This window comes from Lolium perenne, chromosome 2, assembly GCF_019359855.2.
Source record: "Lolium perenne isolate Kyuss_39 chromosome 2, Kyuss_2.0, whole genome shotgun sequence".
NCBI lineage: Eukaryota > Viridiplantae > Streptophyta > Magnoliopsida > Poales > Poaceae > Lolium > Lolium perenne.
In genome coordinates, this window is record NC_067245.2 from 233943589 (window position 1) to 234087767 (window position 144179).

At 43.1% G+C, this 144179-nt stretch overlaps 7 protein-coding genes across 10 annotated transcripts; 4 read left to right on the top strand and 3 right to left on the bottom strand.

Moving 5' to 3' along the window:
- Positions 1–5478: 5478 nt before the first annotated feature.
- Positions 5479–7069, top strand: LOC127330511 (probable glycerol-3-phosphate acyltransferase 3). The gene has a single exon (XM_051356702.2). It carries the CDS (start codon positions 5479–5481, stop codon positions 6979–6981), a length of 1503 nt encoding a protein of 500 aa, XP_051212662.1. The 3' UTR covers positions 6982–7069.
- Positions 7070–9302: 2233 nt separating this feature from the next.
- Positions 9303–11278, bottom strand: LOC127335234 (FBD-associated F-box protein At5g60610-like). Its single transcript, XM_051361841.1, has 3 exons — positions 10164–11278; positions 9916–10059; positions 9303–9799 (listed from the first exon to the last, which is right to left on the bottom strand). The coding sequence occupies exons 1-3, from the start codon at positions 11199–11201 to the stop codon at positions 9395–9397; spliced, it is 1587 nt and encodes a 528-aa protein (XP_051217801.1). The 5' UTR covers positions 11202–11278; the 3' UTR covers positions 9303–9394.
- Positions 11279–63182: 51904 nt separating this feature from the next.
- LOC127335235 (protein POLYCHOME) lies at positions 63183–66575 on the top strand. Its single transcript, XM_051361846.2, has 4 exons — positions 63183–63236; positions 63329–63372; positions 63475–63747; positions 65719–66575. The coding sequence occupies exons 3-4, from the start codon at positions 63484–63486 to the stop codon at positions 66109–66111; spliced, it is 657 nt and encodes a 218-aa protein (XP_051217806.1). The 5' UTR covers positions 63183–63236; positions 63329–63372; positions 63475–63483; the 3' UTR covers positions 66112–66575.
- LOC139829725 (protein POLYCHOME-like) lies at positions 63194–96702 on the top strand. Of its 3 annotated transcripts, none has more exons than XM_051361844.2 (5): positions 92928–93124; positions 93216–93269; positions 93375–93434; positions 93534–93806; positions 95685–96702. In XM_051361844.2, exons 4-5 carry the CDS (start codon positions 93543–93545, stop codon positions 96081–96083), a joined length of 663 nt encoding a protein of 220 aa, XP_051217804.1. In that variant the 5' UTR covers positions 92928–93124; positions 93216–93269; positions 93375–93434; positions 93534–93542; the 3' UTR covers positions 96084–96702. The 3 variants fall into 3 exon arrangements, with proteins under 3 accessions (XP_051217803.1, XP_051217804.1, XP_051217805.1); XM_051361845.2 differs by having other exon boundaries at positions 92928–93111; XM_051361843.2 differs by lacking the exons at positions 92928–93124; positions 93216–93269; positions 93375–93434 and adding exons at positions 63194–63236; positions 63329–63372.
- Positions 67393–68562, bottom strand: LOC139835757 (uncharacterized). The gene has a single exon (XM_071825621.1). It carries the CDS (start codon positions 68560–68562, stop codon positions 67393–67395), a length of 1170 nt encoding a protein of 389 aa, XP_071681722.1.
- A 2036-nt stretch (positions 96703–98738) lies between the features above and the next one.
- Positions 98739–103458, top strand: LOC127335236 (FT-interacting protein 1-like). 2 transcript variants are annotated; one of them, XM_071826544.1, is made up of 2 exons: positions 98739–98979; positions 100660–103458. In XM_071826544.1, the coding sequence occupies exons 1-2, from the start codon at positions 98916–98918 to the stop codon at positions 103176–103178; spliced, it is 2583 nt and encodes an 860-aa protein (XP_071682645.1). In that variant the 5' UTR covers positions 98739–98915; the 3' UTR covers positions 103179–103458. The 2 variants fall into 2 exon arrangements, with proteins under 2 accessions (XP_071682645.1, XP_051217807.1); XM_051361847.2 differs by lacking the exon at positions 98739–98979 and having other exon boundaries at positions 100671–103458.
- LOC139835759 (uncharacterized) lies at positions 103269–115411 on the bottom strand. The gene is made up of 4 exons (XM_071825622.1): positions 115151–115411; positions 114471–114700; positions 103488–103535; positions 103269–103344 (listed from the first exon to the last, which is right to left on the bottom strand). The coding sequence occupies exons 1-4, from the start codon at positions 115406–115408 to the stop codon at positions 103269–103271; spliced, it is 612 nt and encodes a 203-aa protein (XP_071681723.1). The 5' UTR covers positions 115409–115411.
- Positions 115412–144179: the final 28768 nt, after the last annotated feature.

Genomic DNA, 144179 nt, shown 5'->3' on the forward strand with positions numbered 1-144179 from the left:
CTCCTAAGGTTATAGATGTGTTGTTGCTACTAGGGAGAAAACAACAATGCTTTATCCAAAGATAATTCTATTGTTTACTTTACACACTCTACTTAATGCAATAATCTGTTGCTTGCAACTTAATACTGGAAGGGGTGCGGATGCTAACCTGAAGGTGAATTATTACTCATAGATGCAGTTGGATTATGGTCTATGAATCATATTGTAATGTCCAATTAAATACTACAGTAAACTTTATCTTATCATAGCATGCATTGTCATGCCCTCACAATTATCAATTGCCCAACCGTAATTTGTTCACCCAACACATGTTATTTGTTTGGAGAGTTACCACTAGTGTAAATAGGTGGGAACCCGGTCCTTCTGTCATATCATTTCTCTACAGACAACTACGCACTGGAATATTTTCTGGTGCCTTTACCTCTGTGTTATTGCTACTGCTGTTGTGTTACTATTGTCATTGCTCTCAGATTACTGTTGCTTTCACATCACCCTTGTTACTAGTGCTTTTCCAGGTGCAGCTGAATTGACAACTCTGTTGTTAAGGCTTATAAGTATTCTTTGTCTCCCCTTGTGTCGAATCAATAAATTTAGGTTTTACTTCACTCGAAGACTGTTGCGATCCCCTATACTTGAGGGTCATAAATCGCCAAAGAAGTTTTCAGATTTGTTTGACTTAATCAAATCATCCTGACTGTGTCATCTAGTCAACGGGTGAGTGCCCTAAATTCAAGTACAAAGAAACTTGATCATCGCTTTCTAACAACAATACTATAATAATAGTCCAATGGCATCGTCTCTAATCTTTTTATGGTCGCGGCCTCACGGGGTCGAGCCCCACTGGCACTCTTTTTCATTAGTTTTTACGGCATGAAATAATTAGGACCAGCATGCTATTAAAAATCGTAATCCTACTTATGTTTCTAGAATAGAGGGCCCACATTATTTCCAGTGACAATTTACATTAACCACACTCAAAAATTGTCACATATTATGTTTGAGGAGAGCAACCCATCCGCATGTGTACCACATGGAAATTTACTAATGAAAAAAATTAAGTATTGTTGTTAATTAACACCAATCAGTGACAAAATAGGCGGATTGTCACCTATTACACTAGTAGGAAACTGCATATCTGTGAGGCATGATTTTGACTTTCTGTGGTGCATATCCCATGCTTCATAGAAGTCACACCACTAAATTTTATTTCTATGGCGCATATCTACATGTGCCACCACAGAATTCTCACATTTGTGTGGCGCATCCACACGACATGCGCAATAGAATTCTCAAAAAAATTAAATAATAAAACAATAATAATAAATTTAGGGAAAATCAAAAAATGAAATAATCAAGAAAAAACAAATATTTGAATATTTTGAACATCTACTAGCATATCTCAAATGATATAGAAATGTTGTTTTCCCACTAGGTCACCCATCCTCAATTTGCTCCAATCCAAGCACGCTTAACTTTTGAGTTCTATTCAATTGAGTTACATTTATGCTACTACAGTTCTTATTGATATTATTGTCAAAGAAATTCGAAAGGAATTTTAAAAATTTCAAAAAAATCCAAAAAAATAGAAAATGTAACTTTCTAAAAATGAATTAATTTAAAAAAAATAAAAAAATCAAGAAAATCTAAATATTTAGAGTTTTTTAAATAACTAAATTTTTCAAAAATTTCAAAATAATCCTTAAAGTTCAAAAATTAGAATAGAACCTAATAAAATTCTAAATTGTTTGATAAATCTAAAATTTTAAAACAAAAATAACAAAAGAATCTAGAAAATAAAAAATATTCAAAAAATAATAATTTTTTGAAATTTTAAAAACTAATTTTAAAAAAAAAAATCCTAGAAGTTCAAAAATTGGAAAAGGTTCTAAAAATTATTAAATTTCAAAAAATATATAAAATTTTAAAAAATCTAAAAAAAATGGTGTCGCATATAGCAATATGCGCCATAGAAATAGGTATTTCTATGGCGCATATATCAATATGCGCCACAGAAAGCCTCAGTTATGTGGCTTATATTTTTTATGCGCCAAAGAATTCTGACAATTCTGTGGAGCATTTTTTTATGCGCCGCAGAAATAATTTTTTTGAAGCACGCCTTTTAAAGTGCACAGGAGAATCTATTTCTATCTATAAGGGTTTTCCTATTAGTGTTATGCACTATCGCTGATAGTTTTAGTTTTGTCATGAGGTTATTTTGTCACATTTTCTCATATCTGGTGTAGTGTTAGTACCATATGAGTTGTCCAACATAATTACGATAATATATATAATTCCATTAGGTAGATCTTTATTTTATTGTATGAGTTGATATTTGAGATTAGAATCCATTTATGTGTAAAATGTATGAGTAGATGCATATCATGTAACCCATGATTAAGTACTTATGTTGATCCAACTTGTATGAGAGAACATGTGTGGAGGAACATGTGTATTAGTTGGAGTAACATGGTGGCAGTGATTGAATAGTAACAATAAATTCGAGATCTAGGTTTTTACCCATCTTCTGTTACCTCATTGGGGATTAAGTGAATTCATGTGCTATAATTATCTAGTGACACCTAGGATAATCTTGTTTGGTCAATGTAGCATATGTTTAATTCAAACATCATGTCAAAGTACTTAGGGCTATGCTCTGTTAATTTTCCATTCTAGATTGCTTGGAGCTTTCCCTTTCTAGACAAGTATAACAGAGATGTGTTGCATCATCTCTATGATACGACGTGATGCTCATATGAATGCTAATCATACACATAATGAAGTTTCATCAATATTATATTTCTTATGAATTGTTTTATGTCCACTACATCATATGAGAGAATAGACAAGTGAACCTATGAACCCTAGTACAATTTAAATCATGAGAAAAAACTTTCCAACACCATTGTTATCATTAATATTTTCTAGATTAATTAAATCCTAAAATATGAAAAATAATTTTACTACTAGCAAACACAAACCAAAACTCAAAAATACCTTCATAGTATTGGATTTATTTTGCTTGCCTAGTCATAGATTGTTTTACCTTATTTGCAAGTTATTTTTAGTTTTAATCCGAAACCTTGTGCTTGACATCCACAGTGAAGTTGGGGACACAGGTAATTGCTTTGTTTTGTAGGTAGCTTGAAGAGGAGAAGCAAAAGATAACTCTAAGCCAATTCCCCGACAATTTGATATAAACCCTCGAGTCACTCTTATGGGAAAATAAGCTTGCTACAACACTCTGTATTTGGAGCCCCAATAAGTTGGTACACACGGAGTTGTTGCCATCAATGGTACCTTCTGATGACACTTAAAATCTTGCCATGACTATTCCTTTCATGCTCCTGACTATTTAAAATTCTTAATTCATGCAGAAAATGTCTAGTTGGTTTAAATCTGTTATCTGGTCATTTTTAATGCACTTCCCTTTTGTTAGTTCAATTGCTTTCATCCTTCCAAACAAACTGACTTTGTACTAAATGTGATACCTAAACGCAGAATAAGGGCAATGGATTAAACAGACTAGAAATTCAGCTATTGGTTGAGTCTAACATGATAGGCGTGTTTAACAAGAGTCACACCCGCCAGAGAAGGATCTGAATTGATCTTGTACGACGAGCTATTGTAAGTCCATGGATAGTTAATTACATGTTTCATAAATAAACTTGTATGCTTGTTTCTGTTAACTACGATTATCTGATCTCTGGTGCACATAATATATACATGCTTGCATGGTATACTTTTTCGCTCTATTATCATCCTGCAGTTGAAAATAACCAAGCCTCCTCAAAAGGGAGGACATAAAGAAGTTTCGCCGTTCTCTTCCAATGCATCCTCCCAGGGAATTGTCAAATCAGACCACCTACATGGCAACCGACCTAGACCGGTTCTTACAAATGATAAATATCTCAAGATTGTATTGAATGCAGGAAAGCAGGGCATCGTGTCTCTTAGGTTTGTAGTTGATATGTTTAGAAAAAGCACGAAGAATTCGAGCAAATGGATGACCAGATACCAACCTGCTCAGTATGGGTTGCAAGTGGTCGGCCTACATAATAATTTTGGGCTGCTAACGGGTCAAGTTTAACGTTCATTATGGGCCTCTAATGAGTCGACATCTGCTTACCCTTTATGGGATCCTAATGAGCCGGCTTGTCAACTCTGAATGGGCTTTACTAGATCGGCATGCCCATGTTTTATGGGTCGGCTGCTAACTTTGAATGGGCTTTACTATTATGGCATGCCCATTTTTTATGGGTCGGCTTGCCCACTCTTATGGTCTTTTAGTGTGCATGCCTTCTGACTTTTATGGGCCTTTGCCGGGTCGGCTTGCCTACTCGTATAGGCTTTTATTGGGCCGGCATGCCTTCTTTTGTGGGCCTTAACTGGGTCGACCTGCTAAATGTTGGGGTGTCACGTTAGATGGAAGCTCCGCCACTGTGATAGTCCATCCACTCTAAAAAAAAAATTAATTGCATTTTTACAACACAGAAAATAGAATAGATGGGGCATATTCGAAAAGTATCTTTGGCTCTTGGGCACCAGTGCTCCTGCTGTTTAAAAAAATAGAAAATCATACATATTTGTTTCAAAAAAATCTAAAAAAAAATCTGAACATATTAAATGACGTAGCCTACAATCCTGTAAAATTTTGATATGAAGTTCTTTATATTTTAGGCTACGCAAAAAAGATAAAATCTGTTGAGATTTAGAGATTTAAAATGTGCATACCTAGATCCACATGTTTGTCATTTTTGTGTAGCCCAGAATGTTTTGTATTTGAAATTAAAATTTTGCACGTTTATGGAATAATTCATTGGCTACATCATGATTTTTTTCCTAATTTTTTTAAAACACATAAGTATGATTTTTTATTTTTTAAAATGGTAGGAGTACTGGTGCGGGAGCCAAAAATCGCTGTCCGGGCATATTTCCGTAGGAAGTCACGAGGGCTCTTGGGCTGCCAAGGTCCAAGCGACGCTGTTTGCCGGCAGAACACAGCGGCAATAGCCGTTCCAACTTCCAAGGACTGGTAACCACAGCCGGAGGTCGCCATAGCTCCGCGCGTGGCGGCAAGGAGCCCGGGCACATGGTTACAAATTCAATGGCGACTCAAACTCGGAAGAAAACGCCCTGTTAGTGTTAGAGTAGACTCAGATCCCCCTAACCTGCTAGCAGGACACGCACCCGGTTCAAAAAGAAAAAGATGACAACACGCAGTGCCATCAGAATTGGAATCGGTAAAGGCAAATCGTCTACGGCCGTGGATCGGATTTTTGGTGTTTTTGGGGACGGGGTCTGGTAATTTGGAGAAAAGAGTCAAGACAACGCGCGCTCTGGAGATTACCAGCTTGTATTCCAATCCAGTTTCTCGAAATAAATACAGGGAGAATCGCGGTCGCTGCTTCGAAACCAATCAAGAAGCTGGTTGTTTCGCCTCCCAACAAACAGGAACGTATCATCATCTAGGAGACGTCAATGGCGACATCGACGACGAGCAATCGCTTCGCCCACCGCATGCTCAACCTCCACCGCGTCATCAAGAACAACCTCGTCTCATGCCTCCTCGGGCGCCATCGCCAGACCACGCCGGGAACGACGGTAGCACCCGCCTTGCCGCCAGCACCACGTTTGCTCGGTAACAGCAAGACCACGGTGGTGGTTGACGTCGACGCGCTACTCCTCAAGTCTTCGGCCCCGTCCGCGGCCACATTATTCCCGCCTTTCTTCCTCGTCGCCGTCGAGGCTGGTAACTTCGCCCGGGGATTCCTCCTGCTCGCGCTCTACCCGTTGCTGCGCGTCCTGACGCACGAGACGTGTTTGAAGGCCATGGTCATGGTCGCCTTCTGCGGGCTGCGGCGCAACGAGGCGGCGAGGATCGGCAGGGCCGTGCTACCCAAGTATTTCTTCAGGGAGGCTACGCGCGTGGAGGCGCTAGCGGAGGTGGCCGGAGCGCTGCCCAAAGAGGTGAAGGTGGCGGCGTTGAGCAGATCTTTTCCGACGGTGATGATCGAGGCGTTCTTGAAAGATTACCTGGGGTTCGACGCGGTGGTCGGCAGGGAGGTGAAGTCAGGTTGCGGGTACTTCGCCGGCGTGATGGAGGACGAAGAGACGAGCACTGAGAGGCTTAGGGACGCTCTAAATCAAACCGAGAAGAAGATCATCACATGCTGTTACCCGAAGCCGATGGTGTTCCACGACGGTCGGCTGGCGTTCACGCCGACGCCAGCGGCCGCGTTCGCCATGTACATCTACTTCCCCTTCGCCATCATCCTCGCCGTCGTCCGCATCGCCATCTTCACGATCCTTCCACGGCGCGTGACAGGCGTCGCCGCCATGCTCGCCGGAGTGCGGGTGCGTGTCACCGGCGCCCCTCCGGCCGCGGCAGACGGCGCCGGCCGGCTGTACGCGTGCAACCACCGCACGCTCCTCGACGCGATCGCCATCTCCACCGCGCTCGGGAAGACCGTCTTCGCCGTGACCTATAGCCTGAGCTGGCTGTCGGAGCTGATCTCGCCTATCCCGTTGCTCCGGCTGACCCGCGGCCGCGAGGAGGACCGGCGCCGCATGGCATCGCTGCTGGAGCGAGGCGACGTCGTTGTGTCCCCCGAGGGGACGACCTGCCGTGAGCCGTACCTGCTCCGTTTCAGCCCGTTGTTTGCCGAGCTCGCCGACGAGGTGAGCCCCGTGGCGGTGAACGAGCGCTCGAGCATGTTCTACGGCACGTCCACGTCGCCTGGCGCCAAGTGCTTCGACTCGGTGTACTTCCTGATGAACCCGCGGCCGGAATACTCCGTCCACTTCTTGGAGCCGGTGCCCACGGCCGGCCGGAGCAGCAGTATCGAGGTGGCGAACCAGGTGCAAGGCTTGCTCGCCGACGCGCTCGATTTCACGCCAACGGCCCTGACGAGGAAGGAAAAGTACTTGCTGCTCGCCGGGAACGAAGGGACAGTGACGACCAAGAAAAGCAAGGGCAATTAAGGAGTGCAGCTGTTATTTCTACAGCAGATCGTTGATTTTTTGGTAATATTACATAATCTAGGAGCACATGATAATTCTTTCTCGTTGGTTGTATATATGAGATCGATGAACTGAAGGCTGAGTAGTACGAAATTCACTTACTTATATTTTGTAGACATAAAAGTTACAGTATATTTTATTGACCAAATCAATGGTCAAAGTTTATCTTAAATTGCGTGAATGCCTATTAAACCGAAACGGAGATAGTAGATTAGTGCATTTAAAACAAGAGGGAAAAAAGTTCAGACTTCCGACACTTGTGTACAAAAACAGAGGCATTGCAAACATTAGATAATGCAGATTGAGCTCGCTAATTAAACTACCCCGCACATCTCTTCTCTTAACTTTTTCGATAAAGGAAATATATTAATATCAATACAAAGATACCAATTACACTTGGCCTCTGCAACAATGCTCCACCCTAGTGGCAATACGGATACACACAACCAAAAAAGAGTAAAGAAAGTAAGAAAAAGGCCCCGCTACAGCATTCCAGATCTAGCAACAGCAATACAACCACCATGTGATAACACCTAAAATACAAACTCTTTAAAAGCGATGCATCCAAGAAGAAAACAGTGCACCAACGCTGTCGTCGCCGACCAAAAATCTTAGGTTTTCACCCTGAAGATAGTCCCCACTCTCAAAACAATGCCTCCGACAAAATTATTGCCAAACACAACCAGTTAAGACCAGACCTTGGGCTTTCATCCTGAGAGGTAAGACTCTAAACTTCACCTGTGTTGCCGCCCCGACAACGTTCTTTCACAAGTACTCCTAAGGTATCTGATAGATAGAAGAACGTAGTCCGATCCTTCACATGTCAGTTTTAGTAATTTCTTACAGAGGATTCCCACCCTTATAAATTTACTAGAGTAACTAAACATCAAATTGCAAGATTTGGAAGGACAAAATCTAGCAAATCTAATTTTTCCTTTACCAGCCATTATTTGCACTTCTCCTAAGAATACCTAGGAACAAATATGTCATTTTACCTTAGATTTACAGAATCAGCTAACTAGTAACTAATATATAATTAAAAATAAGTGCCTTCAAAACTTAGTCCTTAGGAATGCAAATGACATAGTTGACAAACATTAATTTAGTACTGTAAACACCATCGAACTACTCATCACACGATAACTTAGAAATACAAAGAACATAGCTACGGCACAATAATTTCACAATATGGAGAACATAGCTACGGCACACGCACAAAAGATAATTAGAAATATCATGAAGACTTTGAAGTAACCTCATCTTCAGTCCTTTTAGCCGGATTTTATGTTCAACATTTTAACTGTCTGTGCTTGAAGTAACCTCATCTGTTGTAGCTTTCAACCCAACGTAGCTTGTCTATTCAATCACGAGTTGAAAGCAAGCCTTGGCATACAGTGTTTAAGCCGCACTAATCAGTGTATGTGCGAAGGTATAACTGGTTCCATACACTCCAAAACATGAAAATTAACCTATAAGCTGGTCAAAGCATGTCCACATATGCCAGGCAGTTCGAAGCTACAAAAAGTAAACTACAAGAAACATTCTTATCGTCGCAATATTTAGGCATCGTATGAAATATGGTAATACCCAAAAAGTTTAAGGGCCGTTGTAAAGGGGAACAAATTGACTCGTACAGTTCAGACAGGACATAATGACAATTGATCAACCTAACTTCCATAGCTGCAGAAAATAGTGGCTTTCTAATTGAACAGAATAGATGCCCTGCTCACAACTGATTCACAAAGTACTAGCTCAACATCGACTCACAAGATACTGTCGGCAAGCAATCAGGATTCAGGATGCAGATCAGCAAAAGCAAGTATTATTAGGCTGAAGACAGAAGAAGAATTCCAAGTAATATCCTAAGGAATTGATAAATACATGAAGACTTGCCTTAGCCTAGCTACAATTTTGTCAGAATCTCCATTGCTCCCACCAACAACCATGCAGAACAACAGGACACAAACTAGTTAAAGCTAACATGAACAGCATATATAATCTGCTACTATCAATTCTGATAACAAAAACATCTGAGTACCAGGCCACCAGCAGTCTTGTGCGAGAGGAATACTGCACTTGCAACGATTCATAACACTTGACTGGTGCCAAACTTGATGGACAGCCAAGAAATCACCACAAGTTGGTTCTAATATGAATCACTGCCTTAGCTAGAAAATTATCAAATTCAAACTTACTGCCACCAATATCCAGGCACATATTTAGCTCAGGTTTTGTGATGTAACCTCACTGAAACAGGACTCAGCTAAGTAACACAGTTGAAATAAAGGTTTCAGCTGCTGCAAGTTCTGATAACAGGAACAAGTCAAGGTAGTTCTTCTACAAGAGGAATAGTGCCACTTATAACTTCCAACGATTACAGTGATTCTCTATAGTAGATCAGGTCAAAAGGATCAGCAATTTGCGAAAACTCAGATGCCAATCGGATATCATAAACTGGACCACCTGTTGTCCCTTCAAATGGGCTCTTGAAGACTTGAAGTTTACAAGTTCCACCGACCCATTTTGCACAAGTGAGAGGCTTCAGCTTGGAATTCACATCCTCCCCTGAAGAGTAACATGCATAGGCCACCACAATCACCATCTTCTCCAGAAAGCGAGCATTCTCAGCGATGAACTTGAGGAACACAATCTCGTTGATCAAACCTTGGAACTCATGGAAAACCAACTTCTTCATATGTCGCAGGACACAGGTAATGGGACCACCCTCTTTCCATAACTTGAGACTAGCCTTGCCGGTGGCCTCATCAGCTGTCGCAGACTGCAAATGATAGAGTTCAGCTAGTTATGAAAAAAAAGAAACAGACTGGTAAATCAAAATATAGTTAGTGACGATGCAAAATGCACAATGTAGCTAGTGGCGTTAACAAAATTTACCTTGACATGGAGCGTCTCGAGGTTGGGAAAACACCTGAGGAAGCTGGGCACTTTCTTGACTTCGTTGCGGACAGCAAATTTCACCTCCAATCCCAAGATCTTGACACTCGGGACAACAGTGCTCGGGCTCTCCTTAGTTCCAGCCTGCATGCACCGAAAGAGAAACCAATTAAGATGACATCATATTGGTAATACTACATTGTCAATTGACACAGGTGAATTAAATTAAGATGGAGTGCGGTGCAGACCGAGATGACAGTGTTGCCAATCTCCAACACGTGCTCTCTTGGCTCAAGGTATCCCAGCACGCGCAGGTTGGGCGCACGGCCAATCTTGATCCTGGATGTCTTGCTCATCCCAGACATAAACAGCAAGAACCTGTCCAGGCGAGGGGCATCCACTACGGCGACGTCGTCCACCTTGGTCATGCATAGCTGAAGGCACCGCACGGTGCGGCTTACGAGGCGGAGGCTCACTCCGATCTGCAAAATCATAGTGAGGGTCTCCAGGACGGGGCATCTGTCGAGCAGGAAGGCGAGGTCGCGCTCATCCATGTTGATGAAGAAGAGGCCGAGCTCCCGGAGGTTGGGGAAGGCGGCGGAGCGCGGGACGGCGGCGGTGTCCGGGAACTTCCAGACGCCCAGGTGCAGGCGGGTGAGGGAGGCGCACCTGAAGAGCGTGGCCGGGAGGCGGATGTCGAGCGGCCAGGGGCGGTTGATAAAGGCGAGCTCTTGGACGGCCTTGGCGGCGAGGGCGTCGAGCCAGCGTGCTACCTCGCCCCGGTGCGCCTCCATGGCGCTGCAGGTGAGGTGGACGGAGCGGAAGGGGCCCGGGTGCGTCGCGAGGACGCGGGACACCGCGTCGGCGAGGCCGGGAGTCTCGTCGCCGATGCGGGGCCGGCCGGCCGGACCAGTGGCGATGCCCGTGAGGAGGTGGATGTCGTCGAGGACAAGGGGCGCCGAGCGCCAGAGCGAGCGCCAGCGCGAGGCGAGCACGGCGGTGCGCGCGGCGTCCTTGACGGGGAGGCGGGAGATGACGTCGCGGAGGATGGGGTCGGGGAGGTGGCCGATGCGGTCGGCGCCGTCGGGGACCCACGATGCGGTCGCGGCGGCGTGCGAGAGAGGGGCGGTGGTGTAGGCGGGCAGGGAGGGGAGGGAGTCGTAGGCGTGGATGAGCATGACGTCGATGCCGATCTGCAGCATCCGGGGATCCCAGCTCTGGTTCCGGCTCTGCAGGATGCCCTGCAGCGCGTCCATGCTATAGCCGATGATCGGCTGCGGTTCCATGGACGCCGGTGGCGAAGGTTTGGGGAGCGACAGCCGACCGGCGAGGCGAAGCGAGTGTGACTGTGTGAGGACCGAGGAGTAGAGAGAGTGGTGTACGTAGGCAAACCCTATACACCGACCAGGTCGGCGCTTACCGCGCGCCGCACACCCCACGCGCGGTACGGGCCGGCCCAGTTAGGTGCGGGCTGCCTCCTTTTTCGATTTTTCTTTTCTTTTTTTGTTTCTTTTTTCCTATTTTCTTTTTTCTGTTATCAGTTTTTGTTTTTCTTTCGTTTTTTCTGTTTTCTTTTTTTACTTTTATTTTTCAGATTCAAAAAATAGAAATATTTTAAAAAATTAAATTAAAAAAGTTTAAATATAAAAACCATTCAAAATCTTAAAACCGTTCAAATTTAAAAATCGTTCAAACTGAAAATTGTTCAAACATGAAAAATGTTCAAATTAAAAAATGTTCAAACTTGAAAATTGTTCAAACATGAAAAATGTTCAAATTTAAAAACCGTTCAAACATGAAAAATGTTCAAATTTTGAAAAATATAATTTTTTGAAAAATATTCAAAATATAAAATCATTCAAATTTTAAAACTGTTGGATTTAAAAATGTTCATATTTTGAAAAAAATCTTGAAAAATAATTTCATAAAAAATGTTAGATTTTGAAATAAAAATATTAATAACAGAAAAAAACAGAAGAAAGAGAAGAAGAAAAAAAGAAAAAAAAACGTACCTGAGCTAATGGGCCGCGGCCCAAACTACCCGACCTGGTCGCTGGGGGTGTGCGGCACCCCGCACGCGCCGACCAGGTCGGCCTATAGCAGTTCCCGTGTACGTAGGGTGTACCCCTGGACGAGGTGATATTTGTGGGCTTAGGGTTCGGCAGAGTGTCTATTGGCTTGTTGGGCCGGCCCGTAAAAATACCGTCAATGTTGTTGCTCTTGTCGGGAGCTCTTTGCAAAGGTCGGGCGAATTCTCAAAAAAAAAAAAAATGCAAAGGTCGGGCGGAGCGAGCAGACGCGATCGACGAGCGCGTTTTCCGTTCCAGCAATTTGTTCCGCGTGTGAGTACTCGTACGACTTTGTGTCTACGCGTACAGAAATATGCACTTTCAGAGTTTAATAAGGAGCACACTCATTCTTAGGTGTCGGAAATTAGGAGACTTTTCAGTCAGTGTAGACTATGCAAAACTGTAAAAATAGATCCCTCACAGGTTAGAGTTAGTCACTGCCTCGCAAATTCTGCGAGGACAGGGTCTCGTACTCTTGTATGGCTTGGGTATGGCCATGATATCATGTTACAAGTGCTAAAACACAAGGGTCTTGTAGCCCTACCTGATCAATGAAATCCTCTTTTACCCGCATACAAAAAGTACGAAGTGCAAAAGTATACTAATGGAAATATAAAAGTACCTTTATACTGAAACAGTAAAGCTCAAGTAGTACAAAATACAAAACAAAAGAACACTAATTAAAGTACAAAGTACAAGTGTACTCCGAGTACAAATATACTAAGCCGAACTACAAAGTACAAAATATGCTAAAACGAAAGTACAAAATACACCAACCAAAATACAAGTACGAGTGCATAAAAACCAACGTACAAAGTATACTGAAAACCCAAAATACAAAGACATAGAAACCAAAATACCACTACAATACAACCCGAGGAGTCGAGGACAAATGTAGTATTTATAAAAGTACAAAAAATAAGTTAAAACCTATCAACATGGGTTTTAGTTTTAAAAACTCTCATATCCCACTCTCTCAACCTATCAACGCGAGAAGGTCAATAGTGAAAAATGATTCGTAAGTTGGACAAACTTGGAAAAAGAAAAAACTTTACTCCCACCACTCTCATATCCCACTCTCTCAACCTAATCCCACTTTGCTAGAGGTGTGGGGACACTTGTCAAACATTCAAAAACCCAGAGGGGAACCACACGACGAATGAGCAAACGATACTTGGCGAAACCACAATCCACATATAAGGAGAACATGAAACATTTTTTGCGAAAAAGGACCTTGGCATTGAGAGAAACATCGAACAATACAGAGCATCTCAACAAAAAGGAAAATTACAATGAAATCATTGAGATGTCCTTCGTTCAAACTTGACGAAACAACGTTGCAGGTGGGGTGCCTTTCAGTAGGTCGGTCATTTTCTAATGATTTTGCGGGCGCTCCTATACGCCACCTTTAACGGTACAAGGATCACATCGCTTGAAGAGACTCTACGGTGGGCTGGCTCATTCAAAAAGTTTTTTATTTTCCTTTCATGTTTTATCTTCTCCTATTCCTTTTTTTGGTTTTCATTTTCCTTTGATTTTTTCTTTATTTTTAATTATTTTAAAAGTGGTCATTTTGTAAAAAAATCCATACATTTCTAAAAAGTTGTGCATGGTTCAATACTTATATTTTAAATGGAACATGAACATTTTTTACCATGAATATTTTTGAACCCATAAATAATTTTATAAATACATGAGGATATTTTGAATATTTTACTAAATATGTGAACATATTTTTTCCAAATCCTGAGTGTATTTTTTGAACTACATGAACATTTTTTCGAAATCATTAATGTACTTTTCGAATCCAAAAACCCAAGAGGAACAAACTTCGGGAACAAGCTCCCGAAGAGAATATCTCACGAACTTTCACCTCCACGTATCACCGCGGAGAAGTCGAACCGATGCACCAAATGCAATGGCAAGAACACCACAAAGATTCTCAAGTCATTCTCTCTCAAATTCCAACAAATCTACAAAAAGCTATTGGGGGAATAAGAGAGGAAGAACAAATAGGAGGAGGAACACCAAATTTCTCCAGGATCTAGATCTAGTGGATTTTCCTCACAAAGAGATGAATTTGTTTGGTAAAGATGTAGATCTAGATCTGCTCTATCTTTTCCTCAAATATGAGTAAGAATCATGGAGGGATTAGAGGGAGCGGAAGCTTCTCAAAGTCAACAATGGAGTATAGAGAGAGTAGGAGAAGCAACTAGCTCAATGGGGAAGAAGGGGATTATATATGGTCTCCAAAATAAAATCTAACTGTTGAAAACGCACCCCGAAACAGCACCTAGCCGGACCTTCCGGGCTTGGCCGGACCATTCTGGTCGGCCGGACTCATCCGGCCAAGGCCGGACCATTTCGGGCACCATTTTCGTGCACCCTGCATCCTGGCCGGACTAAGGCTGGCCCGTGGCCGGACCAATCTGGCCGACAGCGCACCCCACACCGAAAACGCCGCTATTTTCACGTTCGAACTCCGAATTTGATGATCTTGGGATCGTTAGAATCATAACAGAAGTCTCTACAAGATCATTCAGGGAAACATCATAGTCCAACCATGGAGAATAAGATTAAATGGAGAAAGGTTTAACCTATCTATAAGAGCCAAATCGGTAACACCTACAATAGGGAAAATGCAACAACTTGAGTTAGGATACTCGGATTTAGGTGAAACCAAGTTTGGTTGTAAATAGGATGACAAGAGCTATCCCACAAAGAGATAAAATCTTAATAACATGTGGGATAGCTTTTTCCATGAATTTAGAGGTGAAACCTCTCAATACAAAGAAGCGGGAAAAACTCCAATATCGAAAACGCAACAAGTATTTCATGTGGAATCCTTTTTCGATGAACTAGAGATTGTCATGAGAATAAGCACAAGCTCTAAAACACCATATGGATAACAACAAGAAAGATGATGCAAGGATGCAAAGGTTTGACCTCTCTCCAAATGATACGATCGAGTTACTCACTCGAGAGCCCCTTGATAGTGCAGCAACTAACCTATAACCCGGTCTCCTAACTAAACAACGAGACCGGTAAGAAAGAAACCCTATCAAGACCAAACCTTAACCTTGCGCATTCCACCTGAGATTGATGATGATGATCTTGACCGCAACAAGATGGAACGCCTTTCTTGATGAAGTCTTGTGGATTGCTCCCCCACACTTCACTACGGGAGCTCTTCTTTGGTGCATATTCACATATCAATGAACACCACATAAACGGAAAGCTTCCAGCATATGATCTTTTCGAGTTGGCTCATCTTGAACTTTCACCACATTTCTTCTTATTGCAACCTTGAAGCCAACATATGGTTCAAGCATTGCCTATGGACAACTCCTACACATATGACTCAATGCAAACATTAGTCCATAGGGATTATCATTAATTACCAAAACTACACATGGGGACTCTATGCACTTTCAGTCTTCCCATTTTGGTAATTGATGACAATCTCTTTGATAGGGTTTATATAAGGAATTTAAGTAACAAACCAAATGAATACATAGAGCAAACTCCCCATAATATTTGCACGTGTGAATGAACTTGAATTTCATTGCATATATTGGCAATCAAAGCCTAGTGGAGTTTCCTCTCAATATTCAACCAAGCAATGCAAAAACATGCAAAGCATGAAAGGCAAATACTTTGGCACAAAGCAAGAAGCATAAAACCCCAATTCCCTTAAACCCTCGAAACTTGTCCCCCATGGCATCCGTTGCCGAAATGGGCGAAAAATCTAGAGAGGTTAATATAGTGAGAATTCATCCATAAGGTGTGCATTTCTCATATTGTGAGTGGAATCAAATGCACATATCCAATGATGAATACTCGGAGGGATTCAAACTATATCTAGGACCAAAGATTGCAAAAAGATAATAAAGTCAAGAAACTTCAACACATGAAGCAAGCAATCCAATGAACCCAAACTTGTAACCAAATGAAAGATAGATATTATGATAAGATCAAGAAGAGTACTCTAAATAATAGGGAAGCTCCCCAAGGTATGTGGACAAATATAGAAAATTTACATTGGAGTATAGGTGCACAAACATCGAATCATCACTCCCATAATATCATTCAAAGCAAAATATACCAAGTGAAATAAAATATTATGATCACCGCAAAATAGCGCTTTAAATAAAGTGAGTTAGCTTCCTAAGGTACATGCATAAATTAGATTGTTGCATTTGAATACAATATGCATAACATGGAATCCTCACTCCCTCATTACCATTTAAAACACAAACAATTGCAATAGACCATAGATAAGACATTAAGTTTGACACTTGAAGTCATGACAAAGCATATTATAAGACTAATACAAGGATGAGCAAATAGCATCATAATAGTCTTCAAAGAATGAGTTTGCTTAGCATGACCAATCAACACATAACAATTAAAAATATCAAATGGAGATGTATCCACTCTCATGTATATAAGTTCCTCTAAGTAGACAATATCACGAAGATATTTATCCACAAATAAACATGTACACACAAAGTAGATACACAAGAATTAGAACATGATATCCAACACGACGTCATGCAATATACCAATAAGATATTTGCTTGATAGTATTGCCAAGGCTCGATTTCATATTATTGCACATTAATGGACTTCAACCACAAACACATCAAAGACATCTCAAATATTAACAAGGGAAAGAAGATAGTTGGGATGCTTTGAGAAAAGCAAAAAGTATCACAACTAAAGGATACCAAAAGAAAGAACTCAATTTGCAATAAGGAGGTTTCATTAAGGCATTTTCAAATAGAGAGATTCATGCCAAGATGCAACCACGAGGTTGGATACAACAAAAATATGCATGAGAAGATACTTGTTACCAAGATAGCATTGGTGTGGATGTAGTATATATGAGTTTGTTGATCATCCTAGCTTGTCTCAAATAATCATTTAGTAACCACTTATTCCTTATGAATTTGGCAAGCATCAATTGCATCTTCATGTACCTAAAACATATTTAAGTACAAAATGGTCCCCAAACTAATCGGGTCCAAAGTAGTTAGACACTACAACATATAGGACAAACTCCACATAAATATGTGCATATTGATATGAAATTGAATTTCATGCACATCTTAGCCCATTTAGGATTTGTTGGAGTTTACCCTATGATGCGCGTGAGACACACGTCCGTTGGGAACCCCAAGAGGAAGGTGTGATGTGCACAGCAGTAAGTTTTCCCTCAGAAAGAAACCAAGGTTTATCGAACCAGTAGGAGCCAAGAAGCACGTTGAAGGTTGTTGGTGGCGGAGTGTAGTGCGGCGCAACACCAGAGATTCCGGCGCCAACGTGGAACCTGCACAACACAATCACAGTAGTTGGCCCCAACGTAACAGTGAGGTTGTCAATCTCACCGGCTTGCTGTAAACAAAGGATTAGATGTATAGTGTGGATGATGATGATTGTTTGCGAAGAACAGTAAAGAACAATTGCAGTAGATTGTATTTCAGATGTAAAGAATAGGACCGGGGTCCACAGTTCACTAGTGGTGTCTCTCCCATAAGATAAACAGATGTTGGGTGAACAAATTACAGTTGGGCAATTGACAAATAAAGAAGGCATAACAATGCACATACAAATATCATGATGAGTACTATGAGATTTAATCAGGGCATTACGACAAAGTACATAGACCGCTATCCAGCATGCATCTATGCCTAAAAAGTCCACTTTCAGGTTATCATCCGAACCCCTTCCGGTATTAAGTTGCAAACAACAGACAATTGCATTAAGTATGGTGCGTAATGTAATCAACACAAATATCCTTAGACAAAGCATCGATGTTTTATCCCTAGTGGCAACAGCACATCCACAAACTTAGAACTTTCTGTCACTGTCCCAGATTTAATGGAGGCATGAACCCACTATCGAGCATAAATACTCCCTCTTGGAGTCACAAGTATCAACTTGGCCAGAGCCTCTACTAGCAACGGAGAGCATGCAAGAACATAAACAACATATATGATAGATTGATAATCAACTTGACATAGTATTCAATATTCATCGGATCCCAACAAACACAACATGTAGCATTACAAATAGACGATCTTGATCATGATAGGCAGCTCACAAGATCTAACATGATAGCACAATGAGGAGAAGACAACCATCTAGCTACTACTATGGACCCATAGTCCAGGGGTGAACTACTCACACATCGATCCGGAGGCGATCATGGCGATGAAGAGACTTCCGGGAGATGATTCCCCTCTCCGGCAGGGTGCCGGAGGCGATCTCCTGAATCCCCCGAGATGGGATTGGCGGCGGCGGCGTCTCTGGAAGGTTTTCCGTATCGTGGCTCTCGGTACTGGGGGTTTCGCGACGAAGACTATATGTAGGCGGAAGGGCAGGTCAGGGGCGTCACGAGGGGCCCACACAACAGGGCCGCGTGGCCAGGGCCCAGGACGCGCCGCCCTAGTGTGTCGTCGCCTCGTGGCCCCACTTCGTTTCCTCTTCGGACTTCTGGAAGCTTCGTGGAAAAATAGGCCCCTGGGCGTTGATTTCGTCCAATTCCGAGAATATTTCCTTACTAGGATTTCTGAAACCAAAAACAGCAGAAACAAGAATCGGCTCTTCGGCATCTCGTCAATAGGTTAGTGCCGGAAAATGCATAATAATGACATATAATGTGTATAAAACATGTGAGTATCATCATAAAAGTAGCATGGAACATAAGAAATTATAGATACGTTTGAGACGTATCAAGCATCCCCAAGCTTAGTTCCTACTCGCCCTCGAGTAGGTAAACGATAACAAAGATAATTTCTGAAGTGACATGCTATCATAATCTTGATCATACTATTGTAAGCATATGAGATGAATGCAGCGATTCGAAGCAATGATGAAGATAATGAGTAAACAAATGAATCATATAGCAAAGACTTTTCATGAATAGTACTTTCAAGACAAGCATCGATAAGACTTGCATAAGAGTTACTCATAAAGCAATAAATTCAAAGTAAAGGCATTGAAGCAACACAAAGGAAGATATAAGTTTCAGCGGTTGCTTTCAACTTCAACATATTTATCTCATGGATAATTGTCAACACAAAGTAATATAACAAGTGCAATAGGTAAACATGTAAGAATCAATGCACACAGTTTACACAAGTGTTTGCTTCTAGGATAGAAAGAAGTAGGTAAACTGACTCAACAATAAAGTAGAAGATAGGCCCTTCGCAGAGGGAAGCATGGATTACTATATTTGTGCTAGAGCTTTTCATTTTGAAAACAAGAAACAATTTTGTCAACGGTAGTAATAAAGCATATGTGTTATGTATAAGATATCCTATAAGTTGCAAGCCTCATGCATAGTATACTAATAGTGCTCGCACCTTGTCCTAATTAGCTTGGATTAACACGGATTATCATTGCATAACATATGTTTCAACCAAGTGTCACAAAGGGGTACCTCTATGCCGCCTGTACAAAGGTCTAAGGAGAAAGTTCGCATTGGATTTCTCGCTTTTGATTATTCTCAACTTAGACATCCATACCGGGACAACATAGACAATAGATAATGGACTCCTCTTTAATGCATAAGCATTCAACAACAGTTAATATTCTCATAAGAGATTGAGGTTTTATTGTCCAAACTGAAACTTCCACCATGATTCATGGCTTTAGTTAGCGGCCCAATGTTCTTCTCTAACAATATGCATACTCAAACCATTTGATCATGAAAATCGCTCTTACTTCAGACAAGACGAACATGCATAGGAACTCACATGATATTCAACAAAGGTAAAGTTGATGGCGTCCCCAGAAACATGGTTACCGCTCAACAAGCAACTTATTAAGAAATAAGATACATAAGTACATATTCTTCACCACAATAGTTTTTAAGGCTATTTGTCCCATGAGTTGTATATTGTAAAGGCAAAGAATAGAAGTTTTAAAGGTAGCACTCAAGTAATATACTTTGGAATAGCGGAGAAATACCATGTGGTAGGTAGGTATGGTGGACACAAATGGCATAGTATTTGGCTTAAGGATTTGGATGCACGAGAAGAATCCCTCTCAATACAAGGCTAGGCTAGCAAGGTTGTTTGAAGCAAACTCAAGTATAAAAGGTGCAGCAAAGCTCACATATGAACATATTGTAGCTATTATAAGACTTTACATTGTCTCCTTGTTGTTCAAACACCTTAACCAGAAAATATCTAGACTCTAGAGATCAATCATGCAAACCAGATTTTAACAAGCTCTATGTAGTTATTCATTAATAGGTACAAGGTACATGATGCAAGAGCTTAAACATGATCTATATGAGCACACCAATTGACAAGTATCACATTATTCAAGACATTATACCATTTACCACATGCGGCATTTTCCGTTTCCAAACCTATAGCAATGAATGAAATAGTCCAACTTTCGCAATGAACATTAAAGATAAAGCTAAGAACATATGTGTTCATACGAAACAGCGGAGCGTGTCTCTCTCCCAAACAAAGAATGCTAGGATCCGATCTTATTCAAACAAAACAAAAATAAAAACAAACAGACGCTCCAAGTAAAGCACATAAGATGTGACGGAATAAAAATATAGTTTCACTAGAGGTGACCTGATAAGTTATCGATGAAGAAGGGATGCCTTGGGCATCCCCAAGCTTAGACACTTGGGTCTTCTTAAAATATGCAGGGATGAACCACGGGGGCATCCCCAAGCTTAAACTCTTCACTCTTCTTGATCATATTGTATCATCCTCCTCTTTTGACCCTTGAAAACTTCCTCCACACCAAACTTAAAACAAACACATTAGAGGGTCAGTGCATAATTCATATATTCAGACGTGACATAATCATTCTTAACACTTCTGGACATTGCACAAAGCTACTGAAAGTTAATGGAACAAAGAAATCCATCAAACATAGCAAAACAGGCAATGCGAAATAAAAGGCAGAATCTGTCAAAACAGAACAGTCCGTAAAGATGAATTTTTTAGAGGCACCAGACTTGCTCAGATGAAAATGCCCAAATTTAATGAAAGTTGCGTACATATCTGAGGATCACGCACGTAAATTGGCAGATTTTTCTGAGTTACCTACAGAGAACCATACCCAAATTCGTGACAGCAAGAAATCTATTTCTGCGCAGTAATCCAAATCTAGTATTGACTTTACTATCAAAGACTTTACTTGGCACAACAATGCAATAAAATAAAGATAAGGAGAGGTTGCTACAGTAGTAACAACTTCCAAGACTCAAATATAAAACAAAGTGCAGAAGTAAAATAATGGGTTGTCTCCCATAAGCGCTTTTCTTTAACGCCTTTCAGCTAGGCGCAGAAAGTGTGAATCAAGTATTATCAAGAGATGAAGCATCGACATCATAATTTGTTCTAATAATAGAATCATAAGGTAACTTCATTCTCTTTCTAGGGAAGTGTTCCATACCTTTCTTGAGAGGAAATTGATATTTAATATTACCTTCCTTCATATCAATAGTAGCACCAATAGTTCGAAGAAAAGGTCTTCCCAATATAATGGGACAAGATGCATTGCATTCAATATCCAAGACAACAAAATCAACGGGGACAAGGTTATTGTTAACAATAATACAAACATTATCAATCCTCCCCAAAGATTTCTTTATAGCATTATCAGCAAGATTAACATCCAAATAACAATTTTTCAATGGTGGCAAGTCAAGCATATCATAGATTTTCTTAGGCATAACAGAAATACTTGCACCAAGATCACATAAAGCATTACAATCAAAATCATTGACCCTCATCTTAATGATGGGCTCCCAACCATCTTCTAACTTCCTAGGAATAGAAGTTTCAAGTTTTAGTTTATCTTCTCTAGCTTTTATGAGAGCATTTGTAATATGTTTTGTAAAGGCCAAATTTATAGCACTAGCATTGGGACTTTTAGCAAGTTTTTGTAAGAACTTTATAACTTCAGAGATGTGACAATCATCAAAGTCTAAATCATTATGACCTACAGCAATGGAATCATTGTCCCCAACGTTTTTAAAAATTTCAGCAGTTTTATCAGTTTCAGCAGTTTTAGCAATTTTAGGTAATTTTGCACGCTTTGCACTAGGAGTAGAAACATTGCCAACACCAATTATTTTACCATTGATAGTAGGAGGTTTAGCAACATGTGAATCATTATCATTACTAGTGGTGGTAATAGTCCAAACTTTAGCTACATTATTCTCTTTAGCAAGTTTTTCATTTTCTTCTCTATCCCACCTAGCATGCAATTCAGCCATCAATCTTATATTCTCATTAATTCTAACTTGGATGGCATTTGCTGTAGTAACAATTTTATTTTCATTATCCTTATTAGGCATAACTTTCAATTTTAAAAGATCAACATCAGAGGCAAGTCTATCAACCTTAGAAGCAAGAATATCAAATTTATCAAGCTTTTCTTCAACATATTTGTTAAAAGCAGTTTGTGTACTAATAAATTCTTTAAGCATGGCTTCAAGACCAGGGGGTACACTCCTATTATTGTTGTAAGAATTCCCATAAGAATTACCATAACCATTACCATCAGCATCAGGATATGGCCTATAGTTGTTACCAGAATTATTCCTATAAGCATTGTTGTTGAAATTATTGTTTTTAATGAAGTTCACATCAACATGTTCTTCTTGGGCAACCAATGAAGCTAAAGGAACATTATTAGGATCAACATTAGATCTACCATTCACAAGCATAGACATAATCACATCAATCTTATCACTCAAGGAGGAGGTTTCTTCGACAGAATTTACCTTCTTACCTTGTGGAGCTCTTTCCGTGTGCCATTCAGAGTAATTTATCATCATATTATCAAGAAGCTTTGTTGCCGCCCCCAAAGTAATGGACATAAAGGTACCTCCAGCAGCTGAATCCAATAGGTTCCGCGAAAAAAAATTCAATCCTGCATAAAAGGTTTGGATGATCATCCAAGTAGTTAGTCCATGGGTTGGGCAATTCTTTACCAAAGATTTCATTCTCTCCCATGCTTGAGCAACATGTTCATTATCCAATTGCTTAAAATTCATTATGCTACTTCTCAAAGATATAATTTTGGCGGGAGGATAATATCTACCAATAAAAGCATCTTTACATTTAGTCCATGAATCAATACTATTCTTAGGCAAAGATAGCAACCAATCTTTAGCTCTTCCTCTTAAGGAGAAAGGAAACAATTTTAATTTTATAATATCACCATCTACATCCTTATACTTTTGCATTTCACATAGTTCAACAAAATTATTAAGATGGGCAGCAACATCATCAGAACTAACACCAGAAAATTGCTCTCTCATAACAAGATTCAGTAAAGCAGGTTTAATTTCAAAGAATTCTGCTGTAGTAGCAGGTGGAGCAATAGGTGTGCATAGGAAATCATTATTATTAGTGTTTGTGAAGTCACACAACTTAGTGTTTTCAGGAGTATTCATTTTAGCAATAGTAAATAAAGCAAACTAGATAAAGTAAATGCAAGTAGCTAATTTTTTTGTGTTTTTTTTAATATGGAGAACAAGACAGTAAATAAAGTAAAACTAGCAACTAATTTTTTTGTGTTTTGTTTTAGTGCAGCAAACAAAGTAGTAAATAAAATAAAGCAAGACAAAAACAAAGTAAAGAGATTGGAAGTGGAGACTCCCCTTGCAGCGTGTCTTGATCTCCCCGGCAACGGCGCCAGAAAACAGTCTTGATGCGCGTGAGACACACGTCTGTTGGGAACCCCAAGAGGAAGGTGTGATGTGCATAGAAGTAAGTTTTCCCTCAGAAAGAAACCAAGGTTTATCGAACCAGTAGGAGCCAAGAAGCACGTTGAAGGTTGTTGGTGGCGGAGTGTAGTGCGGCGCAACACCAGGGATTCCGGCGCCAACGTGGAACCTGCACAACACAATCACAAGTATTTTGCCCCAACGTAATGCTGAGGTTGTCAATCTCACCGGCTTGTCAGCAAACAAAGGATTAGATGTATAGTGTGGATGATGATGATTGTTTGCGAAGAACAGTAAAGAACAATTGCAGTAGATTGTATTTCAGATGTAAAGAATAGGACCGGGGTCCACAGTTCACTAGTGGTGTCTCTCCCATAAGATAAATAGATGTTGGGTGAACAAATTACAGTTGGGCAATTGACAAATAAAGAAGGCATAACAATGCACATACAAATATCATGATGAGTACTATGAGATTTAATCAGGGCATTACGACAAAGTACATAGACCGCTATCCAGCATGCATCTATGCCTAAAAAGTCCACTTTCAGGTTATCATCCGAACCCCTTCCGGTATTAAGTTGCAAGCAACAGACAATTGCATTAAGTATGGTGCGTAATGTAATCAACACAAATATCCTTAGACAAAGCATCGATGTTTTATCCCTAGTGGCAACAACACATCCACAACCTTAGAACTTTCTGTCACTGTCCCAGATTTAATGGAGGCATGAACCCACTATCGAGCATAAATACTCCCTCTTGGAGTCACAAGTATCAACTTGGCCAGAGCCTCTACTAGCAACGGAGAGCATGCAAGAACATAAACAACATATATGATAGATTGATAATCAACTTGACACAGTATTCAATATTCATCGGATCCCAACAAACACAACATGTAGCATTACAAATAGACGATCTTGATCATGATAGGCAGCTCACAAGATCTAACATGATAGCACAATGAGGAGAAGACAACCATCTAGCTACTGCTATGGACCCATAGTCCAGGGGTGAACTACTCACACATCAATCCGGAGGCGATCATGGCGATGAAGAGACCTCCGGAGGATGATTCCCCTCTCCGGCAGGGTGCCGGAGGCGATCTCCTGAATCCCCCGAGATGGGATTGGTGGCGGCGGCGTCTCTGGAAGGTTTTCCGTATCGTGGCTCTCGGTACTGGGGGTTTCACGACGAAGACTATATGTAGGCGGAAGGGCAGGTCAGGGGCGTCACGAGGGGCCCACACAACAGGGCCGCGCGGCCAGGGCCCAGGTCGCGCCGCCCTAGTGTGTCGTCGCCTCGTGGCCCCACTTCGTTTCCTCTTCGGACTTCTGGAAGCTTCGTGGAAAATAGGCCCCTGGGCGTTGATTTCGTCCAATTCCGAGAATACTTCCTTACTAGGATTTCTGAAACCAAAAACAGCAGAAAACAACAACTGGCTCTTCGGCATCTCGTCAATAGGTTAGTGCCGGAAAATGCATAATAATGACATATAATGTGTATAAAACATGTGAGTATCATCATAAAAGTAGCATGGAACATAAGAAATTATAGATACGTTTGAGTAGTATCACCCTATATATTGGAACAAATAAATGAAAGCATGTCATAGAATATACATATAGTAAATATGCATGCATGAGACTCTCAAGAACCAAACAGAAATACAATTTGGACGAGACACCAATTAAATCAAGAACAATAGTTTTCCAAATTATATCAAAGAATCAAATGAACACAATATTGATTCCAAAGACTTATCTCATTACAAGAAGCTAATTAAACCCAAAACAAGCAATGAGATAACCAACTCCCAAGAGAGAAAGGTTCCAACAAATAAACCAAACCCTCACACATTTCATGATGGTACAAGTATCGAAAAAAAAAGGTTTGTCTTTCAAAATCAAGTACTTGATAAAGATCAAGCAATGAAATGATAGGATCATAAAGGTGGCATTCTAACACAAATAGGAGAGCTCCCCCAAGATTAGTGCATTGTATAGGATTTTTCATTTGAATATAAAATGCACAAAAGTGGGATCATTACTCTACCAATATTTAATAAAATGCCAAGAAAGTTCAAGTAACCAAATTATATCCATAATGATGAGGACATCCCTACCTCACTACTACCTCCGTCGTTACAAGAAGATGATCCTGCTGTGAAGCTCAAGTCCAATGAAGTTAGGATTGGACCAATGACACGAGCTCGTGCAAAGCTACTTAAACAACATGTGAACTTTTTCCTTAGTGATACTTTGATCGATGAGAATTTTATACTGCCTAAGTCCAATTACTTATGTATGATCAGGTATGAAGAGGAACCAAGCATCGCACGAGGAGGAGAGGAGCAGCTGGACAAGAAGCTGGACATGGAGCTGGACGTGAAGACATCCCATGGACGCGCGAGGGAGGAGCGGGAGGCATGCGCGAGAGGAGGAAGTCTTCAGGCCGGCGCCAGGCCCGGTCAGGCCGGTCGTGGCACCGGGCCACCCGGTCCCAGCTCCGGTTGGGGTCCTGTACTTGTGCCAACCGAGCACAATCCAGTAAGCTCGGGAGGCCACCCAGTCGTCACCCGACGCTAGGCCCGGTCCAGACCGGACCATCCGGTCCCAGGCCCGGTCGACCGGATTCCAGACCGGACGTGTCCAAGTCTGTCTCGACCAGATCTATTCTGGGTCGGTTATTTTCGTACTTTTTCGACCTGAGGTCGTCCTGAACGCCTATATAAGTCCCCAGGACGCCCCCAAAGTTGCTTTAGACCATGTTTAAGATAAACCTTAGTTCATAGTTGTTTGCTTTGCAACTCTATTGAATTTCTACATCCAATTGCATTGATTTGGAGTGGAATCCCTGAAAGTCTTGTGTGATATATTGTTCCACTGGGAATTAGTAGATTGCAACCTACCGCTTCGTGGTCGGCAGCTACGGGTGCAAGTGTGTGGAGTTGCGAATATCTTGCAGGGTTGAGAGCTGTTGCATTGGCGACAGGGACCAATCGAGAGATCTCGTTGCGTCATACAAGTTATCTTCCACCTCATCGTCGTGTTCCTCCGCTGCTATCACCCCGTGATCATCATCACCCCGTTGCTTACTGAGAAGATCGGGCCACCCCTTATCATCTTGGTATCAGATTCTCGGGTTCCCTCGGTAAGCCATCCACAATCCACCTCATCGTTGAGTTGTGAGTGTTTTCCTATCCAGAAAAAGCCAAAAATATTAGGGTTAGGGTTTGCCATAGCTTTAGATTTGCACTAATTTCAAGTTGTAGTTGCTTTTCGTAGTTGTTTTCGCGTATCTTTTTCTTCCATCTAGTATTGTTAGGGTTTGAGTCTCCGCTATCATCTAGTTTTATCATATTGTGTCAGATTATTTACTCCAAGTCCACATAGCGTACAGTGTGCTTGTTCCCAACCATAGACACAACCTATTGATACGTCCATTTTGCATCACTATATTATATCATAATTTACTGTTATTCATTGATATATTTCATATTTAGAGATGATACTTATGTTATTTCACCTATTTTGCATGTTTCATGATTATTGGAGAATTACTCACCGGAGTCAGGATTCTGCTGGAAAAAGCGCCGTCAGGATACAATATTTCTGAAGATCAACAATTGACGGAAAATATACCGAAGCTCCTATTTTTCCAAATGACAGAGCTAGCCAAAAGGGGAGGCCGAGGAGGGCCGCCATGGGCCCTCTGATGGCGTGTAACTCACACGTTCGTTGGGAACCCCAAGAGGAAGGTATGATGCGCACAGCAGCAAGTTTTCCCTCAGAAAGAAACCAAGGTTTATCGAACCAGGAGGATCCAAGAAGCACGTTGAAGGTTGATGGCGGCGGGATGTAGTGCGGCGCAACACCAGGGATTCCGGCGCCAACGTGGAACCTGCACAACACAACCAAAGTACTTTGCCCCAACGAAACAGTGAGGTTGTCAATCTCACCGGCTTGCTGTAACAAAGGATTAACCGTATTGTGTGGAAGATGATTGTTTGCAGAAAACAGTAGAACAAGTATTGCAGTAGATTGTATTTCAGTATAGAGAATTGGACCGGGGTCCACAGTTCACTAGAGGTGTCTCTCCCATAAGATAAACAGCATGTTGGGTGAACAAATTACAGTTGGGCAATTGACAAATAAAGAGGGCATGACCATGCACATACATATCATGATGAGTATAGTGAGATTTAATTGGGCATTACGACAAAGTACATAGACCGCCATCCAACTGCATCTATGCCTAAAAAGTCCACCTTCAGGTTATCATCCGAACCCCCTCCAGTATTAAGTTGCAAAGCAACAGACAATTGCATTAAGTATGGTGCGTAATGTAATCAACAACTGCATCCTTAGACATAGCATCAATGTTTTATCCCTAGTGGCAACAGCACAACACAACCTTAGAACTTTCATCACTGTCCTGTATCAATGCAGCATGAACCCACTATCGAGCATAAATACTCCCTCTTGGAGTTACAAGCATCTACTTGGCCAGAGCATCTACTAGTAACGGAGAGCATGCAAGATCATAAACAACACATAGATATAACTTTGATAATCAACATAACAAGTATTCTCTATTCATCGGATCCCAACAAACGCAACATATAGAATTACAGATAGATGATCTTGATCATGTTAGGCAGCTCACAAGATCCGACAATGATAGCACAATGGGGAGAAGACAACCATCTAGCTACGCTATGGACCCATAGTCCAGTGGGTAGACTACTCACACATCACTCCGGAGGCGACCATGGCGGCGTAGAGTCCTCCGGAGATGATTCCCCTCTCCGGCAGGGTGCCGGAGGCGATCTCTCTGGATCCCCCGAGATGGGATCGGCGGCGGCGGCGTCTCTCGGGAAGGTTTTCCGTATCGTGGCTCTCGGTACTGGGGTTTCGCGACGGAGGCTTTAAGTAGGCGGAAGGGCAGGTCAGGAGGCGGCACGAGGGCCCCACACCACAGGGCCGCGCGGCCAAGGGGGGGCCGCGCCGCCCTATGGTTTGGGCGCCTCGTGGCCCCACTTCGTCTCCTCTTCGGACTTCTGGAAGCTTCGTGGCAAAATAGGCCCCTGGGCGTTGATTTCGTCCAATTCCGAGAATATTTCGTTACTAGGATTTCTGAAACCAAAAACAGCAGAAAACAGGAACTGGCACTTCGGCATCTTGTTAATAGGTTAGTTCCAGAAAATGCACGAATATGACATAAAGTGTGCATAAAACATGTAGATAACATCAATAATGTGGCATGGAACATAAGAAATTATCGATACGTCGGAGACGTATCAGCATCCCTGCTTAGTTCTGCTCGTCCCGAGCAGGTAAAACGATAACACAGATAATTTCTTGAGTGACATGCCATCATAACCTTGATCATACTATTTGTAAAGCATATGTAGTGAATGCAGCGATCAAAACAATGTATATGACATGAGTAAACAAGTGAATCATAAAGCAAAGACTTTTCATGAATAGCACTTCAAGACAAGCATCAATAAGTCTTGCATAAAAGTTAACTCATAAAGCAATAATTCATAGTAAAGGCATTGAAGCAACACAAAGGAAGATTAAGTTTCAGCGGTTGCTTTCAACTTGTAACATGTATATCTCATGGATATTGTCAACATAGAGTAATATAATAAGTGCAATAAGCAAATATGTAGGAATCAATGCACAGTTCACACAAGTGTTTGCTTCTTGAGGTGGAGAGAAATAGGTGAACTGACTCAACATTGAAAGTAAAAGAATGGTCCTCCATAGAGGAAAAGCATCGATTGCTATATTTGTGCTAGAGCTTTGATTTTGAAAACATGAAACAATTTTGTCAACGGTAGTAATAAAGCATATGTATCATGTAAATTATATCTTATAAGTTGCAAGCCTCATGCATAGTGTACTAATAGTGCCCGCACCTTGTCCTAATTAGCTTGGACTACCAGATCATCGCAATGCACATGTTTTAACCAAGTGTCACAAAGGGGTACCTCTATGCCGCCTGTACAAAGGTCTAAGGAGAAAGCTCGCATTGGATTTCTCGCTATTGATTATTCTCAACTTAGACATCCATACCGGGACAACATAGACAACAGATAATGGACTCCTCTTTTATGCATAAGCATGTAACAACAATTAATAATTCTTCTCATATGAGATTGAGGATATTTGTCCAAAACTGAAACTTCCACCATGGATCATGGCTTTAGTTAGCGGCCCAATGTTCTTCTCTAACAATATGCATGCTTAATCATAAGGTGGTAGATCTCCCTTACTTCAGACAAGACGAACATGCATAGCAACTCACATGAAATTCAACAAAGAATAGTTGATGGCGTCCCCAGTGAACATGGTTATCGCACAACAAGCAACTTAATAAGAGATAAAGTGCATAAGTACATATTCAATACCACAATAGTTTTTAAGCTATTTGTCCCATGAGCTATATATTGCAAAGGTGAATGATGGAATTTTAAAGGTAGCACTCAAGCAATTTACTTTGGAATGGCGGAAAATACCATGTAGTAGGTAGGTATGGTGGACACAAATGGCATAGTGGTTGGCTCAAGTATTTTGGATGCATGAGAAGTATTCCCTCTCGATGGAAGGTTTAGGCTAGCAAGGCTTATTTGAAACAAACACAAGGATGAACCGGTGCAGCAAAACTCACATAAAAGACATATTGAAAACATTATAAGACTCTACACCGTCTTCCTTGTTGTTCAAACTCAATACTAGAAATTATCTAGACCTTAGAGAAACCAAATATGCAAACCAAATTTTAGCATGCTCTATGTATTTCTTCATTAATGGGTGCAAAGCATATGATGCAAGAGCTTAAACATGAGCACAACAATTGCCAAGTATCACATTACCCAAGACATTTATAGCAATTACTACATGTATCATTTTCCAATTCCAACCATATAACAATTTAACGAAGAAGAAACTTCGCCATGAATACTATGAGTAGAAACTAAGGACATACTTGTCCATATGCTACAGCGGAGCGTGTCTCTCTCCCATAAAGTGAATGCTAGGATCCATTTTATTCAAACAAAACAAAAAACAAAAACAAACCGACGCTCCAAGAAAAGCACATAAGATGTGATGGAATAAAAATATAGTTTCAGGGGAGGAACCTGATAATGTTGTCGATGAAGAAGGGGATGCCTTGGGCATCCCCAAGCTTAGACGCTTGAGTCTTCTTGATATATGCAGGGGTGAACCACCGGGGCATCCCCAAGCTTAGAGCTTTCACTCTCCTTGATCATGTTGCATCATACTCCTCTCTTGATCCTTGAAAACTTCCTCCACACCAAACTTAGAACAACTCATTAGAGGGTTAGTGACAATAAAAATTAACATATTCAGAGGTGACACAATCATTCTTAACACTTCTGGACATTGCATAATGCTACTGGACATTAGTGGATCAAAGAAATTCATCCAACATAGCAAAAGAGGCAATGCGAAATAAAAGGCAGAATCTGTCAAAACAGAACAGTTCGTATTGACGAATTTTAAAATGGCACCAGACTTGCTCAAATGAAAATGCTCAAATTGAATGAAAGTTGCGTACATATCTGAGGATCATGCACGTAAATTGGCTTAATTTTCTGAGCTACCTACAGGGAGGTGGACCCAGATTCGTGACAGCAAAGAAATCTGGAACTGCGCAGTAATCCAAATCTAGTACTTACTTTTCTATCAACGGCTTTACTTGGCACAATAAAACAGAACAGTTCGTATTGACGAATTTTATTAGGCCACCAGACTTGCTCAAATGAAAATGCTTAAATTGAATTAAAGTTGCGTACATATCTGAGGATCATGCACGTAAATTGGCTTAATTTTCTGAGCTACCTACAGGGAGGTAGACCCAGATTCGTGACAGCAAAGAAATCTGGAACTGCGCAGTAATCCAAATCTAGTACTTACTTTTCTATCAACGGCTTTACTTGGCACAATAAAACACTAAACTAAGATAAGGAGAGGTTGCTACAGTAGTAAACAACTTCCAAGACACAAAATAAAAACAAAGTACTGTAGGTAAAAACATGGGTTGTCTCCCACAAGCGCTTTTCTTTAACGCCTTTCAGCTAGGCGCAGAAAGTGTGTATCAAGTATTATCAAGAGACGAAGTGTCAAAATCATAATTTGTTCTCATAATAGAATCAAAAGATAACTTCATTCTCTTTCTAGGGAAGTGTTCCATACCTTTCTTGAGAGGAAATTGATATTTTATATTACCTTCCTTCATATCAATGATAGCACCAACAGTTCGAAGAAAAGGTCTTCCCAATATAATGGGACAAGATGCATTGCATTCAATATTCAAGATAACAAAATCAACGGGGACAAGGTTATTGTTAACGGTAATGCGAACATTATCAACTTTCCCCAAAGGTTTCTTTGTAGAATGATCAGCGAGATTAACATCCAAATAATAATTTTTCAGCGGTGGCAAGTCAAGCATATTATAAATTTTCTTAGGCATAACGGAAATACTTGCACCAAGATCACATAAAGCATTACAATCAAAATCTTTAACCTTCATCTTAATGATGGGCTCCCAACCATCCTCTAGCTTTCTAGGAATAGAGGCTTCGCGCTCTAGTTTCTCTTCTCTAGCTTTTATGAGAGCATTTGTAATATGTTGCGTGAAAGCCAAATTTATAGCACTAGCATTAGGACTTTTAGCAAGTTTTTGCAAGAACTTTATAACTTCAGAGATGTGGCAATCATCAAAATTCAAACCATTATAATCTAAAGCAATGGGATCATCATCCCCAATGTTGGAAAAAAATTTCAGCAGCTTTATCACGAAGCGCTTTAAGCTTTAGCGATTTCAGTGCAGTTTCTCGCGCTTTGCATTAGAAGTGGAAACATTGCTAACACCAATTCTTTTATTATTATTAGTAGGAGGTGCAGCAACATGTGTAGCATTAGCATTACTAGTGGTGGTAATAGTCCAAACTTTAGCTACATTCTTCTCTTTAGCTAGTTTTTCATTTTCTTCTCTATCCCACCTAGCACGCAGTTCAGCCATTAATCTTATATTCTCATTAATTCTAACTTGGATGGAATTTGCTGTAGTAGTAATTTTGTCATGATGATTTCCATTAGGCAAAACTTTCGATTTCAAAAGATCAACATCAGCAGCAAGACTATCAACTTTAGAAGCAAGTATATCAATTTTCCCAAGCTTTTCTTCAACAGATTTGTTAAAAGCAGTTTGTGTACTAATAAATTCTTTAAGCATGGCTTCAAGTCCAGGGGGTGAATTCCTATTATTGTTGTAAGAATTCCCATAAGAATTACCATAGCCGTTGCCATTATTATAAGGATATGGCCTATAGTTGTTACTAGAATTGTTCCGGTAAGCATTGTTGTTGAAATTATTATTTTTAATAAAGTTTACATCAACATGTTCTTCTTGTGCAACCAATGAAGCTAACGGAACATTATTAGGATCAATATTAGTCCTATCATTCACAAGCATAGACATAATAGCATCAATCTTATCACTGAAGGAAGAGGTTTCTTCATTAATTTACCTTCTTACCTTGTGGAGCTCTTTCCGTGTGCCATTCAGAGTAGTTGATCATCATATTATCAAGAAGCTTTGTTGCTTCACCAAGAGTGATGGACATAAAGGTACCTCCAGCAGCTGAATCCAATAAATTCCGCGAAGAAAAATTCAGTCCTGCATAAAAGGTTTGGATGATCATCCAAGTAGTCAGTCCATGGGTTGGGCAATTTTTAACCTGAGATTTCATTCTTTCCCAAGCTTGAGCAACATGTTCAGTATCTAATTGTTTAAAATTCATTATGCTACTCCTCAAAGATATAATTTTAGCAGGGGGATAATATCTACCAATAAAAGCATCCTTGCATTTGGTCCATGAATCAATACTATTCTTAGGCAGAGATAGCAACCAATCTTTAGCTCTTCCTCTTAATGAGAAAGGGAACAATTTTAATTTTATAATGTCACCATCTACATCTTTATACTTTTGCATTTCACATAGTTCAACAAAGTTATTAAGATGGGCAGCAGCATCATCAGAACTAACACCAGAAAATTGCTCTCGCATAACAAGATTTAGTAAAGCAGGTTTAATTTCAAAGAATTCTGCTGTAGTAGCAGGTGGAGCAATAGGTGTGCATAAGAAATCATTATTATTTGTGGTTGTGAAGTCACACAACTTAGTATTTTCAGGGTTGGCCATTTTAGCAACAGTAAATAAAGCAAACTAGATAAAGTAAATGCAAGTAACTAATTTTTTTTGTGTTTTTGATATAGTAAACAAGATAGCAAATAAAGTAAAACTAGCAACTAATTTTTTTGTATTTTGATTTAGTGCAGCAAACAAAGTAGTAAATAAAACTAAGCAAGACAAAAACAAAGTAAAGAGATTGAGAAGTGGAGACTCCCCTTGCAGCGTGTCTTGATCTCACTGCAACGGCGCCGAAAAAGAGCTTGATGGCGTGTAACTCACACGTTCGTTGGGAACCCCAAGAGGAAGGTATGATGCGCACAGCAGCAAGTTTTCCCTCAGAAAGAAACCAAGGTTTATCGAACCAGGAGGAGCCAAGAAGCACGTTGAAGGTTGATGGCGGCGGGATGTAGTGCGGCGCAACACCAGGGATTCCGGCGCCAACGTGGAACTTGCACAACACAATTAAAGTACTTTGCCCCAACGAAACAGTGAGGTTGTCAATCTCACCGGCTTGTTGTAACAAAGGATTAACCGTATTGTGTGGAAGATGATTGTTTGCAGAAACAGTAGAACAAGTATTGCAAGAGATTGTATTTCAAGATAGAGAATTGGACCGGGGTCCACAGCTCACTAGAGGTGTCTCTCCCATAAGATAAACAAGATGTTGGGTGAACAAATTACAGTTGGGCTATTGACATATTAAGAGGGGTTGACCATGCACATAGTTATCATGTTGAGTATAGTGATATTTAATTGGGCATTACGACAAAGTACATAGACCGCCATCCAACCGCATCTATGCCTAAAAAGTCCACCTTCGTGTTATCATCCGAACCCTCCAAAGTATTAAGTTGCAAAGCAACAGACAATTGCATTAAGTATGGTGCGTAAGGTAATCAACAACTACATCCTTAGACCTAGCATAAATGTATTAACCCTAGTGGCAACAAAGACAACACAACCTTAGAACTTTCTCACATCGTCCTGTATCAATGCAGGCATGAACCCACTATCGAGCATAAATACTCCCTCTTGGAGTTACAAGCATCTACTTGGCCAGAGCATCTACTAGTAACGGAGAGCATGCAAGATCATAAACAACACATAGATATAACTTTGATAATCAACATAACAAGTATTCTCTATTCATCGGATCCCAACAAACGCAACATATAGAATTACAGATAGATGATCTTGATCATGTTAGGCAGCTCACAAGATCCGACAATGATAGCACAATGGGGAGAAGACAACCATCTAGCTACTGCTATGGACCCATAGTCCAGGGGTAGACTACTCACACATCACTCCGGAGGCGACCATGGCGGCGTAGAGTCCTCCGGGAGATGATTCCCCTCTCCGGCAGGGTGCCGGAGGCGATCTCCTGGATCCCCCGAGATGGGATCGGCGGCGGCGGCGTCTCTGGAAGGTTTTCCGTATCGTGGCTCTCGGTACTGGGGGTTTCGCGACGGAGGCTTTAAGTAGGCGGAAGGGCAGGTCAGGAGGCGGCACGAGGGCCCCACACCACAGGGCCGCGCGGCCAAGGGGGGGCCGTGCCGCCCTATGGTTTGGGCGCCTCGTGGCCCCACTTCATCTCCTCTTCGGACTTCTGGAAGCTTCGTGGCAAAATAGGCCCCTGGGCGTTGATTTCGTCCAATTCCGAGAATATTTCGTTACTAGGATTTCTGAAACCAAAAACAGCAGAAAATAGCAACTGGCACTTCGGCATCTTGTTAATAGGTTAGTTCTAGAAAATGCACGAATATGACATAAAGTGTGCATAAAACATGTAGATAACATCAATAATGTGGCATGGAACATAAGAAATTATCGATACGTCGGAGACGTATCACCCTCCCCATAGGCCGACGCGCCGCCACGTGGGGATGGGGCCCACGACCCCCTCGGCCATCGCCCTTTCGCGTACTTCATCTCCCAGAAACCCTAAGGTGCAGGGGAACATCGAGGATAGTCAGCGCCGCCTCCTCGAGGCGGAAAACACCAGAGAGAAAAGAGCTCTCCGGCACGGCAGAAATCTGCCGGGGAAATTCCCTCCCGAAGGGGGGAAATCGTCGCCATCGTCACCGTCATCGAGCTGGACTTCATTGGGATCATCATCATCTTCTTCTTCACCACCGACACCATCATCTCCACCGCTGCACCTCGCCTCCGATGTAACATCTAGGGTTGAATCTTGAGTATTTCATAGGGGAAACTCTCCCGGTGTTAATTACTCTTTGTTATTGATGCTATTGAGTGAAACCGTTGAATTAAGGTTTATGTTCAGATTGTTATCCATCATCATATCACCTCTGATCATGTTCCATATGATGTCTTGTGAGTAGTTCGTTTAGTTCTTGAGGACATGGGTGAAGTCTAAATGTTAGTAGTGAACTATGTTGAGTAATATTTAATGGTTTGATATTTAAGTTGTGGTGTTATTCTTCTAGTGGTGTCATGTGAACGTCGACTACATGATACTTCACCTTTATGGGCCTAGGGGAATGCATCTTGTATTCGTTTGCTAATTGTGGGGTTGCCGGAGTGACAACAACCTAAACTCCCGTTGATATATCGATGCATGAGGGATAGCAGGATCTCAGAGTTTAAGGTTGTGGTTAGATTTATCTTAATTACTTTCTTGTATTTGTGGATGCTTGCAAGGAGTTTAATCACAAGTATGTATTAGTCCTAGGAAGGGCGGTGCATTAGCATAGGTTCACCCACACAACACTTATCAAAACAATGAAGATTAATCAACTATATGAAGCGAAAGCACTAGACTAAATTCCCGTGTGTCCTCAAGAACGTTTGGTCATCATAAGTAAACAAATTGGCTTTTCCTTTGTGCTAAAAAGGATTGGGCCACTTGCTGCAATTATTATTCTCGCACTTTAATTACTTGTATTTTATTTATCTGCTATATCAAAACCTCCTGAAAACTTGTCTGTGAGCATTTACAGTGAATCCTTCATCGAAACTACTTGTCAACACCTTCTGCTCCTCGTTGGGTTCGACACACTTATTTGTCGAAAGTACTACGATACACCCCCTATACTTGTGGGTCATCAAGACTATTTTCTGGCACCGTTGCCGGGGAGTGAAGCGCTATTGGTAAGTGGAATTGGTAAGGAAAATTTTTACTGTACGTGCTGTTTTTATTTCTGCCTGCTGCTATAATTCATTATGGAGAGATCTTCTCTTGAATTCCTATTTGGAAAATCTACTACTACTGCAACGGTAGTGGATGAGGCGCCAGGTGAGAAAGTGATTCCATATAAAATACCTATGAAAACTATTGAACGTGTTGTGGATAACCGCTATGAAGGGGATGGAACTGTCCATCCTGGAGATCATTTACTGTTTTTACATGAATTATGCGGGTTATTCAAGTGTGCAGGTATTTCTATGGATGAAGTTAGGAAGAAACTATTCTCTATGTCGCTGTCTGGTAAAGCGACGCATTGGTATAAACTGCTGAGGAATGTGCATTGTCTTGATTGGAAGGATATTATGCCTCTATTTTATTCTAAATTCTATCCTCCAAGTGAAATTCACAAAGACCGAAACCGCATATATAATTTCTGGCCTCATGATGGAGAGTGTATTGCCCAAGCATGGGGGAGATTGAAGTCTTTAATGCTCAAATGCCCCATTCATGAGCTTCCTGGTAATATCATCATTGATAATTTCTATGCAGGACTTTCTTTTCAAGATAAAACCTTGCTGGATACTACTTGTTCTGGATCATTCACGCGCAACAAAGAAGAGTTTAAATGGGACCTTCTTGATCGGATTCAAGAGAATACTGAAGGATGGGATAACGACAAAGGTAGAGAGTCAGGTATAAATTATGATTATGAATGCATTGAAACTTTTATGGATACTGATAAATTTCGAAATATGAGTGCTACTTATGGTCTTGACTCTCAAGTTGTTGCAATTTTTTATAAAGCTTTTGCCTCTCATTTTGAATTGCCTAGGAAGAGTTTTAATAAGTATCATGAACCTTACAAAGATAAAACTGATTCACCTATAGGTAAATGTATTGAAGTTAAAATTGTTGATCACATTCTTCCTGAAGCTTATATTGAAAAAATTCCTTTTCCTGCTAAAATGAAGGAGTATTCTGTTATAACTAGTGTGGTTAACAAAAGTGCAAAGAAACCTATAGAACCCGAGGAGCAAATAAATGTTGAACCTGCTGTTGCAATAGTAAAGACCTTGTGACTGAAAATGTAGAAGATGGTCACATCATTTTCTGTGAAGATGCTTCTAATATTGTTTCACATCCTAGTAAGTCTAGGAAAGCCAGTGTTCCTATGCTCTCTGTTAGAATTGGTGATCATTGTTATTATGGTTTATGCGATATTGGTGCAAGTTCTAGTGCCATTCCTTATGAGATTTACAGGGAAATCATGCATGAAATTGGTTCTTGTGAACTTGAAGATATTGATGTGGTTATTCGGCTAGCTAATAGAGAAACTATCTCTTCTATTGGTATTGTTCGAGATGTGGAAGTTCTATGTGGTAAGATTAAATATCCTGCTGACTTTTTGGTACTTGGTTCTGCTGCTAGTAAGACTTGTCCTATCATTTTTGGTAGACCTTTTCTAAATACTTGTGGAGCTATTATAGATTGCAAGAAAGAGAAAATTGTGACTAAATTTGCTGGTGAATCTTATGAGTTTAATTTCTCTAAATTTGCCAAAGTTCCTTATGAAGCTGAATTTCCTAATGATGATTTTAGAGTTGAACAGCTTGCATCTATTGCTCTTGCTCCTAATAATCCTTTGCAGCAACATTTGGAGGATCATGAGAGTCAAGTCTTTAGGGAAGAAAGGAATGAGCTTGATGAAATTTTCCTTCGTCAACCCATTCTTAAACATGACTTACCGGTCGAAGATCTAGGTACAACACCACCACCAAAGGAAGATCCTGTTTTTGATTTGAAATCGTTACCTGATAATCTTAAGTATGCTTATATTGATGATAAGAAAACATATCCTGTTATTATTAGTGCTAAGCTTTCAGATTTTGAGGAAGAAAGATTATTGGAAATATTGAAGAAACACCGAGGAGCTATTGGCTACACTCTTGATGACTTGAAGGGGATTTCTCCCTCCATTTGCCAACATGCCATCAATATGGAAGATGATGCAAGGCCTGTTGTTGAACATCAGCGTCGTCTAATTCCTAAGATGAAGGATGTGGTAAGGAATGAGGTATTGAAACTTCTTGAAGCTGGTATTATATATCCTATTGCTGATAGTAGATGGGTTAGTCATGTGCATTGTGTCCCTAAGAAAGGTGGAATAACTGTTGTACCTAATGATAATGATGAGCTCATCCCTCAAAGAGTAGTTGTAGGGTATAGAATGTGCATTGATTTTCGAAAAGTTAATAAAGTTACTAAGAAAGATCGTTACCCTTTGCCTTTTATGGATCAAATGCTAGAAAGGTTATCTAAAAATACTCATCTCTGCTTTCTTGATGGTTATTCTGGGTTTTCACAAATTGCTGTTAGAGCTAAAGATCAAGAGAAAACCACTTCACTTGTCCCTATGGAACTTATGCTTATAGGCGTATGCCTTTTGGTTTATGTAATGCTCCTGCTACTTTTCAAAGATGCATGTCTGCTATTTTCCATGGCTTTTGTGAAAAGATTGTAGAGGTATTCATGGATGATTTTTCTGTCTATGGGAATTCTTTTGATAATTGTTTGCGAAACCTTGATAAAGTTTTGCAGAGATGTGAAGAAACTAACCTCGTTCTTAATTGGGAGAAATTCCACTTTATGGTTAATGAAGGAATTGTATTGGGACATAAAATTTCTGAGAGAGGTATTGACGTTGATAGAGCTAAAGTTGAAGCAATTGAGAAGATGCCCTATCCTAGGGATGTTAAAGGAATTCGTAGTATTCTTGGTCATGCTGGTTTTTATAGGAGATTTATTAAAGATTTCTCTAAAATTTCAAAGCCTCTTACTAATCTTCTTCAAAAGGATGTACCTTTTGTTTTTGATGATGATTGTAAGGAAGCTTTTGAAACTCTAAAGAAAGCCTTAACAACTGCTCGTGTAGTTGAACCTCCTAATTGGAATTTACCTTTTGAAATTATGTGTGATGCTAGTGATTTTGCTGTAGGTGTTGTTCTTGGACAGCGAGTAGATAAAAAATTGAATGTTATTCATTATGCTAGTAAGACTCTTGATGCTGCCCAAAGAAATTATGCTACAACTGAAAAGGAGTTATTAGCTGTAGTTTTTGCTTGTGACAAGTTTAGACCTTATATTGTTGATTCAAAAGTCACAGTTCATACTGATCATGCTGCAATTAGGTACCTTATGGAAAAGAAAGATGCTAAGCCAAGGCTTATTAGATGGGTGCTTCTTTTGCAAGAATTTGATTTACATATTGTAGATAGGAAAGGTGCTGATAATCCTGTTGCTGATAATTTGTCTAGATTGGAAAATATTGCTTATGATCCTGTTCCTGTTAATGATAGTTTTCCAAATGAACAATTGGCTGCAATAAAGGTGAGCTCGCGAGATAGTCCTTGGTATGCTGATTATGCTAACTTCATTGTTTCCAAGTACTTGCCTCCAACCTTTTCTTTCAAAGAAAGGAGGAAATTCTTTTATGACTTGAGGCATTATTTTTGGGATGACCCACACTTATATAAAGAAGGAGTGGATGGTATTATGCGAAGATGTGTCCCGAATATGAACAACAAGAGATATTGAGTAAGTGTCATGGTAGTGTTTATGGAGGACATCAAGCCGGAGATAGAACCGCGCAAAAGGTTCTACAGTCAGGATTTTATTGGCGAACTCTCTTCAAAGATGCAAGAAAGTTTATTTTGTCTTGTGATGAATGTCAAAGAGTTGGTAATATCTCTAGACGCAATGAAATGCCTATGAATTATACTCTTGTTATTGAACCATTTGATTGTTGGGGATTTGACTTCATGGGTCCTTTCCCTTCTTCAGAAGGTAACACTCATATACTTGTTGCTGTTGATTATGTTACTATATGGGTGGAAGCCATACCCACAAAAAGTGTTGATGGTGAGACCTCTTTAAAAATGCTTTTAGATGTTATTTTTCCTAGGTTTGGAGTACCTAGATATCTTATGATTGATGGAGGTTCTCATTTTATTCATGGTGGTTTTAGAAAAACTCTTGCTAAATATGGTATTAATCATAGAATTGCTTCAACTTATCATCCTCAAACTAGTGGGCAAGTAGAATTATCAAATAGAGAAATTAAATCTATCTTGCAAAAGACTGTTAATAAATCTAGGAAAAATTGGGCTAGTAAGTTGAAGGAAGCGTTGTGGGCTTATAGAACTGCTTATAAAAATCCTATGGGTATGTCTCCTTATAAAATGGTTTATGGAAAAGCTTGTCATTTACCTTTAGAACTAGAGCACAAAGCTTATTGGGCTGTAAGAGAACTTAATAAAGATCTTAAACTTGCCGGTAAGAAAAGGTTGCTACAATTGAGTTCTTTAGATGAGTGGAGAAGTAAAGCTTATGAAAATGCTAGACTTTTTAAGGAGAAAGTTAAGAAATGGCATGATAGAAGAATTATTAAAAGAGAATTTAATGTTGGAGATAAAGTCCTATTGTATCGGTCTCGTCTCAGATTTTTTGCAGGAAAATTATTCTCAAAATGGGAAGGACCATATGTCATTGTGGAGGTGTATCGTTCAGGGGCAATAAAAATTGCTTCGCTGAAAGATGATGCCACACAAGTGGTGAATGGACAAAGACTCAAACATTATAATGTTATTCGAGTGGTGACTCCGAAAACTTTCATCAAAGATCAAATTGATAGTCCTGCAGAGTTCGACTTCGAATAGGTAACAGTTTTGGTAGTAAAAAGTCCGCGTTTAACTTTCCGAACAATATTTTTGCTATTTTTAGAAAATATGAAAAATTACGAGATCGAATCGGAGTGGAGGAGGCGCACGAGGGCGCGTCCCCACGTGGTGGCGTGGGCCCCACCCTGGCTGCACCGCCATATGGGGACGGCTCCTCGGAGTCCCTCTCCCACTCGGGTTCGACCTGTTGCTTTCCTTCTGTCGTGAATTTTTTTGTTATATAATCCCCCGGATCCCCCGAGGTCCGTATATCGTCTTTTCGTCGTGTTTTGTTTCGAGCTGTTTTCTGCCAGGATCTATTTTTGATCTAGAAGCACTATGGTCTCCAACAACAAGGGCAAGGGGCCTTCGGAGGAAGATATTCAATATCCCGAGTTGAAAGAAGAAGCCGAGAGTGAAGATGAAGGAGAAGTGGAGGAAGACCCGCGTGTATACCCGCGCGCCACCGTCGCAAGCATCGGGGTGGTGGCGAATTCGTTCAACCTCAAGAGAAGCGCACGGATTAGCACCGGAGGAAAATTTCCACGTCGCTTCCGAGCTCCAAGGACACCTTCTCCAGGCATCAATAACCCCTTCCATACTCTAATTCATACGAGTCAAATTGAAAGGATTCCTGTGGCAGAATTGCCTAGTAGTTGGGATATGGATCGTTCTAACAATGCAGGAAGGATGAAACCTGAAGCTGAGGAGTGGGGAAACAACTCTAAGAGGTTGGACTCGCGGTCTGACATACTCATTAACCGCGTCGAGCACAACTCGGAGCTGATCCGCAACCTCACCTACGAGATTGATGAGCTAAAGGAGCTTGTTAAGAAGCTTATCAAGAATTCACCACCATCACCGAAGGAGTAATTCATCATTGTTATTGGCACCCCCTTGGTTTGTTCCAAGCTTGGGGGGAGTGCCGCGGTATCACATCATCACTATCTTTTACCTTTTTACTGTCAAGTAGTGTCATATCATGAGTAGGGAAGTTATCATATAAGATGGTTTGCAGTGTGGAAGTATCTCTCTTTTAGTTGGTTATCTATGTATCCCTTGGTGTGAGTTATCGTTATGGAATATTAATGAGAAGTTTTATCATTTACTTTTTGCACACCTCATTTTAGTTTGCAATTTTTGTTATATGATTGATCTTGTTGTTAGTATTGGTATCACTTTGGGAGCATCAAGTAAATCTATTTGGTTTTGGCAAACTTAGCATTGGTCAATAACAACAATACTTTGAGGCTTAAGTAGAAAAGAGGGAAGTACATGTAGATACATTATTTCATTATCTTTCTTTCTTGTTAGCTAATGAGCTTATTATTCTGAAGTTAAAATTGCTTGTGCTTACAAGGAAGATGCATGATTGTTTCTAGCACGTGTATATCTGTTTGTTTCCCTCAACTCTTATGCTTGCTAATCAACCTTGCTAGCCAAAGAACTGTACTGAGAGGGAATGCTTCTCGTGCATCCAAAACCTTAAACCAAACCCATGCCATTTGTGTCCACCATAACTACCTACTATGTGGTATTTTGCGCCACTCCAAGTAAATATTTCATGTGCTACCTTTAAACAATTCAAAAGTTATTATCTCTTATTTGTGTCAATGTTTTATAGCTCATGAGGAAGTATGTGGTGTTTTATCTTTCAATCTTGTTGGACGGACTTTCACCAATGGACTAGTGGCATATACATCCGCTTATCCAATAATTTTGCAAAAAGAGCTGGCAACGGGGTGCCCAGACCCAATTAATAACTTTCATTAGTAATTCTCTTCACATGTTTTGCCCTGATTTATCAGTAAGCAACTTAATTTTGCAATAGACACTCCTCCATGGTATGTGAAATGTTGGAAGGCACCCGAGGATTCGGTTAGCCGTGGCTTGTGAAAGCAAAGGTTGGGAGGAGTGTCATCCATAAATAAAACTAAAGTACATGTGTAAACAAAAGAGAAGAGGGATGATCTACCTTGCTGGTAGAGATAACGTCCTTCATGGGAGCCGCTCTTTGAAAGTCTGTTTGACAAGGGGGTTAGAGTGCCCACTACCATTCGTTGACAACAACAAACACCTCTCAAAACTTTATTTTTATGCTCTCTTTATGATTTCAAAACCTAAAAAGCTCTAGCACATGATTTAATCCCTGCTTCCCTCTGCGAAGGGCCTATCTTTTACTTTTATGTTGAGTCAGTAAACCTATTTTCCTCTATCTCAAGCAAGCAATTGAGTTGTTGTGATCCAACCATTTATATTGTGATCTATTTAATCATGTCTTTTATTCTTCCTTGTTTAGTACAAATTTTATCTGAATGAATATGACTTTGAAGGTTATCAATGATTATGAGAAGATTGTTATGATTGAGCATGTAAGTTCTGCCATATAAGCTCTAATATAAAGACTCTGCTCGAAAAATAAGTACAATCTGTTAATTGTTCTTTGACCAAGAATGAAGTTTGCCATCACCAATTATGATTTCCGATGCACCTTTATTTGTGATTTCCCTTTACTTGTTTCAAGTTGAGTTATATGAGGAAGTTGTTTACTAGAATGTCTTGTGTGAATTAATAAATGTGATGCTTCTTGTACGTATTTTATTTATCGACTCTTCACTCCATAAACATGTGGTCTTGTTTACTGAGTTCAGTTTCGCTTGGAGACAAGCGAGGTCTAAGCTTGGGGGGAGTTGATATGTCCATTTTGCATCACTATTTTATATCATAATTTACTGTTATTCATTGATATATTTCATATTTAGAGATGATACTTATGTTATTTCACCTATTTTGCATGTTTCATGATTATTGAAGAATTACTCACCGGAGTCAGGATTCTGCTGGAAAAAGCGCCGTCAGGATACAATATTTCTGAAGATCAACAATTGACGGAAAATATACCGAAGCTCCTATTTTTCCAAATGACAGAGCTAGCCAAAAGGGGAGGCCGAGGATGGCCGCCATGGGCCCTCCCCATAGGCCGGCGCGGCCACCAAGGCCGGCGCGCCGCCACGTGGGCAGGGGGCTCACGACCCCCTCGGCCATCGCCCTTTCGCGTACTTCATCTCCCAGAAACCCTAAGGTGCAGGGGGAACATCGAGGATAGTCAGCGCCGCCTCCTCGAGGCGGAAAACACCAGAGAGAAAAGAGCTCTCCGGCAGGGCAGAAATCTGCCGGGGAAATTCCCTCCCGGAGGGGGGAAATCGTCGCCATCGTCACCGTCATCGAGCTGGACTTCATTGGGATCATCATCATCATCTTCTTCACCACCGACACCGTCATCTCCACCGCTGCACCTCGCCTCCACTGTAACATCTAGGGTTGAATCTTGAGTATTTCATAGGGGAAACTCTCTTGGTGTTAATTACTCTTTGTTATTGATGTTATTGAGTGAAACCGTTGAATCAAGGTTTATGTTCAGATTGTTATCCATCATCATATCACCTCTGATCATGTTCCATATGATGTCTTGTGAGTAGTTCGTTTAGTTCTTGAGGACATGGGTGAAGTCTAAATGTTAGTAGTGAACTATGTTGAGTAATATTTAATGGTTTGATATTTAAGTTGTGGTGTTATTCTTCTAGTGGTGTCATGTGAACGTCGACTACATGATACTTCACCTTTATGGGCCTAGGGGAATGCATCTTTTATTCGTTTGCTAATTGTGGGGTTGCCGGAGTGACAGCAACCTAAACCCCCATTGGTATATCGATGCATGAGGGATAGCAGGATCTCAGAGTTTAAGGTTGTGGTTAGATTTATCTTAATTACCTTCTTGTATTTGCGGATGCTTGCAAGGGGTTTAATCACAAGTATGTATTAGTCCTAGGAAGGGCGGTGCATTAGCATAGGTTCACCCACACAACACTTATCAAAACAATGAAGATTAATCAACTATATGAAGCGAAATCACTAGACTAAATTCATGTGTGTCCTCAAGAACGTTTGGTCATCATAGGGTAAACAAACCGGCTTGTCCTTTGTGCTAAAAAGGATTGGGCCACTTGCTGCAATTATTATTCTCGCACTTTACTTACTTGTATTTTATTTATCTGCTATATCAAAACCTCCTAAAAACTTGTCTGTGAGCATTTACAGTGAATCCTTCATCGAAACTGCTTGTCAACACCTTCTGCTCCTCGTTGGGTTCTACACTCTTATTTATCGAAAGTACTACGATACACCCCCTATACTTGTGGGTCATCACCTATCGATATAAGTGACTAGGAACTTCCCCAGAAGAGACTAGTTTTACTGCTTGACAGGCTGCTCATTAGGGTCTATTTATTTGCATATTTTGTTGGCCGTGTTATCAAGGAGTTGTGTCATATCAAAAAAAAATTGGAAAATAGAAAAGAAGCAAAAAGAGCTACATAGCTGCGTTACAAAAAGAAAATACAAAAAGAAAAAGTGAAGTGTTAGTTGACACAAGTGAAGGCCTAAGTTTTCTTTACTGCACCTGTAGTTGAGCAATCTTGTGCTTGTTCCGTTGAGCTTTGCTAGCGTCTCTCGGGTGCATTGCAACCTTCCTCCATATAGTTGCATTGCCACATTTATCGCCTTGTGTGAGTATCTTTGGTTGTCTACGGTCAGCGCTAGAGCTTGTTATTGGTGCAAATAGGTAGCCTACCTACAGCCCCACATATATCCTGTTTTGTCGTGTGATTGTTCTTATACCCTTGATATTCGCTTCGCTACATCCGTGCACTAGTTGTTACTACAAGTGGTAAGCAACACTAATTTACTTTGGAACGGTAAGATCTCCTTTTCTTATCAATTTTGAGTGAGTTGTGAGAGTGCCACCATATATTTTTGATTTAGTGCACTAACCTACTAATCATGTCTGCTAGTGATCATAAGCTTGTTAACCAGGAAAACAAGGATTCCGCAGATATCATCACATGGAGGGAGTATGAAGCTCTTCGTAATGAGATGCGACGTGAATTCCGCACTCAGGATGATGAGCTTAGGGGAAAAGTCGAAGAGATCTCCCAGAAGTTGGATACTACTAATGCGACCGTCACTACAATGCAAGATCAAATGACGGATATCCAACGCACTCTTCGAACTTTAACAATGTCTGTTGAGAATCTTACAAACAACAGCAACAACAAGGTCAAGACGCTGATGATGTACCTGGTCGTGGTGATCGTCCTCGTGGTTGGGCGCCACTTGGCCGCCATGGTCGTGGGCTTGATGAGGAAGATGGATTGGGTAAGCCTAAGTTCTCCATACCCAAGTTTGAAGGAGGAGCTGATGTTGAAGAATACCTCACTTGGGAGCTCAAGATTGAGAAGTTATGGAACTTACATCCGAACTACACTGAAGATAGGAAGATCAAGCTTGCTTCTTCCGAATTTGATGGCTATGCATTGCGTTGGTGGGATGCACTTGTTCGTAATCGACGGGAGGATGGTGAGCCACCTATTATCACATGGCGTGCTATGAAGGAGGCGATGAATTCTCGTTTTGTGCCCACTAATTATTTGCGTACAATATATGATAAGTTGACCCTATTGAGGCAAGGCGTGAAGACTGTGGATGAATACTACATGGAGATGGAGTTGCTTATGCAACGTGGCCGTGTCCGTGAGTCTCTAGAGATGACAATGCAGCGTTTCCTCAATGGATTGAAGTATGATATCAAAGGCATTGTTCTTCACTACAGTTACACCAATATGAATCAATTGCTACATCATGCAAGAGAAGCTGAATCACAAATGGCTGAAGAAGCCAAGGTTAAAGGTCGTGCTACGGGAGCTAGGCGCTTTACGCCTCGCGCGCCCCCACCTACGGCACCGGCGCCATCGACGCGCTCCGCCCCTTACTCTACTCCGCCTAGCAAGCCGGTCTCCAATGTGTCCAACGCAAAGAAGTCCGAATCTGCTGCAAGTATGAGTGGTTCTAGCATGTCTACAGCGTGCAACCGTGATATGTTTTGTCATACATGTGGTGGCAAGGGTCACTTCAAGAGAGATTGTCCTAACCGCAAAGTCATGATTATCAATGAGGACAATGAGTATGAGACTGGAGATGATGTTGATCCTAATGCTCCAGAAGATGATGACTATGATACTGATGGTGAAGATGCATATCCGTCTGATGCTTGCACCATTGTTGTGTCGCAGCGTGCTCTTAATGTGTTGCCTAGTGCATCTACTCAACGCTGCAATTTGTTCCAAACCAAAGCTTTAGTTGGTCCTGAAAAGGCTTGCAAGGTCATTATTGATGGCGAAAGTTGCCGCAATTTAGCAAGCAAGGAGTTGTGTACCAAGCTGAAGTTGAAGTATCTACCGCACCCACATCCATACTATATTCAGTGGTTGAGTGACAATGGTGAGATGAAGGTAAACCACATGGTGTGTGTTGAGTTTGAGATTGGACCGTATAAGGATTGCATTGATTTTGATGTGGTTCCTATGATGGTGTGTCACCTACTATTGGGTCGGCCTTGGCTCTATGACCGTTCTGTGCAACACAATGGCCGTGCCAATACATATCACTTGGAGTACAAGGGCAATAAAATCAACTTACAGCCTATGTCACCACAACAAATTGTCAATGAGTCTCATCAGAAGATTGAAGTAAACTTGGAGGATGCACCTTTAGATAGGCGAGAGAATTGTAATATTGTGAGTGATATAAAGAAAAGTGAGCGAGTGAATTCCTTAGTTTCATTAGCCACCAAAGAAGACATGAGAGAATTTAGTGAGGACCCTACGGCCATGCCTCTTGTGCTTTTGTACAGGGGTACGGTTTTGGTTTCTAACGACATGACCCTTCTTCCTCTTGGTGTTTCTAATGTTTTGCAGGAATTCGGCGACGTGTTTCCGGAGGAGGTAGCCGCAGGACTACCACCATTGCGAGGTATTGAGCATCAAATTGACTTGATTCCCGGAGCTTCGCTGCCCAATAGGGTGCCATATAGAACAAATCCCGAAGAGACGAAGGAGGTACAAAAGCAGTACAAGCGCTACTCGACAAAGGTTATATCCGCATAAGCCTTAGTCCTTGTGTTGTTCCTGTTATTCTAGTTCCTAAGAAAGATGGTACATGACGTATGTGCGTAGATTGTAGAGCTATAAACAACATTACTATTCGATATCGTCATCCTATTCCCCGTTTAGAGGATATGCTAGATGAATTGAGTGGTGCTGCTGTGTTCTCTAAAATTGATTTGCCTAGTGGTTATCATCAAATTAGGATGAAAGAAGGGGATGAATGGAAAACTACCTTTAAAACAAAATTTGGTTTATATGAGTGGTTAGTAATGCCTTTTGGTTTGACTAATGCACCTAGCACTTTCATGAGACTGATGAACCATGTTTTGCGTGAATTTATTGGCAAGTTTGTGGTTGTGTACTTTGATGATATATTAATCTACAGCCGCAATGAATCTGATCATACTGTACATATTCGACATGTTTTGCAAGTGTTGCGTGATAATAAACTCTATGGTAATCTTGAGAAGTGCACATTTTGCAAAGATAAGGTCATATTTCTTGGTTATGTTGTCTCTAAGCATGGAGTAGAAGTAGATGTGTCTAAAATTGAAGCCATTCAAAATTGGCCTACTCCCATGAATGTGAGTCAAGTAAGAAGTTTTCATGGTCTAGCGGGGTTTTATCGCAGATTTGTGTCCAACTTTAGTACTATTGCTGCACCTTTGAATGATTTGACTAAAAAGGGTGTTGTTTTTGAGTGGGGCACAACCCAAGATCATGCTTTTGATGAACTTAAGAGATTGTTAACTTCTGCACCGTTGCTTGCACTTCCTGATTTCAATAAGCAATTTGAGATTGAATGTGATGCTAGTGGTATTGGAATTGGTGGTGTGTTGATGCAAGAGGGTCGCCCAATTGCATATTTTTCTGAGAAACTTTCTGGTGCTAAGTTGAACTATCCTATATATGATAAAGAATTGTATGCTTTAATTAGAGTTCTTGAGGTTTGGCAACATTATTTGTGGCCAAAAGAATTTATCATACATTCTGATCATGAAGCTTTAAAATATCTGAAAGCTCAATCTACTTTGCATAAGCATCTAGCTAAGTGGGGTGAGTTCATTGAGTCTTTTCCATACATTATTAAGCATAAGAAGGGAAAACATAATATTGTTGCTGATGCTCTGATACGTCTCAAAACGTATCTATAATTTCTTATGTTCCATGCTACTTTTATGATGATACTCACATGTTTTATACACATTATATGTCATTATTATGCATTTTCCGGCACTACCTATTGACGAGATGCCGAAGAGCCGATTCTTTGTTTTCATTGCTTTTGGTTTCAGAAATCCTAGTAAGGAAATATTCTCGGAATTGGACGAAATCAACTCCCAGGGGCTTATTTTTCCACGAAGCTTCCAGAAGACCGAAAGGGAAACGAAGTGGGGCGACGAGGCGGCCACATAATAGGGCGGCGCGGCCAGGGCTTGGGCCGCGCGGCCCTGGCGTGTGGGCCCCTCGTGGCGCCCCCTGACCTACCTCTTCGCCTACTTAAAGTCTTCGTCGCGAATACCCCTGTACCGAGAGCCACGATACGGAAAACCTTCCAGAGACGCAGCCGCCGTCAATCCCATCTCGGGGGATTCAGGAGATTGCCTCCGGCACCCTGCCGGAGAGGGGAATCATCTCCCGGAGGGCTCTTCATCGCCATGATCGCCTCTGGATCGATGTGTGAGTAGTTCACCCCTGGACTATGGGTCCATAGCAGTAGCTAGATGGTCGTCTTCTCCTCATTGTGCTATCATGTTAGATCTTGTGAGCTGCCTATCATGATCAAGATCATCTATTTGTAATGCTACATGTTGTGTTTGTTGGTATCCGATGAATATTGAATACTATGTCAAGTTGATTATCAATCTATCATATATGTTGTTTATGTTCTTGCATGCTCTCCGTTGCTAGTAGAGGCTCTGGCCAAGTTGATACTTGTAACTCCAAGAGGGAGTATTTATGCTCGATAGTGGGTTCATGCCTCCATTGAATCTGGGACAGTGACAGAAAGTTCTAAGGTTGTGGATGTGCTGTTGCCACTAGGGATAAAACATCGATGCTTTGTCTAAGGATATTTGTGTTGATTACATTACGCATCATACTTAATGCAACTGTCTATTGTTTGCAACTTAATACCGGAAGGGGTTCGGATGATAACCTGAAAGTGGACTTTTTAGGCATAGATGCATGCTGGATAGCGGTCTATGTACTTTGTCGTAATGCCCTGATTAAATCTCATAGTACTCATCATGATATATGTATGTGCATTGTTATGCCTTCTTTATTTGTCAATTGCCCAACTGTAATTTGTTCACCCAACATGCTATTTATCTTATGGGAGAGACACCACTAGTGAACTGTGGACCCCGGTCCATTCTTTACATCTGAAATACAATCTACTGCAATTGTTCTTTACTGTTCTTCGCAAACAATCATCATCTTCCACACAATACGTTTAATCCTTTGTTTACAGCAAGCCGGTGAGATTGACAACCTCACTGTTATGTTGGGGCAAAGTACTTTGATTGTGTTGTGCAGGTTCCACGTTGGCGCCGGAATCCCTGGTGTTGCGCCGCACTACATTTGCTGCCATCAACCTTCAACGTGCTTCTTGGCTCCTCCTGGTTCGATAAACCTTGGTTTCTTTCTGAGGGAAAACTTACTACTGTACGCATCACACCTTCCTCTTGGGGTTCCCAACGGACGTGTGTTAACTGCACGCATCATGCTCTATCTAGGAAGAATATGCTATTAACTCAACTTGATGTTAAAATTCCTGGTTTAAAGATACTATGTGATTTGTATGCCACTGATCATGATTTTGCTGAACCATGTCGCTTATGTGCTCTTGGTAAAGCATGGGAAAAATATCACATACATGATGGGTTCTTGTTTAGAGCTAACAAACTATGTGTTCCAGAATCGTCTGTGCGTTTGCTCTTATTGCAGGAATCACATGCTGGAGGTTTGATGGGTCACTTTGGGCGTGAGAAGACGCTCCTCATGCTAGCTGACCACTTTTATTGGCCAAAGATGAGGCGGGACATGGACAGGTATGTCAAGAGGTGCATTACTTGCAATAAGTCCAAGTCCAAGCTGAAGCCTCACGGTTTGTATACTGCTTTACCGGCACCTACTACACCTTGGGAAGACATTAGTATGGATTTTGTGTTGGGTTTGCCGTGTACTAAAAGAGGCCATGATTCTATATTTGTGGTAGTGGATAGATTCTCTAAGACGTCACACTTTATTGCCTGCCACAAGAGCGACGATGCGTCGCATATTGCTAACCTGTTTTTCAGGGAGATCGTACGTCTACATGGAGTCCCGAAGACTATTGTTTCTGATCGTGACGTGAAGTTTATGAGCTGCTTCTGGAAGACGCTGTGGAGAAAGCTGGGGACGAAGCTGCTTTTCAGCACTACATGTCATCCTCAAACTGATGGTCAAACTGAAGTGGTGAATAGAACATTGTCACAACTGTTGAGATCCATGATCAAGAAGAACCTGAAAGAGTGGGAAGAGTGTTTGCCGCATGTGGAGTTTGCTTACAAAAGGGCGGTATATTCTACCACAGAGATGTGTCCTTTTGAGGTGGTGTATGGTTTCAAACCCATTACTCCACTTGATTTGTTGCCTCTACCCATACATGAGAGAGTTAATATGGAGGCATCCAAGAGGGCAGATTTTGTGAGAAAGATACATTTGAAGACTAAAGAGTTGATAGAAAAGAAAGGCAAGAGCAATGTTGCACGAATGAATAAGAAGCGCAAAGAGATGTTGTTCAAGCCTGGTGATATGGTCTGGGTACATTTTCGCAAGGATAGGTTTCCGAAGCTGCGGAAGTCCAAGTTGAAGCCTCGTGGTGCTGGTCCTTACAAAGTGTTCGCCAAGATCAATGATAATGCATATTCGATAGATCTTCCAGTTGATGAGTTTGGTGTCAGTAATTCTTTCAATGTTGCTGATTTGACACCATATGACGGAGAAGACCTTGGAGCGTCGAGGTCGACGCCTTTTGAAGGGGGGGAGATGATGAGGACATCCCTACCTCACTACTACCTCCGTCATTACAAGAAGATGATCCTGCTGTGAAGCTCAAGTCCAATGAAGTTAGGATTGGACCAATGACACGAGCTCGTGCAAAGCTACTTAAACAACAGGTGAACTTGTTCCTTAGTGATACTTTGATCGATGAGAATTTTATACTTCCTAAGTCCTATTACTTATGTATGATCAGGTATGAAGAGGAATCAAGCATCGCACGAGGAGGAGAGGAGCAGGTGGACAAGAAGCTGGACATGGAGCTGGACGTGAAGACATCCCATGGACGCGCGAGGGAGGAGCGGGAGGCATGCGCGAGAGGAGGAAGTCTTCAGGCCGGCGCCAGGCCCGGTCAGACCGGCCGTGGCACCGGGCCACCCGGTCCCAGCTCCGGTTGGCCGGCTCCCACGCCGAATCGGCCCGGTCAAAACCGGGTCCTGTACTTGTGCCAACCGGGCACAATCCAGTAAGCTATGGAGGCCACCCGGTCGTCACCCGGCGCCAGGCCCGGTCCAGACCAGACCATCCGGTCCCAGGCCCGGTCGACCGGATTCCAGACCGGACGTGTCCGAGTCCGTCTCGACCAGATCTATTCTGGGTCGGTTATTTTCGTACTTTTTCGACCTGAGGTCGTCCAGAACGCCTATATAAGTCCCCAGGACGCCCCAAAGTTGCTTTAGACCACGTTTAAGATAAACCCTAGTTCATAGTTGTTTGCTTTGCAACTCCATTGAATTTCTACATCCAATTGCATTGATTTGGTGTGGAATCCCTGAAAGTCTCGTGTGATATGTTGTTCCATTGGGAATTAGTAGATTGCAACCTACCGCTTCGTGGTCGGCAACTACGTGCGCAAGTGTGTGGAGTTGTGAATATCTTGCAGGGTTGAGAGCTATTGCATTGGCGACAGGGACCAATCGAGAGATCTCGTTGCGTCATACAAGTTATCTTCCACTTCATCGTTGTGTTCCTCCGCTGCTATCACCCCGTGATCATCATCACCCTGTTGCTTACTGAGAAGATCGGGCCACCCCTTATCACATAAAATGCAAGGAAGACACATGGGAGTCAAAGGCAAAACCATTTCATGGCAAGAAATGAAGCAATTAAACACAAGAGCCAATGCAAAGATGATCAATAAATGTCTACCTCATAATAGATTACCAATTGTCCTAGGACAAGAGGTATTTGGGAAATATTTCCCGGTGGTAGTTTCCAAGTATATCCAAGATCATCTTCATACCAAAGAAAACATATGGTAAAAGATACGAGTTAACCATCATGCACCGAGAGTTTCTTGATAGCTTCAATTAATTACACCATCATGCAAAGCAATGAATAGCATAACTTGAAGCACATGATTTTCCAAAAAGGATATGAGACACACATTGTGGAAAACCATGCGAAGAAAAGCTCGCACGAACAAGATCCACAAAGATGTTATCAAATAAGCCATTTAAGCAAATTTGGACTTGTTTGAGCAACACATGCCACATAGGAACGAGATAATTTACAATATCAATACTATGTGACACAACCTCAAATGTACACATTTTCATGGATTGTAATATGCAGAAAGCATAATACTTCCCCATATTTTGATATAGAATTTATTTTCACAAGAGGCAACAAAGAACCAACAAGAGATAATTAATGGACATTATAGAATTAGAATTTATCATAAGGATGACATACCACATAGAGACTAGATAAACTTGCAATATAAATTCTAAGTGGTATTCCTCATGTACACACATTTTTAGGGTTGTGACATTCCCAGTGGCATATCACTCCCCCAAAATGGGATAGTGCATTAATCACTCACAAGAGCCATATAAGATATAAACAAGATGCAAATAGGCTCCAACATACACACAAATACACTGTGTGCAACCCAACATATATAGACTTGGTTTCTCAAGATAAGTTAAGTAGGAAGCAAAACATATACAAGCATATGCAAGGTACAAAACCAACATGTGCAAAAGGGGTGAGTAACTTTCAATGTAAATAAGTTGAGTACATGTTACCGCAAGGAGGAACAATGGATATATGATATGAATGAGACAATCCAAATGACTTGGCTTGAGAGAATCTAAATTATGAAGGTCCTTTAATTCTTCATGATGTAGCCAAGTCTCCAATGCCCTCCATCATCACCTATTGATCAAGTTTTAGCTTGTTGGTCCCCAACCAAGTTGGGTCCTAAGAGGTTATTCACAATAGGCTTGGCAACCCCAATGATTCTTTTCTTGACACCACTTTGAGTGCCAACATATTTGGCAAACACATTGCCAACCTCATCCTTGTGAAGAGAATAAACATTATTAATTATGATAGGGTTGGATGAGGTACCAATAGTGCAAAAAGAGGAGACGTGGCCCTTCTCACGGCATATGTAGCAAGTTCTTCTCTTCTCCTTCTTCTCACTTGATTTCTCCACAATGGGAGCATTAGCTTGACTCTTCTTGAGAAGTAACCTTTCTTCAACCCGAGGTTGGGCATGGCCTTGAATTTGAGTCCGCTTCCCTTCTTACTTCTCACTAAGAGGCTTCTTCTTCAATGGGCAAGATCTAACATGATGCCCTTCAATTTTGCACTTGAAGCAAGTAACATTGGCCGGGTCTTTGACTTGTAATTGGCCCTTCTTGTTCTTGTAGATTTTGGACTTCTTCTTGTTGTTGGAGATAAATCCAAGTCCGCTCTTGTCATTGGGGGATTGTTGTACACTCAACATCTTGTCAAGTTTGATTTTCACTTCATGGCCCTTTTTCAAGTCTTTCTTCAAGGAAGTGACTTGATCCTTGAGCTCTTTGATTTTCTCTACATGGTTAGTAACAACACAAATACTAGAGGAAGTAGAAACTTCATTGTTAGAGCAACAAGGCAAGGAGGATAATTCATCACAAGATTTTGCAATACTGTGAGTAGATGAATTAATAGGACTAGCACATGGCAATATAGCATGTTGAGAATTAGTGCTCGTATCCACATGAGGCTCACAAGATGTTACCTTTGACATGATAGCCTCATGAGATAACTTTAGCTTCTCATGGAACACTAGAAGTTCATCATGGGAGCTAGAGAGCTTTCCATGACTTTCTTCCAAAATCCCATGCTTGCTAGTTAGCAATTCAAATTAAGCCCTTAGCTCAACATTCTCCTTCAAAATGGATGCTTCACAAGATGTAGAGTTAGTAACAAGCATCATCATCAATAGCAATGGGAGAAGGCACGTTGGCATGCTCTTTTAGATATGAAGCTTTAAGTTGCTCATGTGACTTGGTGAGTTTGGTGAGCGCACTCTCAATGACCCTAGAGCAATTTTTGAGTTGCACAAAATCCTCAAGGAGTTTAGCATTAACAAACACAAGCTTATCATTTTTAGCTTTAGATCATTTGCCACTTCAAGATCTCTATCATGGTTTTCCTTTATTCTAGACAATTCTAGAGAAAAGGTCTCCTGAAGAGATTCTTTGGTGGTTTGTTCTTCTTCAAGTTCATCCTTAAGAGAACCTATTTCATCGGCATACTCGCGTTCAAGAGCATTTTTAATATGGTGTTCTCATGCATCTCAATAAGTTTTTGGCTCTCAATAGCAAAAACTAAGATTTCAACAAATTTAGAGCAAGCAATTTTATTTTTACAAAGAGCACGATGAACAACCTCACCCTTGTCATGTAAAGAGGCAATCAATTCCTCTTCTTCTTCATGTACTTCATCTTCATCATTATGAGAAAGATTAGCTTCCAAGGTATGAGATACTGCAGAAGCTTTAGCCATAAGGCATATATGAGAAAATTGAGATGATGGAGAAGAAGAGCTACTTGAAGCTCCATTCAAGATCTTGTCATTGCCAATGGATTCTTTGGCTTCCTCTACATTATTAGACACACAAAAACTAGAGGAAATAGAAGCATTTATATTATGGCGACAAGAAATAGCAAGCATATCACCATCGCATTTAGATGAGCATTTAACACATGGTATGCAAGGACTATCAACACAAGAATGTCATTTATAGTGCTAGATGTGTTTAAGTCCAAAGATGAAGCATTGCAATGAGATAGAGATGAAGGATCATCAAGAATAGGATCACCCTCGACATTGCAATGGTCATCACCACTCACCTTGGCATTTCCTTGTGTCTTGCAACACAATGGTGAAGTGGATGAAAGTTCATCATGACCGGAAGTGGAGGGAATGCAATCATCCTCAATAATGTTGGACACATCATATTTTTCTTGAAGCTTTGTCCATAAATCATGAGCGCTCCGGAAAGGCAAGATTGCAAGAATATCTACATTGCTCAAAGCATGAACACACACGTTAGAAGCTTGAGCATTGAGATATAAATTTTTCTCAGCCTCTAAAGATAGATTTTGTGAATCCATCGAAGGAGAAAAACATATATCTACAATTCGCTCCATATGAGGGTCAATGGCCCGAAAATGACTAAGCATGCGAATTATCCAAACATCATAATTTGTGCCATCGAACATAAAAGTGTGATCATGCACTAAATCTCCAGTGGACATCTTTACTCTCAAGGCGGTAAATCCTATAGTGAGAGACCGGGCTATGATACCCATTGAAAGGACACGGATGCCGCCTTGAGGGGGGTGAATAGGCGGTTTAAATTTTTTACGAATATGTCTTAACAAATGCGGAATAAACTAGCGTTTAATTTGTCAATCACAAAACCTATAACTAGGGTTCACCTATGTGCACCAACAACTTATGCTAAGCAAGACAAACAACTATGTGATAGCAAGATATATAACTTCAAGCACGAAAGGCTATCACAAAGTAAAGTGCATAAGTAAATAGATCGGGTATAGGAATAACCGAGCTGACGCGGATACGACGATGTATCACGAAGTTCACACTCTTGCGAGTGCTACTCTCCGTTGGAGCGGTGTGGAGGACAAGTCACTCCAAACGACACGAAGGTCCACCGTATTCTCCTCGACCCTTCCCACCAAAGGGGAAGACCTCGATCCACTATGGAACCTTAGGGTGGTCACCGAACCCGCACAAAGTTTGGGGCTAACTCCACAACTTAACTGGAGGCTCCCAATATTCCGCCACAAAGGCCTTGCACTTGAGGAATCTCCACAACTTAATTGGAGGTTCCAAAAACACCACTAAGCCACAAAGCTACAAACTTGAGGCAATATCCACAACTTAATTGAAGACCTCAAGAACACCACAAAGATCACTAAGCCGTCTAGGGTCCAAAGACCCAAGAGGAACAAACTTTGGGAACAAGCTCCCGGAGAGAATATCTCACGCACTTTCACCTCCATGTATCACCGTGGAGAAGTCAAACCGATGCACCAAATGCAATGGCAAGAACACCACAAAGATTTTCAAGTCCTTCTCTCTCAAATTCTAACAAAGCTACAAAAGCTATTGAGGGAATACGAGGGGAAGAACAAATAGGAGGAGGAACACCAAAAATCTCCAAGATCTAGATCTAGTGGATTTCCCTCACAAAGAGATGAATTTGTTTGGTCAAGATGTAGATCTAGATCCCCTCTATCTTTTCCTCAAACATGAGTAAGAATCATGGAGGGATTAAAGGGAGAGGAAGCTTCTCAAAGTCAACAATGGAGTAGAGAGAGAGAGTAGGAGAAGCAACTAGCTCAATGGGGAAGAAGGGGATTATATATGGCCTCCAAAATGAAATCTAACCGTTGAAAACGCACCCCAAAACATCACCTAGCCAGACCATTCTGGTCGGCCGGACTCATCCGGCCAAGGCTGGACCATTTTGGGCACCATTTTCGTGCACCCTGCATCCTGGCCGGACTAAGGCTGGCAGCGCACTCCACACCGAAAACGCCGCCATTTTCACATCCGAACTCCAAATTTGATGATCTTGGGATCGTTAGAATCATAACAAAAGTCTCTACAAGATCATTCAGGGAAACATCATAGTCCAACCATGGAGAATAAGATTAAAAGGAGAAAGGTTTAACGTATCTATAAGAGCCAAATCGGTAACACCTCCAATAGGGAAAATGCAACAACTTGAGTTAGGAAACTCAGATTTAGGTGAAACCAAGTTTGTTGTAAATAGGATGACAAGATCTAGCCCACAAATATATAAAATCTTAATAACACGTGGGATAGATTTTTCCATGAATTTAGAGGTGAAACCTCCCAATACAAAGAAGTGGAAAAAACTCCAATATTGAAAACGTAACAAGTATTTTATGTTGAATTTTCGATGAACTAGAGCTTGTAATGAGAATAAGCACAAGATATATAACACCATATGGATAAGATCCAAATAACAACCAAGAAAGATGATGCAAGGATGCAAAGGTTTGACCTCTCTCCAAATGATGCGACCGAGTTACTCACTCGAGAGCCCCTTGATAGTGCGGCAACTAACCTATAACCCGGTCTCCTAACTAAACAACAAGACCGGTAAGAAAGAAACCCTATCAATAACAAACCTTAACCTTGTGCATTCCACTTGAGATTGATGATGACGATCTTGACCGCAACAAGATGGAACGCCTTTCTTGATTGTTCTTGCTTAATGAAGTCTTGTGGATTGCTCCCCACACTCCACTACGGGAGCTCTTCTTTGGTGCATATTCACATATCCATGAACACCACATAAATGAAAAGCTGTAAGCATATGATCTTTTCGAGTTGGCTCATCTTGAACTTTCACCTCATTTCTTCTTACTGCAACCTTGAAGCCAACATACGGTTAAAGCATTGCCTATGGACAACTCCTACACATATGACTCAATGCAAACATTAGTCCATAGGGATTGTCAGTAATTACCAAAACCACACATGGGGACTATATGCACTTCCACCTTCTCTCCCAGGTCCCAGCTCATGCGCCATCAATGGAGAGTGTGATCAATGGCAATTTTTTGTGCCCAATCGGAGGGGAAAAGGATGATCATCCATTGGGGAGTAAGGTTTTGCCACGAATCACTCCCAAATATCACGGTGGAGATCAGATGAGAGGGTTAGATGGAGGCAGAGATTGTTTCAATCCCCAAAATTCGAGCTCCCATTAGAGGTTCGCACCATGGAAGGCCAATTCGTCATCCTCTCCATATGGTTCTTCCTCTTGTTTTCCTTTTTTTTTGTCATGGCAGGCATATATTTGAATGATCCAATCAACTGGGATGAACTCGATGACTTTGATGGAGAAGCTTGGGAACTTGGTGGCGGTTTTTTTCTTTGAGTTGGAGGACGGAGGTTATTCCATGAACCCGATGACTTCAAACTGGATTTCGTTCAAATTTTATTTGTTCGGTGATTTGGTTCTTTCCTGAGTTTTGTTTTCTGAGCACATGAGGGGAGGGACGATGAACAACCAGGGCAGATGAACGGACGAGGATGAAGAACTCTGGGCCTCACTGGTCTCCGATCAGCCTAGAGATGGAACGCGGGGACTCAAGCAGCGGTGGCCTTGGAGGTGGCCCTTTGTTCATGGGCGAGTCGAGCAACGCAGGGCTTGGTCGTCGCCCGCAGTTCGCGGAAACCGCAAGCGGCGACGGTGTTGGCCGCGGCCTAGAGTTCACGGGAGACGGCATCGACAACGAAGCTGGCCACAATTGGTAGTTCAAGGAGACGGAAGCTGCGACGGAGCAGCAGGGCGAGGTGCTCGTGGCCTTGAGGCTGGGCGCGGAGCAGCAAGGCGGGGTGCGCGTGGCCGTTGAGATGTTGTACGTGGAGCAGCTGGCCGCGGTGGTCGTGGAAGAGGCCCTGCTGCTGGCCATGGAGCTGGCCATTGTGTTGATGATCAGGAGGACGCAAATGGACATTAACAAGGAGTAGATGGTGCATGTACTGTTGACATGCATTTTTCACTGTTCACATGCATGCTACTCACTGTTGTTGTTTTTTGAACATAATTTAGTATGTTTAACTAGTACATCATTTCCACATGCTATTGTTTATATAGGAGCAAAATTTAGAAAATTTAATTTGGAATAATGCTAATGGCATGCTAATTTTTTTTTTGGAAGTTGTGCCATTAGGACGAATGGTTAACGTCCGTAGGGTTTATTGTGACAATGACCAAAGAATAATTCTTGCAGCCCATTTGCGTAAAACAAAGCCAAACGTGTTAAGTGATGGTGTAACCAAGAAAGTAGCGGTTCAGTTCATGGTACCGTTGCGAGTTGTGCAACGTGTATGGTTTGATCATCTTCAAGGTATTGAGAATGTTTGTAACAAGAAACCTTTAAATTGTTGGTGTAAAAGATTTGAGGTTGATCCTGAAGCCATCATGCAGGTTCCACCATACAAGAGGACAACTTTGAAGGACCTAGCTCATGAGCTGAACATGTCGATATCCACTTTGCACATGAGGTTTAAAGAGAAGGAATTTAGGAGGAAATGCCATCAAACCTTGTATGACAATGATCAGTTTTGCATTACAATCTCATCATACCAAATATTTCATTACATGATCCTTATTTTGTCTAATCCTCACGGAAACAGTACAAGCCATTGTCATGAAGATATATGTTCAAATGATGAATGTCAAATATGACATCAAATATGACTTGCTCACCGGCTGTGAGCAAATCAAACTTATGCACTTCTTCTCCATCCACCTCCAAAGCATCACCTTTTATTCCTTCCATCACCGCAATATTATCTTCAACCGTTTACATCACCACAGTAACATCCTAGGCTTCTTCCATCTCCGCAACAATATCTTCTAAATCATCCATCTTCGCAGCACCTTCATCTCCGCAGTACCTCCCATCTCCGCAACACCTTTCATCCCCGCAGCACCGTCCATATCCGCACCAATATCATCTACAAGTTCGTTATCTAGGGTGTCGATCCACTCCACGAAAGTACTCTGCAAACCAGTAAGACACTACATACAAAATTACAACAAACTTAACATGTTCTTGAACATATGCAAATTGAGGCTAGAACTAGAGGACAAAATTATCCATTGTGAAGTAATAAAAGTACCTCCATGTTCATTGTGTGTTCCTCCATGAATTCGTTGTCCTGCAAGATGTAGTCTTCCACGTCTAGGACTGGGTCGCCCTGAACCATAGGTAGGGTTCCACCATGACCGATCATGGGAAGGTCGCTGCCCATGCCACTGATCCCACTAACACCACTGGAACCACAACCTTCCTCCATCACGCGGATGTCATGGGAGACCAGCAACACCGCCACCAGCTCCAGCAACGCTGCTCCCAGCGCCATGAACGTCGCCGCCCTTTGGAACCGAACTGCCACGACCGTCGTCGGCATGGGAAGATCTTCAAGAAGAAAAGAATGGCAGAACGGGGAAGAGGTAGTGGACTAATGAAGGGCGAGAAGATCTCAACCACGGGCGCCATGATCTATAGGGGGACTAGGAGGTGGCGGCAGTAATCCCGAGCGCATGAGTCGAAAGACTGCGCGTGCGAGTCAAGGAAGAAGACGTGCGCGTGCGCCTGGGATCGCATGGGTAATTTCGGGAACCGGTCGATCGGGAGGGCCTCACGCCTTAAGCTCTGACCAAAAACCATAATTTTATTTATGCCTTAAGCCCTGGTAAAGAGGGAGTATCTAGTAGGTAGATACATCCAAATTTTGATAAAGTTAAGACATTTTTGGTGGGACAGAGGGTTAGTATTTATTCCGATCCCTAATAAGTGTCATGATTTAAATTTAAATTAAATCTAAACAATGATACTTATTAGTTATTGTATTAGGATCGAAGCGAGTAGAAGATTATCTCAATTTTGGACTTTCTTGCCTCAACAACATGACCATACACGAATTTGCAGGAGAAGACCACGTGGCAAAAGGCCAGTCACAAGCGTGGCATGAGGTCATTTATTATTCGTCTCGCCTAGTGGCGATCCTTTCCCGAAAATTCGAACCGAAATCTCAGAGCGGCAGATCCCCCCAAAAGTCAAAAACAGCAACGGCTACAACGCCGAATAGACCTCGCCCACACAGTGGACTCATCTGAACCGTCCACATGGCTCAAGTGGACGGACCGCTGCAGTCCGGTCCACGCCGGAACCCGTGAACCAGAGTTTTCGTCCGGCGGCCGCCACTCCGAAATTTTGAGATCTCAAATATAGCCCGCCTGGCGTCTCCCCCCGCTTCCCTCTCCATTCCCCATTTTAGCCGTAGCTCCGAAAATTAGTCGTAGTTAGCAGTAGATTAGAGTCGGCAGCTGTATCAGGAGTTCGGAGCGGCAAGATTGGAAGAAGGCCCGAGCAAATCGTGAGCGAAATCTTTGGCGTTTCGTCCTCTTGTCGCCGTTTCCGGGCCGTTTCTTGGCGTTCTGATGCGTTTCTTCGGCTCTCTTGCTGCAGATCTGTTCTAGTGTCGGGATTAGCGGCGGGGAATCTAAGCAGGAGTTCGGCGAGGTATAGTTCGAACGAATCTTCGGGTTCCATTGGTTTCTGGGCATCCTTTTCTTGGTCTTTGATGGTTTGGAATTGTGGATTTCTGGGAATAGGGCTGGAAGGATCTCGAGATACGAAGAGGAGAAAAGAGCAATACGTGAGCACGACATGTTGCCGTTTGAACAATTTCCTGTTCTTTCGATTGTGTTTCTTGGGGTTCTCATCTCACCTATCTGCATCTATGGTGGCTATTTTGCAGATTTCCAAGATGCCTGAGCATAGGGAAATCAAGAGGACGGGCCTCACCGACCTCTCTGGTGGTGGGTTCTTTATCAGGAGGGTGGCCTCGCCCGGAGGGCTGGCAGGGAGGCGGACTGGGAAGCCTCTGTCCCGGCGGTTCCCGTCGCCCTTCAGCAACAAGGAGAATGTGCCACCAGTTTGGGCTGTCAAGGCTACGCCGGCGAGGAGGAGGACCCCACTTCCTGATTGGTACCCAAGAACACCACTTCGGGATATCACGGCCATTGCAAAGGTGATGGACAGCTTCTTCAGTTCAGTTATATTGTTCTGGCGTTGAGTAGTTGAATTGTTCAAAGATTCATCGGCTGTATTGCTGATGATATGCACTGTGCTGTTTAAGACAGTGGTACAGTGCCTTCTCTTCTTTGCCAACCCTGTGTTCAGTGTTGTTGGACGGTGGGGGCTTGTGGAATCAATTCCATGGCAAAACAATGATTTCGATTCAGTTATATAATTTTCTGCTATGTTATGTTTCTACCAGGCCCTGACCTGATTATTTCTGGTGTCTCTTGACTGTTAACAAATGGACTAACTGCAGTAATTTGCTTATTTACTCCAAGTTTCAGCTAACTGTCAGGGCTTGAATAAACCTGTGCCACTTTTGTTATGGCCTTGTCGGAAAAAATATATTTCAACCTACTAGTAACTACTTAATTATGAAAGAATGATATCGCTATAACTTACAATAGTTAGCTGGAGAGATATATTATTTGTTGTGCTTGGCAAAATCAGGTTTCGGGGTTTTGATTATTGGCATGAAGCTTTGACGGAATCTTCTTGCACTGTATGCCCATGTTGATCTTGTGAAACACTATTTTTTGGTTTCATGTTGGTAGATCTATCCATTTAGTAATGCATGTCTAAACCGAGAATAAAATGAGTTAATTGCTATATTATGCAACACAGTTTCCAGCTTCCATGTACAAAGTGTCCATGTTAGATGGATCCTGCCATGCCTGCTAGCTGCTATAGACTGTACTTACCTTTGAATGGAGCAGAGGCTGCTTCACTGTTAAAAAGCACATATCTATTGCCTATAAGAACTGTCATTTCTGTACTGTTTATGTTTTCCTGTAGTGATGAGCGATGCCTGATTTGCTGTATATTTCTTGAGTACAATTCAGTTATATGATTTTGTGCTATATCGAACTGAGTTCCAGCTCAGTGGCAAGCCAAGCCCACCCGGGTTCAAATCCCCATCTCGCGGTAATTTCGCAGGGAGGGGCGAACTTTAAACTGGGTTATCATCCTAGCGTCCATTCGCTGGGGGAGTCTCATCCTACCTAACAACGTATAGCCAAGGGAGGGATCATTCCCCCGTTGGTCAACGTTTATTTTGTGCTATATCAGTTTCTAGTTTTACCAGTATTATATATAGGTCTTTACCAGTCCTTTTCTTCGAAAATTGTTTCTTTCAGTCATCAGTTAACTGACTTTAGAGATTTTGTTAGTGTAATTCGATATGTTCTTTTGTGCAAGCATACAACAAATGCACACTCTCTATTTTATTTTCCTAAGATGCTGAGTTTTCTTCTGATATTACCTGTCTAAGTCAAAATGGAGCCCACCAAAGTTGTTTATACCTATATAATTTCTGCAAATATGTGCCCCTTATGCTCTGAAGTAAATCCAACAACATTTTCTCTATGCGTATATCCTCAGGTATAGTTTGTATTATGCTCTTGTAGTCATGCTTGATAGTTTGAAACTGCAATTTAATATGTTGTACATTATGCTACTGTACACTGTACACTGTTGCTGTAATGGCATGCACCAGTTAAACGTCCATTTGGTAAAATCCTTTATACTAATATTTTGAGTTAGAATGTTGTATATATCCAATAATAGCAGAAATATATTATCGCAAAATTAAAGTGTTTCTTGAGTGTCACCCAAATGATGTATTAAAAGCTGGTGTTAGTTTGATCGATGGAGTTTTTGTAATTTATTAGCTGAGCAATAAGTGCAAATCAACCATTTTACTATGGCACAATGCCTTTAACAGCATGGTTCACTGAATCTGGATTTATATGCCTACCTCCGCTATACCTGCTTTGGCTACATATCTGTTAATTTATTCAATTCACTGCTAATTTAATAAGTCATTTAAATGTTTTTTTTTACAGCAGGTAGTATCATCTACAGCTATGCAAGTGCATGTTCTTTCTTTCTACTTGCTGATGTTCTGACTATTGATTTTCAGGCTATTGAGAGAAGCCGCTTAAGGATTGCTGCAGCTCGGCAGCAAAGTGAAATGCGTGAGCAATCTCCGCAACCTGCAAACTTTAGTACTACAGTACCAGCTGAGCAGGACATTTCTTACTGTACCGAAGCTCAGGACTCCCTGGCTATTGCATCTGGTTCCGCCTCAACTAGCCTGGGCGAGCATAGCTTCAAGGTTTCGCCATCCAAGAGCTCACTGAAGACCCCAACCAAGCCAATTGATCCAGCGCTCGCTGATCTCATGGAGAAGAAACTGTCCAGCTCAATAGAGCAAATTGAGAAGATGGTGAAGAAGAATTTGAAGCGAACTCCAAAGGCTGCTCAGCCTTCCAAGAGGGCCAACCAGAGGCGCACTCTCATGTCCATGCGATGAGTTGAGTACTCTGCTTCACTGTGGGGAAGTCCTTCTCAGACTAGTCCTCCACCCTCTCTTTTCTGCTGCTTTCTTAGCCGCTATCCTGACCAGCCAATCCTGCTCTTCTTCTGTCTTCCCTTCAACCCGAGACGTACGTAGCATGTTGGTTCTCTGCTTGAGGACCTGGGATTATGGGGCTTGTTGGTTCTCTGCTTGAGGACCTGGAATTATGGGACTTGTTGGTTCTCTGCTTGAGGGCCTAGGATTAACAGCTGCTAGTATCAGGTTCATGCTACTGCAGTAGAACTATGTATACTCGTCATAGTGCAGCCAAACAAATCCTTGCTTTGTGCTGTAATATTACCATAAACCACTAAGTAGTGCACAGAATGTGCCTATTTGCCCTGGAACCTTGATAGCGAACTTGCAACTTGGTACTGTAAAATGACAGGGACATGAATGAGATTACCTTTTTATGGGTACCTGCATAAGCATCGTTTTAAATTCGTACAATAGAAGTTGCAGAAAGCCTTTGCCCGATGTCTGTAATCTTGCTTTTTACCATAGGGGGAGCGCAGATTCTGGTATAGCATTCCTTGCAGATGTTTTGCGTGTTCAGTAAGATTCTTATTCTTATTCTTTGTTGTGTCCAAAAATGTTCTATATTTACATTTTCTGTTCTCCTTTTATTTTACAAATCTGGTTTGCCTTCATGACATTGTTGAGTAAACCTGCCCTGAGTTTCTGTGTCTTGCATGACGTTTCACCTGAATGTTCATGTAATGTGGAGCTAAAGCACCTGGAGGTCATTCACATTTAGTCGTGCGTGCTTGCTTTGGAGCAATGTTTGCCCCAACCGACAGCAAGTTATCACTTGCTTGTGGAGCACCCACTTAATTTTCCAGCTTCAACATACAGAACTGCTAGGTGGTGTAGCTCGAAGGAAACAAACCAGGCCCCCAAATAGTATGAACGGCTATGTTTTCAAACCAGTATCTGATTTGCTTCTTTGTTGTGAATGTAAATAGGTATAGGCGTATAGCCTACATCACACCAAATTAGGAATAAAAAGAAGATTGAACTAACTTTTACAGTAACTTAGGAAATCAAGAGAACACAGCCAAGGCAATATTAGGAATCCAAATAACATTGAACTAACTTATATCTTAGATGTTTTAGCTGCCACATCTCCACTTATATGATGTTTCCGTCTATTGGTGCTTGTAATGTTGTCACTGAAGAAATGCCAGCAGCTTGCTTTGCATCGGGGAGTTTGAACACTGAACTAAGTAAACTAACTTATATCTGAGATGTTTTAGCAGCCACATCTCCACTTATATGATGTTTCCGTCTGTCGGTGCTTGTAATGTTGTCACTGAAGAAATACCAGCAGCTTGCTCTGCATCGGGGAGCTTGAACATTGTTTGCAGGAAGAACAAAGGGTGTAGAGGTTCGGGTGACCATGTCAAACACCATAGGCACGTCTCTCCACCGCTCGTCGATCCAGTAAACACAATTGGCCTGGACCCACGAGAGGCCTTCGGCTCGCACCACCGCCGGGTTGTTCTTGCCAATGAACACTGAGTAGCCTCCCAGATCCTGCACCACGTCCCAGCATGGCTGGCGTCCAGGGTCGTACCTAAGGACGAAGATCTCGTCTTCCGACATACTGAACTGTCCACCTGCCGGCAGCCGCCATCCAATGGTGCCAGTGGTGTTCCGCCACACCTGGTACAGGCTACCGTTACAGACAAAGATCTGCTTGGACCTTGTGAGCTTGGACGCAATGTGGTACGGCGAGGTGAACACCAACGCAGGGTCGAAGGGGACTCCGGGGGTACGATCCGCCGCCAGTAAGGGCTCCACAATAGGCTTCCGCCGCCGGCCGTGGGGGATGTGGAGCACGTGCACGTCCCCGCATTCAGTGAGGCAGTACACCTTACCACCATCGATGTCGTAGGCTAGGTCAGCTAGCTGGTCTCTGTTCATGGCGATGTCACTGATAAACCACTTCATGTCCCGGGTCTTAGTGTACCCTATCTTGTTGCCGTCGCACAAGGCCACGACGGTGTAGTTGTCGGGCCTGGGGTTCGGTGCGAATACGACCTTGGGCACCACCTTGCCACAATTGTTCATCCGAAGGAGCTTGATCTCCTCGCCTGTCAGGGGATTCAGGAGGAAGATCCCCAGCCACTCGCTAGCCACTGCGAAGCAGCCATTACTGGAGCCGAGGAAGAAGCTGCACTTCTTGAGCGTGGAGACGTGTAATGAGCCCTGCATCAGGAACGGTAAGGAGGAAGCGCGCCGGCCGTCGGCAATGACGAGGAGCGAAGGGAACGGCGGTGCGAGGGCAGAACGCCAAGCCGGGCAGGCACCGCGGATGGAGGTGTAGTGCTTTAGCGACAACCCGTCGGCGATGGAACAGAGGAGCTCTGTGTGGAGATCGGCCCAAGGTCCGAACGGCGCCATGATGTTGCTGTGATTTTGCGGAATTTGCAGAAATCGATTTGGGGAAAGCAAACACCCTAGGTTAGGGTTCGAGAAGAGGTGGAGAATTTGAACCCGACTAATTCTCCTTTTCCTTTTAAGAATCAATACCACACATTTTAAGCAAACCTAAGTGCACGTGTGCAACCATTAAAATAGTCAATCAACATAAGCAAGAGTACCAATACCAGTATGTCAGAGAATAACAACCGACCAGCCTTGTCGATGTCGCTAGAAAGTCGAGAGTACGAATCACCATTGTCGAGGACGTACCAGACGGGACAAAAACTGTGGGGACAATCCTCCTCGTGGCAACCATGAGAAAAGATTCAAAATCGATTCGGCGAAGCAAGATCTGAAAGCCCATACCTAGAGATTTTTTTTTTCGATAAAAGGGAATATATTAATATCGAGAGATACCAAATACACCCAGCCTCTGCAACAACGCACCACCCTAATGACACTACGGATGCACACAGCCAAAAAAAGGAAAAGAAAACTAAGAAACAAAAGTCCCGCTACAGTATCACGGATCTAACAACAGCAATACATCCACCACCATGACAACACCTGAATTGCAGACTCTCCAAAAAACGACGCCTCCAAGAAGGGAACGGTGCTCCAACACCGTCGTCGTCCGATCAAAGATCTTAGGTTTTCACCCTGAAGATAGTCCCCACTCTCAAAACAATGCCTCCACAAGGTCACTGCCAGGCACAACCAGTTAAGGCCAGACCTTGGGTTTTCACCCTGAAAGGTAGGACTCTGCGCTTCACATGTGTTGTCGCCCCCATTTTCATACCGCTGTTGTGAAGCCCGGACACCAAGCAAGCCCCTCAACAACGCGGAGACTTGAACCTCCCTTAGCTAGTCCTCCCCTCCGGCCTTCATGAAATTCTCTTCTTCCGACTTTCATCATGGATCCATAGTCACTTGATATCAACACAGAAAAAGAGCTTCGCGCCGCTCCCTCCAGAACCAAACGGTCAGAATAAACGCATGGGTGCGCACGACCGAATACCTCCGATCCAGCAAACTCCAGGCAAAGCACTGTTACATTCGTCGGCGGAGCCTTCCGGAACTCAACCCTCCGGCCAGATCACGAGTCCAGGCCTCCGGTAGGTCCTCCTCTTCATACCTAGAGATTTGAAATCTTACAACACCACGATTGGCGCGGAAGGAGATCTCGTCGTCGAACGAAAGGCCTAATATCAATTATTGCAGACGATGCCATCTCCATTGAGTGGAAACCATTAAGAACACAGCTACCAAAACCCTAACATAAACTACTAAAAATACTACTTTTTATAAAACTCCACGCATAGATCGGGTTTCCCACACTCCTCCCGACGCCGACAAAGCCGGCTAGAGGAGGGGGAACCGATCTATGTAGGAGGCTGAAGTGGAGACAGAGCAGGGCCCAATTCATACCGGCTAGGGGGCCGCGACCATGTAGAGCGGCGGCAAGGGGCGGAGGGGGCCGCAATCCGCATAGTGATGGAGATGCGCTGCAGTTTTTCGCCGGTGGTGGTGGGGAAGAGGAAATCGCGACGACATGAGGCACGTGTGAATTTTCTGTGTGTGCGGTCGAAGTGTTTTGCGGTAGCATGTGGCTTTCCCAAATATCCAGCATGAGGGGGTGGTTTTTTGGAAGGTCCTAAAAAATTAGGGCAAAGGGCCTATAGCACATCCATTGAAGAGTGTTTTTGCCCACTACTACTCTATAGAACATTTTTTTGGGGGAAGGGGCTGTTTTAGGGAATCCATTAGATATGCTCTAAAGGTGGTTCTTAGGTTGATAAAATGATACCGTATTTATGAGATTTGTTGTTCATCATTTGTGAGCTAATCCACCGTCTTCAGAATACAAAGTATTTGAAAAACGCAAAATATTTTTATAGTCTTCTTTCTAGCTGGTTCACCATGAAGGTAGTCAGTAGACCACATTAAGAAAATATCATTGAAGGAAATATTATGTCCATTAAAGGAGCAGTTATTTTAGGCCTAAATGGTAAGAATGTATCATCCTTGCCTAAACTCAAGCTTAGGGAGATAACTACTTCAACACCCACTTTCAATAAACTACATTTTCTCCTTTTGTATCACAATTTGTTTAAGCTTAGATCTTGTAAAGTCATAAGCTTGGAAATATTATTTTTGCACGCAAGGCAGCTGACTTAGGTTGTCTTTTAGTTATCTCTTTCATCCTATGTTTTCTCTATCTCTTCATCACTAGAGACTTTAATCCTTACAGTGTAGTTCAAATTGGTGACTGGTGGTGCTTCGGTGATGGCGCCAGACAATCTTGCTGAGTGTTGTTGTGGAAGCGGTTGGGAACCCCCAAGAGGAAGGTGTAATGAGCACAACAATAAGTTTTCCCTCAGTACGAAAGCAAGGTTTAATCGACCACTAGGAGAAAGGCGTGACTTCTGAAGGTGTTGCTAGCAGACTAGTGGCAGAGCGTACTACCGGCGTCAGCAACAACGTGGAACCTGCACACAACACAACCAAAGTACTTTGCCTCAACTTACAGTGAGGTTGTCAATCTCACCAGTTTGCTAAACACAAAGGATTAGACATATCGAGTGGAAAGAGATGTTTGCAGTAATTAAAGAAAACATGACTTGCAGTAAGTAAACAGAACAAGATGATTGTATCAGTGTAAAAGAAACGGACCGGAGTCCACAGTTCACTAGAGGTGTCTCTCCATAAAAATAAATAGCATGTTGGGTGAACAAATTACAGCTGGGCAATTGATAGAATATCGACCATACATGACAAGATGATTACTATGAGATTTGATTGGGCATTACAACATAATACATAGACCGTCATCCAACTGCGTCTATGACTAATAATCCACCTTCCGGTTATCGTCCTAACCCCTTTCAGTATTAAGTTGCAAGTAACAGATTATCGCATTAAGCAATGTGTGTAAAGTAAACAATAGAATTACCCTCGGATAAAACATTGTTGTTTTCTCCCTAGTAGCAAACAACACATCTACAATCTTAGAAGTTATTATCACTCTCCCAGGAAACTAGAGGCATGAACCTACTATCAAGCATAAATACCCCCTCTTGGAGTCACAAGCATCTACTTGGCCAGAGTATCCACTAGCAACGGAGAGCATGCAAGATCACAAATAACATATGTCATGAATATATAATCGACCTCAACATAGTATACAATATTCATTGTATCCCAGCAAACACAACATGTAGGATTACATAAGGATGATCTTGATCATGTAGGGCAGCTCACAAGATCTATACATGAAGCACAAATTGGAGAAGACAACCATCTAGCTACTGCTATGGACCCATAGTCCAGGGATGAACTACTCACGCATCACTTTGGAGGCAGTCATGGTGATGTAGATGCCTCCGGTGATGATTTCTCCCTCCGGCAGGGTGCCGGGAAGAGCTTCAGAACCCCCCGAGATGGGTTCTGCGATGGCGGCCGCGATGGAACTTTTCGTGGATGGAGGTTCGGGTATCCAGGGTTTTCCCGAGAAGATGTATAAATAGGCGGGGGATTTAGGTCGGTGGGGTGCCTGGGTGCCCACACACCCCCTTGGCGCGAACCAGGGCCATGCCACGCCAAGGGTAGGTCTGACCGCCCTGTGGCGCCTCTTCGACCCCCCCTCTGTTTCGGTAAAATATTGACTTCAACTTTTGTTTTGTCCAATTCCGAGAATATTTCCCATACAAATTTTCTAAAATACAAAAACAGCAGAAAACGAGGAACTGGCACTGTGGCATCTTGTTAATAGGTTAGTGCTGGAAATCATGTAAAAGTGCAGCGAATGTAAGCAAAACATATATGAATGTGTGTAAAACAAACATGGAGCATCAAAAATTACAGATACATTTGAGACGTATCGGTGACAAGTGAGTGTCAATCGAGATCTAGACCACAGATTCCCTCATGTTTTAGTAGACATGTTATATGTTAAGTACCCAAAGCCTAAATCCATCCCACCACCAAATCCATCGTTAGTTTGAGAAAATCAAAGGGGGGGGGGGGGGGGTTGTAGAAAGAGCGACAAGTGAACATTTCACTCTGGTGTAATATGCGCAGAGATCCTTTGACATACCCTAGCCAAGGAGAAGCAGAGAACAAATAGGTCATGGAGATATTGATCTAAATGCAGAAGCAAGCTCAAGAAAATCGTGTGACACTACAAGCCAAGATCTGAGACAACATGTCAATTTTCTGATGAGGTCCAACCTCCTATGAGGGGCCCAATCTTCACGGATCGATGAGCAAGGGGTGAGGAATGAAATGAACATGATGAACACATAGTGGAAATCGAGATGCAGACACACACATGTAAAATGTATTAATGAACTTTGTAGCTTATTTTGTCATATGCCAACATATTTGCATCATAACAAAGATTACACCATGGGTTTTCATTGATTTACGAGACTTCTCACGAAATCGCTTCATTTTGTTATTCAACTCTACAAAATAGAAAAACCATGTTTTGCATATCTTGGATTTCTCGGAACCTTCTATACCTCAGACAGAGCGGGACTTTTTTCCACATTTTTTTTGAAGTACGAAGACTTCACGCAGAAGAAGATTGCTAGGAAGCTAACAAGTCACATGTTGGTCACCATGGAGCGACCATATACGGATGTTTCTTGATCCAAAACAATCTATACATATACCCCCACCGCGATCTCGTGAGATGGAGGCCGCAAACAGAGAAACCATGAAACAAAGACAAAACCTGCAAATATTGGAGGGTAATGCCACATTAGTCGTCCATGTTTGCTCCTTTGCCTCCATCAACATCATCTCCATTGTCTCCATGCTGAAGAGGGAGTAGTCCACCCCTGGACAATGGATTTTTGGATGTAGCTTTATTAATCTCTCTATCTACTTCATTGTTTTAGAACTACATGAGTTGCCCACATGATTTTGGCTATAGTTGTAAGTCCCTCATGGTGGATCTTTTGTTTATGATATGAGGTATGAGAAGTGATTTTTTAGTATATGCTTGATGTATTTATAGATGCAGATGTTACCCCGTTCATTAAGTGTATTCTGATCAAACTATATATGCAAGAACCCTCCCTCAAAAAAATGAATACGTGTGTTAGATGGAGTAATATGGTAGTAGAAAATTGGCAGTGTGATGAGTGCATTTTTGGAGTGTTTTTACCCCTTTATTTTACATAACTATCCTTGTGTAGCAATAGGATTTTTATATTTTACTGCGCTTGCGCGCACCTTTTATGCTTGTTTCAGCAGGATCTCAAAATACTAAGGCAATGATGAAATATCAATTAAAACTATCATATTTATGGTATTTTGACGTGATAAAAGTCATTTGAGCACTTAACCACTCATCTGGGCCAATGGAGGATGTGAGAGGAACTCCAAAGGGTTTAGCGGGCATCGGTACGAGGGGACCCCGCCTGTACTGTCCACCCGTACGCACCGCCAGGAGCTTTGCCTCGTCGAATACTTTCACCATGCACAAACGGATCAGCGATCCAACGTTCACAGCCGCCAAGAACACCGAAGCATCACCTTTGAGAGAGATATGGAGGAGGAACTTGGGAGAAGACATAATCCGGGTTGCTACACGGATCATTCATGGACAAGGCATCATCTCCCTCATCATCAACCGCTACATTTTCATTACCATCACCAACTCCTTTATTATTAAACCATAGTTGTGATCTCAATTGCTATTGTGGATTTGTATTTGAATTCATACCGTTACCTTTATTCCATCCACAAGATTATGATGATGTTCTTGATTGCTTCGATGTGTGAGTAGTTCCATTTGTTATTGGGGAGATGGAGAAACCATATCATAACTAGATGAATCAAAGATGATCTATGATTTTAATATATGATTGTGTGTTAGTTTTCTCTCTAGATGTTATGCGAAGTGCACCATGTAATATTTGCCTTAGGGACTAGAGATAGAACTACCTTTGAAGTATGATAAAGTGTACGACGGGAAGTGACATTACCGTGGCGGTGCTCTATCGTATGGAAGAGGGGGATAAAGGGAGACTCACTAAGCTCATATCGATAACCATGAGGAAACCATTAATTGCGATAGTCAATATGTGGTTGCAGAAGGCTAGCCGCAATGGTTATTTAGAGATGCGACGATAGATGGCTTTCTGAGCGCATCTTATTATGGAGCTCTCTCCACACACAACATGATTAAAGGCATGTTTTATTTTATTAACATTAATCCTAATGCTAGAGGTGGATCCAATAAATCCCCAAGAACACTTTGCCTTATTGAGTTTCACTTCATTTCTCACTAAGCTTGTTACTTTATTGCTCTGTTTACTTTCTTGCAACCAAATACAACTCTCTTCAAAACACAACTACTTGAGATTAAGGAACGACTTACAAGTGGCCCTTGATAGATAGTAGCAAGGGGCATTAAGATCTTAACTAGTAGCTCCTCGTGGTTCGATACTTTTATTTTGAAACTAGCTACAATTGAAATGTGCACTTGCAATCATCACAATGGCAAAAAACTGAGATGCCACTATGGTTTTTACCTTTCCATTGTTTACCTCACTAGGTGTAACGACCCAAAAAATCTTTTCTCCGTTGCTTGTTTTTCCGCATCGTTCTGAAATCATCATGCATATCATCCACAAGATTTTATGAAATAAACATTACTTGAAATAAAAACTATTTGTGTTTCCTCTCTCATCTGGTTTATATAATAAACCTCCTCTATGTCTCTTCATTTAACAACCCTAAAACCAAATCGAAACAAAATAAAATATCTTAAATGTTTTCCTTCTCAAAATAAAATTGTTGGATTTTGGTTGTTTCAAATCAAAGGTTTAGGAAAAAGAAAGAAAAATAAAAAATTTGAAAACCCTAACCCGACCCTCTTCTTTTCATGGCCTGCTTGCTTCTCCTTCGGCCCATCTCCTTTCCATTCTCTCCTCCATCCCACCTCGTTCGAGCCCAGTAACGCTTCGCACCGCACGCCGCTCCCCTTATCGTGTTTTCTAGAGACACTCGAGGAGCGTCAGATCCCATGGTCCTCACCCTCCCCAACAACTGCATCTCCACCTCCCCTTAAAGACACCTCTAGTGTGCTCTGGAACCCTAGTGCTCCTCTCTTCCTGCCTCACGCGCTGCCGCCATATCCCCTTCTTCCTTTTCCTGTTTTCCATAAGCAAACGACGAAGAAAACCCCCACCACCGAAGCCAGTTCACCATCGACCCACCATCTCTGACCACCCCTCGCCATGATGAGACCACCAGAAGCTCTGCCTTGTCGCCCTCTATGTTCTGACTGAAAGAATCGTCCTGGGAGCGCATGAATCATCGACGGCGTCTGTATGTTCTTCACCGCCAATGGTCGCTCCTTCGACCATGGCAATGATGTTCGTCCTTCCCCGTCTTAACTGACCCCATACACAACTTCTAGGTGACCTTGCGCATCTTCCATACCACTTCTCGCTCCTCCTCCCTCTCTGGTTACTTCCCCCGATGATGATCGATGCTGCTCCTTCGTAGGTCGTCGCCGCTCGCGCTCACCTGCAAGCCCTAGGCGCTTTGATTTCTGCCTTGGTTTGCCATAGTGGCGTTTAACGTGGCGCCGGCCCCACTGGTCTTCGACTCGGCCTGGCATCCCATCCGGTGAGAAAATCCCCAGATGCGATTTGGATCTGTTGCTTTGCAAATATGTACTTACACCTTCTCGTTTCTAACTCGGGATCCCTGCTTATGACGCTTTTGCTGAAACCCCCTGCAGGTTTTGTAATCAACCGGTCGTCCTAGTCAGTAGTCGCATCATCCCCTTGAGCCCGCTCGTCAGTCCCTGTGACGGTTTTCCCTTCGGTGAGAAAAGTCTTACCCGTTTTCTATCTTTTCTAAAATTCCAGAAAATGAGTGTATCTCACATAAATCATATATCTCGATCCGTAACTTGGATTAAAAAAATATTTTATGTGTTTCAATTAGAAAAATGCAAGGAATCTGAATAGGCCTTGCTTGTATCTTGCATGTTGTTGTACAATGATAGTTTGTGCATATCACCTAATAGAACACGCGGAGTATTTTGGAATTACCGAATAATTAAGGATTCCCCGCTCCTTTTAATTTTGAAGCACCCATGCCATATCTTGCCATGCTAACCAACATTTAATCTTGTCGATAGATAAATAACTTGAACCATATAATTGTGTTGTCTTAATTTTTGGTTAAGTGCATTGCATCATCGTTTGCATGCCATGCATAGTATATCTTGATAATGCCGGTTCTTTCTCCGTAGTAGTAAAATTTGCATCCATTATTTGTTTTAGCATTTGCTTATTCCCGAATAGGATCATGAAGTGTTGATGTGATATACGACAATTTCTTCGACGACTTTTCACGGGCGAGCCCTCTCCCTTCACCTATTTTACATTTTGCTCCCCCTCTTATTGCTATCCTTATGTTGCGATTCTTTATCAAGTCATGTGTCATATTCCACTTGTTTACCCAATAAGCCTATATATCATTTCCGTACCTATAGCCGTTGTATGTTGTTTGAGCCCCGCGAATCGTAGCACGTGTTTAGGGTTCTGTTGTTACCTCGATATTTGTTCGGGATATGTTGGGTTTGATACAAGTCTTATCTATGGATAATGTTGGTGAAGTTAATCATGATAAGTTGTTACAACTAAAGTTTGATATGGGATAATAATTAATGTTGTGTCATCCGCGAGCCCCTTTGCGAAAATATCGGATATTTTGTCTCGCTTGTGTCCCCTAGAACCCAAGTTCTTGTTATTAGGTATGAGCTAGGAGCTCTGCCATACATGGGGTTTATTACTGGGACACCCCTCATCCATTACCTTTTCTCAAGTATGTTCAAAAGAGGGCCACAACCTTGGTTTTATTTTCCCATGCCATGTATGCCATGTTTTACTTACGGTTTCCTTCGGGTGTTTGCTTCATGTTGCTTTCGGGTGTTTATATTCTATAATGTACCTTGCGGAATGTTTAGCGAAGCGGATTGTTATTGCCAGCTTAGCCGTTAACGCAAAACCAGGGTTCGCTTTGGAGTACGGCCGAACTTCGTTACGGGTAGCTTAGTGGGGTGACCCCTAGACTTTCTTGTTGAACTCGGAATAGTCTTGTTGTGAGACTTCACTGTCGCTCGGTGTGGTTGTGCATGTGTATGAGTATACTTTTGAGCACCCATGCATGGTAAATCTTTTCGAAAAGCCGTGTCCACGGTTATGGATGACTTGGAGCTGTTTAACTCGATCATAGAACAACTTATACCTTATACTTGTAGGTAATAAAATGCTATTAATTTCCTAGTAATATAGAATTACTACAACTAATATCTAATAAAACTTGCCCAACGCTAAGTTCCTTTTACATTGGTTCTTCGCAATGAAGGGGATACATGTATTTGGCTGGGTTATATTTGTGTAGTATCTAGATGTTATCCTTATGCGCTCTCTTACCTTCTCTAAGTAGACGGATCTTGTAGAGTGTCTCTATTGGTTTTTAGTGCAAGTTTTGTTGCCGCTAAACCCACCATATAGCTGGGCAATATATAGCCTCCGGCGAGCACATCCGTTACTACTCTCGCTTGGTACGTTCCTTGGTACTTACGCTCTGCTTTCTCTCTCTTTTGTCTTCTCCCTTCGTTTGTCGGCAACCCTTGGCCCGACTTTTGAAAGGTATGAGATGCCGATGTTAGCAAGGTTAGCCTTCTGACTTGTCCTAGGCAAGGTTATGGACGCCACCGTTTATCTTTAGGACTCTTAGTCCAATTTGTATCTTGTTCATACTCGGACGTATTTGATCTTATGTATGATTTGGATCTTTGTATTGTATATATATTTGTATTCTTGACTGTTTGAGTCGTTGTTGTAATATATGTTCTTTGTGGGTTCCATCAATAAATTGTTGTAATGTAACTACTTGTGGTAATTTCTCTTGCATGACGTGTGTGCTTCGTCGCGCACGTCGTGTAGGAGGGCGTCTCGGAATCAATATCGTGCGGATTTCGGTGAGATTGTTGGAATCCTCATGGTACCGGTTTTGGGCATCACACTAGGGATAGATGAATGAATGTGCCATGTCATCTACTGAAAGTTAGGTGATCATGTTTGGTCAACGTAGCATATTTGTTATTCAACATCATGTCAGAGTACCTAAAGCAATACTATGTTTAACTTAAACTGGGTTTGTGGAGTTTTATCTTACTAAGGAAGTATTAGTGATATGATTTGCATCATCTCATGTTAGAACGTGATGCCCATACGAATGCTTATCAATCAGTACACGAAGACTCATCACTAGTAAGTTATTATGTGAAACTATATTTGTGTCACCATGTTTATGAGAGGAGGCAAGTGAAACCATAAACCCCGGTCCAATTTCAAGAATAAGAAACACCTTTCACTTTACTTGGTATGCACTTTTATTTTAGTTCTACTTAACTCCAAAAAAATATATATAACTTTACATTTATAGTTTTGTTAATTTGCATGTTTGCATATTTTTACCACCACCACTACACGGTTACTTTTCACATTGCCTTTGAATTAGCTTAACTTCATTTTACATTAGTATTTGTTTTGATAATTTCCACATAAGTGTGTGCTTTGTTATTGTAGGTTGCATAATACATGGAGGATTTGGGGCATAATACATGTGCTTTGTTATTGTAGGTTGCATGAAGAGGACAAGGATAGCAAACTGCTATTTCTCTGAGAGTTGGATATATATCCTCAAGCCACATTTGTGGGGAAAACTTCTCTTGCTGCATTACTTTGCACTTGGAGTCCCAACAAGTTGATATACACATGCAGTTTTGTTGCCATCAAAATACGTTTCCAACACCGTTGCCAAGTAGTAGCAAACACCTATCACTGTGCCTTGTGCCCTTCCAGAGAAACCAAATATTAGGTTAAAAAGAAAGAGAAACCAAAGATCGGTTACATTTTTTATTGAAATTTTAGCCGCGGAATTCGAACCTACATACAAACGGATTGGTCAATAGGACAAACTATGGAGGAAAACTTTGCTCACGCCAAACCAGTTTCCAAACTACCTTTTTTACATAAGTTGTTATTATTGTTGCTTGGCACATTTGGAAGCAAATAAATGGAGTCATCTTTGAAAGTGTTATGCCCTCCTTCAGGCAATGGAAGAGAGGTTTTGTACATAGAGCGCAGGACAAGCATGTTGCAGATTTTTTTAAATGGATATAAGTTTACCTTAGTCCTCCTTTTTCTTTGGCAGTTGATGACCCACAAGTATAGGGGGTGTATCGCAGTATCTTCGATAAGTAAGAATGTCGATCCCAACGAGGAGCAGAAGGTGTTGACAAGCAGTTTCGATGAAGGATTCACTGTAAATGCTCACAGACAAGTATTCATGGGGTTTTGATGTAGCAGATGAATAAAGTACGAGTAAGTAAAGTGCGAGAGTAACAATTGCAGCGAGTGGCCCAATCCTTTTTAGCACAAAGGACAAGCCAGTTTGTTTACTTATAATGACCAAAAGTTCTCGAGCACACACGAGATTTTAGTCTAGTGCTTTCGCTACATACGGCTAATTAATCTTCATTGTTTTGATAAGTGTTGTGTGGGCGAACCTATGCTAATGTACCGCCCTTCCTAGGACTAATACATACTTGTGATTATACCCCTTGCAAGCATCCGCAACTACAAGAAAGTAATTAAGATAAATCTAACCACAGCCTTAAACTCTGAGATCCTGCTATCCCTCCTGCATCGATATACCAACGGGGGCTCAGGTTTCTGTCACTCCGGCAACCCCGCAATCGGCAAACGAGTACAAGATGCATTCCCCTAGGCCCATAAAGGTGAAGTGTCGTGTAGTCGACGTTCACACGACACCACTAGAATAATAACACCACAACTTAAATATCATAACATTGAATATTACTCAACCATACTTCACTACTAACATTTAGACTTCACCCATGTCCTCAAGAACTAAACAAACTACTCACGAGACATCATATGGAACATGATCAGAGGTGATATGATGATGAATAACAATCTGAACATAAACCTTGGTTCAACGGTTTCACTCAATAGCATCAATAACAAGTAGAAATCAACACCGGGAGAGTTTCCCCTATCAAACAATCAAGATCAAACCCAAATTGTTACAGCGGTGACGATGTGCAGCGGTGGAGACGGCGGTGATGATGATGGAGATGATGATGATGGTGATGGAGATGATGTCCAGCTTGATGACGGTGACGATGGCGTCGATTTCCCCCTCCGGGAGGGAATTTCCCCGACGGATCTCAGCCTGCCGGAGAGCTCTTTTCTCTCTGGTGTTCTCCGCCTCGCAGAGGCGGCTGTGACTCTTCGCGACCTATCCCCTGGAGCTTAGGTTTTCGGGACGAAGACGTTCGCGAAGAAAAGGAGGCGAGAGGGGGCTGTGGCCCCCCTCCTCACAGGGCGGCGCGGCCAGGCCTTGGGCCGCGCCGGCCTATGAGGTGGGCCCACCTCGGGTCCCCTCGGCTCCCCCTTCTGGCTCCCTTCGTCATCTGGAAAAATAGGATTTTTCATATAATTTCCGTCAACTGTTGATCTTCCGAAATATTGCATTCTGACGGCGCTTTTTCCAGCAGAATCCTGACTCCGGTGCGCGATCCTCCAATAATCATGAATCATGCAAAATAGATGAAATAACATAAGTATTATCCCCAAATATGAAATATATCAATGAATAATAGCAAATTACGATATAAAATAGTGATGCAAATTGGACGTATCAACTCCCCCCAAGCTTAGACTTCGCTTTTCCCCAAGCGAAACTGAACTCGGTAAACATGACCACATGTTTATGGAGTGAAGAGTCGATAAATAAAATACGGACAAGAAGCATCATATTCATTCACACAAGACATTCTAGTAAACAACTTCCTCATATAATTCAACTTGAAACAAGTATAAGGTAATCACAAATAAAGGTGCATAAGAAATCGTAGTTGGTGATGGCAAACTTCGTTCTTGGTCAGAGAACAATTAACAGGTTATACTTATCTTATTGAGCAGCGCTCTCATGTTAAAGTTTATATGGCACAACTTGCATACTCAATCATAATAGTCTCCTCATGATCATTGATAACTTTCAAAGCTATATTCATTCAGATAAAACTTGTACTAAACAAGGAAAAGTAAAAGACATGATGAGATAAATCACAATATAGTAGTTTGATCACAACAACTCAAATGCTTGCTTAAGATGGAGGGAAATAGGTTTACTGACTCAACATAAAGTAAAAGACAGGCCCTTCACAGAGGGAAGCAGGGATTAAATCATGTGCTAGAGCTTTTTCAGTTTTGAAATCATATAAGGAGAATGAAAGTAACATTTTGAGAGGTGTTTGTTGTTGTCAACGACTGGTAGCGGGTACTCTAACCCCCTTGCCAGACAAACCTTCAAAGAGCGGCTCCCATTTTATTTTTTATTTTTGTGTGGCACTCCTTCCAACCTTTCTTTCACAAACCATGGCTAACCGAATCCTCGGGTGCCTGCCAACAATATCATACCATGAAGGAGTGCCATTTTGTTTTAGTTTTATTATGATGACACTCCCCCCAACCTTTGCTTACACAAGCCATGGCTAACCGAATCCTTCGGGTGCCGTCCATCAATCACATACCATGGAGGAGTGTCTATTTAGGTTAATTAATTTGGGACTGGGAATCCCATTGCCAGCTCTTTTTGCAAAGTTATTGGATAAGTGGATGAAGCCACTAGTCCATTGGTGAAAGTTGCCCAACAAGATTGAAAGATAAAACACCACATACTTCCTCATGAGCTATAAAACATTGACACAAATAAGAGATAGTAAATTTTGAATTATTTAAAGGTAGCAAACGAAGTATTTACTTGGAATGGTAGGAAATACCATGTAGTAGGTAGTTATGGTGGACACAAATGGCATAGGTTTGGGTTGAGGTTTGGATGCACGAGAAGTATTCCCTCTCAAGATGTGTCTTTGGCTAGCAAGGTTAATTAGCAAGCATAAGAGCCGAGGGAAACAAACAAATATACATGTGATAGAAACAATCATGCATCTTCCTTGCAAGCACAAACAGTTTTAACTTCAGAATAATAAGCTATGAGCTAACAAGAAAGAAAGATAATGAAACAACTACATGTATTTCTCTTTTCTACTTAAACCTCAAAGTGTTGTTGCTATTGACCAATGCTAAGTTTGCCAAAACCAAATAGATTTATTCAATGCTCCCAAAGTGATACCAATACTAATAACAAGATCAATCATATAATAAGGATTGCAAACTAAAATAAGATGTGCAATATGTAAATGATAAGACTTCTCATTAATATTCCATAACGATAACTCACACCAAGGGATACATAGACAACTAACTAAAGGAGAGATACTTCCACACTGCAACCCATCTTATATGATAACTTCCCTACTCATGATATGACACTACTTGATAGTAAAAAGTAAAAGGTAGTGATGATGTGATACCGCGGCACTCCCCCAAGCTTGGAACAAACCAAGGGGATGCCAATACCGATGATGAATTACTCCTTTGGCGATGGTGATGAATTCCTCCCGCGCTTCTTACAGATTTCCTTCAGCTTCAGCTTCTCAGTTTGGCAGTTCTGCACTAAGACTCGAAGAGATTCGTTGTTATCTGAAGTTGGCGGTGGCGGACTTGTGACGGGAATCGAGTAATATTCCAGCATTCTACGGAGACGGTAATTCTCCTCCTGGAGTATCTCCACTTCTCTTCTTAGAGCCCGGTATTGATCACAAAACTCATCGGTAGTCCGTAGAGCTTCTTCCAACATGGGGAAAGAGTCGAGGCTAAGAGCAGGTGGTAAGGGTCCCTGCAAGTTATGAGAAAAAGAACGTCGAGTGTCAACAGATCCCACCAAGATTTGCTTACTCCCAACGGCTTGTTGCTCTTGTTTTGATGACACCCTTTTCACTTCTTCCTCCGAAAGCCCCTTGCCCTTGTTGTTGGAGGCCATGGTGCTCCTAGATTGAAAACAAATCCTGGCAGAAACAGCTCGAAAAAAAACACGTCGAGAAAACGATATACGGACCTCCAGGGGTCCGGGGGATTATATAGCAGGAATTTGTATGTAATAAGGAAAGTACCAGATCGAACCAGAGTCGGAGAGGGGCGACGAGGCGGCCAGCTCATAGGGCGGCGCGGCCTGGCTGAGGCCCGCGCCGGCCTATGAGGGCACGCCCTCGTGCGTCTCCTCCACTCCGTTTCGATCTCGTAATTTTTCATATTTTCCAAAAACAGCAAAAACATTGTTCGGAAAGTAAATTGCGAACTTTTTATTACCAGTACTGTTACCTATTCAAAGTCGAGTTCTGGCGGACTGTCAATTTGACCTTTGATGAAGGCCTCCGGTGTTTCCACTCGAATAACATCAACATCTACATTGTAAGAAATCACTGGGATATAATGCTTGAGTCTTTGTCCATTCACCACTTCCGTGGCATTGCCTTGGAGAGAGCTAATTTTAATTGCTCCTGAACGATACACCTCCTCAACAACATATGGTCCTTCCCATTTCGAGAGTAATTTCCCTACAAAGAATCTGAGACGAGACCGATACAATAGGACTTTATCCCCAATATTAAATTCTCTTTTGATAATCCTTCTATCATGCCATTTTTTAACTTTCTCTTTAAAGAGTTTAGCATTTTCATAAGCTTCACTTCTCCATTCATCTAGAGAACTCAATTGCAGCAACCTCTTATTACCAGCTAGTTTAGGATCTTTATTTAATTCTCTAACAGCCCAATAAGCTTTGTGCTCTAGTTCTAAAGGTAAATGACAAGCTTTTCCATAAACTATTTTATAAGGTGACATTCCCATGGGATTTTTGTAAGCAGTTCTATAAGCCCATAGTGCTTCCTTCAGTTTACTAGCCCAATTCTTTCTAGTTTTATTAACAGTCTTTTGCAAGATAGATTTAATTTCTCTATTTGATAGTTCTACTTGCCCACTAGTTTGAGGATGATAAGCGGAAGCAATTCTATGATTAATACCATATTTAGCAAGAGTTTTTCTAAAACCACCATGAATAAAATGAGAACCTCCATCAGTCATAATATATCTAGGAACTCCAAATCGAGGAAAAATAATATCTAAAAGCATCTTTAAAGAGGTCTCACCATCAACACTTTTTGTAGGTATGGCTTCCACCCATTTAGTAACATAATCAACAGCAACAAGTATATGAGTGTTACCTTCTGAAGAGGGAAAAGGTCTCATGAAGTCAAATCCCCAACAATCAAATGGTTCAATAACAAGAGTATAATTCATAGGCATTTCATTGCGTCTGGAGATATTACCAACCCTTTGACATTCATCACAAGATAAAATAAACTTCCTTGCATCTTTGAAGAGAGTTGGCCAATAAAAACCTGACTGTAGAACCTTTTGCGCGGTTCTATCTCCGGCGTGATGTCCTCCATAAGCACTACCATGACATTTACTTAATATCTCTTGTTGTTCATATTCGGGAACACATCTTCGCAGAATACCATCCACTCCTTCTTTATATAAGTGTGGGTCATCCCAGAAATAATGCCTCAAGTCATAAAAGAATTTCCTCCTTTGTCAATGAAAAGGTTGGAGGCAAGTACTTGGAAACAATAAAGTTAGCATAAACAGCGTACCAAGGACTATCTCGCGAGCTCACCTTTATTACAGCCAATTGTTCATTTGGAAAACTATCATTAACAGGAACAGGATCATAAGCAATATTTTCCAATCTAGACAAATTATCAGCGACAAGATTATCAGTACCTTTCCTATCTATAATATGTAAATCAAATTCTTGCAACAGAAGTACCCATCTAATAAGCCTTGGCTTAGCATCTTTCTTTTGCATAAGGTATCTGATTGCAGCATGATCAGTGTGTATAGTAACTTTTGAATCAACAATATAGGATCTAAACTTATCACAAGCAAAGACTACAGCTAACAATTCTTTTTCAGTAGTAGCATAATTTTTTTGAGCAGCATCAAGAGTTTTACTAGCATAATGAATACCATTCAATTTTTTATTTACTCGCTGTCCAAGAACAGCGCCTACAGCAAAATCACTAGCATCACACATTATTTCAAATGGTAAGTTCCAATCAGGAGGTTCAACTATAGGAGCAGTTGTTAAGGCTTTCTTTAGAGTTTCAAAAGCTTCCTTACAATCATCATCAAAAACAAAAGGTACATCTTTTTGAAGAAGATTAGTAAGAGGCTTTGAAATCTTGGAGAAGTCTTTAATAAACCTCCTATAAAACCCAGCATGACCAAGAACACTACGAATACCTTTAACATCCCTAGGATAGGGCATCTTCTCAATTGCTTCAACTTTAGCTCTATCAACTTCAATACCTCTCTCGGAAATTTTATGTCCCAATACAATTCCTTCATTAACCATAAAGCGGCATTTCTCCCAATTAAGAACAAGGTTAGTTTCTTCACATCTCTGCAAAACTTTATCAAGGTTCCGCAAGCAATTATCAAAAGAATTCCCATAGACAGAAAAATCATCCATGAATACCTCTACAATACTCTCGCAAAAGCCATGAAAAATAGCAGACATGCATCTTTGAAAAGTAGCAGGGGCATTACATAAACCAAAAGGCATACGTCTATAAGCATAAGTTCCATAGGGACAAGTGAAAGTGGTTTTCTCTTGATCCTTAGTTTTAACAGCAATTTGTGAAAACCCAGAATAACCATCAAGAAAGCAAAAATGAGTATATTTAGATAACCTTTCTAACATTTGATCAATAAAAGGCAAAGGGTAATGATCTTTCTTAGTAACTTTATTAACTTTTCGATAATCAATGCACATTCTATACCCTACAACTACTCTTTGAGGTATGAGCTCATCATTATCATTAGGCACAACAGTCATTCCTTCTTTCTTAGGAACACAATGCACATGACTAACCCATCTACTATCAGCAATAGGATATATAATACCAGCTTCAAGAAGTCTTAATACCTCATTTCTTACCACATCCTTCATCTTAGGAATTAGACGACGCTGAGGTTCAACAACAGGCTTCGCATCATCTTCCATATTAATGGCATGTTGGCAAATAGAGGGAGAAATCCCCTTCAAGTCATCAAGAGTGTAGCCAATAGCACCTCGGTGTTTCTTCAATATTTCCAATAACCTTTCTTCTTCAAACTCTGTAAGCTTAGAACTAATAATAACAGGATATATTTTCTTATCATCAATATGAGCATATTTAAGATTATCAGGCAATGGTTTTAAATCAAAGACATGATCTTCCTTTGGTGGCGGTGTTGTACCCAGATCTTCTACCGGTAAATCATGCTTAAGAATAGGTTGACGAAGGAAAATTTCATCAAGCTCGTCTCTTTCTTCCCTAAAAACTTCACTCTCACTATTCTCCAAATGTTGCTGCAAAGGATTATTAGGAGCAAGAGCAATAGATGCTCACTGTTCAACTCTAAAATCATTATTAGGCAAATCAGCTTTATAAGGAGTTTTGGTAAATTTAGAGAAGTTAAACTCATAAGATTCACCAGCAAATTTAGTCAAATTTTTCTCTTTCTTGGAATCTATAATAGCTCCACAAGTATTTAGAAAAGGTCTACCAAAAATGATAGGACAATATTTACTAGCAGCAGAACCAAGTACCAAAAAGTCAGCAGGATATTTAATCTTACCGCATAGAACTTCCACATCTCGAACAATACCAATTGGAGAGATAGTTTCTCTATTAGCCAACCGAATAACCACATCAATATCTTCAAGTTCACAAGAACCAATTTCGTGCATAATCTCCGTGTAAAGCTCATAAGGAATAGCACTAATACTTGCACCAATATCACATAAACCATAGTAACAATGATCACCAATTCTAACAGATAGCATAGGAACACTAGCTTGCTTAGACTTATTAGGATGTGAAACAATATTAGAAGCATCCTCACAGAAAATAATATGACCATCCTCCACATTTTCAGTCACAAGATCTTTAACTATTGCAACAGCAGGTTCAACTTTTATTTGTTCTTCAGGTTGTATAGGTTTCTTTTCACTTTTATGAACCGCACTATTTATAACAGAGTACTCCTTCATTTTAGCAGGGAAAGGAGTTTTTTCAATATAAGCTTCAGGAATAACATGATCAACAGTTTCAACTACAACACATTTATTAATAGATGAATCAATTTTATCTTTATACGGTTCATGATACTTATCAAAATTCTTCTTAGTCAATTCATAATGAGAGGCAAAAGCTTTATAAAGATTTGCAGCAACTTGAGAATCAAGACCATAAGTAGCACTCATATTACGAAATTTATCAGTATCCATAAAAGCTTCAATGCATTTATAATCATAATTTATACCTGATTCTCTATCTTTGTCGTTCTCCCATCCTTCAGTATTTTCCTGGATCCGATTAAGAAGCTCCCTTCTACACACGTCCGTGTTGCGTGTAAATGATCCAGAACAAGAAGTATCCAGCAAGGTCTTGTCTTCAAAAGAAAGTCTTGCATAGAAATTGTCAATAATAACATTACCATGAAGCTCATGAATGGGGCATTTGAGCATTAAAGACTTCAATCTCCCCCACGCTTGGGCAATACTCTCTCCATCATGAGGCCAAAAATTATATATGCGGTTCCAATCCTTGTGAATTTCACTTGGAGGATAGAACTTAGAATAAAACCGGGGCACAATATCATTCCATTCAAGAGAATCCCCATTATCCAGTAATTTATACCAATGCGCCGCTTTTCCAGACAGCGATATAGAGAATAGTTTCTTCCTCACTTCATCCATAGCAATACCTGCACACTTGAATAAACCGCATAATTCATGTAAGAACAGTAAATGATCTCCAGTGGTGGACAGCCCATCCCCCGTATAACGGTTATCCACTACACGTTCAATAATTTTCATAGGTATTTTGTATGGTATTTCTTCCTCACTGGCGCCTCATCCACTACCTTTGCAGTAGTAGTAGATTTTCCAAATAAAAACTCAAGAGAAGATCTCTCCATAATGAATTATGGCAAAGAAAGAAATGAAATCAGCACAAACAGTAGAAATTTCCCTTACCAATTCCACTTACCAATAGCACTTCACTCCCCGCAACGGCGCTTTAAAATAGTCTTGATGACCCACAAGTATAGGGGTGTATCGTAGTATCTTCGATAAGTAAGAATGTCGATCCCAACGAGGAGCGAGAAGGTGTTGACAAGCGATTTCGATGAAGGATTCACTGTAAATGCTCACAGACAAGTATTCAGGGGGTTTTGATGTAGCAGATGAATAAAGTACGAGTAAGTAAAGTGCGAGAGTAACAATTGCAGCGAGTGGCCCAATCCTTTTTAGCACAAAGGACAAGCCGGTTTGTTTACTTATAATGACCAAACGTTCTCGAGGACACACGGGATTTTAGTCTAGTGCTTTCGCTACATACGGCTAATTAATCTTCATTGTTTTGATAAGTGTTGTGTGGGTGAACCTATGCTAATGTACTGCCCTTCCTAGGACTAATACATACTTGTGATTATACCCCTTGCAAGCATCTGCAACTACAAGAAAGTAATTAAGATAAATCTAACCACAGCCTTAAACTCTGAGATCCTGCTATCCCTCCTGCATCGATATACCAACGGCTCAGGTTTCGTCACTCCGCAACCCCGCAATCGGCAAACGAGTACAAGATGCATTCCCCTAGGCCCATAAAGGTGAAGTGTCGTGTAGTCGACGTTCACACGACACCACTAGAAGAATAACACCACAACTTAAATATCATAACATTGAATATTACTCAACCATACTTCACTACTAACATTTAGACTTCACCCATGTCCTCAAGAACTAAACGAACTACTCACGAGACATCATATGGAACATGATCAGAGGTGATATGATGATGAATAACAATCTGAACATAAACCTTGGTTCAACGGTTTCACTCAATAGCATCAATAACAAGTAGAAATCAACACCGGGAGAGTTTCCCCTATCAAACAATCAAGATCAAACCCAAATTGTTACAGCGGTGACGATGTGCAGCGGTGGAGACGGCGGTGATGATGATGGAGATGATGATGATGGTGATGGAGATGATGTCCAGCTTGATGACGGTGACGATGGCGTCGATTTCCCCCTCCGAGAGGGAATTTCCCCGGCGGATCTCAGCCTGCCGGAGAGCTCTTTTCTCTCTGCTGTTCTCCGCCTCGCAGAGGCGGCTGTGACTCTTCGCGACCTATCCCCTGGAGCTTAGGTTTTCGGGACGAAGACGTTCGCGAAGAAAAGGAGGCGAGAGGGGGCTGTGGGCCCCCTCCTCACAGGGCGGCGCGGCCAGGCCTTGGGCCGCGCCGGCCTATGAGGTGGGCCCACCTCGGGTCCCCTCGGCTCCCCCTTCTGGCTCCCTTCGTCATCTGGAAAAATAGGATTTTTCATATAATTTCCGTCAACTGTTGATCTTCCGAAATATTGCATTCTGACAGCGCTTTTTCCAGCAGAATCCTGACTCCGGTGCGCGATCCTCCAATAATCATGAATCATGCAAAATAGATGAAATAACATAAGTATTATCCCCAAATATGAAATATATCAATGAATAACAGCAAATTACGATATAAAATAGTGATGCAAATTGGACGTATCAGCAGTTGCCTTGTAAATTTGTATACATGTAACTATTTTGGTTTTGGACCTCTTTAGTAAATAAAAGGATGTGGGGGTTTTCCCCACAGTTTCCCTTATGTTGTGGACAAATAGTTGTAACTTGTCTTATTGCATCAATCATGTGGAGTTGCATTAATCTTGACTAATAAAGATAATCACCTACATCGACTAGATTAAGTGGCATAGTGCCACTTCCCAAACACTCCATGGTGTCACCCGTTGTCTATGGAGAACCACATCCTAGTACTCCTATTCAAGCCTTCTTTGATGCTACCCACTTGACAAGCTTTTAAACATAAGGCCTTAGTCCAACTTTAGATTAATAAAGCCACCAACGGCAACCACAAACTTTCTTACATACAACTCACAGGAACATGCAACACAAGCAAACTAAGGATCAAAACAAAAACACCACCTGGATTGCCTACACCACAACTAGATGTCGAGGAGAGCACCAGGAAGGAAGCGAGAGCTTGGGGAGGCTACCGGAACGTGTTGTCCACACCCACAAACCCACTGGGCAAAGGTAGATCCAACCTCCACCGTCTCTACCTCCGGAAAGAGACCTCTTGTCCCTCACCCTGGATCAAAGGGCACCATACCGTCGGGAGGCGAAGGAGTTCCCTCAAGAACACAACGGAACATAGAGAGCTAGACTGCCAAAGGGGGTGCCATCAGAGACGCCATGGAGCTACACCAAGACCACCACCAACACTAGAGCAACCACCACATTAGACCGAAGCTGTAGGAAGAAGACACAACGAAGAAGAAACGACAGAAGAGGGCACAACCCACCCCATGGATGAACATAACCACAATGGCATGGCTGCCCACCAGCCTAGTGTCGCTGCTGCTGTAAAGGGATACCCTTTCCCCTTTCGTTGAGGCTCAAGGGCATCGCCACCGGCAAGCAGGGGCAATGGAGCAGTAGAGCATCAAACCAGCCACCTGCTAGTCAACATGGGATGAAGGCTTCGCCGAACAGAGCAATTCGCCACAGCCACCTCAAATGGCCATTGTTCACCCACCTCTGCAGCTCCAAAGACGGCATCTTCAGGAAGGGGTCCGACATCGCAACACCGCCACCGTCCGTAAGGAAAACACAAGGCTTTCACCCCACTTGACAAGCTTAGTTGGTGGCCGATATAGTGTGGTCAAGGCTAAATCTTGTGAAGGTTCTAGAGCTAGGCGACCCTCCCACCAGACAAAGGGTGTGTCAGATTCTCTTCTTGATATGTCTAGGTTTAGACGGTGGATAGGGGAAGTGTCTTGGTAGTGGGAAAAGTGTGTAAATGAGACTTGCTTATGCACGGCTTGGGGCTGATATCCTTAGGTGTAGTGGAGGTCATTTTGATGGGAGATCTTTGCAGCCTCTTGAGATGGTCAATCTAGTCTAGCCTTGTCCCTAGGATAAATTACACATTTGGATAGAGTCAAACTATAAGTTTAGACGTTTTAAGTATGGAGAATTAACTAAAACTTGTGCAACTAGAGTAGATGTCGTGCCCTGTGGGTAGTTGCTGAAATCTAGAGTAGATTCACGTGAGTGGGAAGGCAAGGGTGGAGGCGCCGCCGCTCCTTCTTACCCGGGCCACCTCTAAGTTAGTAAGGATACATATCCATCCTTGTTCTTGTTAGCTTTGTTGTTGATCTAAAATTTTCATGCAAAAAATCTTTATGGCTATTTTGGTTATAGTTTTGGATCTACAAAATTACATCTCACAGTAATCAAACCTGTCTCCGACTTCCGATTTAGCTTTGATGATTTAGTATTTTCAATTTATTTTATGACTTGGAACTCGAATCTATAACTCTAAACTCGGGGAATCTTGCTTGTGTCTGCATTGTTGTAATACCTTCTGCCCAAAGAGTGTTTTGCAACCTGTAAATAACAAATATCAATATATCTAGCTTTTTTTTTGGCTAGTAAGTTATCCTTGTAATTTTTTTACAAGAGCGGCTAGCATTTTTCCTTCCTTGTACTGGATGGGGCCTTACCGTCTTAGGCCATCTACAATGCGACACTAATATGAAGTAGTAGGATTGAAATCGCGGCAATTTTAGGGGTTTCAGCGTCATTCTTATCTCCTTTACAATTATTGACACATGAATTAGAGTCACATATTTGAACAATCTGTGTAAATTAGAGCTTGAAAGCAACGGGCACTTGCTGCATGAAGTAGCTCACTCAACTCAAATTTTCAAATGATCTTAAGCCCATGTGCATTGGCCATGCTACTAGGGCATGCCCAACACGAATGCTTGCAGATGCGCTAGTGATTATAATTCTAGCCGTTTGGTCCCCATACGCTTCAATCCTGGGGATTAGGCTAGCGTCGATGCTTTTGCTTGAGCCGAGCGCTTGACATAGTACACCTTGTGCTCTCTAAGTAGAATCTCTAAATGATACAAGTGTCTAGAAATTGGAAGTTGCATGAATCCCATAACACTTTTATTAGTAGTTTTTTTTGTCCATGCATCTACCATGTAGTCGAATACCCATTTTCCAATTCTTGTCGAAATTCACAAGTTCAAAAACAGACAGCAACGGCTACGATGGTAAACAGACAACGTCCGCGCACAGGATGCATCTTGACCGTCCACCTACTAGGAAACCATGGACGAGAGTTTTCCTCCCACGGCCGCCACTCCGAAATTTTGAGTTTTCAATATAGCCCGCCCGGCGTCTCACCCCGCTTCCCCATTCCCCATTTAGCCGTAGCTGTATAAACCCTAGGAATTTTACCCAAAAATTAGTCGTAGGTAGCCGTAGATTAGAATCCGCAGCTGTATCGGGGGTTAGAGCGGCAAGATTGGAAGAAGGTCCGAGCAAATCGTGAGCGAAATCTTGGCGTTTCGTCCTCTTGTCCCCGTTTCCGGGCCGTTTCTTGGCGTTCTGATGCGTTTCTTCGGCTCTCTTGTTGCAGATCTGTTCTAGTGCTGGGATTACCGGCGGGGAATCTAAGCAGGAGTTCGGCGAGGTATAGTTCGACCAAATCTTCGGGTTAATTGGTAGTATCCATTGGTTTCCGCGCGTCCTTTTCTTGCTCTTTTGATGGTTTGGACTTATGGATTTCTGGGTATAGGGCTGGAAGGATCTCGAGACGAATCGCGTACGCAAGAAGCAGAGGAGAGAAGACCAATACGTGAGCACGACATGCTGCCGTTTGAACATTTTCCTGTTCTATCGACTCGTTTCTTGGGGTTCTCACCTATCCGCATCTCTTCTGCTCTGTCTCTTGCAGATTTCCAAGATGCCTGAGCATAGGGAAATCAAGAGGACGGGCCTCACCGACCTCTCTGGTGGCGGGTTCTTTATCAGGAGGGTGGCCTCGCCCGGAGCTCTGGCAGGGAGGCGGACTGGGAAGCCTCTGTCCCGGCGGTTCCCGTCGCCCTTCAGCAACAAGGAGAATGTGCCACCAGTTTGGGCTGTCAAGGCTACGCCGGCGAGGAGGAGGAGCCCACTTCCTGATTGGTACCCAAGAACACCACTTCGGGATATCACAGCGATTGCAAAGGTGATGGACAGCTTCTTCAGTTCAGTTATATTATTCTGACCTTAGTAGTTGAACTGTTTAAAGATTCATTGGTTGTGTTGCTGATGATCTGCACAACGCTGTTTATAAGATAAAAGGTACAGTGCCCTTTGTTCTTTGCCAACCCTGTTCTGGAGATGTTGGCCGGTGTGGGCTTGTGGAATTCCATGACAAAACTCTGATTTCGATTCAGTTATATGATTTCGTGCTATGCTATGTTTCTACCATGCCCTGATTATTGCTGGTCCATCTTGACTGTTAACAAATGGACAAACTGCAGCAATTTGTTTTTATTACCTTTTTTTTTGATAACTTGTTTTTATTACCTTATTTACACCAAATTTTAGCTAAACGTTGGCACTTGAATAAATATGTGCCACTTTTGTTATGGCCTTGAGAAAAAGTATATTTCAACCTGCTAGTAACTGCTTAGTTATGAAAGCACAATATCGCTATATCTTTCAGTAGTTAGCAGAACAGATATATTTTTTGCTTGTGCTTGGCAAAGTCTGGTTTGGGTTTCGATTGTTGGTACGAAGCATTGTAAGAATCTTCTTGTACTGTATGCCTATGTGATCTTGTGAAACACTATCTTTTTTTTGTTTAACGGTTGTAGATCTATCCATTTTAGTACTGCCTAATTGCTATATTTTGTAACACAGTTTACTGCTTCCATGTACCAAGTGTCCATGTTAGATGGATCCTATCATGCCTTCCTAAAGTGCAGTTACTTTTTGGTGGAGCAGATGCTACTTCACAGTTCATGAAACACATATCTATTGCCTATCAAAGCTGCATTTCTTTAGCATTTATGTTTTCATGTACTGACGGACCTAGTGCTAGAAGCTCCCACACTAGGTGGGGTCTGGGGAAGGATTATAGAGGCAAGCCTTACCCTGCAAAGTGCAATGCAGAGAGGCTGCGACTCTGCATTATGTCTTGAATATGATTCAGTTATATGATTTTGTGCTACATTAATTTATAGTTTTACCAGAATATATGTAGGTCTTTACCAGTATTTTTCTTCAAAATTGTTTCTTTCAACCATCAGTTAACTTCAGATAATTTGTTAGTGTAATTCATTACGATGCTGAGTTTTCTTCTGGTTTCAACAAATGCACACTCTCTGGTTTATTTTCCTAAGATGCTGAGTTTTCTTCTAGATATTACCTGTCGAAGTAAAAATGCACACTCTCTGGTTTACTTTCCTAAGATGCTGAGTTTTCTTCTGATATTACCTGTCCAAGAAAAAATGGAGGTCGGTGTAGTTGCTCTGAAGTAAATTCCACAACATCGTCTTTATGTGTATATCCTCTGGTATAGCTTGTATTATGCTATTGTAGTCATGCTTGATAGCTTGAAACTACAACTGTTTTAACATGGTGTACATCATGCTACTGTACACTGTACACTGTTGCTGTAATGGTATGTATCAGTTAAATGTCCATTTAGTAAAATCCTTTATTTTAACATTTTGAATTAAAATGTTGTATGTATCCAATAATAGCAGAAATGTATTATCTGAAAATTAAAGTGTTTCTTGAGTGTCACCCAAATGATGTATTTTGGAGCTGGGGTTAGTTTGACTGGTGGAGTTTTTGTAATTAAGCAATAAGTGTAAATCAACCATTTTACTATTGCACAATGTCTTTTATAGCGTGGTTATCACCGAATCTGGTTTATATGCCTACCTCCGCTATTCCTGCTTTGGCTGCATATTTGTTATTTTATTCAATTTTCTGTTAATTTAATAAGTCATTTAAATGCTTGTTTTGACAGCAGGTAGTATTAGGTACAGCTATGCATTACAGTGCATGTTCTTTCTTTCTACTTGCTAATGTCCTGACTATTGACTTTCAGGCTATTGAGAGAAGCCGCTTAAGGATTGCTGCAGCTCGGCAGCAAAGTGAAGTGCCTGAGCAATCTCCGCCACCTGCGAACTTGAGTACTACAGTACCAGCTGAGCAGGACATTCCTCATTGTACCGAAGCTCAGGACTCCCTGGCTATTGCCTCTGGTTCCAGCTCAACTAGCCTGGGCGAGCAGAGCTTCAAGGTCTATTCTTCGCCATCCAAGAGCTCACTGAAGACTCCAACCAAACCCATTGATCCAGTGCTTGCTGATCTAATGGAGAAGAAACTGTCTAGCTCAATAGAGCAAATTGAGAAGATGGTGAAGAAGAACTTGAAGCGAACTCCAAAGGCTGCTCAACCTTCCAAGAGGGCCAACCAGAGGCGCACTCTCATGTCCATGCGATGAGTTGAGTACTCTGCTTCACTGTGGGAAGGTCCATCTTAGACTTGTCCTCCACCCTCTCTTTTCTACTGCTTTCTTAGCCGCTATCGTGACCAGCCAATGCTGCTCTTCTTCTGTCATCCCTTCAACCCGAGACTTGCGTAGCATGTTTTGATAAGATGGGGATTCATGGTTCTCTGCTTGAGGACCTGGGATTATGGGGCTGGCTGGTTCTCTGCTTGAGGACCTGGGATTATGGGGTTTGTTGGTTCTCTGCTTGAGGGCCTAGGATTATCAGCTGCTAGTGCCAGGTTCATGCTACTGCAGTAGAACTATGTATACTTATCGTAATGCAGCCGAACAAATCCTTGCTTTGTGCTGTAATAGTACCATAAACCACTACGGTATTATGTATTGTTATTACTTTGTTTGCAACTATTATTTTCTTTTCTACTGTCCAAGATGTAAAAATTAAAAACACAGAATGTACCTCTGTCTTCAAACCTTTTTTGTTTTGTTTTGAGCTACTGGAGCCTTGACCGTGAGTTTGCAAGTTGTCACTGTATGTTGGCAGTACATGAATGATAGAAGGAATATTGTATTGGCACCTGTTGTTAATATATGATCTGAATTCTTATGAAAAGTACCTGGTCTTACTTATGGATACTTGCATTATGTGGTGGTAGTATGAGAAATGTTGCAGATGAAGGATATTAGTACTTGACCATAGTTTTGGCACCCGGTGCTAGTATATGATCTGAATTCTTATGAAAAGTACCTGGTGTTACTTATGGATATTTGCATAATCGTACTTAGTGCTAGTATGAGAAAGGTTGCAGATGAATGATATTGGTACTTGACCATAGTTTTGGCACCTGGTTATAGTATATGGATACTTGCATAAGCATTGATTTAACTTGGTGCTAGTACCGGAATGGTTGCGGAAGGCATATGTGGGATATTAGTGCTTGATCGTAGTTTCTGAACATCCGCCAAAGTTGCATGCACTCCTGCAATCCTGTTATTTAGCCATAGCAGGAATGCAAATGCTGGTATGACATTCCTTGCGGATGTTTTGCATGTTCAGCTATATTCATATTATTTGCTTTTCGTATCCAAAAAGGTGCCAGAAGATTACATATTCTGTTATCTGTTTCCAAATCTTTCTGCTAGTTAAAACGAAAGAAAAGAATCATTCTCCGACATTGGCGATGAAACCAGATGGAGTATCATGTGTCCTGCATGGCGTTCACAGGATTTGAGGAGCTGTAGTTACTTTGAAACAAAACCTGTCTGCTTTCATGCTTGCATCGAACGACTGACAACAAGTTGACAAATGTTTGCAGAGCGCACATTTAATTTTCCAGTTGGAATATGCACTTTGAAATATGCCAGTATTTCAGTAACGATAACAACCAGGAAAACCAGTAAAAGAGTTGTGCCTACAACAACAACCAAGCCTTTCAGTCCCAAACAAGTTGTGCCTACCATCCAATATTTAGTATCAGTCGCTCATTTGGCACAACAATATCTTCAAATTTTTCTTTTGGCACAACAATAGTAATAATGTGTTGGGCTTGGCCTTATGATTTGCTCCATAAGTAAAGAGATGTTGGGATATTTCTTTGTTAACAAATAGGGACATGCAACCTTTGGTAAAGAAAGTATTACTTAACTCATAGCAACAAGCAAAAGGAGAAAGCAAATGAATCATTGAATCAAGGGACCGACACAGTGCAAAGGGCCAGCTTCGAGATCGCCTGAAGGAATCCATAATCACAAATAGATGAAAGTAAATTAAGGATTAAGTTTCAATTCTGGGAGTGCTACCTGACAGTAAATTTATCCCCGATTTGCCTGATAGAAGTGTTCAAAAGTAACAACTCTCCTGGGGCGCAATGGTGCGCGTAACAGTTCGAGTCTCACATCTATCTTAACAAGGTAACGTGGGAGAGAGTAACTGCACCCTTAAAAACGATAACACAATGTGATCCAAGATATATCAATATTTCCGCAATGCTATTTTCATTGCTCTTTGGTCAATATACTACATGCCAGCTAGGAGAATAAAGCTAAAGGAGTTACTTATAGAATACTAAAAGGATCTTCTTTGGTTAAAGCAAAACCAGGCTCCAAAGTCCCCGAGTTGCTTTTGCTTTTCAAGCAAGCTCACACTTTGTTATTTGTTTCATCATTCCCATATCGACAATGCTGATAAATCAAATCTGGTTAACTGAAGAAAACTTGTGTCTGCATATGCATGATATTAGAGAACTAAAATTAAGTTTTGATATGTTCTTACGGTCATTACTGAATACAGAATGCAGTAGGAGATAATTTTTTAGATATAAAACGTAAGCACATGTGTTGCACAAGTTCAACTTGGTACAAGTATTTCCCTATGTCAGTTGGTGCTGAAACTTCAGAGTACAACATATATATCCACCCTAGATTACTCAAGATGCACTTCACAATTACCAAATATTTAGTCTGAATGACATCATGTGCACCACTACACTGTCGACTGAAAATTACTAAGCTGAAGAAACGTACTTCCAGTTCAGCTAATCCAGGATACGGTAAAGCAGCAGGCACTGGGCTGCAGCTTCCTGAGAAACCACAATCTCAGGGGTCTTCACCAACACGACTGTTCCGACTCACATGTCTGATCTCATCTTTATCCTCTCCGCCTCCGTATCCGAGGAAACTGACAGTCACACAATCTCACCAACTTCCTCTTTAGATTAGACGACAACTCGTTGGTCTTGATCGGATTCCGATGTGCTTCGTAGCAGTGGCGAGTGCACATTCCTTTGCTTAGCACTACTGTCGTAGTTCCGACGATGCCACCTCTGTATGCCTTCCCTTGCCCGTGACGGCAGGGGAAGTCGACCGCCGAACCGACAGCCGGACACGCGCAGCCACGGACAGCGAAGGCCGCGTACCGGAGAACACGGCGAGGGTCGCCGGTCATTTTTTTTTTTTTTGAATGGTCACCGGGGGGGAGCGAATCCCCACCTGAATTTTTTCATTCATAGTTGCCTATGAGGCTTTGCAGCCTCTACAAGATAGGGGTCCAAATGAACCGGAGTTTACGAAGTGCAGGAGGAGATAAAAGAGAAAACACACACACACACACACACCAACAAACTACAACAACTAGAAAAAGGAGGTCACCCCGAGAATCCTCGGAGACAATTGATTGATGAGAAAAAACTCATCCCGACCCAAGCACAGCAATCACAAAGGAAGAGTTCGCAGGACATGACAGCGGGGACACAGCCGCGACACTGCATCGTCGACGTAATCGAAGGGCAACGCGCATCCGAGGACACACAGCGCGCCGACACCACTGTGCCGTGGGTGTGGCCGAAAGGTTGCGCGCAGCCGAGACGACGCCACGACGCCTGTGCGCCACGGGCTGAAGTCAGAGGGCATCACACCCTCACCGCACGCGGGGGTCGCCGCCGTAGTCGAAAGGCATAGCACCGCCGAGGGCAACCCCAACCCCGATGGGTTCGATATACCCGAAGGGTGGGCTAGCCGAGAGCACACACGAAGACCACCCGCGCGGTCACACCAAAGAGCTCCGACGAGGATCCGACGCATGAGCCTAGCAACCGGCAAGAAGATACCACCACCCCCACTGCCACGGCTCGCTTCACATCGGAGAGGAGACCGCACCCATGGCCGCCATCTGCAAACCATGGGGCACACCAGTACAGGGGAGCAGCGCCCACTGACACCGATGGCGAGACAGAGGGGGCTCAACGCCCAGCCACGACGGCCCCCGTTGTAGGGAGCGCGTCGCCACCATGGCCGCCAACTGCGGAACCACGGCACCAGCCAGCCCCAGACGGCAACCCGCTGTGGGATGATGGCTGAGCAAAGAGGTAGAACTCTTGCGACCACCGGAGAGCACACCACCGACCACCATTGGTCACCACGGGCCAGGCTGCCACCGGCCGAACCACCGACGCCCAGCACCACGCTGGCCACGGGAGCTCCACCCAGAGTCACCACCAAGGCCAAGCCGACCTCATGCACCAGGCCAGGGGGCGAAGAGACCGCCACCAGAGCCCGCCAGCTCTGGGAACAGCACAAGGCTGAGACAGACCCGCCGTGCCACGCACGAGCGCCGGACGAGAACAAGCGGTGGTGGGGTGGAGAGAGACACAGCAGCACCGCCGCGACCGGAGTGGAGGGATGGGCAGCAGCACGGGCAGGAGGGGGCGAAGCTCACCAGATCGCGACGGCCGGCACGGTCGATCTGGCCGCCCCCACGCAGCAAGCCCACTCTCAGCAGGACAGGAGCCGGAGAGAGGACGGTGCCGAGGAGCAGCGCCAGCGAGCAGCGCCGGCGCCGGCACACGAAGCGAAGGAGCGCCGCCGCCATGGACGAGCGCGAGATCTCCCAGGGCGCAGGGAGAGCCACCACCACCTTTGGGGCGGGGGCCCGCCGCCACCGCGGCAAGGCGCCAGCGGCAGCGGCGGAGAGGGGGGGCGCGGGAGGAGGGGGCCTCGCGGCCGGAGTTGGGGACGCCCCGGTGCCGCCCCTGGAAGCGGCACGGGAGCGGGCTCCGCTTCTCTGTCCGTGGAGTCTCCGGGTCGCCGGTCATGGCGTACCCGTATGTGTTCCACGCGCAGGCGCCACGGGCGAGAGCGGAGGAATACAAGGCGAAGGGTGCAATGCCACAGCCCCAGCCACAGGTCAGGGAGCAGTGGCCGGCCGGCGGCGGTGGGGGAAGCAGCACGCGTGCGCGTGGCGGCGGGGCCGAGTGGATGGGCATTGGCTCCGGCGACAGGCCGCTGGCGAGTGCCTACGACCTCGTGGAGCGCATGCATTACCTGTACGTGCGGGTCGTCAAGGCGCGCGGGATCCCCGTTGGCGCGGTCACCGGCGCGTGCAGCCCCTACGTCGAGGTGCGCCTCGGCAACTACCGCGGCACGACGCGGCACCACGAGGGGAAGACGAGCCCGGAGTGGAACCAGGTGTTCGCCTTCTCCAGGGAGCGCGTCCAGGCCACGGCGCTCGAGGTGCTCGTCATGGACAGGAACGCCGTGGCGCGCGACGACTGCGTCGGCAGGGTCGTGTTCGATGTCGCCGAGGTGCCGGTGCGCGTGCCGCCCGACAGCCCGCTCGCGCCGCAGTGGTACCGCCTCGAGACCGCACGCCACGGCGGTGGCGGCGGTGGGATGGTGCTGCAGAGCGAGGTCATGCTCGCGGTGTGGGCCGGCACGCAGGCCGACGAGGCGTTCGCGGACGCGTGGCACGCCGACGCGGCGTCGGTGCGCGGCGGCGTCGATGGAGTGGCGGCCGCTTTGCAGAGCGCGCGGTCCAAGGTGTACGTGACGCCGAAGCTGTGGTACCTCCGGATAAACGTGCTTGAGGCTCAGGACGTCGTGATGGGCGGCGGCCTCTTCGTCGGCGACAAGGTCCGGCCGCACGTCGAGGTCTTCGCTAAGGTCCAAGTCGGCGGCATGATGCTCCGGACCAAGCCGTGCGCCATGAGGAACCCGGCAAGCCTGGCGTGGAACGAGGAGCTGGTCTTCGTCGTGGCCGAGCCGTTCGAGGATCCGGCGGTGCTAATCGTCGAGGCCCGTGCGCACCCTGGCAAGGACGAGATCGTCGGGCGCGCCGTGCTGCCGCTCACGATCTTCGAGAAGCGCCTCGACCGCCGGGCGATCCACTCGCAGTGGTTCAGCCTGGAGCCGTTTGGGCACCCGCTGCGGCAACAGGAAGCCAGGTTCGCCGGCCGCGTCCACCTCCGGGCGTGCCTCGAAGGCGCGTACCACGTCATGGACGAGCCGACCATGTACGTGAGCGACACGCGCCCCACGGCGCGGCAGCTCTGGCGCCCTCCCGTCGGCGTGCTCGAGGTCGGCGTCCTCGGCGCGCAGGGCCTCACTCCCATGAAGACCATCGACGGCCGGGGCACCACCGACGCGTACTGCGTCGCCAAGTACGGGCAGAAGTGGGTGCGCACGCGCACCGCCGTCGACTCGTGCAGCCCGCGGTGGAACGAGCAGTACACGTGGGAGGTGTACGACCCGTGCACGGTGCTCACGCTCGCCATGTTCGACAACTGCCAACTCGGCAACGCCGGCACCGCTGCCGCCGGCATCAGCACCGTCAGAGACCAGAGGATGGGCAAGGTGAGGATTCGCCTCTCGACGCTGGAAATGGACAAGGTGTACACCAACGCGCACCCGCTCGTCGTGCTGCACCCGTCCGGCGTGCGCAAGAACGGCGAGCTCTGCCTCGCCGTGCGCGTCACCTCCGTCTCTCTGTCCAGCGTCGTGTTTTTGTACGGACAGCCCCTCCTCCCCAAGATGCATTACCTCCAGCCGTTCACCATCCCGCAGCTCGACGCACTCCGGCGGCAGGCGATGAGCATCGCGGCGGCGCGGCTCGGCCGGGCCGAGCCGCCGCTGCGCCGGGAGGTTGTGGAGTACATGCTCGACGCAGACTCGCAGGCGTGGAGCCTGCGGCGGAGCAAGGCTAACTTCTTTCGGGTCACGGCGCTGCTGTCCGGCGCGGCCAGCATGGTGCGGTGGCTCGTGGACGTGTGCCACTGGAGGAAACCGGCGACGACCGTGCTTGTTCACCTGCTCTTCATCACCCTCATGTGCTTCCCGGAGCTCATTCTGCCGACCATGTTCCTGTACATGTCCGTAATTGGAGTTTGGAACTACCGGCGCCGGCCCCGCCGCCCGGCGAACATGGACGCGAGGCTCTCCTGCGCGGAGGCCACCCACCCGGACGAGATAGATGAGGAGCTGGACACGTTCCCGACGTCGAAGCCGAACGACGTGGTGCGGCTGCGGTACGATCGGCTGCGGAGCGTGGCCGGGCGGATCCAGACGGTGGTCGGGGACGTGGCGACGCAGGGAGAGCGGGTGCGGTCGCTGCTCGCGTGGAGGGACCCAAGGGCCACGGCGCTGTTCACCGCGCTCTGCCTCGTCGCCGCCGTGGCGCTGTACGTCACGCCGTTCCGGGTCGTCGTGCTCGTCGCCGGGCTGTATGTGCTGCGACACCCGCGGTTCCGGAGCCGGATGCCGTCGGCGGCCAGCAACTTCTTCAAGAGGCTGCCCTCCAGGGCCGATACGATGCTATAGATTGCATGATTGTTCATGTGCTGCTTTGCTTAATTCTTTTGTTCGTTGCCGTGATCTGTAAGTGCCACGGACGAGGTAGCGCCGTGGCGGCTACACCCAGACCAGCCACTTTTCACCAACATGATCAAAATATAGCAGCTCACAGCTAATCCTGGGCGACTTCAAACTGAAAATGCCTCTGAACAAACTCACATTTATCACAGAAATCGTCCAGATTTCTGCCCCATCTGCAATTTTCCTGTATATATCTCACTACATCATGCAAGTACTTCGATTCTTTTTTTCTTCTATATGTACACCTATTCTTACCAGATCTCTGAACCCGTTTCAAAATCTGCATCCATCCAATCCAACAGGCTGAAATACAGGAGGGCATGCACTTCAGAAGATTGACTAGCCTTTCAGATAAGATGTTCAAGGAACAAAAGGGAACGCGGCGATTCCACCCTATATCAGCACAATTTTGCAAACAAATTCATGTGTTCCTGTTGAATCAAGCGCTCACATCACTCATCTGCTAGGGTTCATGGGAGAGAGAGAGGAGATAGTTTCGTTGTCTGAGACCTTCCATACACTTCTTCTCATTTCTTTCTTTCCGTATATACAAGATAAAGTTGCAGTCTAGTCCCTCTACAAACGCATATTTACCTACGAGACTCAAGAACTCCCCCTCAAGATAGGGCAAATATATCTAATAGCCCCATCTTGTCACACAATTTAACAAAAGATACAACATTAACACCCTTAGTTAACACATCAGCTAGTTGGTCTCCTGACTTGACAAAGCTAATCTGAAGAGCTCCTTCATCCAATTTTTCTTGATGAAATGCCTATCAATCCTAATATGCTCCTTCTATCTTGCTCGGGGACGAGCAAGAATCCAGCTTGGGGAAGTTGGTGAGTGCATTTTTAGCATGTTTTTATACCATTATTTTGTTAAGTTATCATTGAGTAGTTATAGGATTTTTGTACTTTACCGCGCTACCGCGTCCTTTTATGCTTGTCTACACAAGATCTTAAAATAATAAGACAATGATAAAATATCAAAAAAAACTGCCATTTTATGGTATTTTAACGTGATAAAAATCATTTAAACACTTAATTATGCACCTGGGCGAAAGGAGGATGCGAAGACGAGTTCCAGAAGGTTTAGCGGACGTCTGTATGGGGAAGAATCGCCCGTACCGTCCACCCGTATGGCCTGCTAGGACGACCGCCTCGTTAGATACTCTCGCCTCCCGCAGACGGATCTGAGATCAAGGCACATACGCGACCAAAAAACACCAGAACACCGTCCCAGAAGAGATCTCAAGGAAGAACAAGAAGGGGCTTCATCCAAGCTGCTACCCGGATCATTGGAGGACAAGGCATCATCGCCTTCATCATCCACAACGAAACCACCATCTCCATCCCATCCATCTCCCTGGATTGTAATCTCCATTGTCATTATGGGTTTGTACTTGAATTCACACCGTTATTCATATTCCATTCTCAAGATTATGATGATGTTCTTGATTGTCTCCATGTGTGAGTAGTCCACTCCATTCCTGGGGGAGATGGGAAACCCTAGTAGTATTATAATATGAATGAAGATGATTTATAGCTTTGCACTATGTTTGTATGTTAGTTTTCTCTTGTGTTGTTGCATGAAGTCGACCATGTAACATTTGCCTAAGGGTCACAAGAGGGAATTATCTTGAGGACTATGCTTTAATCTTAACCAAGATTAAAAATCTTAGTACTCATGCCAAATGGCTATGTGCATCCCTGGTTGGTGCAGAGGCCGGGAAGTGAAATTCTCCCCATTTAAAATGACTTTCGGTTTAACCCCACCTGTGAATATCACTCATCTTTTTGGTACTTGGCTTAGTGGTATTGCAAAGAAAGATGTACTGCAGATTCGTGTGGGTGTATGCGCTTTGATTTGGGCTATATGGAATGTGCGTAATGAAGTGGTTTTTAACAAGCCGAAACCTCAACCTTTCTTGCAGGTAATTCCTTTGGCTATTCATTGGATCCGTACGTGGTCTTATCTCCAACCAGAGGATCATCGGGCTGCCATGGAGTCTGGGTGCAACCGACTGGAGATGGTCGCACGGGATTTTTACAACCAGTGTGGCTGGCGGCATCAGCTTAGATTAAATCTTTGATGTTTTCTTGGAGACAACTTCTTTGTTTATTTAGATGGTTGATTTTAGTCTCGACTTTAGTCGATGACTGAGTTGTAATAAACTGTAAACGCCGGAGTCTCTTTTAATAAGGTAATAAAGCAGCCATATGCATCATTTTGATGCAGAGGCTGGGGTATTATCCCCATTTCGAAAAAAAACAAGAGGGAATTACCTTCGGAAGTGAGATAGTGTATACGGCGGGAAGTGCCATACCATGTGCGGTGCATTATTATACCGAAGGAGGAGATACGAAGGGACTCGCAACGCTCAACAAATAACCACGGGGTAATCCCTTAATTGTGATGGACCAATAGGTGGCTTGCCGAAGGTCATTGCGGTGGTTATTCAGGTATGTGTTATGAGATATATATTCCAACTTCAAGCCTTTCCCACATACAACGAGGGCCAAGATATGAATTATCTAGTTTATATTCTTAGTTAATACTAGCGGTGGAACCGACAACCCCCGAGAACATTTTAATATTAGTATAGTTCAAACGTGATCTTTAGTCGCATTTATATTTTCCTATTTCAGTTATTTACTCTACACAACATCCTACAAAACACTTTAAAAACAAAACTTCGCTTGAGATTTGAGACATTTTAAGTGATTTTAGATAAATATCAACAAGGGGCATTAAGATCACTACTAGTAGCTCATCGTGGTTCGATACTCTCATTTCGAAACTAGCTACAACTGATCTGTGTACTTGCAGCCATCAAACACCGCCTCACACCATAAGTATTTTAGGAACATTCATTGCTATCATTAAATATCTGGTGATATCTAGTAAATGCCTGTTCTTTCTCTCACTCAAGCCATTTTGCTTAGAAGTACTAGGACAACTAGTTTGATGGATAATACCAAAGCTTGACAAATATTCATCAAACTGTTTGTTAACATATTCTATACCATTATCTGTTCTAAATATTTTTACCTAAGAATCATACCGCGTCATAATTAAATTATGGAAATTCCTAAAGCATTCAAATACATCATTCTTGTTTCTCAAAACATAGACCCACGGTGGTTCTAATGCAAAAATCAATAAAAGTGACAAATGAACTATATCTATTAAAGGACTAAACTCCACTTGGTCCCCAAACATCAAAGTGGATGACTTGAAGTGGTACAAAACTTCCATTATCAGATGAACATTAGTACTACGAGTAAGTTTCCCATATTGACATGCATCACATACTAGACTCCCTTTATCCACTCTGCTATGCAGATTCGGATACAACTGGCCAAGAGTGATAAAAGACATATGTCCTAGCATGTGGTGATGCAGAAGTAATTCTTCCCATGCTGAATGATGCGCAACAGCATCGGACACATACGATATATTTTGATCCATATAATACAAGCCCCCGGTTCTTTTGGGAAGGAACCGGGATATCACCTAGTAAATTTGCTGGCTGTTTGTAGACCCAAGGAATCTGGCGGGCTGGGTATTATCAACTCCAAGAAAATGAACATGCACTCATGTTGAAGTGGATCTAGAAATTGTACCAAGGGGACAATTCGCTTTGGGCGCAAATCATCTCCGCCAAATATGTTGAAGCCAGGGACATCTTTTCAGGCACGAGCCAGGGGGTTCGCCGTTCTGGAAATCCTTACATAAAATCAAACACTTCTTCAAATTAGGAGCTAGACACCAGGTTCGTGATGGTATGCGCACACAGTTCTAGTTTGACTCTTGGGCAGGTCCAAGACCCCTTAGTGACCAGTTCCCGAATCTGTTTAGCATTTGCGATCACCCTACTATATCGGTTGCGTCGGCCTGTAACACGGTTATAGGCATCCGTTTTCGCAGAACCTTTAACTAGCTGGCCTCAGAGGAATGGAGGCAACTTCAGCTGATCCTTGAGAACACAACTCTTTGCCAGGGGCAGGACAATATTACTTGGGGTCTCGACCCATCAGGAGTTTACACGGTGAGCTCCATGTACAACAAGCTCTCACAAGGTGCCTCAGTGGCACACTTCAAGGAGATTTGGGCTGCCAAGTTGCCACTCAAAATCAAGATCTTTTCTTGGCAGCTAGCAGTTGGCCGTCTCCCATCGAGTGATCTAATCGCCTATCATCATGGCCCGGTCTCTGGGCGCGGTGCTTTGTGTAACCATGTGGAGAACGTCAATCATATATTTTTCTCGTGCTCTCCAGCTCGCTTCATGTGGAGTATGGTCCGATAGCTGTTAGGGTGCAACTGGTCTCCGTCCTCGTTTGCCCAATTCTTTGCGATCCTATCAAGTTTTGCTGGGATACCCCGTCGTCTTCTTTGGCTTTTGTTTGTGGCCCAAAGTTGGGCACTTTGGCTAATACGCAATAAGCTTACCTTATAATCTAAGTTAATTCGACAACCGGCTGACATTATTTTCAAAACTATCATCTTCCTGCAGCTGTGGTCACCATCGGCAAAACCTCAAGACAGGGCAAGCATCCAGGAGCTGGTAAATCAGCTAAGGCGTACACACACGGAGGTGCTGGCAAGTCATGCCTAGGAGCGATCTTGGTGGCGGGCTTGGGGAGTCCGAGCTATCCTGAAGCGTCCTAGTGCTGCTCCTTTTAGCTGCCTTTTTATCTTTACCTTTGGCTAAGCTGTATGGCGCAGCATGTAATCCTTTAACTTGTGTTTCGAACCCGAGGGCTTTATTAATTTAAAGTCGGGTAGTGTTATCACCAGAATTTAGCCAGAGCAGGAGATGGGCCGTGATCGAGATGGGCTTAGAGGACATGCGTATGAAGTGTCTCTGAAGCGGCCTTGTACGAGAGTTTGGGCTAGATTGCCCGTGTATCTGTATATTATGGTAGAATTAAGAGATAGAGTTTAGCTCGTACACGGTTAGGTTTATTCCCGAATTAGAAAGTCCACGGACTATAAATATGTACCTAGGGTTATTGAGAAAGGAGGACGACCACGTTCACAACAAACACAATCTAGGCGCATCGCCACCCCTTGTTTCGAGGGTTTCTTCCGGGTAAGCATCATGCTGCCTAGATCGCATCTTGCGATCTAGGAAGTATCGGTTTATTCGTTATCTGGTGTTGCTCGTACTGAAGCCTTGTTGATGGCGAGTAACACCCTTATCATAGATGTTTTGGGGCTTGCATCGATGTTTTTCTGAATATGTTTGCTTAGCTATGCTGCCCCTCGATATCTAGCTGCCTTTACATCTATCTTAGGTGTAAGGGCAGCATCTTGCTCGTTCTTTATTTAGTAGATCCGATCTGTTATAGTTGTTCCTTGTTCTGCAAGGATTAGTTTGATATCCGCATGGTTAGGCCTTGCAAACGGGTTGAACGATCCGGTAGTGCGTGAGGCATGGTTTGCTAGTCCTAGAAGGGATTGTTCCGGGAACTGACTTCATGTTGGTTTTTAGGCCTCTTTTAGGACTGGTTTTCTATCATCTTTCGTATCTGCTAGGCTCAACTACGTGTAGGATGTTCCGGTTATGCGGTGAAAACCCTAAACTGTCGTAGATTGGTTTAACTTTGTATTGATCAAGCAGGATCCCCATGTCATCGTAAATCCAACGTGAACCATGGGGCAATCGGCTCTTTGAGCCGATTCACAGGGCAACCTGAGAGCCGATCGGGCTCGTATTTAATGTTTACGTGTCTACCATGCAGGAAGCTAATCGAAGTAATCCAACACCTTCGTGACCAGGTATAGGTCAGGTGGCACGCCCTTGCGACCGCCATGACGTGTGCCGGAGCATTGCGGGCCGTTGCCCGAGGGACCAGGGCCCACCAGCAGTCCTGGGAGCCTCCCGGCTCTTCGTGTTGCTCGTCGCTGCTCACCGGTGGGTTTTGGCAGGCAACACATTCTGGCACGCCCGGTGGGACACTCTACACCAACTACATCAACATCTGCAGCTACGATGTCGGACGAACCAGTCAAGTATGAAGATCTGCCTGCGGATCACAAGAAGAAATATGATGAGCTTAAGGCTCTCTTCGAAGCCGATCTCATCGGCTCTTTCGAAAGGACCCGTGCACATGGCATTAGGTTCAAGGGATTCACACCCGAAGGCGTGCTTGATGGAGTAGATCTGTCTCTCCCTTCGGAGGAGCGCACCAGGGCTTTGCGCCAAGAAGTTAATTATATGGTGGCTCATTCTCTACACCGTGATGCGTGCAATTAACACACGTCCGTTGGGAACCCCAAGAGGAAGGTGTGATGCAGACAGTAGCAAGTTTTCCCTCAGAAAGAAACCAAGGTTTATCGAACCAGGAGGAGCCAAGAAGCACGTTGAAGGTTGATGGTGGTGGAATGTAATGCGGCGCAACACCAGGGATTCCGGCGCCAACGTGGAACCTGCACAACACAACCAAAGTACTTTGCCCCAACGTAACAGTGAGGTTGTCAATCTCACCGGCTTGCTGTGAACAAAGGATTAACCGTATTGCGTGGAAGATGATTGTTTGCGAAGAACAGTAATGAACAAGTATTGCAGTAGATTGTATTTCAGATGTAAAGAATAGACCGGGGTCCACAGTTCACTAGCGGTGTCTCTCCCATAAGATAAATAGCATGTTGGGTGAACAAATTACAGTTGGGCAATTGACAAATAAAGAAGGCATAACAATGCACATACAAATATCATGATGAGTACTATGAGATTTAATCAGGGCATTACGACAAAGTACATAGACCGCCATCCAGCATGCATCTATGCCTAAAAAGTCCACTTTCAGGTTATCATCCGAACCCCTTTCGGTATTAAGTTGCAAGCAACAAACAATTGCATTAAGTATGGTGCGTAATGTAATCAATAACTACATCCTCGGACATAGCATCAATGTTTTATCCCTAGTGGCAACAACACATCCACAACCTTAGAACTTTCTGTCACTGTCCCAGATTTAATGGAGGCATGAACCCACTATCGAGCATAAATACTCCCTCTTGGAGTTAAGAGTAAAAACTTGGCCAGAGCCTCTACTAATAACGGAGAGCATGCAAGAACATAAACAACATATATGATAGATTGATAATCAACTTGACATAGTATTCAATATTCATCGGATCCCAACAAACACAACATGTATGATTACAAAGAAACGATCTTGATCATGATAGGCAGCTCACAAGATCGAGCATGATAGCACGATTAGGAGAAGACGACCATCTAGCTACTGCTATGGACCCATGGTCCAGGGGTGAACTACTCACACATCAATCCGGAGGCGATCATGGCGATGAAGAGTCCTTCGGGCGATGATTCCCCTCTCCGGCAGGGTGCCGGAGGTGATCTCCTGAATCCCCCGAGATGGGATTGGCGGCGGCTGCGTCTCTGGAAGGTTTTCCGTATCGTGGCTCTCGGTACAGAGGGTTTCGCGACGGAGGCTTTAAGTAGGCGGAAGGGCGGAGTCGGGAGAGTCACGGGGGCCCCACACGCTAGGGACGCGCGGGCCCCCTCTAGGCCGCGCCGCCCTAGTGTGGCGGTGCTCCGTGGCCCCACTTCGTCTCCCCTCCGGTCTTCTGGAAGCTTCGTGGAAAAATAGGCCCCTGGGCGTTGATTTCGTCCAATTCCGAGAATATTTCCTTACTAGGATTTCTGAAACCAAAAACAGCAGAAAACAGCAACTGGCTCTTCGGCATCTCGTCAATAGGTTAGTGCCGGAAAATGCATAATAACGACATATAATGTGTATAAAACATGTGAGTATCATCATAAAAGTAGCATGGAACATAAGAAATTATAGATACGTTTGGGACGTATCAAGCATCCCCAAGCTTAGTTCCTACTCGCCCTCGAGTAGGTAAACGATAACAAAGATAATTTCTGAAGTGACATGCTATCATAATCTTGATCAATACTATTGTAAAGCACATGAGATGAATGCAGCGATTCGAAGCAATGATGAAGATAATGAGTAAACAAATGAATCATATAGCAAAGACTTTTCATGAATAATACTTTCAAGACAAGCATCAATAAGACTTGCATAACAGTTAACTCATAAGCAATAAGTTCTAAATAAAGGCATTGAAGCAACACAAAGGAAGATATAAGTTTCAGCGGTTGCTTTCAACTTCAACATATTTATCTCATGGATAATTGTCAACACAAAGTAATATAACAAGTGCAATAGGTGAACATGTAAGAATCAATGCACACAGTTGATACAAGTGTTTGCTTCTAAGATAGAAAGAATAGGTAAACTGACTCAACAATAAAGTAAAAGATAGGCCCTTTGCAGAGGGAAGCATTGATTACTATTTTTGTGCTAGAGCTTTTTATTTTAAAAACAAGAAACAATTTTGTCAACGGTAGTAATAAAGCATATGAGTTATGTATAAGACATCTTATAAGTTGCAAGCCTCATGCATAGTATACTAATAGTGCCCGCACCTTGTCCTAATTAGCTTGGGTTAACACTGATTATCATTGCATAACATATGTTTCAACCAAGTGTCACAAAGGGGTACCTCTATGCCGCCTGTACAAGGGTCTAAGGAGAAAGTTCGCATTGGATTTCTCGCTTTTGATCATTCTTCAACTTAGACACCCATACCGGGACAACATAGACAACAGATAATGGACTCCTCTTTTAATGCTTAAGCATTCAACAACAGTTAATATTCTCATAAGAGATTGAGGTTTTATGTCCAAACTGAAATTTCCACCATGATTCATGGCTTTAGTTAGCGGCCCAATGTTCTTCTCTAACAGTATGCATACTCAAACCATTTGATTGTGAAAACCGCCCTTACTTCAGACAAGACGAACATGCATAGCAACTCACATGATATTCAACAAATGTAAAAGTTGATGGCGTGCCCAGAAAGCATGGTTACCGCTCAACAAGCAACTTACTAAGAAATAAGACACATAAGTACATATTCTTCACCACAATAGTTTTTAAGGCTATTTTGTCCCATGAGCTATATATTGCAAAGGTAAAGAATGGAAATTTTAAAGGTAGCACTCAAGTAATGTACTTTGGAATGGCGGAGAAATACCATGTGGTAGGTAGGTATGGTGGACACAAATGGCATGGATTTTGGCTCAAGGATTTGGATGCACGAGAAGAATCCCTCTCAATACAAGGCTAGGCTAGCAAGGTTGTTTGAAGCAAACTCAAGTATGAAATGGTGCAGCAAGACTCACATATAAACATATTGTAAGCATTATAAGACTTTACATCGTCTCCTTGTTGTTCAAACACCTCAACCAGAAAATATCTAGACTTAGAGAGAACAATCATGCAAACCAAATTTTAACATGCTCTATGTAGTTATTCATTAATGGGTACAAGGTACAGGATGCAAGAGCTTAAACAAGATCTATATGAGCACAACAATTGCCAAGTATCACATTATTCAAGACATTATACCAATTACCACATGCGGCATTTTCCGTTTCCAACCATATATCAATGAATGAGGTAGTTCAACTTTCGCAATGAACATTAAAGATAAAGCTAAGAACACATGTGTTCATACGAAACAGCGGAGCGTAATATCTCCAATATAAAGAATGCTAGGATCCGACTTTATTCAAACAAAACAAAAACTAAAGCAAACAGACGCTCCAAGCAAAGCACATAAGATGTGACTGAATAAAAATATAGTTTCATTAGAGGAACCTGATAATGTTGTCGATGAAGAAGGGGATGCCTTGGGCATCCCCAAGCTTAGATGCTTGAGTCTTCTTAAAATATGCAGGGATGAACCACGGGGGCATCCCCAAGCTTAGACTTTTCACTCCTCTTGATCATAGTATATCATCCTCCTCTCTTGACCCTTGAAAACTTCCTCCACACCAAACTTTAAGCAAACTCATTAGAGGGTTAGTGCACAATCAAAAATTCACATGTTCAGAGGTGACACAATCATTCTTAACACTTCTGGACATTGCACAAAGCTACTGGACACTAATGGAACAAAGAAATCCATCGAACATAGCAAAACAGGCAATGCGAAATAAAAGGCAGAATCTGTCAAAAACAGAACAGTCCGTAAAGACGAACCTGGAAGGGGCACTTAACTTGCTCAAACGGAAAAACTCAAAACTAATGAAAGTTGCGTACATATCTAGGGATCACACACGTAAATTTGCAGATTTTTTTGATTTTTTTACAGAGACTTCTGCGCGAATTCGTGACAGACAGCAATGCTGTTTCTGCGCAGCAATCCAAATCTAGCATCAACTTTACCATAGAGACTTTACTTGGCACAAAAACATGATAAGGAGAGGTTGCTACAGTAGTAACAACTTCCAAGAATCAAATATAAAACAAAGGTACTGTAGTAAAAAAAACATGGGTTGTCTCCCATAAGCGCTTTTCTTTAACGCCTTTCAGCTAGGCGCAGAAAGTGTGAATCAAGTATTATCAAGAGATGAAGAATCGACATCATAATTTGTTCTAGGGATTTCTATTTTCATGCCCTCAGGTCCTTAGTTGTACTCAGTTTTCCCCAGCTCCTTAGTTTTTCCTCAGTTTTCCCCAAGCCCTTGTCTGAACCCGCAGAAGGAGCTCGGACGGAAGGAATCCGTTAAGTTGACCGTTCCGTGCTGACGAGTGGGGTCGTGTCGTTTGTGGGGTCACGTCGTGTGGGACCGCGTCGTGTGGGGCTGGTAGGAAGGGACCGCATGGGACAGGACGAGACCATGTTTGTGGGGCCGTAGCGTGTGGAGCCGTGTGGGTCCGGGGCGGGAGCACGAGTGGTTTCTGTCTCTTTCGTCCAGATTAGCAGTTTTCAATGTACCTTTTTCCTCTCTCTCGCTCGATCTCATTCATATTTGATAGCCCAAATTGGTAGCAAATCTAGAGCAGCTTGTCCTTCTGTTTTTTAACGCCATTCATTTCTTTATGCCTTCGTTTTTACCCAATCAGGTAGGAAATCTAGGGCACAAATCCAGAGAGAAAATATAGGATAAGCTGCATACAACAACCAACATAGCATAGATATATTCAGGACAGATCCAAAAGTAGTACCGATAGATCCAACATAAGCTACATTTTACATGAATTTAAGCTGCTCTACAGATAGAGCAGTCACATACAGAGAGTGCAGTAGGCACGTTCAACGCCTCCAGGTAGCGCGTGTGACTCGCTTGGAGGTTGCGCAGGTGAATCCCAAGTGCTTTGTGTTTGGCCATGTACGCATGCACGTTCACGGTCCTTTCAACTCTAGCGCCACATCTGCCAATGGATTCAGCATGGTTCACCAGGGAGTTGAAGTCGGTGGCGCGGAGCTTCCTGTTGCAGAAGGGGCACTTGTAAATGCCTCGAGCAAAGGGGCCATCGTAATGGCCGGACTGCAGCCTCCTGAGGACGTGACGAGTCTTGGTGTGGAAGGACTCGTCGTCGCTGTCGACGTCGCTGCTCTGCACCTCTCACGTAGCACCAAAGATCGTGCAAAAAAACGGAGTCAATTGCAACGATGATGGAACAGAGAGTGAACAAAAAATCATGCATGATAATATGGGCTCGAAAAAAAGAGGTAGCCTCAGTTACATTGGACACACTTATATCCAGGATTTGAGTCAGCAAACCAAAGATCATGCACAACAAATTTGTACACACCAATTGTTTACTGACCAAACCCTGAATCAATTTATGCCCAAATATTCATCATCATCGGCACAAATCTTAAACAAAAGCAAATCACAAACACTAATAACGCAAGATCTAACACAAAAGGATCGAACTAGGAACAGACGAACAGTAATAACGCAAGATCTAACACAAAAGGATTGAATTAGGAACAGACGAACCGTAATAATGCTAGATCTAACACAAAATGATTGAAATGAGATAAGAACAAGGGAACAAAGGGTTACCTCCGGCTCGTTGTCGACGATGCTGGTGTCGTAGGGGTTCTCCGGCGCGTCGTATTGCACTGGTTCGTACGGGTCCCAAGCGACGGGGGACTGGACGGTGGCGGCGGCCGATGCGCCGGCTGCTACGTTGGAAGCAGCGACAGGGGCCTGGACGGGGGCGGCGGCCGATCCGCCGGCTGCTACGTTGGAAGCAGCGACAGGGGCCTGGACGGGGGCGGCGGCTGATGTGCCGACAATGGGCATCTCATTCTTCTCCATCGCCGGCGGTTTTCTTCGGGGTTTTTTCTTCGGTTGTGGAGAAGATGATGGGACAGGAGAGGCGGTTGCAGTGAGCCAGTGAGAACGTGCGTCGAGGGACAGAAAGAGGGGCTCTATAAAGACGAAGGTGGCGTGTACCGCAACACGCGTCCGCTATGCACGGCTGCAGCGTGCACCGCTACACGAGTCTAACCCTGGGACGTTTGGTGTACTCAGTTATAACCTCAGGCCTTATACAGAAATTTTATCTGTACTCAGTTTTCCCCTCGAGGACTTAGACCGGCAAGTGCAATATACTCAGTTTTACCCTCAAGTAGCTGGTCAACAGAGAGTCAACAAATGAGATTAACATAGCTAATTGAGTCATTTCATGCGCAAAAAAATCCAAAAAAATAAAAACATAGTGGCAACTACTCATGGAGTCTTCCTACGCAACCTGCCACCTAGAAAACCTTAACAAACATATATAAATCAAGTTTTACCACAAATTGCCACTTCTCAGAATCACTAGTGTAGCTATGAAGATGCATGGTTTTCCACCCAAACACCTTTGCAAAACATCTTTCCCAAAACATAGTTTGTCTAAATGATGCCATAATTGTCACACTCATGTATATTTGAATTGCAAATAATTTGATGTAGCCCAATATGAATTATATTGTACAAAACACACATTTTTCATTTTGTAATTCTTTTGTTTGAATCCCTTAGTCTATTTACTATTTATGTGCCCTTGGATTCTTAGTACTACTCAGTTTTGCCCTCAAGTACTGTCACAAATGCTCTGAGAAGCCCAAACTTATCCTGATTGGTTGAGCCGTTGTCACACGGATCGACTCCACGAACCGTTGATCCACTGATCTAACGGGCAGTATACCCCTATCCGTCTCTTCGTGGCAACCTCTCTCTCTCTCTCTCTCTCTCTCTCTCTCTCTCTCTCTCTCTCTCTCTCTTCGTGGCCACCCCTCTCTCTCTGTCGGTGGAGAATGCCCACCCCTCTATTTATGTGCAATAACGAGTTTGCCACTTAATATAGTTTGGGATATAGTATTGGTATAAACATGAGGCATACATATTTGCGGATTTCGGTGATTGCATTATTTGTCACCCCTCTAACAATTATCAACTATCTTTAGCTGTCCTTTTCTTTTAGGGAATATAGTTTGGGATATAGTATTGGTATTTTGAAACGGCCTAAAAGTGGTATAATTTTGTTATAAACATGAGGCATACATATTTGCGGATTTCGGTGATTGCTATCAACTATCTTTAGCTGTCCTTTTCTTTTAGGGAATATAGTTTGGGATATAGTATTGGTATTTTGAAACGGCCTAAAAGTGGTATAATTTTGTTATAAACATGAGGCATACATATTTGCGGATTTCGGTGATTGCATTATTTGTCACCCCTCTAACAATTATCAACTATCTTTAGCTGTCCTTTTCTTTTAGGGAATATAGTTTGGGATATTGTATTGGTATTTTGAAGGGACCCTATTTTGAAACGGCCTAAAAGTGGTATAATTTTGTTATAAACATGAGGCATACATATTTGCGGATTTCGGTGATTGCATTATTTGTCACCCCTCTAACAATTATCAACTATCTTTAGCTGTCCTTTTCTTTTAGGGAATATAGTTTGGGATATGGTATTGGTATTTTGAAACGGCCTAAAAGTGGTATAATTTTGTTATAAACATGAGGCATACATATTTGCGGATTTCGGTGATTGCATTATTTGTCACCCCTCTAACAATTATCAACTATCTTTAGCTTTCCTTTTCTTTTAGGGAATATAGTTGGTAATTTCAGTGAATGCACACACTAACTTTGAAAACAACTACAAGTACATGTAACTGAATAATGGATTTGTAAGGTATCCCTTGTAACAACTTCTAGCGCCTGGTGAGCAATGATAAGAATCCGATCGTAATTATACAACAAAAAAAACAACCAGCCATCAGGTTAGCTTGCTTCTTCAACTCGATCAGCTGCCTTAACTGCTTGTTCATTTTCTTCAGTTCTCCCTTCACTTCCACCAGTTCTGCATTGGGAGCATTAGGCATAATCGGAACGGCTCCTCTCTCCACCGCATTCTCTACAGCAAGTCCCCCCCTCCCAAATTGCGCCCCCAATAGCGCTAATTGATTCCTGCAACTGAAGCCTCTGAACGTACACATCGATCCACTCAAAATGCCTGCATTTCTTCAAGATCTGAAAACAACAACGTGAACCCTAAATCCCAAATTCGAGGGAATAACAAGAAAATCGAGAGAAAACAGAGAAATTGGAGCGAGATCTAACCTTATCCCCCTCTCTATATGGCAAGCTCTCGCATGCAACGAACTCACGTCCACGGTTGCCGTTCTCGTCCGTCTTACAGATCGAACGCTTCAGAGGCTCCTGGTGTGGGCAGTCATGAAAGTGCATGGAGCCCCCATGTGTGGTTTTGGTAATTAATGACAATCCCTATGGACTAATGTTTGCATTGAGTTATATTTGTAGGAGTTGTCCATAGGCAATTCTTGAACCATATGTTGGCTTCAAGGTTGCAATAAGAAGAAATTGATGAAGGATATCAAGTGTCAAGTATGTCTTGAAGATGAAGATGAAGTGAGCCCTCAAGCTACTTCAAGACATCAACATGATGAAGAATGAAGAAATGAAGTGCAAGTTCAAGATGAGCCATCTCGAAGAGATCCTTTGCTTGAGTCTTGCCATCCATATGGTGATCATGGATATGTGAAGATGCGCCGAAGAAGAAGCTCTCCCATGGTGGATTATGGGGGAGCAATCCACAAGACTTCGTCAAGCAAGCACAAGCAAGAAAGGCGTTCCATCTTGTTGAGGTCAAGATCGTCGTCATCGAGCTCAAGTGGAATGCGCAAGTATAAGGTTTGCTCTTGATAGGGTTTGTTTCTCACCGGTCTCATAGTGTAGTTGGAGACCGGTTTATAGTTTAGTTGCCGTACTATCAAGAGGGCTCTCGAGTGAGTAACTCGATCGTATCGTTCGGAGAGAGCTCAAACCTTTGCATCCTTGCATCATCTTTCTTGGTTGTTATTTGGACCTTATCCATGTGATGTTTTAGAGCTTGTGCTTATTCTCATGACAAGCTCTAGTTCATCGAAAACGGATTTCGCATAGATCACTTGTTGCGTTTTCGAGTTTGGTTCATCATCTTTCTTGGTTTTATTTGGATCTTATCCATGTGATGTTTTAGAGCTTGTGCTTATTCTCATGACAAGCTCTAGTTCATTGAGAATGGTTTTTCCATGGGCAACTTGTTGCATTTTCAAGATTGGATGTTTTACCTGTATGTCTTTTTGAGATAGGTCAAACCTTTCTTCATTTGTTTCTATCCTCCTTTGCTGGACTATGATGTTTCTATGCATATTGTTGTAGAGCTCATTGTTGTGATTTCAACGAGCCCAAGATCATCGAAATCGGAGTCCGGATGCAAAAGTTATGCCCGTTTTAGTTTTGGTGTTTCTGCAGTTTTCTTAGGCCGGATATTTTGGAAATATCCGGGCCGGATTATCCGGGCCGGATATTTCGGAAATATCCGGCCCCCAAATCGTCTAAGGACCGGAAGAAAAGCAGCTCTGGATAGGGGCCGGATTTTTGGCCGGATTTTGTCCAGGTTTTGTCCCCGAGGCCGGATTATCCGGCCCCGGATAATCCGGCCCCAACTTGGGCCGGAATATCCGGCCTGTTTTTGCCCAAACGGCTCGATTTTCTTGGGGGTATAAATACCCCCTTCTTCCTCCTTGGGCTGTGCTTCTCTCACTCTCTCCCCTCCATTGTTGAACTAGAGAAGCTTGCTCCATCTCTCAATCCCTCCATGATTCTTGCCCCCATTTGAGGGAAAAGAGAGAGGAGATCTAGATCTACATTTCTACCAATCAAATCCATCTCTTTGTGAGTGGAACTCTCTAGATCTTGATCTTGGTGTTCTTTGTGAATTCCTTTGTTCTTCCTCTCTTATTCCCCCAATAGCTTTTGTAGCTTTGTTGGAATTTGAGAGAGAAGGACTTGAGCATCTTTGTGGTGTTCTTGCCATTGCATTTGGTGCATCGGTTTGAGTTCTCCACGGTGATTCGTGGTGGTGAAAGCAAGAAGGTTGTTACTCTTGGGTTCTTGGAACCCTAGACGGACTCTAGGCCTTTGTGGCGGTTTGTTGGGAGCCTCCAATTAAGTTGTGGATGTGTGCCCCAATCTTTGTGTAAGGCCCGGTTTCCGCCTCGAAGGAAATCCCTTAGTGGAACCGTGACCTAGGCCTTTGTGGCGAGGGTCACCGGAGATTTAGGTGAGGCGCCTTCGTGGCGTTCGGTGTGTGGTGTGAGTACCGCATCTTGGGGTGAGGCCTTTGTGGCGTTGGTGTGCATCGAGCAACCACACCTCAAGGTGAGCCTCTTGTGGCGTTCGGGAGCACTAAGCAACCGCACCTCTCCACCGGAGATTAGCACTCGCAAGAGTGTGAACTCCGGGATAAATCATCGTCTCCCGCGTGCCTCGGTTATCTCTATACCCGAGCTCTTTACTTATGCACTTTACCTTGTGATAGCCATCGTGCTTGAAGTTATATATATCTTGCTATCACATACTTGCTTGTATTGCTTAGCATAAGTTGTTGGTGCACATAGGTGAACTCTTGCTTAGAATAAGTTGTTGGTGCACATAGGTGAACCATAGTATATAGGCTTTGGGCTTGACAAAGTAAACGCTAGTTTTATTCCGCATTTGTTAAGCCCATCTCGTAAAAGTTTTAAATCGCCTATTCACCCCCTCTAGGCGACATCCGTGTCCTTTCAATTGGTATCGAGCAAGGTCTCTCATTCTTAGGCTTCACCGCCTTGAGAGTAAAGATGTCGGTTAGGGGATTAGCGCACAATAACTTGGTTATATTTGATGGCACAAATTATGATCTATGGAAAATTTATGTGCTTAATATTTTGCGGCGTATGTCTCCGGACATGGAGCGATTTCTTGGCATGGGTTTTTCTTCTCCTAAGGATCCTCAAAATTTATCTCTTGAGGAGGAGAAAAACTCTTGCCTCGATGCTCTTGCTTCTCATGTGTTTTCCATTGTTGTGAGCAATGTAGTTACTTCTTCAATCATGCCTTTTGGGAGCGCTCATGAGTTATGGACAAAAATTCAAGATAAATATGATGTGTCCAATATTATTAAGGATGATTGCATTGCTTCCACTTCCGGCCGTGATGAGTTCTCATCTTCATCCACTTCACCAAAGTGTGTCAAGACACAAGGTAATGATATGGTGAGTGGTGATGAAAATTGCAATGTTGATATTAAGCTTTCTATTGATGATTCTTCATCTCTATCTCAATGCAATGTTTCATCTACGGACTCAAACACATCTAGCACTAGAAATGATTTACATGCTTGTGTTGATAGTCCTTGCATATCATGTGTAAGTTGCTTGAATAAATCTAATGATGATATGCTTGCTTTGTCTTGTGGCCATGATAAAATGCTTCTATTTCCTCTAGTTGTTGTGTGACTAACATTGTAGAGGAAACCAAAGATTCTATTGGTCAAGACAAGATCTTGAAAGGAGCCTCAAGTAACTCCTCATCTTTATCTCACGGTTCTCATATGTGCCTTATGGCCAAGGGTTCCACGGTATCTCCTACCATGGAACCTCATACTTCTCGTGGTGATAAGGATGAGGATGTTTATGAAGAAGAGGATTGGGTTGTCTCTCTACGCGATAAGGGTAAGAGTGTATTCAAGATTATTTGCAAAGATAAAATTGCTAGCACTCACTTCTTTGAAATCTTGACTACCGCTATTGAGAGCCAAAAACTTATTTGGATGCATGAGAACACCATTGATAAAAAGGGTGCTCTTGAACGAGAGTATGCCGATGATGTAGCATCTTTAAAGAATGAACTTGAAGAAGAACAAACCATCAAGGAAGCTCTTGAGGAGACCTTTGCTCTAGAATTGTCTAGAGAAAAGGAAAACCATGATAGAGCTCTTGAGATGGCAAATGAACTAAAGCTAAAAAATGATAAGCTTGTGTTTGTTAATGCTAAACTCCTTGAGGATTTTGAGCAACTCAAAAAGGGCTCAAGGGTCATTGAGAGTGCGCTCACCAAACTCACCGAGTCGCATGAGCAACTTAAAGCTTCTTATCTAAAAGTGCATGCCAACTTGCCTTCTCCTATTGCTATTGATAATGATGCTTGTGCTACTAACTCTACTTCTTGTGAAGCATCTACCTTGAAGGAGAATGTTGAGCTAAGGGCTCAACTTGATTTGCTAACTAGCAATTATGGGAAATTGGGAGAAATTCATGGAAAGCTTTCTAGCTCCTATGAGGATCTTCTAGCCTCTCATGATAGGCTAAAGTTAGCTCATGAGGCTATAATATCTAAGGCAACACCTTGTGAGCCTCATGTGGGTACTAGCACTACTACTCAAAATGTTATATTGCCATGTGCTAGTCCTAGTAATTCATCCACTCATAATATTGCTAAATCTTGTGATGAATTATCTTCATTGCCTTGTTGCTCTAACAATGAAGGTTCTACTTCCACTAGTACTTGTGTTGTTACTAACCATGTAGAGGAAATCAAAGAGCTCAAGGCCCAAGTCTCTTCTTTGAAGAACGACTTGGTAAAGGGTCATGAAGGGAAATGCAAACTTGATAAGATGTTAAGTGTGCAACAATCCCCCAATGACAAGAGTGGACTTGGATTCAACTCCAACAACAAGATCAAGTCCAAGAACAACAAGAAGAAGAAGGGCAAAGTACAAGTCAAAGACCCGGCCAAGATCGTTTGCTTCAAGTGCAAAATTGAAGGGCACCATGTTAGATCTTGCCCTTTGAAGAAGAAGCAAAAAGGGAAGCGGCCTCAAGCTCAAACTCATATTCAACCTCAAGTTGAAGAAATGCCACTTCCCAAGAAGAATCAAGCCAATGCTCCCATTGTGGAGAAATCTAGTGAGAAGAAGGAGAAGAAAAGAACTTGCTACATATGCCGTGAGAAGGGTCACATCTCCTCCTTTTGCACTATTGGTACCTCATCCAACTCTATCACCATTGATGATGTTTATTCTCTTCGTAAGGATGAGGGTGGCAATGTGTTTGCCAAATTTGTTGGTGCTCAAAGTGGTGTCAAGAAAAGAACCATTTGGGTTGCCAGGCCTATTGTGACTAACCTCTTAGGACCCAACTTAGTTGGGGACCAACAATCCAAAACTTGATCAATAGGTGCTTGTTGGAGGGCATTGGAGACTTGGCTACATCATGAAGAATTAAGGGATCTTCATCATTTATATTATCTCAAGCCAAGTCTTGGTTATCTTGCTTCTATCATATATTCAATGTTCCTCCTTGCGGTAACATGTGCTCAACTCATTTATATTGAAAGTTACTCGCCCCTTTGCATGTGTTAGTTTTGTTCCTAACATGTGTTTGTATATGTTGTGCTTCCTACTTGCTTTTTCTTGAGAAATCAAGTCTATGCATGTTGGGTTGCACACCATGTATTTGTGTTTGTGTTGGAGCCTCTTTGCATCTTGTTGTATCTTATATGGCTCTTATGAGAGATTAATGGACTATAACATTTTGGGGGAGTGATATTCCTTTAGGAATTTCACAATCCTAACAATGTGTGTACATGAGGAATATCACATAGAATTGATATTGCAAGATTATCTAGTCTCTATGTGGTATGTCATCTTCATGAGAAATTTAAATTCTAATGTTCATTAATATCTCTAGTTGGATCTTATTTGCCTCTTGTGAAAATAAATTCCTTATCACATTATGGGGGAGTAATAAGCTTTGTGCATATTACAAGCCTAGAAAATGTGAACATTTGAGGTTGTGTCACATAGAATTGATACCGTAAATTATCTCTCTCCTATGTGGCATGTTTGCTCAAACAAGCTCCAATTCGCTTAAATGGCTTCATTGCTAATATCTTTGTGGATCTTATTTGTGTAAGTTTTTCTTGGCATGGTTTTTCACAACGTGTCCCTCAATACATTTTTGGAAAACCATGTGCTTCAAGTCATACTATTAATTGCTTTGCATGTTGGTATGAATACTATTAATTGCTTTGCATGTTGGTATGAATACTATTAATTGCTTTGCATGTTGGTATGAATACTATTAATTGCCTTGCATGTTGGTATGACTAAATGAAGCTATCAAGAAACTTTCTTTGCATGATGGTTAACTCTTATCTTTTACCATATGCTTTGTTCGTTGTAAATATGATCTTATGTATACTTACAAACTACCACCGGGAAATATTTCCTAATACCTCTTGTCCTAGGACAATTGGTAATCAATTATGAGGTAGATATTTATTGATCATATCTACATTGGCTCTTGTGTTTAAATTGCCTTATTTATTGCCATGAATTTGTTGTGCTTTGACTCCCATGTGTCTTCCTTGCATCTTATGGATCTTGTGTTTAAATTGCCTTATTTATTGCCATGAATTTGTTGTGCTTTGACTCCCATGTGTTCTTTTTTCTATTCAAACTTTCTTAGCTTTTTTTTGTAGATATAGGTAGTGTGATGATCCTAGTTGTGTGCATTTTGTATCCATAGTCTAAATCCTAGATAATGCACTAATCTTGGGGGAGCTCTCCTATATTTGTTATATAAACTTCTCTTGATCTTTATCAAAAATTTGGTTTTGGGAGTCATAAATTTTCTTTTTGGTACTGTGTGCCATCATAAAAAGTGTCGAGGGTTTGGTTTATTTGTTGGAACCTTGCTCTCTTGGGAGTTGGTTATCTCATTCCTTTGTGCTTAGGTTTAATTAGCTTCTTATAATGAGATAAGTCTTTGGAGTCAATCTTGTGTTGATTTGATTCTTTGATATAATTTGGACAACCATTGTCTCTTGGTTTATTTGGTGTTTTGTCCAAATTGTATCTTCCTTTGGTTCTTGAAAGTATTGTGCATGCATATTTAATATATGTATATCTTATGGCATGTGTCACTTTCTTTGATCCAATATATAGGGTAAACTCCATCAAATCCTAATTTGGCTAAGATGTGCATGAAATTCAATTTCATATCTATATGCACATAGAATTGTGGAGTTTGTCCTATATGTTGTAGTGTGTCTAACTACTTCGGACCCAATTAGTTTGGGGACCATTTTGTACTTACCTTTGTGTTAGGTACAATGGATATGCATTGAATGCTTGTCTCACTCTTGGAAAGAAGTGGTGACTCAATGGTAACGTGAGGCAAGCTAGGATGATCAACGAACACATATCTACTACATCCACACCAATGCTATCTTGGTAACAAGTATCTTCTCATGCATACTTTTCTTGTATCCAACCTTATGGTTGCATCTTGGCATGAATCTCTTGATTTGCAAATGTTGTGCTTCTTGCAAAAGTCTTAATGAAACCTCTTTATTGTGAATGTGAGTAATTTGAGATGAGTGCATGTGTTGGGAAGTATTTTAAATCATGCTCATGATTCATCCATCCCAACTATGCCTATCTAGCAATTTTGTTGCATATCAATTCCTCAAGGCTCTCACATGTGCAATATAGATGAAAGTGCAAATTTAGTTACTTCTTTTGGTATCCCCGTTTGTGATACTTGTTGCCTTTCTCAAATGCATCCCAACTATCTTCTATCCCTTGTTGATATTTGTGATGTATTTTAGTTGTTTGTGGTTGAAGTTCATGAATGTACAATAAGATAATATTGAGCCTTTGGCCATGCTATTAAGCAAAAATCTTATTGGTATATTGCATGACTTCGTCTTGGATATCATGCTATTTTTCTTGTGTATCTATTTGGTGTGTGCATGTTTCTTTGTGGATAAATATCTTTGTGATATTGTCCACTTAGAGAAACTTATACACATAAGAGATGATACATCTCCATTTGATATTTTTTTTATTTGTTGCATGTTGATTGGTCATGCTAAGAAATATAATTCATTGAAGACTATGATGATGCTTTTTGCTCATCCATATAATAGTCTTATAATATGCTTTATCATGCCTTTCACATATCTTCTTGGTTGAGCCTTTTATTATGGTGCCTCTTACTTTTTGCTCAACTATTTGTTTGTTGCAAGTGTTAAGCTTATTTCTCTATCTATGATCTATTCCAAATGTTTGTGTTTTAAATGGTAATGAGGGAGTGAGGATTCCATGTTATGCATATTGTATTCAAATACAACATTTTAATTTATGCATGTACCTTGGGGAGCTTCCTCATTTGATTTAGAGCACTATCTTGTGGTGATCATTAGAGTTTGATTCACTTGGTATCTTTTGTTTTTGAATGATATTATGGGAGTGATGATTCCATGTTTGTGCACTTTATACTCCAATGCAAATTGTCTAGTTTTGTGCACAAACCTTGGGAGCTTCCTCATATTATTTAGAGCAATCTTCTTGATCTTATCATAAGATCTATCTTTCTTTTGGTATCCTCTTTGTGACTCATTTGGTTGCTTGCTTCATTTGTTGAAGCTTCTTGACTTTGTTATCTTTTTGCAATCTTTGATCCTATCTTTAGTGTGATTCCTTCCGAATATTCGCCATTGGATATGTGCATTTGATTCCACTCAAATTATGAGAAATGCACACGCTATGGAGGAACTCTCACTATATTAGCCTTTTAAATTTTTCACCCATTTCGGCAATTGGTGCCAATGGGGGAGAAGTTTGGAGGGTTTAAGGGAATTTGGTTATGTCTTTGCTTTGTGCTTAAGCATGTGCCTTTATTGCATTGCATCTTGTTGCTTTGCATAGTTGAATATTTAGAGGAAACTCCACTAGGCTTTGAATGCCAATATATGCAATGAAAGTCAAGATCATTCACACATGCATATATTATGGGGGAGTTTGCTCTATATATTCAACTTATTTGTTACTTAAATTCCTTATATAAACCCTCTCAAAGAGATTGTCATCAATTACCAAAATGGGGGAGATTGAAAGTGCATGGAGCCCCCATGTGTGGTTTTGGTAATTAATGACAATCCCTATGGACTAATGTTTGCATTGAGTTATATTTGTAGGAGTTGTCCATAGGCAATTCTTGAACCATATGTTGGCTTCAAGGTTGCAATAAGAAGAAATTGATGAAGGATATCAAGTGTCAAGTATGTCTTGAAGATGAAGATGAAGTGAGCCCTCAAGCTACTTCAAGACATCAACATGATGAAGAATGAAGAAATGAAGTGCAAGTTCAAGATGAGCCATCTCGAAGAGATCCTTTGCTTGAGTCTTGCCATCCATATGGTGATCATGGATATGTGAAGATGCGCCAAGAAGAAGCTCTCCCATGGTGGATTATGGGGGAGCAATCCACAAGACTTCGTCAAGCAAGCACAAGCAAGAAAGGCGTTCCATCTTGTTGAGGTCAAGATCGTCGTCATCGAGCTCAAGTGGAATGCGCAAGTATAAGGTTTGCTCTTGATAGGGTTTGTTTCTCACCGGTCTCATAGTGTAGTTGGAGACCGGTTTATAGTTTAGTTGCCGTACTATCAAGAGGGCTCTCGAGTGAGTAACTCGATCGTATCGTTCGGAGAGAGCTCAAACCTTTGCATCCTTGCATCATCTTTCTTGGTTGTTATTTGGACCTTATCCATGTGATGTTTTAGAGCTTGTGCTTATTCTCATGACAAGCTCTAGTTCATCGAAACGGATTTCGCATAGATCACTTGTTGCGTTTCGAGTTTGGTTCATCATCTTTCTTGGTTTTATTTGGATCTTATCCATGTGATGTTTTAGAGCTTGTGCTTATTCTCATGACAAGCTCTAGTTCATTGAGAATGGTTTTTCCATGGGCAACTTGTTGCATTTTCAAGATTGGAGGTTTTACCGGTATGTCTTTTTGAGATAGGTCAAACCTTTCTTCATTTGTTTCTATCCTCCTTTGCTGGACTATGATGTTTCTATGCATATTGTTGTAGAGCTCATTGTTGTGATTTCAACGAGCCCAAGATCATCGAAATCGGAGTCCGGATGCAAAAGTTATGCCCGTTTTAGTTTTGGTGTTTCTGCAGTTTTCTTAGGCCGGATATTTTGGAAATATCCGGGCCGGATTATCCGGGCCGGATATTTCGGAAATATCCGGCCCCCCCGAAATCGTCTAAGGACCGGAAGAAAAGCAGCTCTGGATAGGGGCCGGATTTTTGGCCGGATTTTGTCCAGGTTTTGTCCCTGAGGCCGGATTATCCGGCCCCGGATAATCCGGCCCCAACTTGGGCCGGAATATCCGGCCTGTTTTTGCCCAAACGGCTCGATTTTCTTGGGGGTATAAATACCCCCCTTCTTCCTCCTTGGGCTGTGCTTCTCTCACTCTCTCTCCCCTCCATTGTTGAACTAGAGAAGCTTGCTCCATCTCTCAATCCCTCCATGATTCTTGCCCCCATTTGAGGGAAAAGAGAGAGGAGATCTAGATCTACATTTCTACCAATCAAATCCATCTCTTTGTGAGTGGAACTCTCTAGATCTTGATCTTGGTGTTCTTTGTGAATTCCTTTGTTCTTCCTCTCTTATTCCCCCAATAGCTTTTGTAGCTTTGTTGGAATTTGAGAGAGAAGGACTTGAGCATCTTTGTGGTGTTCTTGCCATTGCATTTGGTGCATCGGTTTGAGTTCTCCACGGTGATTCGTGGTGGTGAAAGCAAGAAGGTTGTTACTCTTGGGTTCTTGGAACCCTAGACGGACTCTAGGCCTTTGTGGCGGTTTGTTGGGAGCCTCCAATTAAGTTGTGGATGTGTGCCCCAATCTTTGTGTAAGGCCCGGTTTCCGCCTCGAAGGAAATCCCTTAGTGGAACCGTGACCTAGGCCTTTGTGGCGAGGGTCACCGGAGATTTAGGTGAGGCGCCTTCGTGGCGTTCGGTGTGTGGTGTGAGTACCGCATCTTGGGGTGAGGCCTTTGTGGCGTTGGTGTGCATCGAGCAACCACACCTCAAGGTGAGCCTCTTGTGGCGTTCGGGAGCACTAAGCAACCGCACCTCTCCACCGGAGATTAGCACTCGCAAGAGTGTGAACTCCGGGATAAATCATCGTCTCCCGCGTGCCTCGGTTATCTCTATACCCGAGCTCTTTACTTATGCACTTTACCTTGTGATAGCCATCGTGCTTGAAGTTATATATATCTTGCTATCACATACTTGCTTGTATTGCTTAGCATAAGTTGTTGGTGCACATAGGTGAACTCTTGCTTAGAATAAGTTGTTGGTGCACATAGGTGAACCATAGTATATAGGCTTTGGGCTTGACAAAGTAAACGCTAGTTTTATTCCGCATTTGTTAAGCCCATCTCGTAAAAGTTTTAAATCGCCTATTCACCCCCCCCCTCTAGGCGACATCCGTGTCCTTTCAAGTCAGGGCATCTTGTCAAAGACACGGGTCCATACTGCGGCCATGAAGAACGGGAGGTCGAAGAGAAACTAGACATCACCCGCCTACCGGAGAAGGGCTGCCGCTGGCGGAGAAGAAGAACAATGGGGCGCGGAGAAAGAAAGGGGAAGCAATGGCACGGGCACGGGCGCGGGGCTGGCTCGGGCTCCCATTTTGCAACGGTCACCTGGGTAAGCTGTGGGTCCGGCGCGCTAACGTGGACAAGTTGTGGGTCCCACGATGATCTGGATAAGTGGAGACGTGTCCACTGCGGGGCACCAACAGCGGCCCCACTTGCCAGCACCAACCAACGTCAACTAAACGGGATTCCTTCCGTCCGAGCTCTTTCTGCGGGTTACAGACAAGGGCTTGGGGAAAACTGAGGAAAAACTAAGGAGCTGGGGAAAACTGAGTACAACTAAGGACCCGAGGGCACGAAAATAGAAATCCCTTTGTTCTAATAATAGAATCATAAGGTAACTTCATTCTTTTTCTAGGGAAGTGTTCCATACCTTTCTTGAGAGGAAATTGATATTTAATATTACCTTCCTTCATATCAATGGTGGCACCAACAGTTCGAAGAAAAGGTCTTCCCAGTATAATGGGACAAGATGCATTGCATTCAATATCCAAGACAACAAAATCAACGGGGACAAGGTTATTGTTAACCATAATGCGAACATTATCAATCCTCCCCAAAGGTTTCTTTTTAACATTATCAGCGAGATTAACATCCAAATAACAATTTTTCAATGGTGGCAAGTCAAGCATATCATAGATTTTCTTAGGCATAACAGAAATACTTGCACCAAGATCACATAAAGCATTACAATCAAAATCATTGACCCTCATCTTAATGATGGGCTCCCAACCATCTTCTAACTTCCTAGGAATAGAAGTTTCAAGTTTTAGTTTCTCTTCTCTAGCTTTTATGAGAGCATTTGTAATATGTTTTGTAAAGACCAAATTTATAGCACTAGCGTTAGGACTTCTAGCAAGTTTTTGTAAGAACTTTATAACTTCAGAGATGTGAAAATCATCAAAATCTAAATCATTATGAGCTACAGCAATGGGATCATTGTCCCCAATGTTGGAAAAAATTTCAGCAGTTTTATCACCAACAGTTTCAGCAGTTTTAGCAATTTCAGGCAGTTTTGCAAGCTTTGCACTAGGAGTAGAAACATTGCCAACACCAATTATTTTACCATTGATAGTAGGAGGTGTAGCAACATGTGAATCATTATCATTACTAGTGGTGGTAATAGTCCAAACTTTAGCTACATTATTCTCTTTAGCTAGTTTTTCATTTTCTTCTCTATCCCACCTAGCACGCAATTCAGCCATTAATCTTATATTCTCATTAATTCTAACTTGGATGGCATTTGCTGTAGTAGCAATCTTATTATCAATGTCCTTATTAGGCATAACTTTCAATTTTAAAGGATCAACATCAGAGGCAAGTCTATCAACCTTAGAAGCAAGAATATCAATTTTATCAAGCTTTTCCTCAACAGATTTGTTAAAAGCAGTTTGTGTACTAATGAATTCCTTAAGCATGGCTTCAAGACCAGGGGGTACACTCCTATTATTGTTGTAAGAATTCCCATAAGAATTACCATAACCATTACTATTAGCAGAAGGATATGGCCTATAGTTGTTACCAGAATTATTCCTATAAGCGTTGTTGTTGAAATTATTATTTTTAATGAAGTTCACATCAACATTTTCTTCTTGAGCAACCAATGAAGCTAAAGGAACATTATTAGGATCAATATTAGATCTACCATTTACAAGCATAGACATAATCACATCAATCTTATCACTCAAGGAGGAGGTTTCTTCGACAGAATTTACCTTCTTACCTTGTGGAGCTCTTTCCGTGTGCCATTCAGAGTAATTTATCATCATATCATCAAGAAGCTTTGTAGCCGCCCCCAAAGTGATGGACATAAAGGTACCTCCAGCAGCTGAATCCAATAGGTTCCGCGAAGAAAAATTTAGTCCTGCATAGAAGGTTTGGATGATCATCCAAGTAGTCAGTCCATGGGTTGGGCAATTCTTTACCAAAGATTTCATTCTCTCCCATGCTTGAGCAACATGTTCATTATTTAATTGCTTAAAATTCATTATGCTACTTCTCAAAGATATAATTTTAGCGGGAGGATAATATCTACCAATAAAAGCATCCTTACATTTAGTCCATGAATCAATACTATTCTTAGGCAAAGATAGCAACCAATCTTTAGCTCTTCCTCTTAATAAGAAAGGAAACAATTTCAATTTTATAATATCACCATCTACATCCTTATACTTTTGCATTTCACATAGTTCAACAAAATTATTAAGATGGGCAGCGGCATCATCAGAACTAACACCAGAAAATTGCTCTCTCATAACAAGATTCAGTAAAGCAAGTTTAATTTCAAAGAATTCTGCTGTAGTAGCAGGTGGAGCAATAGGTGTGCACAGGAAATCATTATTATTTGTGTTTGTGAAGTCACACAACTTAGTATTTTCAGGGGTATTCATTTTAACAGTAGTAAATAAAGCAAACTAGATAAAATAAATGCAAGTAACTAATTTTTTTGTGTTTTTGATATAGAAAGCAAGACAGTAAATAAAGTAAAGCTAGCAACTAATTTTTTTGTGTTTTGTTTAAGTGCAGCAAACAAAGTAGTAAATAAAATAAAGCAAGACAAAAACAAAGTAAAGAGATTGGAAGTGGAGACTCCCCTTGCAGCGTGTCTTGATCTCCCCGGCAACGGCGCTTAAAAAGAGCTTGATGCGTGCAATTAACACACGTCCGTTGGGAACCCCAAGAGGAAGGTGTGATGCAGACAGTAGCAAGTTTTCCCTCAGAAAGAAACCAAGGTTTATCGAACCAGGAGGAGCCAAGAAGCACGTTGAAGGTTGATGGTGATGGCGGAATGTAATGCGGCGCAACACCAGGGATTCCGGCGCCAACGTGGAACCTGCACAACACAACCAAAGTACTTTGCCCCAACGTAACAGTGAGGTTGTCAATCTCACCGGCTTGCTGTGAACAAAGGATTAACCGTATTGTGTGGAAGATGATTGTTTGCGAAGAACAGTAAAGAACAAGTATTGCAGTAGATTGTATTTCAGATGTAAAGAATAGACCGGGGTCCACAGTTCACTAGCGGTGTCTCTCCCATAAGATAAATAGCATGTTGGGTGAACAAATTACAGTTGGGCAATTGACAAATAAAGAAGGCATAACAATGCACATACAAATATCATGATGAGTACTATGAGATTTAATCAGGGCATTACGACAAAGTACATAGACCGCCATCCAGCATGCATCTATGCCTAAAAAGTCCACTTTCAGGTTATCATCCGAACCCCTTCCGGTATTAAGTTGCAAGCAACAGACAATTGCATTAAGTATGGTGCGTAATGTAATCAATAACTACATCCTCGGACATAGCATCAATGTTTTATCCCTAGTGGCAACAGCATATCCACAACCTTAGAACTTTCTCATCCTTTGTCCTGCATTTAATGGAGGCATGAACCCACTATCGAGCATAAATACTCCCTCTTGGAGTTAAGAGTAAAAACTTGGCCAGAGCCTCTGCTAATAACGGAGAGCATGCAAGAACATAAACAACATATATGATAGATTGATAATCAACTTGACATAGTATTCAATATTCATCGGATCCCAACAAACACAACATGTATGATTACAAAGAAACGATCTTGATCATGATAGGCAGCTCACAAGATCGAGCATGATAGCACAATTAGGAGAAGACGACCATCTAGCTACTGCTATGGACCCATGGTCCAGGGGTGAACTACTCACACATCAATCCGGAGGCGATCATGGCGATGAAGAGTCCTCCGGGCGATGATTCCCCTCTCCGGCAGGGTGCCGGAGGCGATCTCCTGAATCCCCCGAGATGGGATTGGCGGCGGCTGCGTCTCTGGAAGGTTTTCCGTATCGTGGCTCTCGGTACAGAGGGTTTCGCGACGGAGGCTTTAAGTAGGCGGAAGGGCGGAGTCGGGAGAGTCACGGGGGCCCCACACGCTAGGGCCGCGTGGGCCCCCTCTAGGCCGCGCCGCCCTAGTGTGGCGGCGCCCCGTGGCCCCACTTCGTCTCCCCTCCGGTCTTCTGGAAGCTTCGTGGAAAAATAGGCCCCTGGGCGTTGATTTCGTCCAATTCCGAGAATATTTCCTTACTAGGATTTCTGAAACCAAAAACAGCAGAAAACAAAGAATCGGCTCTTCGGCATCTCGTCAATAGGTTAGTGCCGGAAAATGCATAATAACGACATATAATGTGTATAAAACATGTGAGTATCATCATAAAAGTAGCATGGAACATAAGAAATTATAGATACGTTTGGGACGTATCACACCGCCATTCTGAAAGCCTGGTGAACACTTTGGAGCGTATTGCGGTTCGCGTGGTTCAGGAAATCATGAAGCATCAGTACTCCCCGTCAGGGCCTACCCTCGGAACTCATCAGGGAGAGGCACCGTTCCACACCAGACCGCAACTGCCATTCACGCTTGCAGCTCGATCTAGAGCCACAGGGTTCACCTGCATACGTCGTCTACAAGGTTGGAGGTGATCCTGGAGATTACCAATTCCTGTATGAGCCACCTAAAGAGATCCCACATGGATACGTGTGCACATACGTGCCGGACTGCAATAATTGGGCGCGCACGAACCAGATTACAACAGGAGGGATTTCTGGAGCAGGAGGGATTTCTGGAGCAGATGCCGATAAACAGGCGTGGCTAGCTAAATATGCCACCGGAACGAGTCATGAAAGCTCAACTCCTGCAGCTCATACCATGGAACAAATCAGCACGATCTTGAGAGACCAGTTCGGTATCCTGCCAAAGAGGAGAACAATCGGCTATTCCAAGCCGTATCCCAACGAATATGACCTGATCCCGCTGCCGCCCAAGTACCGGCTCCCTGAGTTCTCAAAGTTCAGTGGATCAGAAGGGTCTAACTCCATTGAGCATGTGAGCCGATATCTAGCACAGTTGGGCATGATTTCAGCATCAGACCAGTTACGTGTGAGGTTTTTCGCGCAATCTCTCACGGGACCAGCTTTTGGGTGGTACACCTCGTTGCCACCAGATTCAGTCCGGACATGGAAGCAACTGGAAGAGCAGTTTCATGTACAATATCACTCAGAAGCTACCGAGGCTGGCATTGCCGATCTGACGCAGGTCCGGCAGAAGCGGGGAGAGACGGTGTCTGATTATATTCAGCGTTTCAGGACTGTCAAGAACCGATGTTATTCGGTTCGTTTAACTGAGAAAGAAGCAGTCAATCTGGCAGTGGTAGGCCTCGCAGCGCCGATCAAAGATCTGGCTTTCCAAGTGGAATACAATTCACTGGCACACATGGTTCAGAAATTAACATTATATGAACAGCGCCACCCAGAATTGTACCAAGACAAGTTCAAGCGCCCGATAGGTCTGGTCGAGGCAGAAGAAGTCGAAGACTTTGCAGAAGACCAGGAGGTAGCCGTGGCTGAATGGACTCGGGGGGCAACTCCCGTGTCCTGCAAATGGGTGAAACAACAAGGGCTTGCAAAAGGGTTTTGACTTCGATATAAGCAAAACCGAGCAGATATTCGATTTATTGCTGAAAGAAAAGCAGCTGAAGTTACCCGAAGGCCATAAAATCCCTACGGCGCAAGAAATGAACGGGAGACCGTACTGCAAGTGGCATCACTCGTTCACCCATGCCACCAATGACTGCAAAGAGTTGCGTCGGCAGATCCAAATGGTGATATAACAGGGCCGTCTGATCCTCAGTCAGTTTGCCATGAAAGTAGACACGCACCCCTTTCCTGGTGTTAACATGGTGGAACTCAATCACTCCACGGGGTGCGAGCCAGGTTTCTCATTCGAGGTTAACATGGCAGGACCTGTAGACCGCCATGGCAAGGATAAAGAAGACATCAGTCACTCCCGTGGCAAGGATAAGGAGGAGGCCGATCCACGCGACCGGCCCCGATATGATGACAGACGGTACCTCACCGAGGAACAAGTGAGAAACATGCGGTACCAACGACCGCTCTCCGTGCATCTCCTGAATAAATATGAGCATCAGCACGACCGACGTCGGCGGTACGACATGGATGACGAAAGATATCGTCGGTCTGATGTTGACAACAGAAAATATCGTCGGTATGATAGAAACGACGAAAGATATGAGCACTGCGCCAATGAGAAGTCAAGAGAGCAGGAAGACATGGATAGACACTGGGATTGTCCTTTCTTCAAACACTGCTGGGACTCAGGAATGAGCCGATTGCCTACAATCGATAACTGCCCGGAATGTAGACAGTAGAAGAAGGGCGCAAGTGAGGTTTCAGTGTTCAAGCGTCTAGGGCCTCTTCCACCTCAGAACCGACGAGCTGAGTCATCTCGAGAGGAAGACTTCGAAGAGTCAGAAGATGAAGAAGAAGATAGATACCACCGGCCAAGGTGGTGCCCTGATGGACTCAGTCATTCCCAAAAGCGGAGGGTTCAGAGGCTACGCAACTTGGAGGAAGCCGAGGCGCAATACCTATACACGTTGAGAAAGGCACGGCCCGATCTGGCCGTAAAAATTCAGCAAACTTTGGAGACAGAGACGCGTCCACAGAAGAAAGAATGGCGCCCCAAACAAGCAAAAGCCGATGCGAAGGCATCGGCTGGCACAAACATGGTGTTTATACTCCCGTCGGAGTTTTGTGCTCCAAGCACTGAAGAAGTGCCAGTAGCACAGTTTGACTGCGGTCCACGGCCGGTTATCTTTGAAAAGCCACGAGAGAGGAGCTACAGGCACTTGAAGGCCCTGTACCTAAGAGGTTATATCAATGGGCAGCCTGTCAACAAAATGTTAGTTGACACGGGAGCGGCAGTCAATATAATGCCGTATTCCATGCTACGGCGTTTGGGACGCTCTAACGCAGATCTGATCAAGACCAACGTCACACTAAGCGATTTCAACGGCCAGGCATCAGAAGCGCAAGGCGTTCTGAACGTAGATCTAACCATGGGCCGAAAAACCATCCCTACGTCATTCTTCATCGTCGACAGCAAAAGCACCTACGCTGTCCTGCTAGGGAGGGATTGGATTCACGCCAACTGCTGCATTCCATCCATGATGCACCAATGCCTGATACAGTGGGATGGAGATGAAGTGGAGGTCGTTCATGCAGATGACTCGATCGAGATCTCACTAGCTGGCATGAGTATTTGGGATGCAGACGATCAAGAGCCGATCTCTAGAATCAGTTTGGACGGTTGTGAGCGCATCGAAGCTTCAAAAAACGGGGTGAGGCTGGTCTTATCCACCGGCCTGACAGAGTAGCAAGACCAGAGGCAATGGACGTACGTGGCAAGGCCGATCCCTGCGATCGGCCCCAAAAAATAAAAAGCAACGATCTCACTTCAAGCATGTCACGTAGTCGTCATAAAACACCAATAAGTTGTAAACCCTCATTGAGCAATGCAATGAAAAAGGAGGCCGATTCTAGCAATCGGCCCAAACTATCCTCACCATATGTTTTGCCTGTGTTCAGCATCGATCTAGCAGGCGACGGAAAGCTAGGATATGGGTTTACATCGGCTGATGAGCTGGAAGAGATTGACATTGGTCCTGGGGATAAGCCACGACCAACATTTATCAGCAAAAAGTTAGATCCACAGCTGAGGGGCCTGATGGTAGCCTTGTTGAAAGAGTACCCAGATTGCTTTCCATGGGATTACACAGAGATGCCTGGGTTAGACAGGAGCATCATTGAGCATCGACTCCCTCTGAAGAAAGGATTTCGGCCGTTCCAGCAGCGAGCACGTCAGATGAAGGCCGGAATCTTAGAAGAAGTCAAGAAAGAGATCGAGAAAATGTTGAACGCCGGGTTCATCAGGCCATGCAGGTACGCTGAGTGGATTTCTAGCATCGTGCCTGTAGAGAAAAAGAACGGCCGATGACGTGTCGCCATAGATTTTCGAGATCTCAATAGAGCCACTCCAAAGGACGAATACCCAATGCCGGTAGCAGAGACGTTGATCAATGCAGCTGCTGGTCATAAGGTTTTGAGTTTTATGGATGGCAATGCCGGTTACAACCAAATTTTTATGGCTCCAGAAGATATACACAAGATTGCATTCAGAGTACCAGGCTCGGTGGGCTTGTTTGAATATGTGGTCATGAAATTTGGACTGAAGAATGCTGGCGCAACGTACCAAAGAGCCATGAACTACATCTTTCATGATCTGATCGGCAAGTTGGTGGAGATTTATATCGATGACGTGGTAGTCAAGTCTGTTTCAGTGGAAGGACACTTGGAAGATTTGCGACACGTCCTGGACCGAACTAGAAAGTTCGGACTAAGAATGAATCCAAAGAAGTGTGCCTTTGGTGTGACGGCCGGTCAATTCTTGGGTTTTTTGGTTCATGAACGCGGAATTGAGATCGGCCTGAAAAGTCAGGAGGCAGTGCGAACGATGAAGCCACCTACCACGAAGAAAGAACTCTAGTGTCTCATCGGCAAAATCAACTTCGTCAGAAGGTTCATCTCCAACTTGTCAGGACGGATCGAGCCGTTCATGGGGTTGGTAAAAATTAAAGCTGATGAGGAGTTTCGCTGGGGGGCAGAGCAACAGTGAGCATTTGACGAGATTAAGGAGTATCTAACGAAGCCACCCGTGTTGGTTCCGCCCCAGCTAGACAGGCCATTCTACATTTACTTGTCAGTAGCTGACACTTCCATCGCCTCAGTGGTGGTGCAAGTTTATGATGGTCTGGAGAAAGTGGTTTTCTACCTCAGCAGAAGGATGTTGGATGCAGAAACTAGGTACCCTGAGATCGAGAAGTTGTGCCTCTGCTTATTTTTCACCTGCACCAAGCTTCATCACATCTTGCTGTCAGCGGAAATTGTCGTCATATGCAAATCAGATGTCATCAAACATATGCTGTCGGCTCCTGTGTTGAAAGGCCGACTCGGTAAATGGATGTTTGCATTATCGGAATTTGATATCCGGTATCAGCCTGCGAAAGCAGTCAAGGGACAGGCGTTGGCCGATCTTATTGTTGAACGAATCAACACTGATATAGCAGCACTGTCCGTGCGTGCATGGGCCATGTTCTTCGATGGATCGGTTTGTGATGATGGTTGCGGCATAGGCGTTCTACTCGTGTCGCCTCAGGGGGCAACATATTCCTTCTCCATCAGGCTACCTACCCCTTGCACCAACAATGTCGCTGAGTATGAAGCAATACGCAAGGGAATGGAGTTGCTATTGGAAGCCGGGGCAGAAGCAGTGGAACTTTTTGGAGACTCCAAATTGGTGATTTCCCAACTCACGGAGGAATACAGATGCGAGAGCGAGTCGCTCTTCCCATTATGGATGCAATGCCGTGAGCTAATGGCACAATTTAGGTACCTAAACTTCAATTGGATCCCAAGGACACAAAATACCGAGGCAAACGATCTCGCACAGGTGGCGTCAGGCTACAAGGACGTAGCAGACGGAGCCGATGTTCAGGTACAGTTTCTGGTGCCAGATGACTGGAGAGCCGATATCTTCAATTACTTGAAAGATCCGGCTCGGGGGGCACCTAAACGGATAAGATACAAGGCCATGAAGTATGTCCTTATTGGCGATGACATGTTCTACAGAACTTTGGAAGGGTTACTCCTCAAATGAACTTTGGAAGGGTTACTCCTCAAATGTTTAGGAACAGCCGAATCAAATCGGCTCTTACACGAGGTACACGAAGGCGCCTGTGGAACTCACCAATCGGCTCATAAGATGAATTGGCTGATCAGGCGATCGGGATTTTATTGGCCCACCATGCTTGAGGATTGTTTTAAGTACTATAAAGGGTGTCAAGCATGTCAGAAGTTTGAGAGTATTCAGATGGTACCCGCATCAGCGATGAATCCCATCATCAAGCCTTGGCCATTTCGAGGTTGGGGCATGGATATGATCGGCAAAATTAATCCTCCATCGAGCAAAGGCCATGAGTGAGTTCTGGCCATTACAGATTATTTCACTAAATGGGTGGAGGCCGTCCCTATGAAGTCAGTGGCGTCGAAAGATGTCATCAATTTCGTGAAGGAGCATGTCATTCATAGATTCGGGATTCCCCAGACTATCACGACCGATGGAGGTTCGGTTTTTTTTCTCGCGAGTTTAGAAAGTTCTGCGAGGACATGGGAATTAAGCTGATCCGATCGTCTCCATACTATGCTCAAGCAAATGGGCAGGCTGAAGCGTCCAACAAGAGCCTTATCAAACTGATTAAGAGGAAAATCGACGAGCACCCTAGACGTTGGCACGAGGTATTGTCAGAGGCTTTGTGGGCTTATCGCATGTCATGTCATGGAGCGATAAAAACCTCGCCATACCATCTGGTCTATGGACAAGAAGCCGTGTTGCCCTGGGAAATCACGGCTGGCTCGAGACGGATTACGTTTCAGAATGATTTAACAACTGAAGAATATGCAGCCCTGATGAGTGATAGCATTGAGGATGTCACGGAGCTTAGACTGTGGTCGCTTGAGAAAATTAAAGAGAACAAAGCCAAGGTAGCTCGCTCATATAATAAGAAAGTGAGACCAAAGGAGTTCCACGTTGGTGCTCTGGTATGAGAAGCTGTGTTGCCGTTGGGGACTAAGGATAAAGTGTATGGTAAATGGTCTCCAAATTGGCACGGGCCGTACAGAGTCGACCAAGTTTTAAAGGGTAACGCATACATGCTCGAGGAGCTGAGCGGCGTGAAGTTCCCAGTGTCTGTCAATGGCCAGCATCTCAAGAAGTATTTCCCAAGTATGTGGGATGATGGGCAGTAAAATATGGGGGCCGATGTGTGAAATCGGCCGGTAAAAAATTTTTTTGTGCAAAGTACAGCCGATGCACAGACATCGAATTTAGAATAAAAAGCCAATGCGCATCCATCGACTCTAGAGGAACAAACTATTACAAGCAAGGGTCACAGATTACCGTTTGGATTTGGGTAATTGAGTTTGGCCTTGTTGGTGTTTGACGGTGAAAGACCGATATATTGCTATCGGTTCTTGGTATGTGGACTTACTTGGACAATCGGAGAAATCGAATTGGGAAATATTCTTTATTGATAAGAGGATTTTTTACAAGGAAGAGCCGATTGCTCTCAAAAGGATGATCTGCTACCTAAATTGCTACTACTAGTCCTATGCTAGTAGCCCCTAGCCTAGGGGCCGTCGCTGCCCTCGTCGTCGCCGTCCGTGCCGCTGTCGGCGCTGTTGCCGGCGACCTCCTCGTCGCTGCTGAAGCCCTTGGCGGGAGCTTCATCTTCATCTTCATCATCGTCGTCGTCATCCGACCCGGCGCGGAAGCGCTTCATCGGCGGGTGCTCGTCGGAGGAGGAGTCATCCTCCGGTTCTTCCTCCTCGTCGGAAGAGGAGAAGCCGTCCCAGGAGAAGAGGTCGTCGTCGCTCTCCTCCTCCAACCCCCCATCCACAAGGAACTGGAGGTTGTCCTCCCCGTCGGTCAGGGAGGCATCGTCCTCTGACCCGTCGGTGAAGGTCCAATCCCTCTCGTCCCACCATTCTGGGGCGAGGGCCTCGTACGCTGCCATCAGGTCGAATTCCGGCTCCGGCTCGCTGGAGGAGGAGGATTGGAAGGATAGGCCCGAGGAGGCAGAGGAGGAGGAATCCATGGTGCAGGGGAGGGTTTTTTGCCGATGGCTAATGCGGAAAAGGGGGATGAAGAGGCGAACTGCTCGATGCGGTTAAATAAAGGGGGTATAGCGGAGATGATTCAATGCTTGAGCAGTTTTCGAGGACGCGGTGCCAAAACTGTCAATCGTGCAGAAGTTGAGAAGACAGGGCATCATGATGGAAAGACACTGAAGCGGTTCTGCTCTGCAACGCGTGACCCGATGAAGAAAAAAACAGAGTGGTTTTGGAATTAGGGATTTCTATTTTCATGCCCCTGGTTCGTTAGTTGTACTCAGTTTTCCCCAGTCCCTTAGTTTTTCCTCAGTTTTCCCCTCCTCTAGTTTGAAACACGCACAAGTGCTGGAACGGCCGGTAGCCGTCAGGTCAGAGGCCTTGACCGTTAGTCTGACCGGGTGGGGCCGCACAGGGGCAGCTCCTCCCTGACCGTCTCGTGCTGACGGGTAGGGTCAGGAGACACATCGGAGCAGCCATCCATCTATCGCTGACGTGTGGGCCGTTTTATTTCATGATTTTATACGCGGTGCTGCCAATGACAAATGGGGCCGCTCTATAGGGCTGCCGCAGCCAATGACCAGTGGGGTCGTATATTTTTCAGGAAAAGACATATATTGCCGCTCTGTGGGGCTGCCGCAGCTAATGACCAGTGGGGTCGTCTATTTATTTAGAGAAACTCATATATTGCCGCTCTGTGGGGCCTCCGCAGCCAATGACCAGTGGGGTCGTCTATTTTTCAGGAAAAGACATATATTGCCGCTCTGTGGGGCTGCCGCAGCCAATGACCAGTGCGGTTGTCTATTTATTTAGAGAAAATCATATATTGCCGCTCTGTGGGGCCTCCGCAGCCAATGACCAGTGGGGTCGTCTATTTTTCAGGAAAAGACACATATTGCCGCTCTGTGGGGCTGCCGTAGCCAATGACCAGTGGGATCGTCTATTTATTTAGAGAGAAAAATCATATATTGCCGCTCTGTGGGGCCTGCGCAGCCAATGACCAGTGGGTCGTCTATTTTTCAGGAAAACTCACATATTGCCGCTCTGATATATGTCTTTAGAGAATATCATAGAGAGAAGCAACAAGTTCGCTAATTAATTATTCTTAAGCTAGACCGGAGAACCGCTGGCAGCTCGTTCCCCACCGTCGGACAGAGCAGCCATCGCCGGCGCCTCGTCGCGCCGCCGGCTCTGTCCCCCGGCGGCGTCGGACGAACTGCGGCGCTGCACGTCAACCACGGCTCCAGCACTTGTTTCGTCCACACGCATTGTACCCACCGCAGGAAAGTCCGCCGCAAGCAGATCCGCCGCCCACGACGACCGGGATTTGTTCCGCGCACCAATTGGTATAGCTTGGTAAGACCTCCGCTTCTGCCTCCCCCGCCCCCTAATCGATTCGGTTCCCGTAATTTATTGGAGTTTGCAGGTACGGAATAGTCCTCAATGTCTGGTCGTAGCGGGTACACCGACGAGGGTGGGGATTCGATCATGTCGTGGCCATGTTCTACTTCTCATACCTCGTCGGAAGTGCAGGTATCTAGCTTCAGCTCTCTGTACTACCGTTGAATTTGAAGTTCCGCCATGGCCTGTTGGGGTGATTTCAGTTGTTCTTTTTTCCATTATTGTTACAGTTAGCCAGGCAAGCCGATGATCCATGGTACATTGCATACCAAGATGAATCAACCCAGTGGTGTAGCCAGAGGATGGATTTGGAGGAGAAGGTGGCCAATTTAGGTGATGAATTGGCCCGTAAAAACCTGATGATATTCGAGCTGAAGCGTATTGTGGAGGAAGAAAAGAAGAATTCAGAGCTTATTCGCAAAGAGAAGTTGAGAGTTGAGACAGATCTTGCCGTATTTGATCAAGTGGTAGAAAATCTAGAACATGAACTTAAAGTGATGGGAGAGGAGAAAAGTAGATTCATCTGTGCAGTTTTATTAGGTGTCATCCCTGTCCTAGCAGTTATGTGGTTCTGGTAGACGATTTAGTATAGAATTGTTATTCAGTAGATGGCTCTAACCACTGTATTTTGTTGTGGCTCTAAGCACTGTATTTTGGTGTACAATTTCCTACTTGTGCTAAGTAATGCGCACGATAATTTTAGCATGCATGAACATTTTATAAAAGTGAAGGGATCCCAAAAGTGAAAGCATGTACCAGCCTCCGGATCAAATAAATATCAATATCTTCCCAATCAAGTTGGGATAGAATTCAAATCATACATACGGATGTACATGGACACATCAAGAACGTGGAGAAGCTTTTTTTTGAGACGGAGGTAGTAGTTCGAACAATTTTATCCCAATTGGAAATTGAAAAATACAAATTTATCATAATTTATCCCAATTTGCGGCGTCGAACACGGCCGCACAGCGATGGGCAAGAAAGGCCGGGACGATGGGCGGCTGAGGGGTGGTCATCTGCGCCATCAAACGTTGAAGCGATGTTATCGGCGATGGCTTCAATGTTCGTGGCATCGATGACCAGTGTCGGAACCGCCGCTATCTTGGTGTACTTCATCAGCGACGGATCTGCGGAGGGCTAGATCGGCGGCTTTGCAGCGCGGTTGTAGACGATGGCTTCAAACGTCTTGGCATCGATTCGCACTCTCGGCACCGGAAGTGAGACATCAACAGGCTCTGACATTGAAGGCTGGGTCTGCGCCGTCGAAGCGATGTTGTTGGCGATGGCTTCAATGTTCGTGGCATCGATGACCACTGTCGGCACGGCCGCCGTCTTGGTGTTCTTCATCAGATCTGAGAATAGAATCGAAAGTGAGACAGAGAGAGACATTTCAACTATTTCTGACGGTTAGATCCTCACCGGCACTCTTAGATCCACGGCGCACGCACGGTTAGATCCGCGCCGCCGCACGCCGCCGCACGCACGGTTAGATCCGCGCCGCCGCATGCCGCCGCACGCACGGTTAGATCCGCGCCGCCGCACGCCGCCGCACGCACGGTTAGATCCGCGCCACCGCACGCCACCGCACGCACGGTTAGATCCGCGCCGCCGCACGCCGCCGCACGCACGGTTAGATCCGCGCCGCCGCACGCCGCCGCACGCACGGTTAGATCCGCGCCGCCGCGACCGCCGTAGTAAGAGAGGAAATACAAGAGAGGAGGATGCGACTGGAATATGCGACTGCCAGGGTTGGTAGGTATGTGCTCTGCTCTTGTCTCCGTGTGCGTCCATCGTGGTAGAGAGAGAGATACAGGCCGTCCGATCATAAATGATCGAACGGTGCAAGCGTTCGTTGAGCTTTCAACCAACCAAGATCCGTGTGACATACATCTCGACCAATCAGAGATCAGCCAGTGAGTACAAGTTAGGAAAACTGAGTAGAACTAAGAGGGGGAAAAGTGAGGAAATGTTTATCGGAAGGGCAAAACTGAGTATGACTGAGTAAAACAAGTGGGCCCGGAGGGGGAAAACTGAGTAACACTAAGTAAAACAGGGGCACCCAAATAATAAACGGACTAAGGGAAATTGAAGCTTTTGGCATAAAAATTGTAAAATTGTGTTATTTGAACAATATATTACATTTTGGCCGACTAGATATTGTTTGCAACTCAAAGATACACAAGTGTGATGAATTTGGACTCATTTGGACAAAGTTTGTAAGCATAGTGGGTATTTGGGAGGTGTATTGAGCAGAAAGCCCTGCATCTTCATATCTAG

Excerpts from the sequence above, each read along its gene's own strand:
- LOC127330511 (XM_051356702.2), top strand. The coding sequence starts at position 5,479 with ATGGCGACATCGACGACGAGCAATCGCTTCGCCCACCGCATGCTCAAC.
- LOC127335234 (XM_051361841.1), bottom strand. The coding sequence starts at position 11,201 with ATGGAACCGCAGCCGATCATCGGCTATAGCATGGACGCGCTGCAGGGC. Across the intron at positions 10,060-10,163 it reads TTGGCAACACTGTCATCTCG|GCTGGAACTAAGGAGAGCCC; the intron begins GTCTGCACCGCA and ends CGGTGCATGCAG. Across the intron at positions 9,800-9,915 it reads TCGAGACGCTCCATGTCAAG|TCTGCGACAGCTGATGAGGC; the intron begins GTAAATTTTGTT and ends TATCATTTGCAG.
- LOC127335235 (XM_051361846.2), top strand. The coding sequence starts at position 63,484 with ATGCCTGAGCATAGGGAAATCAAGAGGACGGGCCTCACCGACCTCTCT. Across the intron at positions 63,748-65,718 it reads ATATCACGGCCATTGCAAAG|GCTATTGAGAGAAGCCGCTT; the intron begins GTGATGGACAGC and ends ATTGATTTTCAG.
- LOC139835757 (XM_071825621.1), bottom strand. The coding sequence starts at position 68,562 with ATGGCGCCGTTCGGACCTTGGGCCGATCTCCACACAGAGCTCCTCTGT.
- LOC139829725 (XM_051361843.2), top strand. The coding sequence starts at position 93,543 with ATGCCTGAGCATAGGGAAATCAAGAGGACGGGCCTCACCGACCTCTCT. Across the intron at positions 93,807-95,684 it reads ATATCACAGCGATTGCAAAG|GCTATTGAGAGAAGCCGCTT; the intron begins GTGATGGACAGC and ends ATTGACTTTCAG.
- LOC127335236 (XM_071826544.1), top strand. The coding sequence starts at position 98,916 with ATGCCTTCCCTTGCCCGTGACGGCAGGGGAAGTCGACCGCCGAACCGA. Across the intron at positions 98,980-100,659 it reads CCGACAGCCGGACACGCGCA|TCTCCGGGTCGCCGGTCATG; the intron begins GCCACGGACAGC and ends CTGTCCGTGGAG.
- LOC139835759 (XM_071825622.1), bottom strand. The coding sequence starts at position 115,408 with ATGGAGAAGAATGAGATGCCCATTGTCGGCACATCAGCCGCCGCCCCC. Across the intron at positions 114,701-115,150 it reads TCGTCGACAACGAGCCGGAG|GTGCAGAGCAGCGACGTCGA; the intron begins GTAACCCTTTGT and ends GCTACGTGAGAG. Across the intron at positions 103,345-103,487 it reads GAAACGGGTTCAGAGATCTG|TTTGAAGTCGCCCAGGATTA; the intron begins GTAAGAATAGGT and ends AGGCATTTTCAG.